Raw genomic sequence first — 144,179 nt, 5'->3', positions numbered from 1 at the left:
GCATGTAGACATGGTCAAGACAATCTCCTGCCGTTCAAACCGAGCATCAGTATGGGGAAGAAAGGTGATTTGAGTGACTTTGAACGTGGCATGATTGTTGGTGCCAGAAGGGCTGGTCTGAGTATTTCAGAAACTGCTGATCTACTGGGATTTTCACGCACAACCATCTCTAGGGTTTACAGAGAATGGTCCGAAAAAGAAAAAACATCCAGTGAGCGGCAGTTCTGTGGGCGGAAATGCCTTGTTGATACCAGAGGTCAGAGGAGAATGGCCAGACTGGTTCGAGCTGATAGAAGGGAAAAAGTGACTCAAATAACCACCCGTTACAACCAAGGTGGGCAGAAGAGCATCTCTGAACACACAGTACGTCGAAGTTTGAGGCAGATGGGCTACAGCAGCAGAAGACCACACCGGGTGCCACTCCTTTCAGCTAAGAACAGGAAACTGAGGCTACAATTTGCACAAGCTCATCGAAATTGGACAATAGAAGATTGGAAAAACGTTGCCTGGTCTGATGAGTCTCGATTTCTGCTGCGACATTCGGATGGTAGGGTCAGAATTTGGCGTCTACAACATGAAAGCATGGATCCATCCTGCCTTGTATCAACAGTTCAGGCTGGTGGTGGTGGTGTCATGGTTTGGGGAATATTTTCTTGGCACTCTTTGGGCCCCTTGGTACCAATTGAGCATCGTTGCAACGCCACAGCCTACCTGAGTATTGTTGCTGACCATGTCCATCCCTTTATGACCACAATGTACCCAACTTCTTATGGCTACTTTCAGCAGGATAGTGCGCCATGTCATAAAGCTGGAATCATCTCAGACTGGTTTCTTGAACATGACAATGAGTTCACTGTACTCAAATGGCCTCCACAGTCACCAGATCTCAATCCAATAGAGCATCTTTGGGATGTGGTGGAACGGGAGATTCGCATCATGGATGTGCTGCTGACAAATCTGCGGCTACTGTGTGATGCCATCATGTCAATATGGACCAAAATCCCTGAGGAATGCTTCCAGCACCTTGTTGAATCTATGCCACCAAGAATTGAGGCAGTTCTGAAGGCAAAAGGGGGTCCAACCCGTTACTAGCATGGGGTACCTAATAAAGTGGCCGGTGAGTGTATGTATGAGGTGCAGGATCCTTTCAAACTCTGCCACCTTTACATGGTCCACAAAAACAGATGCATTTGTACTTTCTCCAGGGGCACTAAAACTAATTTATATGATTTCCTTTTTGCAGCCCTGGTCTAAGAGTTCTTGTATGAGGTTTCTTCTTGCATGCCTAAAATGTATCACAGCCACATGGAGTGTTATTGTCGGGTTTGAAATGTCCTTGCCAGAAGAATGTTTTTCTTGTTCTTTCTAACTTTAGAAAAACAAATAACTTCCCTGTTCTTCTAGAGCTATGTGGAGGATTATCACTGTTATCTTAGGTTTTGAATCCAGGCCTTTGTTATTTGTCTGTTGTCCTGCAATACTAAAACGTGACTGTTTGGTTAGTTGGTCACTATAAATTGGCATTAGGTATAAATGTCTGCATGTTTTTTTTTTTCTCTGTGTTTCCTGCAATGCACTGCTGACCTCTACAGGTTTGCTTTCATGTCTCACACAATACCTCCTTGAGATGCGCCAGATCCTTCATGACCCAGTTACAAGCACGTGTGCATTTTCACCATTTCTGGCTATTCTTTTTGATTTTCCTCAGAACTTGTGGTTGCCTCTGACTCTTCTTAGTGGTCATAGTGGTCATTCCAGATGAAGGGACACATATTAAAAAAGAAATGTTTTATACCATTTTATTTAGCTCATAGCCAATCAGTGATCGGTCAGGGAGGGATCTTAAAAAAACAAATAAACAGAGAAGTAAAGGAGGCATCAAAGAAATGTGGTTAAATGCATTACACGTGGGTTTTTTTTAATTACTTCTCTCTGACATCACAATATTTTTATTAATTTAGCTTTAAATGATAAACCAGTTTGTCCTCCTGTTCATTTAGATATTAAAAATGAAACAATGATGCTTTAATTGCTAAATATCTGCAGATGTCCACCATCTGCTTGTTAATGCTCAGATAATTTAGATCCTCATATTTCCTCATTCTGATATGCAATCAAGCACCTATTGTCATACCCAAAGGTTTAATTAACTGAACATTAGCAAGTGGAGCAGAGAAACTAAATTATTATGCATACGTGTGTAGTTAGGCTCAGGTTGCTAAAACCTCATTGTTCAGAGTAACAAAACAAAATTTTCAAACCCTGTCTGCAACTTTGCAAAATCTTAGTTTTCAAGCATAAAAATACAAATATCTTCTTTAGGATCAGCTTTTGAAACAATTCTCACCCCTGATGAGTCAGCTCTCTTTACGAGAATTCAGTAAAGTAGGTTTAACTGCCCTATCAGGATCTCCTGTTCCACAAAGTGGTCAAACAGGATATCATCTGTTTCAGATGTTTTTTTATGAACCAAGTGGGTGGCATTTTTTACCATGTTGATCTTGGCAGATAGCAATCGTTTAAGACGTTTGAACAATCTAGGCATCCTGTAATTAGAAACATGTCATGTCTGAGCTTAGCATTGTTTGTTTTTTTTACTCTGTGCTGATAGATCACAGCTGACAGTTTCACTAAATTATGCAGGGTTACAGTAAGTGATGACAAGCTGAAGAATAAAAACACCGCAGAACAAACAGACACAGTTAAATATGAACACGGTCGTTCCATTCAGTCTGTTTGTTAAAAGTGTTTGTAAGAAAGAGAAGTGAACAGGCTATGGTAACTGCTCAGGGGTTTCCTTGTCTTTGGACAACTGTATCAGAGAGATGGTTGAGTAACATTGTTTAAGTAGAATATGCAGGTTTTATCGCCATGAGCTATGATAACCCGTCCATTCATATTGGAAACCCACTCATCCATGCAGAGTGGAGAGGGTTTGGGGCCTACCTTAAGCTGTTATATCGTGAGATCTGGGATGCGATCTAGACAGTTTATCGACACAAAGGCTCACACAAACAAAAACGTCAGGTTTTTGAACTAGAATAAAATTTAAAATCCTCCCTCTCACATGTAAAGCCTGAAATGGCCAAGCTCCATCTGATATCAGAGATCTGATTGTTCCTTATGTTCCTAACAGAGCACTTTGCTCTCAATCTGCAGGTTTACTAGTGGTTCCTAGAATTTCTAAAAGTAGAATGGAATAAAGATCTTTTAGTTATCAGGCTCCTCTCCTGTGGAACCAACTACCAGTTTTAGTCCTTGAGGCAGACACCCTGTCTACTTTTAAGGCTAGGCTTAAAACTTTCCTTTTTGATAAAGCTTATAGTTAGAGTGGCTCAGGTTATCCTGAGCTATCTCTATAGTTATGCTGCTATAGGCTTAGACTGCTGGAGGACATAGGGACCCTTTTTCATCATTCTGCTTCATTCTCTCTCTGTTCTCCTATTCTGCAGAACCTGTTAGTTCAATCTCTAACATTCTGCTCTCTCTGCTTTTTCTCATCATAGTAGCTTCATCTGGTCTGTTCGTTTTTGGCTCGACTCATCCTGAAGAGAAATATCAGCTTTACACTGTTAGCAACACCTTTGTTTATAGGTGTTAGGGTTTGGCCTGTTTTTCATTGTAGTCCTGTGAATAACTGGATGTGCTCTCTTTTATCCTCTGACATGGGAGCTGGATCAGAGCTAGTCTGCCTGGCTGTTTGTTTCCTGGACGGGGCCGCCTCTGGGCTGATGGACAGTCGCCCTTTTTATCTCTGCGTCTGTCTCCTTGAACCCCAGTCAGCCTCAGCAGGTTGCTGCTCACACTGAGCCTGGTTCTGCTGGAGGTTTCTTCCTGTTGGAAGGAAGTTTGCCTCTCCACTGTTGCTACAAGCATGCAGACCGGATGATCTGGTTGAATTGTAAAGTGCTTTAGATGACATGTTTTGTGAACTGGAGCTATATAAATAAATTAAATTGAATTTAATTGAACTTTGGAAGGAAGCTGTAGTACCTGGAGAGAACAAAATATACAAAGGAAGAACATTAAAACAGAATAGAATAGAATAGAATAGAATAGAATAGAATAGAATAGAATAGAATAGAATAGAATAGAATAGAATAGAATAGAATAGAATAGAATAGAATAGAATAGAATAGAATAGAAAATCCCTTTATTGTCCAACAACGGGGAAATTCTGATGTTTACAGCAGCGGAAAAGTTCTAGAAAAAATGGACCTTAGAAAAATGTATAAGAATATATGTAAATATATGTAAACTCAAAAAGAAAGATTTGAACCCTGGACCTTCCAACAAGTTGGCGATGTCAAAACCTACTCAACCTTGCAGCTCACTCAGGTGATCAAAAAGAATAACCGTGAAGCATCACTGTAACTTCATTGGTACCGGTACCTCTATCCTCCTAATTCTTAGTGAGGCCTTTGCAAGGTGTTCTTGAAAGCAACAGTTGTTACTTTAAAATCTCAAAGTGCCATCAAAGACATGGAAATTACCTTTCTAAGTTACAGCCAAACAAGGTAATAACTTTATAAAACTGATGTTCACAAAGCCTGGCTGCAGGGACTGAGTGCTGCCAGTTGGAGCCCATTTTTCCCATTGCTACAATTCTGCAACACTGATGTGTCTCACAACAGTCCATGTTCCCAGCATTGTTGGCCCACCCTAGATGTTCCAAGTTGAACAAGCTAACATTGGGCCTCTTGACATTGTCTTATAAAGACACCAGATTAATCTCTTGCCTAAAAGGATCTTTTAAGTATTCTCTTGCCCTTGAGGCTTTGTCACAATGTTATGACTATTTTTTTTTATAATTCAAAGTCATATGAAGGAGCACAGATCATGGCTGTTTAGCTCAGGTAACTCCATTAAATTACTTAGATTTCCTTTAAATGTTAAAGGTATTTTTGTTCTATTCTATTGGTTTTGAGGAAATGTGAGTTAACTGATAATATTTCACACTTGTTGATAAAGAGTATTTTAACTACATTTTGCATTTTGTTTAATACACATGATCTATATAAACAAAGTTGGTAAAACAAATCCACAAACAGGCTTGTTCGGGTTTATGTTTCATTTCAGGACCAAAACGAAACCAAAAAGTTCCCTGAGTTTTGATTTACTGGAGTCAGAAGAAGGGGAAAGACCTGAAAGACAAGAAGTGAGCACGTTGCTCTGCACGAGTGCGTTAGCTCATTGTCTTTCACTGAGGATCAAAGCTGGAATGGGCATGTATCACCCAGCATGCATCGTATGTCACATTATTAAATTCTTTGTTCTTAAAAGCAGTGGCCTGCATGAAAAGTTGGCTCACAAACAGGACATGAGATTAATGAGACTATATCTAATGACAGATGTTAGTCTCAATCATAAATCAACTGTCAAAAGCTAAACTCCTATTTTCAACCTGAATCGAAACCATTTGTTTTAGAACAAGAGGTCTTTGTTAGCTGAAGCAAAGATTAGGTTCATAAGAGCACTTGACTAAAGGAATACTTAAATAATCCTTCATACAAATGTCTTGATTTATGCGCCTGAAAACTCTCAGTAAAACATGATGTGTTTGTATATCTCTTGCATTATATATAGAGCACTGCTATCATGACCCCAAAGACTAAGTTTGTTTATGTTTGGTTTTTGTTGTTCTTAAATTGTTGTTTATTCTCTGAGTATTTTGATCAGTTTTTAAACAAACTTGCTTTTTATAAAATTTCTCTTAGCTGGTCTTCCTGCAGATTTTGTGCATTTAAGTAACTACTCTCCCCTGTTTGTTGCAGTGGGGCGAGTTCCTTACCCTGGTTTCCAGCTATTCCTCTCTGGTTTGTCAATGTTTTCAGGCACTCCTTTGCAACACTCCTTAACTCTAAGTTTGCTTTTTTTTTACTTTCAGTCCGTCTGAATCTAATTTTGACTTTCCTGTAAAATTGTTGGCTATTAACCTTTGGAAACCCAGGTTTAAGTCAAACTTTTCAGTAAAACACCCTTTATTTAAAAGAAAATCTGTGTTTCACCGGGCTTTAACTGAACCCTATATAGTTGGGGTTATTTTTAATGCTTTTTATGTTGTCGTCAATCTAAATATTTTCATTTACCTAAGTCAATCTCACCCAGAGCTCAATTTTCAACTAGATACAGAGGCTGTAAATTATTCACATCTGGCTGAAAGTAAAATATTTGAAGTATTTAAAAAGTATTTAAAAAGTTTTATAAAAAGTTTGAAGGAGTATTTGACTATTTGTAATTGAAGTGTAGAAAAAACTCAGATTTAGTGAAAGCTAAAAACAAAAAACATGAAATGTTAAAACAAATTGGCCTACAAAGATCATCAGATATTTTCAGATGTTAATAAAAAATCTCTTCTGATGTTTGGTTTCTCTAGTGGCATTTTCTAATATTGAATATAACTACTATATTACTACTGATTTTTAGACACATACTAGATACATCTGACTGAATAGAAGTGGTTTAATGGCAATGTCAGCTTTAATTTAACCTCCAGAGAAAAATCGATACCTTTAATCAGAATGAGATCTTTGAAAAAAGTGTAACATTATTATTCAGTTGGGAATTGAATTTTTATATTCAGCAACCTGTTGCTTCTATTCACTGTTTATCTTATCTATCCTGAAACTACTACCTTTAGTTTCTTTTTCACTGCAGATATTCAAGTGAAATGAACCATCCCCTTTGTTCAACCATCTGTAACCAGATAAGCTCAAAGGTTTCAGGTTTCTCTTTGCTCTCACACAGACCAACAACAAATCAAGGTTAATCCCTCAAATTACTGTGTGCAAGTACATAAAATTCCTTATAGATTCACAAAGATAAGCGTTACAAGAACAAATTTCTGTCATGACTCCGAAAGAAGGACCCAGTATTGAAGGCAAGACAGACAAGACACTCAAAAGCTATTATTAAAACAATAATAGTGAAGCAGCAGCTAGGGCTTATGAAGCTGGAAACTCTGCTAGAGAGAAACAGAAGTTGGCGACCACGTAAATCTAATGGTGGAAGATTATGAACGTGAGTCACTAACCTGGTTTACCAATTCAGTCCATAGCCAGAGAACGAGGTAGGATCCAGCTAGTGGGTTTCAAACAAAATGCAATGGGCGCCGCCCAGAGTGTCCAGACGCTGCAGCCCCGAGCATCTTTTAAAAACAGGCGGATCTGCATTGTTTAGGGCAGAAACCTCTTGTTTAACAGTTTAGTCCATAGCCAGAGAATGAGGTAGGATCCAACAGGTATGCTGCCAGCAAAATGCGGTGGGCCCAGTCCAGTCTGTCCCAGATGCTGCAGCCCTGGAGGACATGCAGGAGTCAAAAGCTAGGCCAGGGAAACCTATAAGAACACCAACAGGCATTCTCAGAGATTCAGGAGTCTGAAGCCAGGTCAGGCAAACAGATCAGAACAGAAACAGGCAGGCTCAAAGGTCCAGGAGTCCAAAGACAATGAGGGGCAACCTGTTCAGACAGGAACACACAGGCTCAGTGGTTGAGGAGCAGAAGGGTCAGGATCAGGAAATCAGAAACACCAAGGAACTCTATAAACACTCTCATCATTGGCTAGAGAGAACAAGATAACCCACCCCTGATTAAATTGATGGTAGCGCCTTAAATATAGGCATGAACAGGTGGATGAGATGAGAGGTAATGAGAAACTGGGCAGCATTGGACAGGTGAATGGAATGAGTTCTTAAGGCATTCATCAGTGCCAAGATCCTGACAATTTCAAACTCTTCCAGTTTAGTTTTGTCACTTTAAGCTATTCATTAATGTTTTCTAAGGCTGCTGAGTTTACACCAGATCAGAAAATAAGATTGATATAGAACTGCTAGAGACACTCTCACACACAGCTTGAAAAATCTGGCGCAGATGGCCTGCAAACAGGCAGCATAAATAGCAGAAGGAACTGTCATGGTTTTGGTTCTGTTCAAGTTTTATCTGATTCATTGGTCTTATTTCCATTTTTGTGTTCTATTTATTTTTTTATTGTACTTGAGTTGTTAGATATTTATTGTTTTCCCTCTTGTGCCAGTGTCCTTTCCCCTAGCTCCCTTCTTGCCTCTGTTCACACCTGCTCCCAATCTGCTATTGAGCCTGGTATTTGTTTCTCTCTCCTTCTGTTTAGTCACTCTTTGCTGGTTTGTCATCATTTATTTGCCCCCTGTTGTTAGTATTACTGGTTCTCTATTTCTATATATTCTGAGGATTTATGTTTTTAGATTTTTGCTTCTGTTACCCTTTTGTTATTAAACCTTCAAATAACCACCTCAAGCTTTTGTGTCTGCATTTGGGTCCTGTCAAACCTCCACAAGACAGAATGAGCAGCTTAGCAGTAAAAAGAACATAACGATTTATAAAGTGCAGCAGTGATCAAAATGTAAACAGTGGGGGAGAGACATCGTGCAAGAGGCAAATATGTGGAAAGTTCAGTGCAAACAGAGTCTCAATGTATGAATTTTCCACAGTCTTATAACAGCCTGGGAAAAGCTGTTGCAGAATCTGCTGTTCCTTCATCGAATGCTGTAAAGCCTATTCCAAGAGGAAAGCAGGGAGAACAGTCCATGGTGGGGTTTGAGGGGTCACTGATGATGTTTTGCCCCAATGATCCTCTCTGCTGTCATCACTCACATTCTAATAGTCTGAGGCGCTGCAGCCTCCACACCACACAGTAAGACAGCTGGTGAGAACGCTCTCTCTGGTGCTTCTGTAGGAGGTGGTGAGGATGGTTGGGGGCAGTTTGGCTCTCATTGTCCTCTGTAGGATGTACAAGCACAAATTAAAAACAATCCACTATATTTTTTTTAAGTTTGAAGATGTTTCTCTTCCCATCCAGGAAGCTTTTTCATTTCAAATATCAGGAATAGCATTGAGTTTGAGGTTTTATACAGTAGCCCAGTTTCAAAACCAAAACAAGGGCCTGTTGGGCTACTGTATAAAACCTCAAAATCAACGCTGCATTACGGGCTGCTGCCTGGATGCTGTCTGATGTCGAACTTGGACCAGTCTTCTGACTACAGCTTGGATTAACCCTCCTGGATCCATAGATTCCCTGCGTGCTCTGGCTGTTGCAAGACTCTGCTCCTCTTCTCTTCTGGATCTCTGGTACCGCCTCCATAACGAACTCTAGAGTTGCGCTCCTCTGGACTTCAGTCCTTCTTTTGGGCTAGGAATGAACTTTGCCTGAGAATCCAGTGAGCTGACGAGCAACGCAAAACGTTATTTTTCAATAAATGCTTTGAATCTTGCCACTGTCTGTTTCGCCTGAATTCTGTGTCCTGCATTCTGAGCTCATTACATCTTTGCTTCTATGTGCTTATAAGTTTTTTTCTGTTTAAAGGGTGTATTTTCTCTCCACCTTTGCTGCATGCTTGCTCGTTGTGAGGGATTGCTTTACACACAATATAGGTTAATATCTGCCATCGCCATATGCTCATCCAGGAAGAGCGAATCCTGCAAATGCAATGACTCAATGTAATCAGCTGATTTTCCCTAGTTAGCAAACTTTTGACCAATCTAATTGTATTATCCGATTGAATTGTCTCCTTAAAGTGCATTGGGATGATGTATTGTGAAATGGCTCTATATAAATAAACTGAAAAGAATCAAACAAAAGGTGTATAGAAGATGCAAACTGAATTTCCGCAATACTTTCCAAGGCTGGCTTGACTAAAAGGGTTAATGCAGCACAAAGCAGAACAATCCAGTTTTACTGATGCAATGAGGACTTCAACACAGGCAGCAACTGTGTATTGATTAATGTAGGCCATAGTTTATTACATAAGGATTAAATGAATGAGAGAACCCACACTACATCACCTACATGGATACAAAATGACAGGTAATGAATGAACAAAACAAAAGACATTGTATAAACAGGGTGAGGCTGAAAAGCTGAAACAAAGCAAAGGAAACTTTGCTGCACAAAAACAGCAGAAAAAAAGGAGCTCATAGAAGTGAACAGGATCAAAAGACCACAGAATAGGTTTATAATGAGAAATATCTAAAGGAAAACTGTCCAGTGCCCTTTACAAAGTCATACAGCCATGTGTGTAAGCAAAAACAACATCCAAATATGTTGGTAATTCATTCTTAATAAAACCTTATTTCACAAATTAAAGTAATTAAAGCAATACTGCAAAACTTTTGATCCGAGCATGTGATTAGCTTAAAAAAGTATTTAATCATGTTTTTTTTGCAAACTACAGCAATTAGTGTATTAATGCTGTGTGGGCTGCTCTTCTCAAAAACTAAGCTGTGTGATTTTTCAGGGTCGGATCTGCACTAAATGATTCATATGACCCACAATGCAGCTTTATGGCAGATTTAACTTTCCTTAACATCTTAAGACCTAAGGTCTATTTTTAAAAACAATTTGCTTTTAATAAATTAACAGAAACTTGCTAACGGATAATGTGGATGTGAAAATTTGAGAGTAAATATTCTTTGCCTGAATAAATGAGGTTTAAATGCCAGAGAAAGAAACAAAAATAATAAATGGCAACAACTTATTGATGTTGCCAGTCTTTCATCAGCCATGCATAATTCAGCGCCACCCAGTATACTGTGGATTCAAGGCCTACGGAAACAGACACTTTGCATGATATTTGAGTTTTAATCAGTTGATACAAACTTTTGTAGAGTATTAGTTGGAGATTTGAACATATAATTTTTTCAGTCATAGAGCTAGTCAAGCTTAACAAAACCTAACCAAGTTGTTTGGTAACAAAACATATATATAACCCTTAACTAATCAGACATATTTTTGAGTATATTTAAAAAAACATATATATTGATGATACTAAATAATAATTAAAGTGCAGCTTGTAGCCTAATTCAAATTGCCATGAATAAAAGTAAAAGAAGAAAAAAACATTTGTGTATATATGTATGTATGTTTCGTGTGTGTTTATGCTTTATTAAATCAAAGGAGAAAAAAATCCCTGTTGTAAGAGATTTACCATGGAGTTGAGAAAAGGAGGGGGTATCCCATGGATACGCAGTAAATACATGTACACAAACATCAAAAGCAAAACCTATGAAGATTACAGTGTTATTCAGAGCTATATATAGCTGAAGCTGCAGTTTATTATTAGTCATAACTATGTATCCTTGAACATCTGTAGTGTATATGCATGAGCCTCCTCATGCCCATAAGGTTTATAAGGCTTCGTGAACAGAAAGATATACACAATAGCACATTTAAGAGGACCCAGACCCAACCCAGTAGAGACCAGAGCCACAGATATCCAGAGGCATCCCAGAATAAAGGGACACAGAGAGGGCAGAAACAGAGATGGCAGCATCCTCCTGAGATGGGCAGACGGGAGCCCCGGAGCCAGTACCATTATCAGTTACATTTTGTCCTGAAAGGTAAAAAATGTCAACAAACATCCACAACAGAAACAGAACACATGGAATCACAAAGAGACAAGCAATTGTCTTTTTTCCTCTTCTGCACATCTTCATTGTTTCAGTTGAAGCAATTCTCTTGTAGGGAATCATTTCCATCTTCCAGGAATACTCCTCTTCCTCCTTTTTTTATTTTTTGGGTTTTTCAGAAGATAAGAGACAATATAATGCACAACAAAGCAATAGCGAGATTAATTCCCTTGGGAAAACAAAGCACTCCAATCAGAAAGCTCCTCTTCTACCCCTCTCAACAGCCTTTACTTGAGGGGTGTTATGAAATAAAATGTAGGCAGAGAATGACTACTTCAAGGGAAATAGAATAAACAATCTTCACCACCTCTTCGGACAGCTGGCCAGCTGACCAGCATACAGTTTGAAGCTTGTGGTGGCCTGTCTGCAGAATAGCTGGTCTTCAACATATCAGGTAGCCTGCTGATGTGTCAATTAAATCAGAGGGGATTATTATGCCCCTTTCTTTCTGTAAAAGAAACTCAGGCCTCCTGTGACCCGGATGCTTCCTTTGATCCTGGAAAATCCTGCGGTGGGACGTCTGGAGGAGGTGGGACTTTCCTGCAGTGTGATGTGTGGATCCAGAAAACGCGTTGCTTCACTTTAACTGCAGTGTGGGTGACCAGCAGCACCTGGAAAGGGCCAAGCCAACGTTTGGAATGCCAGCCCTTCCTTCGGAAATCCCTCACGACAACCCAATCCCCTGGAATGAAGGAATGGAGGAACCCTGGTGCCCCGGATGGAAAGGTCGCCTTCTCTGTCTGTGAAACTTTAGAAAGGACAGCGGAGAGATTTCGACAATAAGCTAACATGCTATCATCCCACAAGGAGGTGGAGGGTAAAGGCCTTGGCATAGATCCAAGACCCATGTTTGGAGGCCTACCAAACAACACCTCGAAGGGACTAAGGTTAACCTTTGCCCTTTGTCTCATACTCATGTAGGTGAGGACAATTTGCAGGACTTTTGTCCAAGGCAGGCCAGTCTCCTCACAGCATTTAGCCAGTTTTAGTTTCAGGGTGTCATTTTCCCGCTCCACTGCACCACCACTCTGTGGTTGATAAGCACAGTGGGTGCGTAGGTCAAACCCCAAAAACTTACTGACTTCAGCCAAGGCTTTGTTCACAAAATGTGTACCATTGTCACTGGAAATTTTCCAAGGAATTCCCCTTCGAGGAATTATTTCTGTTAAAAGAGCTTTAGTTACAGCATGGCTGTCTGCAGCTTAGAAGGAAAAGCTTCAATCAATTTACTAAACATGTCAGCCACAACTAGGAAATACTTTTTGCCCTCAGATGGAGACAGTTCAATTAAATCCATCATTAAATGACTGAAAGGTTCACTGGGAGGCAGATGACCAGCTGGAGTCAGCGGTGTTGCTCTCCCTGCATTAAGAGTAGCACAGATCATGCAGCCCTGGCAAAATCTCTTAGCATAAGAGATCAAGCCTTTAGTAAACCATTGTGAGGTTAAAGCAGCAATCATGCCCGAATGTGAACAATGATCCAAGCCAAGTGTTAATTTTGCTAAATGTGGGAAGAAATTTTTAGGAAGGCATGGTTTCTCATTTGGACCAAGCCAAATACCATCCTTATCACGTTTTGCACCTGCAGAAGTCCAAACACGCTTCTCATCAGCTATAGCAAAGCTCTGTAGAGTTACAAGGTCATGTAGAGGAGGAGGGAGAGATGTGTGTGTGTTAGTGGACTTATGCACTGTCAAGAGAGGAGACACAGAAGCTGCAAGCTTTGCGGCAGCATCTGCCATGTTATTTCCACGAGACACAATGTCTTTGGAAGAAGACTGTGCGTTACATTTACACACAGAAATAGCCTTAGGTAAAAGAAGGGCATCCAAAAGGTCAGAAACTTGTTTGGCATTCAAAATGGGTTTCCCATCTGTTTTCAAGAATGAACGATGTTTCCAAAGAGATGCAAAATCAAAAACCACGGCAAAAGCATATCTGGAGTCAGTATAAATAGTCACAGTTTTTCCCTTAGCCAGTTTTAGAGGCTTCTATCAAAGCAACAAGTTCAGCAGTTTGGGCCGCGTATGTTTTTGGCAAAGATCCAGAAACAAGAGTTTCATGAAGAGAACAGACAGCGAACCCCACCTGGTTTACATCAGTTTTAGGGTTGCGAGAAGCAGAACCATCAACAAACAGCAACAGTTCTGGATTCCAACGGCAAATCATCCAGCACAGCTACACAACTGTGAGCTTCTCCATCCTCCTCAGTAGTAACAAGGGTGGCTGGGTTTAACACAGTGCACCTTTTCACTGTGACATTCGGCATGTCAAGTAAAACAGAAGTTTATCTCAGCCAACGAGCCACAGGCAAATGACTAGATCTTTGTTCTAAAAGAATAATAGCGACAGAATGTGGCACCAGGACTGTGAGTTCAGCATAACCCACAATGTCACGTGAAGTTAAGACTGCTTTCTCTGCTGCTGCTAAGTAAGCCACAGGTCTGAGCTTCCCTCCATGATCTTGGAGAAGAACATAAGTCATGCATCCGTTCTTTTCATCAACAGCCTGAACAAAAGGCTTATTCGGGTCTGGAAGGCCTAAAGTTGGAGCCTGCTGCAAAGCTAATTTTAGCTGAGTAAAGGCTGTTTCTGCTTCAGGAGTCCACATGATTTTATCATTGGACTGAAGGCCTTTTCCATGTATAATAGCTTCTAACGGGGCTTCCATATAGGAGTCGTTTGGAATGAAATTCCTGCAATAAGAAGTCATGCCTAAAAAAGACATGAGCTGTTTTTTGGTAACAGGTTTTGGGATAGCCTAGTCAATCCGCATGCTGGTGCGGGGGTTGGAATCTCTTCGGACAATCAAACCTCCAGTGTCCCCTTTCGCCGCAGTTATAACAGAGGTCTGCATCATGCTCAGATTGGCTGTATCTGTTTGGGCCTCCTCTTCCTCTTCCACGACCTCTTCTACGTTGCAATGGCTGCTTGATGCAATTCTTTCTCAGCCTTGTTTTTTCTTTCTTTTTTTCTTCCTCTGTCATCAGCTGAGCATTTCTAGCATGCCTGCGAACAACACTGAGGCGCGCTTGCTCAGCCCATCCAACATACACAACTTTAACTTGTTGTGCAACATGTGGCAACACTCCTTTAATAATCGCATCACATACAATCATCTCCCACAGTCCAGGCTCATCACCTAGAACTTCAGGTCTAGGATTTCCACTGTATCTTGTAACATGATCTATAACCCTCTCGATGAAGTCGTCTGTAGTTTCACCAGACAGTTGCTTCACTGTTAAAAAAGTAAATGGCAATTGTTGTTCTAACACACAATTGTATTGTAATCCGACTCAGAAATATAAATTTGACATCTAACAAATAAATACACGTTTGCCCAACTCAAATTCTCAGAAGTTGGTTTAACAAGGAGTTTTAAATCGCCTATACAAGATTTTTTGAGTTCCCTCAACTGTAAACTCATGGGCATGCGCACTGCTTATGTTCATGGACACGCCCACTACGGTACGGGGTTTCCTATCCCTTTCTTCAAGGGCACAGCCTTTTTCCCTCGTGTTTGAGAAGATTGGCGGACATTGTGATTTTATGCATCTGGAGAACCACGGAGGAACGACCCTGGGACCTTACCAGTTTTCCCGGTGAGTGCTGCAAAGTACAGACAGTTAGCGGTTAGCTCCGTGAGTTAGCATTCCCTTGTGGTGTATTGCCACCGAGTTGAAGCATGAGTTCACATGTTTTTCACGTTCTGATGAAAGGAAAAGCAGCGCACGTGCACGTGTATAATGCGCGTGTGCGCGTGTGTGTTTATGCCGCGCATGTGCAGGTGAGTGTTTATGCATAGAGAAAAGAGTGTGCCTGTTATTTTCATTGTACAAATGAAAAGAGACATTAAGTTGAGTGTAATAACTTATTAAATTTCTAAATTGTTTTATGTAGTGCAGTGTTGTTGCACTCAGGCACAGAATATTACAAGACTACATTATTTTACTTTCTTAATCCGATGTGGGTATTTACTGTTATTTACATTATTTACATGTGGATTTTTTGCTTTCATGATTTTATTTGCTTTACAAGAAAAACAGTGACATAACCCTGTAATGCAGCAGTTAATTCGTAATGAGTTAGAAAAGTTACATTACACACTGAAATTTATCATACTTGGAGAGATATAAACTGTACAGTTAAGAACAAGAAGTGAATGGATTTAACTAAGCCCTGTTGTGCTATGCAGGCTGGGTTTTTTGGATACCCTGGATTCTGGATTCTCTCCTTAAATGGAGATGGCGAGCCAACCGTGTGAACATCTGGATTTGGATTGAAGAGAAGGATTTGGACTGAAGAGGACTTTCTTTTTTTGCATTCATCGTCCTGTCGGAGTGGTAGGACTAAAAAGAAAAACTCAGAGATAAAAAGGGAAAACCTTTTTCTTTTTCCGTTGGGAAACAAGACATTTTATTTCATTTTATTTTTTTTAAAAGGGTGCACCCAATTTAAAGAGACTACAATTGAAAAAAACAAACTGAAGGCCGTCCAAATTTGTAAAACTGTTATTTTTTCATATGTTAATACACTTACTTCACAAAAAATTACCTGTGTGTTTTCCTCTTACTAAAATGGTGTCTTACTGTTTTTTCCCTCATCATCACTCTTACGAATCTAGAACATTCTGGTCCAGTGTCATGTTACTTTGATCTGTGCAGTTAAGATTATGTTGTTGAACATGGTTTTATACTGTATCTATGCAATGTTTGGCTTGAAGCAATAAAAATGTTGTATTAACATAATTTTTTGTGTGTTGAATGATTGGTAGTGAAGACGATTGGTAGGACTAAAAAAACTGAGTTGATAGAACTCAACTTGCAGATAACACTACAAAATCTGAGTTTGTAGAACTCAAAATCTATATGTCAAACTCATAAAACAAAGTTGATAGAACTCAGAACTTAAAGGTGAAACTCAAAAACCTAAGTTGGTAGAACTCAAAATTTCTATGTAACACTCCAAAAACCTAAGTTGGCAGAACTCAAAAATCTTTGTAAACTCAACCACAGTGAATTTAAGTAAGGAAAACTCAAAAAACCAAATGCATCACGTTGCCTAGAAAATGTAAGTTCTGTCAACCTCTATTTTTTTTTCAGTGTTGCAGGTGTAGATATTTGTCATGTTGACCTTTGTGGGAAACGCTTTTTTAATCTCACATGTCAGTCCATTGATAGCAGTTTTGTAGGCATCATTACTGTTGTTTCCCCAGTCCACATGTTGTACATGCAGGTCGGCTGCAGGCAGTTTGCTGTGAATTTTAGCCAGGTCTGAGGCGGTTAGTTTACGTGCGAGAATCCTGCGGATTTCTGCTCCAGTGGGACAGAGTTATTCGGTGAACTCCTTAAAAGCAACGGCAAATCTTTCCCCAGACAAAGTTGGGTCTGGTAGACGTTTTGCATTTTCCTCAATGTCCTGAGCTGTCCATGGTCTGAAAACCATGTTGACTTGGTCCGACCACTTCCACCATGGGTGCCGTATAGTGGATCTTATGTTTAGCCTTTCTTGGTAAAGGGTATTTAGGCTCAGCTTCTGTGGTGCTGGGCGGTGAGGCTGGTTGCGATGCTGCAGCTTCCTGTTTGGGCCCCTGTGGCAAGACTTCAAACACCCTGGGAATTGTGGCAACTCCTGAGGCTTCTGCAGTACTGCTGTATGGTCCTGGATAAGCTTGCGGTTGGGCGAGGGGAACAAAGGGGCAGATGTCCACATCATCCACCATGGCTGCCAGGGCTTGCAAATCAGCATATAAAGGAACAGAAGAAACAGAAGGATTAGTATTTGATTTTGGGTCATATGGTGGAGGATGTTTGGGTGTATGTGTGTGTGATTCAGCATGTTTTACAGAGGTATCAGAGACAGAGCAGTTTTCACTTCTCCCACACACCTCCTTGCTCTCGGTCAGTCCCCCTCCTGCCCCCGGTAACTCCTTACTCTGCTGTTTTCACAAGCGTCTCTCTCCTTCATTCATTCTCTTGCCTCACTTTCTTTTAAGCCTCTAACTTCTCCTCATATTGGTTTATTTTATCTTCAACCTTTTTTGGTATTGCAACATTAAAAGAACCTACTTGAGGAAAATCTGTAAACGTTATCCAATCATTAATGCATACAATGCTTTCAGACCCATATTTTCTTTGCATAAAGTCAAAAATTTCTCCTTGGGCAGTTGACAATTCCCTGGAACCTTGCCTTTGTTCTACTGCTCTAGAACTGCATTTCTGTCCCATTTTCTACAGGTAATTTAACTCTGCCCGCACAACATGGGTGCTGGGAGAGGGTATCAGCATTAACATCCTTAGCTCCAACCCAATGGACAACTACTAAATTGTAGTTGGAGAGTAGAGTGGTCAGTTCTTAAAGTGAAAGGCAGGCCACACAGGTAATACTTGACTTAGAGACTTACACTTATGCAACTTGTATTGTCATTTTGTATAGAGTGTATACAAAAGGAAATTTTGTTTGGTACAGCTTTCATGACATTTCCATTTCTTAAAGTGCATCAGTAATCAATTGAACAGTGTGGGGGAAAAAACATGGTGCAAAAAAACACATTGATATGGAGGTTTAGAGAATTAAATATATAAGGTGCAATTTTGCATTGTTTTAGTTTGGTGTATCAGTGTGATGCAGAGTCTGAGACATGATTTACAGTTTTCTCAATAGTTCAGCTGTCTGATGGCGGTGGGGTAGAAGCTGTTTTAGACCTGCATGGAATACTGTGAAGCCTCTTTCCAGAGGGCAGCAGGGAGAACAGTCCATGGTGGGGATGTGAGGGGTCATTGATAATGATCTGGTGCAGGGAAAAGTATCAGCGCCAGAAACTCTCGCCTGGTCACACAGTAATGCCTTTCTGCCTTGTTAAAAGCCCTGCTGAAGTATCCCACCACTCTCTCCCCATCTGGACCCACCTGTGAAAGGAAAACCTACATCCCCACCCCACTTGCTCAAGAATGAAGGTGAGAGTGTGATCAGCCAGTTCAAGTACTGAAGCCCCATTCAAAGCCTGCCACACACAGTCAAATGTCCCCTGGTACTGCTCAGTCCACATATAGTCTAGGTTCTTCCAGAGGAGTTGATAGGGGGACTGCTATAGACGAACCCCCACATGAACCTTCGATAATAAGAGACTATCCCCAGGAAACTCTTTAGATCGCTCTGTGTAGTGGGTGTGGGCCACTCTGCCACATCTTCACTTTCTCATTCATGCTGCTGATGCCCTCCCTCTCATCCTGTTGACCCAGAAACGTCATCTATATTATTTATCTGGGTGGAGCTTCAGGCCTGTGAATCTAATTCTCTCCAGAATCCGATAAAGAGAGCCCAAGGGTGGTGCAAAAGAGGTGCAATGGACCAGCATGTAATCCAGATATACCAGACACCCTTGGTGGGGGAAGCCAGCCAACACCTGGTCCATCAGCCTGGAAAAGGTAGCTGGTGTATTGCACCGAATGAGAGGACTTTTAACTGTCAGAGTCCCTGGCACTTTTTGTTAGGGGGCCTCATAATAGTCACTGCTGAGGTCCAGGAATGAAAACCAGCTGGAACCAGGCACCAGGTCCAGCGAATCATCCGCCCAAAGCAAAGTGTTGAGATACTGAAGGACATTTATCAATATTCTTGCTAATGAAGGGGAGATTTCAGATAGGCCTGTAGTTCTGCAGTAGTTTATCCAAGTTGTTCTTTTTTCAACAACAATCTGATAACTGCTGTTTGTAGGCCTTGGGTAAAAAAAAGGGGGACCCATTTATTACTTGAGATAAATCAGACAATATGTCAGATAAAACATTAAAGAAAGTTGTGGCTAAAGCATAAAGACAGTCAGAAGAACTTGGTGGAAGATTTCTTTGTTGGTGAAATTGAGACATTTTGTCTGAATCAGTTCACAGGGGAGTTGTCTCATGCTCAAGAACAAACAAGCCAAAGTGAAACTATTTGAATGCTGCTGCTTAGCAATTGTATATCTTACCACAGAACAATAACATAATCCAGTATGGAGGAGTTTCACTTTTCATTTCTTTGTTGGGTTTTTTTAAGTTAAGATTATGTTAAAACTTTCCACCACGCAATGCTGGTGGTTTGTCCACCCTCTCTCCATATTCACATGGTGGATTGAACCGAGCTCTGGGAGATGACATGTTGTGAATTGGCACTATATAGATAATCTGAAATTAACTAAATGTCCTAGTGGGCTTTAAAGATCGGACCCACATGCAGAGAATCACTCAGAGACCAAGGGTAAAAGTTTAACAGGTTTATTGTAGGTTAGCAAACACTGATGGAGATTGAAAACTCAGTGGGGAAACAATGCTGGAACTCAGCAGACTGCTGAACCGGAACCAGAAACTTTGAAGGGGAGATCCCAGTGATCAGTTTAGGTACATTGGGAGAATAGATTGAGGCTTGAATATTGCTGGAGAGGCACTCACTTTTGGGGGGGGCTCTTGGTTTATCCTTGGATCCAGTTTGTGGGTGTCACGTTTTGGTTGTGGTTTTGAAGACCCAAATGCAGAGAGGCTGAGGTGATTTCTTGTAGTTTTAATGCAAACACAAATAATAGAGGCAAAATCCAAAAATCCAACTAAAAATGTAACACAGACCACAACCATGAAGACATCAGGGGAAAACACGCACAAGGAGCCAGGGAGAGACGAGGTGAGAAGACGACAGCGACGACAGGACGAGCAACAACAAGGAACCAACAAGGAGTGACAGCAGAGGGAGAGAATATATAGCTGACTGAGACAAAGGCACGGCTAACAAGCAGATGAGGAACAGGTGTGAGAGGAGACAACGAGGGAGCCAAGGGGAAAGGAACACACACACACAAGAGGGCAACAGAGGACAAAAGAAAAACCTGAGAACTAACATAAATCTAGAAACTACAACAAAACAGGAATTATATCAATTAAACTAGGAAACATGTAGCAAAGTAAAGCACAACACAACCAAAACCATGACAGTGAGGGTTTCACCCAGAGAAGAGGAAACCCGTTGGAGAGCGGACAGGCAGACATACTGTCAGGTTTATTAAATGATGATTATAAAATTAATGTGTGCTTATTAAACATTTGTGCAAGGGGATGCTGCACTGTGTCTTGTGATTCAGTCAGGAGACCATCCTGCCTTGTCATTCTGATGGAGCATCTTGTCTTTATGAACTGATTAATTGTTCTGTCAGAACAAATACTGTTTTGTAACCATGTGTTATGTTCTGTTAATAAAAGACGGCTGCAGGAGAGGATTGGGAGAAAGAAAGCTTGAAGTTGGGTTGGGCTTTTTCTTTCCGCTCCTGCAGAAGTTACTTGAATCTCTTTCCTGTGTAGACTCAATTTCTATTTTTTTTTACAAACCTACATTTTCTAAATCTTACATTTTTGGTGCCGAAACCCGGGAGTCAAGATCCAAATGTCCAGGACCGTGTGGGACCAAGGCCAAGAAACTGTCAACAGCCGTCCTCCCTTTGCCGGACGGGGCCAGTTTGGTCCAGGGCATCTTGGTGACGACTCCAGAGGAACTGATTATACACAGCAAAGGGTAGGCCAAAATCTTTTGATCAAAAGTTGGTCTAAGAGCATTTAAGTAACAGCTGTAATCGTAAGAATATTTGACGAGACCAAGTCTTGTTGACAGATGTGACATCTGGGTATTCTGTGCGTTAGAGTTTGGGACTCTGTGTTGTTCTCGAGATAGTAAGGTTTGCAGCTGCCGCAGCAGGGATATTTGACTAAACCAAATTTTGTTGACAGATGTGACATCTGGATATCTGGTGCGTGCGAGGGCCTGGAGTTTGAGACTCCAAAGTGTACACATTATGATAAGTGTTTTGATATGACAGAAATTTTCACAGGCTGTCACCCCAGTTTATGCAGATTAAGTACGTGTACAGTACAGAAGCTGGGGACTCAGTAGCGTTGGTCTTTCTCAGCCCCCAATTACACCCCTTACTCCAGCAAGAATGGGGAATGGCCGCACATGTTTCACTGTCCAGGAAATCAGGGAGACAGTGGCAGGAACTAGGTTATGTGGCAGAATCAGCTGGCAGAATATTGGAAGAAAACTGGGTAAATGATTGTGTTTTTTTTTTTACCAAAATGGGGCCTGGTGTGGAGAAAGAAATTAAACTGGACCACTTTGGTTCTCCCACAGAAGCATTTGACAGAATGATTAATATTAGCTGTGGACTATGAGTCTCTTTCTGTTCCAGCTAGCGTGTGGTCCACAGGAAAAACAGATGTAGGTTTACTTACAACTGCTAAACCTGTAGTAGTACAAGCAAAAACCTCCTATCGCCCCAGGGTTAAACAATATCCTTTAAAGCCTGATGCAGAGGCAGGAATTAAACCTGTAATTGATGACATGTTGAAAGTTGGAATTTTGATTGAAGATCAGACTTGTGAATGTAACACACCCATATTTCCTGTTAAGAAACCTGGTACAGACAGTTGGAGGCTGGTCCATGATTTAAGAGAAGTTAATAAAGCTGTTAAGACTAGGGCTCCCTGTGTTCCTGATCCTCACGCTCTTTTAAATTCACTGAACCCAGAAGTTATTTTTCTGTAATGGATCTTAGTAATGCCTTCTTTTCTATACCTCTCGATCCAGATTCAAGGCATTGGTTTGGTTTCACTTTTAAAAATGAAAAATATACATACAACAGATTGTCTCAAGGGTATGCAGATAGCCCCACTATTTTCTCGCAGGAGATAAGTGCACGTTTAGCAGAACATCAACACCTAGAAACCACACAGATACTGGTGTATGTGGATGACATTCTGGTTGCGAGCCCTACAGCAAAAGAGAACATAAAACAGACCCTGAGGCTGCTGACTTATCTAGCAGCAACAGGAAGTAAAGTTTCAACAAACAAGCTGCAGCTGTGCAAAAAGGAAGTTATCTTTTTGGGCCATAGCATTTCTTAGCAGGGGAAATCACAGCGGACAGGAAAAAGGGAGTGTTAGACGATCCACAGCCCAAAACTAAAAAGCAAATGATGACTTTTCTAGGCTTGTGTAATTACTGTAGAACATGGATTCCCAATTATGCTGAGGTTACTCAGCCACTGCTTGATCTCATTTACACAAATGATATGGCGATGACAGATATAATAACGTGGACTCCAACTGCAGAGTCAGCTTTTTTACAGCTAAAAGACCTGATCGCAAACTCTTCTGTAGTGGCACTACCTGACTATTCTAAACCATTTATCCAAACAGTGGATTGCAGGGGACAGTTCATGACCTCCCTGCTAATACAGAAACAAAGAGGAAAAATGAGGCCAGTGGCATTTTATTCAAAAAGATTAGATCCGGTTGCAGCTGCCCTCCCTCACCGTGTAAGATCAGTTTGTGCTGCTGCTCTAGCCATACAAAGTTCATCTGAGATTGCTTTGTATCATCCACTGACCTTGTTAATACCTCATGCAGTGGAACTGTTAGTCACAAGAGCCAAAATGACCTTTATGTCTCCAGCCAGACATCTAAACATTATAACCACTTTGCTGTCTCAGCCTCACCTCACCCTGCAGCGGTGTACTTTACTCCATCCAGACAGTGTCTTGCCCACGACCAAAATCTAATAAATTAGCAAAGATTCCCAAAGGAGTAAATCATGATAATCTAATTAAAATCAAAATAACTCAAATTGGGGAAAAAGTTAAAACAATTAAATGCGGTCTGTTTAACATAAGATCGCTTTCCTCTAAAAGTCTACTAGTTAATGACTTGATTTGTGATAATCACATTGACTTGTTTTGCCTTACAGAAACCTGGCTGCAGCAAGAGGATTATGTGAGCATAAATGAGGCAACTCCTTCAAGCTATTTAAATTTTCACATCCCCAGAAGTTCTGGGCGAGGAGGAGGAGTAGCAACAATCTTCCAGTCTGACTTACTGATTACTCCCAAAACAGTTAATACCTACAACTCTTTTGAACATTTAACCCTTAATTTCCCTGATCCAAATTTCAAGGCAAGAAAACCTCTTCTTTTTGTAACTTTGTATCGTCCACCAGGTCCTTACTCTGAATTTTTAGATGAGTTTTCAGAGTTCCTTTCTGATTTGGTATTAAATACTGACAGGGTCATCATAGTGGGAGATTTTAACATCCATGCTGACATTGAAGGCGATAGCTTAAGAGCAGCCTTTAATGCTATCTTAGACACTATTGGCTTTGTTCAAAATGTGAATAGTCCCACGCATTCTCATCTTCATACTTTGGATCTTGTGCTGACATACGGCATAGAATGTGAAGAAATAACAGTATTTCCTCACAACCCTGTCCTCTCTGACCACTTTCTAATAACCTTCAGGATTACTTTAACAGAGTTCTCCTCCCCCAAAAGAAGGTTCAATTTTAGTAGATCTTTATCAGATAGTGCAGTTATAAATTTTAAAGAATCTGCTTCACTTTCTCTCTCCTCTGTGTCACTGAGCAGTGCTGCAGAGTGCAAAAGTTTAGCTTATTCCCCTTCACAGGTTGATGATTTTGTTGATGGGGTTGCTAGTTCTCTGCGTATTGCCTTAGACAACGCAGCTCCTTTGAAAATGAAAACCGTTAAAAATAGAAAGCTTGCTCCTTGGTTTAATGCAGAGCTGCGTACTTTGAAGCAAAATGCTAGGAAACTGGAGAGAAAATATCGCTCCACAGGCCTGCGAGAGTCCTTCCTAGTCTGGAAAAATGGTTTACTGCTGTATAAGAGGACCCTTTGTAAAGCAAGAGCAGCATACTTCTCCTCATTAATAGAGGAGAATAAGAATAATCCTAGATTTCTTTTTAATACAGTTGCCAAACTCACCCAGAGCCATAGCTCTGTTGAACCGTCCATTCCACCTGCTCTTAGCAGCAATGACTTTATGGGATTCTTTATAAATAAGATTGATCTTATTAAAAATAAGATCATAAGCACTCCTCTATCCGCGATTGTACCTGAGGTAGTCATGGAATCTGAACTGGGTTTAGACTGCTTTGATCCAGTTGAACTCTCTGAATTAGCAAAATTATTGTCTTCATCTAAGCCTTCAACTTGTATGTTAGATCCAGTTCCAACCAGGTTATTTAAGGAGGTATTCCCTTTGATCTCCTCCTCCATTTTAGATGTGATTAATCTATCTCTGTTACAGGGATATGTACCTAAAGCTTTTAAGGTTGCTGTAATTAAACCTCTGCTTAAGAAACCGTCTCTTGACCCAGATGACTTGGTCAATTATAGACCTATATCCAATCTTCCTTTCTTATCCAAAATTCTTGAGAAAGTAGTTGCCAAACAAGTTTGCGATCACTTCCACCATAATGAACTTTTTGAAGAGTTTCAGTCTGGCTTTAGAGCTCATCATAGCACTGAAACAGCTCTGGTGAAAGTCACTAATGATATTCTCATGGCCTCAGATAATGGACTTGTATCTGTGCTCGTCCTGTTGGATCTTAGTGCTGCATTTGATACAGTTGACCATAATATTCTTTTAGAAAGACTTGAATATTTTGTTGGAATTAAAGGAACAGCACTAGACTGGTTTAAATCTTATCTATCTGATCGAATTCAGTTTGTTCATGTTAATGATAGATCTTCAACACGCTCAAAGGTTACCTGTGGAGTACCACAGGGATCAGTGCTAGGACCAATTCTCTTTACTTTATACATGCTCCCAATTGGTAGAATTATTAGACAGCATGGATTAATTTCCACTGTTATGCTGATGATACCCAGCTATATCTGTCTATAAATCCAGATGAAGCTAACCCATTACATAGATTACAGGCATGTCTTGAAGACATAAAAACCTGGATGACTCTTAACTTTCTGCTTCTGAATGCAGACAAAACAGAAGTTATAGTCTTTGGACCAGAGTCTCTGAAAAAGAAACTGATTAGCCAGTCACTTCATTTGGATGGGATTAAACTGATTTCAGATAATAAAGTAAAAAATCTTGGTGTTGTTTTTGATCAGGACCTGTCATTTAGGTCCCATATCAAGGAGGTTTCTAGAATTTCCTTCTTTCATCTGAGGAACATTGCAAAAATTAGAAATATCCTGTCCAGGGGTGATGCTGAGAAACTAGTCCATGCATTTGTTACTTCAAGGCTGGACTATTGTAATTCTTTACTATCAGGAAGTCCACAAACTGTAGTTAAAAGCCTTCAGCTGATCCAAAATGCTGCAGCCAGAGTTCTAATGAAAATTAAAAAGAGAGATCATATCTCGCCTATCCTGGCTTCTCTTCATTGGCTTCCTGTTAAATCAAGAATAGAATTTAAAATCCTCCTTCTCACATATAAAGCCTTAAATGGCCAAGCTCCATCTTATATCAGAGATCTGATTGTTCCTTATGTTCCTAACAGAGCACTTCGCTCTCAATCTGCAGGTTTACTAGTGGTTCCTAGAATTTCTAAAAGTAGAATGGGAGGCAGATCTTTTAGTTATCAGGCTCCTCTCCTGTGGAACCAACTACCAGTTTTAGTCCGTGAGGCAGACACCCTGTCTACTTTTAAGGCTAGGCTTAAAACTTTCCTTTTTGATAAAGCTTATAGTTAGAGTGGCTCAGGTTATCCTGAGCTATCTCTATAGTTATGCTGCTATAGGCTTAGACTTTTGGAGGACATAGGGACCCCCATTTCATCATTCTGCTTCATTCTCTCTCTGTTCTCCTATTCTGCAGAATCTGTTAGTTCAATCTCTAACCTTCTGCTCTCTCTGCTTTTCCTCAGAGTAGCTTTGCCTCGTCTGTTCCTGTTTGGCTGTGACGTCATCCTGGAAAGAAACATCAGCTGTGCTGCTTCTATCAACACCCTTGTTTATAGATGTTGGAGATCGGCCTGTTTTCCAGTGTGGTCCTGTTTCTCTGACCGTGACTGAGTGGATGTGCTTTCTTCGTCCTCTGGCATGGGAGCTGCCTTGGAGCTCGTCTGCCTGGCTGTGTGTTTCCTGGACGGGGCCGCCTTTTACAGCTGCTTTTTGTATCTCTGCTTCTGTCTCCTTGAACCCCAGTCGGCCTCGGCAGATGGCCGCTCACACTGAGCCTGGTTCTGCTGGAGGTTTCTTCCTGTTAAAAGGGAGTTTTTCCTCTCCACTGTCGCTACAAGCATGCTTAGTGTGGGGGATTGTATTTGAGTCAATGAGTCAATGCAATCAACTGGTTTTCCTTAGATAGAAAACTTTGTATCAATTTGATCTGGTTGAACTGTAAAGTGCCTTGAGATGACATGTGTTGTGAATTTGGCGCTATATAAATAAACTGAATTGAATTGAATTGAATTGTAACTCTTTGAATCCCTCAACCTTGCTGCCCACACCAGAAGATGGTGACACACCACTGTGTGGAAAGAACAACTATGTTTTGCAAACCGTGTCCAGATTTAAAAGATGAACCGCAGGAGGGTTATAAAATTTTGTATATGGATGGATCAGCTTCCAGATCAGAAGAAGGAAAGAACTTAGTTGGTTTTGCAATTGTAGATTATCAAAAAACCCTTTACAGTGCTGCCTTAAAATCATCATATTCAGCGCAAGCTGCAGAGATTGTTGCACTAACAAAAGTATGTGAAATGTCAACAGACCAAGATGTAAATATTTTCACGGACAGTCAGTATGTTTTTTCCACAGTTCATAATTTTGCTGCACAGTGGGAGCGTTGGGGCATGGTGACCAGTACAGGGAGAAAGGTTGAGCATGCAGACTTATTAACAGCCCTGTTAAAAGCTGTGTTGTTGCCACGGGCCATAGCTATATGCAAATGTACAGCACATACCAATGGTCAAGATGTAGTAAACAAAAGAAACAATAGAAGGAGGCAGCGAAGGAGGCAGCCAGAGCACAAATCTTTCTGACTAATGCAGATGTGTCAAACGACAGCACAATAATTCCTACAGAAATTCTTATAGATATGCAGAAAAACGCTCCAGCACCTGAAAAAGAAAAATGGAAAAGAGAAGGAGTGGTTACAAAGTCTGATGGCTTAATTATGATAAAGGATAAACCAGTTTTACCACAAAGCCTGTTTAGAACAGTAGGGGTGATTAGTCATGGTCAAGGCCATGTCTCAACAGGGGGGATGATAAGTATAGTACAACAAGTATTTTATCCAACTGCAGGATTAAATAACTACTAATTTTTGCAGAGCATGTCTCACATGTTGCAGAGCATGTCTCACATGTTGCGAAGAACATGTTATCTGCCCAGAGCTCCTTTTGTTTCCCTACAGGAAGGCCTGAAGCCTGGAGATCGAGTGCTGATTAAAATCATCAAAAGGAAAAATTGGGCAGCTCCTAGGTGGGAAGGACCCTACATTGTGCAATTAGCAACTCCAACTGGTGTGAAGATCCAGGAGAGAGACACTTGGATCCACCAGAGTCATTGTAAGCTGATTAAAGACTTTCCCCAACAGGAAGCCCAGTTACCTTCGCAGGGACCCCACGACTAAGGTAGGGATCTGTGGTGAAGCCCAGCTACAAAGGGGTTAAGCAATTTAGAGCTTTTCGTCTCAACGCTGGTGAAGAAACCAACCTAACCCAATCCTTTAGAGTCCTGGTTAGTGGGTGCTTGCTTGGAGGGACTGGTGAAGATGGGAAAACTAAAGTGGTGACCATTGGACTGGTGCTCTTAGGGACTCAAACTGACCGCCTGAAACAAAGGAAAACCAGAATGGTTTTTGATGGATCCACAGCAAGTCATCCCTACAGTGCCTATTTGTGGTGGCAGCATGCCAAACGTGTTGCTGAAGGTTTGAATAAAACAGACTGTTATGTTTGTACTCATACAGACCGCTCTGGATGAGTTGAAGATCTAAAGAGGTATGTTGTCCATCATAACTCCGGTGCAAGTCCAGCACCATGGACAAGTTGGTTCACCATGGGATCATGGTGGCAGGTGCTGATGAAGATAGCTTTACCATTTGTAGGATTGTTTTTCATATTTTTCCTTTTTATTTGTTGCTTACTACCATGTCTCCAGTCAATGATTCAGAGAATGATAGGATCCACTCTAATCCAGTATTCAGCTGTAACTCATGTTCCACTCTGCCAAGATGCTGATAAAGATACTGATGATTTGCAACTGTGTAATATGTTACAGGGATAATGACAGCTTCCTCGGGGAGGATCGGGGAGGAATTTTCCTCTATTGGAGATGTTTTGCCTACTCAAGGGTCAGATTTTTTAAGCTTTTTACATTCTTGATAAATCTTACATTTTTGCTTAAGTTTTACATTTTAATCCTTTTCATATTTTTGTTTTTTGCATATTGATCTGTGATTACTGAATTCCCTATCTGCCATGCATTTATGATGTGTGTAGTAACAATCTTTTTAGAAGTTCTACATGCTGATGTTAATATGCACAACAGGAGGGAAATGTCAGGTTTATTCAATGATGATTATAAAATTAATGTGTGCTTATTAAACATTTGTGCAAGGGGATGCTGCACTGTGTCTTGTGATTCAGTCAGGAGACCATCCTGCCTTGTCATTCTGATGGAGCATCTTGTCTTTATGAACTGATCAATTGTTCTGTCAGAACAAATACTGTTTTGTAACCATGTGTTATGTTCTGTTAATAAAAGACGGCTGCAGTAGAGGATTGGGAGAAAGAAAGCTTGAAGTTGGGTTGGGCTTTTTCTTTCTGCTCCTGCAGAAGTTACTTGAATCTCTTTCCTGTGTAGACTCAATTTCTATTTTTTTACAAACCTACATTTTCTGAATCTAACACATACATTGGACCCAGAGGAGTAAAGGAGCGGACTGTCACTTGGTTTTCCAGTAGTGGACTTGAACGATTCATGTGGAGGTTTTCCCCTTGCTCAGTGAGACTCAGTAAATCTTTCAAGGGGTAGAAGGTCCAGGCTTATCCAGTAACACAGGAGTTCTTCCTGCCGAAGAACAAAGACAAAAAACAAGTTCAGACTCAGAGAAACAATGCTAAAGTTAGACTCTTCTAATCTCGGTTTGGTTAGAATACCCAATACTGGCAAACACTCTGGCGTCGAGGTGGTGACAGCCCGCTGCTCAAGTACTCCTCTGCTAATGACCCAACGAGCCGCAAGATGTGCAGGGAGGGCCATCGAGGATAGGGCACAACCTGGTGGTGGAGAGATAAAACACAACAAACAACCCACACAAACTGGAATCCTCACACTAAATTGAGATGCTCAAAGATTGGAATAATGTTCTTGAAGCTAATCCCACTTTAAACCAAACCAAAACATCCTCTCTGATCTATCTGCTGTGTTCCTTGGTCTTCATGATGCTAGTTGTCTTCAGATTTTTTCCCCAGCGTTTTATTGTCATTACACTGTCGCAAGTACAAAGCAACGAAATGAACACTGCATTTAACCGATCCCCTTGGGGAGCAGAGTGTTGCCATTGTGCAGCGCCCAAGAGCAGTGTGGGGTGAAGGGTCTTGCTCAGGGACCCACACTGGCAGTCTGTGGGAGGTTGGCTTTAACACAGAACCTCCAAGCTCTGCGCCCTAACTAGGCCACCACTCCCTGATGCTTTCCGAGGCCATAAACAGAACAACTGGTTTTATTGAGATTTAAAACAAAAAAATAAAACCCAGAACATTTCAGGGCTTAGTTTTAGAGGTCATTTAACTTACCTGACTGCAGGTATTTCGGTTGTTGAAATATTTGATGCTGATGATAAAACAGAACAGAAAGCAGAATCCCACATTCATTTTAAACACTGTCATTGTTCTGGGAAAGGACGAAATATGCTTTGAAAGGAAACAGGTGCGTTGCTGTGCTAAATTCCATATCAGTGATGTGACAAGGTGAAAAGTTACTGTATCAAATCCAGTTTACTTTGCATTTTAAAAAAGAAACTTAGAAATAAATGAAAGTTAGAGCAATAGATTTTCAGCTAAACATTTTTCTTTCATAAAGTTACTTAATACAGCTTCTTATTAACTCCTTTTTTGCTCCTTATTTCTGTATTACTGATTGTTTTTTTATTTATTTATTTATTTATGCAGTCAGTCATTCAAAATGTTCCTTCTAAAAATGTTTATTAGTTGATTAATCACTTTAAAACTACTGCTTAGATGATTAAGTTGCAGCCTGATATATCAGCATCTAAAGTAAAATATGTTCAAAGTTCCGACTGTTTGTGTTTTCCAACCAGTTCTGCTGCTCCCTCATTGTTCTGTGTGCATTCCTCGATCCTGAGTGACACCCATTTCCACTGGACAGGTGTATTTAAGATGCTGCAGGGTGTGAGCATCTTTACTGGAGACTGAGTTGAGCTTTGAGCATCATGATGGCCTCCAGAATGTTGCTCTTTCTTAAGCTGCTCCTGCTGACCTCCCTGGTCTCAGCGTCTCATCACTGGGGAGGAACCATGAACTTCGCCTACAAAGGAAGGAATCCTGATGGATCATATAAGGTGAAAAATACTTTTTATTTATAAATATTTCTGGCTATTAATAATCTATGTTACTTTTTTTCTGATAACAGCAGACAGCATCGTGGAATAATATTGTTTCATTACTTTTATAAATCGTAACCAATTTTTCAGCGTTCCAGAAATACGTGTAGATTGCTGAATGACTAAAATTAGGTTTCAAACAGTTATCAAAAATCATGTCTAAAAATTTAATTTAAGGCATGATTTCAAATTGTTAAAACAAACATACATACTTAGAATGTTTATATTGAATGCTTTTGTATTCATTTTTGATTAAAAGAAAATCACTTTGACATAAATAAAACCTGAAAACTCTAACCCACATATTATTTTGGAATATTTACACCACAGATGTCCCTCCGAACCAGAGATACTTATGATTCTTGTTCTAACTTCCATTACTGGTACTGTTATGGTGGGAACTGTGGCTCAGCCATCACTCGAACCACAAATCAAATTGACACAAGCACCAACACACCATCCTATGAAAGCCGATGGTGCGAAACTGAAACTGTTGAGACATGGAGACTCCCTAATGACAAACCAGTAAACATCAGGTAAGCTTTTTTCCAGTCCAAATAACATGTTCACATTTAAATGAGTTGAATTAAGTTTGTATAGCATCCTTCAGGTAGTTGACATAAATATCTATGTTTTCTTCCTGTTCTAAAATACCAGAACAGCCAGCTGCTGTTGGATCTCAACCCGTAACTCAGTTAGTAACTGGAGGTTTGATTCTCTTGTGGATTTGGGAACAAGATCTGACACGAGAGAACCAAATAAATCACCTGATATTGCCATTGTTCCCTTCCTGAGGTAACCAATGTTTTTAGTTTTTATAATATCATAGGCATTTTCCACAATGTAATGTAAAAAGGAAACACATTTGAGGATTTTATATCATTTTGAATGTGTAATCCATCAAGTCAGCCTTAAGAAAATATAAATTATTTTTGATAGCTTGATGATTTGCCTGAAGTCTCCCTACAAAATATATTTTATTTACAACTTGTGTTTATTTGTAATCAAGAGTCCCTCAGAACTGCCCCAGAACATACAAGCTGGCAGCCTTTGACCCTGATGGTGACAGGGTCCGCTGCAGGTATGGGAATTTACACAATTACGAGTGTGACAATTGCCATCTCCCTTCAGGCTTCCAGCTCGATCAGGTCAGTTAATAAAAATGTATAATATACTAATATTAAATAGAATCCATGATAGGAGGCATTGTCTAATAAGTCAATCTTTGCTTCAAAAGGATTCTTGCACATTACGGTACCAGTACACCTCTTCAGACTCTAGAATATTCGGTATGGAGATGGTGGTGGAAGATTTCCCACGTAGGACAGTTGATTTGTCCTATTCAGATGGATCGCGTGTTCGCAAGCATCCACTGCCTTCAAGGAGAAAGAGACAAGCTACAACCACTGCTCCAATAACCACTCCATGGTGGTGGTGGACAACAACACCTGCACCCGCTACTCCAACCATCAACTCATGGTGGTCTTGGACAACACCTGCAACCCCTACTACAGTCATCAGCTCATGGTGGCCGTGGGGAACACCGGCAGCCACAACTACTACAACAGCACCTACAACTACTGCTGCTCAAACAACCACCCATCCATGGTGGTGGTGGACAACAACAACACCAACGACTACAGCTGCTCAAACAACCACCCATCCATGGTGGTGGTGGACAACAGCAACACCAACGACTACAGCTGCTCCAACAACCACCCATCCATGGTGGTGGTGGACAACAGCAACACCAACGACTACAGCTGCTCAAACAACAACCCATCCATGGTGGTGGTGGACAACAGCCTCACCCACCACTACAGCTGCTCCAACAACCACCTCGTGGTGGTGGTGGACAACAGCAACACCCACAACTACAGCTGCTCCAACAACCACTCCTTGGTGGTGGTGGTCAACAACAACTACACCCCGTGCTACAACAACCAACTGGTGGTGGACAACAACTGCACCTACCACGACACCCCGCATAACAAATGTGAGCAGTACCCCCCTTAGCAAGCTGCCTCTACAGTTCTCTTTTCTAGGTAAGAATATATTAATCGATTATAGTAAATAATTTATTAATTATTTGTGTGATATATAGTATATATTGTGGGGACCATTTCCTAAATCAAAGCACATCATGTTGACCAACTACTCCTCAAGGGTCACAGTTAGGATGTAGAAATAGGTAAAAAAAAAAAATCAATAAAAACTCCCCAGAAGGATCGCCAACCATGACGGTATGTGTGTGCGTGGCCATGTTTTTCTACCATGTGAGGAGAACATGCCAGAGATATGCAACATTTTTCTGGGGACCAGACAGGTCCATACACAGAGAAGTTCTATTCTTGGGATGGGAGTTAGGTTTAGGACCAAGGTGTGAAATGCATTGAGGTGCACAAGGGGAACTCCATTGCAGGAGGATCCCAGGTTGGGAATTGAATCCAGAATCTTCTTGCTGCAAGGCAACAGTGCTACCCACTACTCTACTGTGTAGCTAAATACTAAATACGAAATGACCAATTTCCTTTCCTTATAAACGTGTTCTTTTTTTTTTTTTTTTTTACCTTTTTAAGAGGGGTCATGAAAAATAGGCCCCATTGTGACAACATTGTTTTTTAACACTCTGAATCAATGTAGGCTATTAGTTTAGTCTTTTCAGCTAGTGACAGGAAGTGTGGATAATGACAAATGTTGCCAGATTACTTGATTGATGGAAAGAAGTATTTTTTATTCAGTAGAAAATTATATTCCACACATGCATAAATCCCAACGCAAGTTATGACAACACAGTTATATTTATGTTCTCCAGTGGACCCACCTGTTGCTACTTGTCAGGCGGGACTCTACCTGCCTCTACTTGTGGCTCCAACACCTGCAGATGGACAACGTGTCATGGCAGAGGTCAACAAAGAGATAGAGATCAGAGTCAAAGCCCAGGCTGCATATTCAGTGTAAGTTAGAAAAGCATACTAATACCTGCCAGCTCAATAAAAAACAGCATTGATCACATAATCACTTCTGCTTTGTTGTTCCTCTAGAGTCCAGAACATCATCTTCAGCGGCCCATCAAATGTTACCAAGCACAGGGTCGTTAACAATGAGTTTGTGATCAGGTGGACACCAGTGGTAGATGACCTGGGAGAACATTATCCAATCTGCTTTGCCGTAGAAGCAGCAGGCGGGTGAGACCAGGATTTATCTAAAAGAAATCAGTATGGGTATTATTAATTTATAGTTGTTTTCCAAGTGCTTTTTGTATCTCAGCTACAGCATAAAAAACTTTGCAGTTCTCTCATAAGCAGTATAAGGCTGCCAAAATTACATTTTACTGTTCAATCTCCATTTTTAGAGTATGTGGATGTGTTGGATACGTTTATCACTCTATAGTTATTACATAATCTTGATTTAGAAGAAGATGGATTGTATTTATATCAACTAACTTAAACATTTTCTTGTAATACTTTTTCAGGGGTCGATTATATCACTCTGAGATGCGGTGTGTTCTGGTGGAAATCCGCAAGCATCAAAGTAGGTCTAAGTTATGAGGCAAGGAAAGAACAACAACTGGAAATATCTATGGGGATATTTAATTACCGTATTTTCACGACCATAAGGCGCACCGGACTAAAAGGCGCACTCTCAGTTATGTGTCCCATTTCTGTATTTAACACACACATAAGGCGCACCGGACTATAGGGCGCGTTTTTTATATACAGGTACAAGTCCTCTACTACCTTTAAATACCTCTACTGCGTATTTAAAAATACAGCGGGGGCAAAACTGAGTATGACTGTGCTTTATTCATGTATTTATTACAAAGTATTAATCAAACCTGGCAGCTGGCCGTGAGACAGAGACATCGCAGATGACACAGCGCTGTGGTCACTCCTAAATTAACTTAAAATCCTGAAACCTGCTGACGGAATATGTTCGCTTTTATTGCCGGTATCCTGGTGCCTGCAGCTAAAATTATTTAGATGAAAAACACCTGCCAGCCGCCGCGGTGAACCCCAGGCTGCCCAGCCTACAGGCTGCTGATGAAGAGATTTCTGCTGTCAGCGCACCGCTGGTATGTGGGGGTCTGAGCGCCTCCGACAGAAATAGATAATCTGGATGAACTGACTGCAATTATTAAGTTTTCAGGTGGACTTTCTCACTTAAAAACATATTAAAACTACTTTATTCCCACTGATCACAGCAAATATAGCTGCAAGATTTAGATTTAGATGAAAAACACCTGCAAGCAGCCGCGGTGAACGAAAGGATTTCTCCTGTCGGCGCACCGCTGGTATGTGGGGGTCTGAGCGCCTCCGACAGAAATAGATAATCTGGATGAACTGACTGCAATTATTAAGTTTTCAGGTGGACTTTCTCACTTAAAAACATATTAAAACTACTTTATTCCCACTGATCACAGCAAATATAGCTGCAAGATTTAGATTATTTAGATGAAAAAACACCTGCCAGCCACCGCGATGAAGAGGAGGAGACGCGCCGGGGATGCTGTTGAATTAAGTTTTCAGGGAGAAAAATACAGCGGGAGCAAAACTGAGTATGATTGTGCTTTATTCATGTATTTATTACAAAGTATTAATCAAACCCATCAAAGTCATCATCCTCTGTTTCTGAATAAAACAGCTGCGCTAAATCAGACATGCCAGTTTCCCCTTCTTCGCTGTCAGTCACTTTCCGTGCAGCGCGGCTCCTCAGAAATAATGCCGGCTTTTGCGAAAGCTTGAACAACAGAGCCAGCAGACACGTTAGTCCAAGCATCTACAATCCATCCGCAAACTGTGGCGTAATCTGCCCGGCGCTGCCTTCTTATCCTGAAACTGTGGTCTCCGTCGGTCATCCATCGCTCCCACGCCGCTCGCAGCCTTACTTCGAACGGCTGCTTCACACCGATGTCGAGCGGTTGAAGCTCCTTTGTCAGACCCCCGGGATAACGGCGAGCACAGCGTTCATTTGATTCACCTTTTTTTCACATCGGCTGTGAGATGGGCACGCAGCGATGGTGATGCGTGGAAAAAACCACCTAGTCTTCTCACATACACCTGCCTCAGCCACGCATCCATCCAGCCTTTTCCATTTGCGTTAATATCATATGTCATCAGAGCGCTGTCTGTCTCGCTGGCAGCTCCCAGATCAGCTTCTCTGATTGGTTGATGCGGCTCGTCCAGCAGCAAAACTTCAATTTTTCCATCTCGAGCAGCAGAAGCGCGGCGCTTCAGATGCTTAAACGCTCCCGACGTGCTGCACCAAAATGCGCTGCGGGACCTTTTGCTGCACCTATATGCGCGTCAACCATTGACTTTGCATGTAAACTCGCTGCTTCTGCTGCACCTGCTGGGTCCGGTTCACACCGATGTCGAGCAGCGTTAATTTGTTTCCCCATGTTTTTCACATCAGCTGTGAGATGGGCACGCATGGAGTTACATATTAACAGCGATGGTGAGGGGTGGAAAAAAAACACCTGGTCTCCTTACATTCAGCCACTCTTTCATCATCTCCTCAATGAGGTGGTCTCAAAAGTCGCAGTTACAACACACATAAGGCGCACCGCACCATAGGGCGCACCGCACATTTTGAGGGGAAAAAAAAGACGTTTAAGTGCGCCTTATAGTCGTGAAAATACGGTACTACTTTTACACTGATATATTAGGGAATATTTACTTAGAAATGCATTAATACATTACCTACATTCAAACAAAGCAAACAGACATTCTTCTCATCCATAATTTTTTAGGGATCTGTCAAAGATTTTCTTTAGATACACTCAGATTTTGCACCTAACTAATAATTCTTGTTCCAGTTGAAGCCACAGTGACCTGCACTGACACCACAATGAAGGTTGAGGTTGAAAAAGCCTCTTTCTATGGATTTCAAGAGGATCATCTTCGTCTCAGTGACCCCGGACCCACCATGTGCAGTCTTAATAGGTTATCCAACAGCAGCCACATAGTCGCCATCGTTCCTCTCAATGGCTGCGGTACTCAGATCGAGGTGAGAAAAGGTTGTTTCATACATCACAAAAAGTTGATCTCCGGGATTTATTTTTTAAACAACAACTATTCACTCTGCAGGAAGATGATGATTACCTCATTTTCAAGAATGAGATCACAACGGTGGATGACGCTCCCACTGCAGTGATCACCAGGAAGCATCTGTTGGAGGCACGGTTTGAGTGTCAGTACCCCAAACGGGGCAATGTGACCCTGAGCTTCTCAGCACACAGAGACAGCATCACATTGTATGAGAAAGGTATGGGCACGTTCACCTACCAGTTTGAGTTCTACCAGAATGACCAGTTCGGAGCCATGTTCAGCCCAAATTCATACCCGCTGGAGTTTGACGTCGGAGAAAGGATCTACATGCAGCTTAATGCCAGCTCCACTGTCAACAACACTGAGATGTTTGTAGAATCCTGCAGAGCTGCACCGTATGACAACCCCAACTATCACACATCATACTCCATCATTGACAACGGGTAAGGCTTTGCTTCAAAAGGTCCTCAGATTATCACCAAGTTTAAGTCCGTAAAATACAACTAAGATGTGTATTTTCCTACTGTCGTGTGATAAATGATATTTGAATTGTATTAAATTTGATTCTGTCAGGTGCAATGTTGATCCGACTGTGCAGACATACACCGCACCCGATGACAAAGTGTTCAGGTTCAGCATGGAGGCCTTTAAGTTTATCGGATTATACGATCAGGTAAGGAACAAACTGTGCTAAGAACCATTCAAACTTTTTTCCCTAATGAAGTTTGCATTTATATTTAGGCATAGAATTTTAACTGAAGTCCTTAATATTAAATTCATTATATTAAACCAGTATAGGTTTACGGCCTTTTTATGTTAGTCAATGTTTTTTTTTTTCCAACAGCAAGAATTTTTGTTTATAATGGCTTTGTCTTCTTGAATTCAGGTGTACATCAGCTGCACAGTCATGATGTGTGAGGCAGGAAACCCCAACACCAGGTGCTCTCAGGGATGCATGAACTCCACAGGGTTCAACCATTTTGGCCGCGCTAAGAGAGAGGCTGCAGTCCAGAGCGGAAAGCACTTAGTTTCTCAGGGTCCTCTGCGTCTGAAGCGTGAAGCAGACCCCAGAGGAGGCTCAGGTAAGGAAAGCATGTAGGGAAGTTTATGAGCAGCAGGTCTAATGTGAGCAGGACTCCATCACTAACTGTTACTCTTGTCTGCAGCACTAAATCTCAACCTGAACCTGGTGTTTGTTGCTGGATGCCTTCTTGTTGCTGTCGGGATGGTCTGTGGCGTCCTCATCTACAAAACCAAAACCTCCAGGGCCAAATACCAACCTCTGCCCTCATATGAAAACTAAACTACATGCATCTGCGGGTTATTTTAAAGTGGGAAGTTTTTTAACTAATGAAGTCTTATAACATCCTTTAAAGATGCAAACAGCTGCACACATTTAACATCCAGTTGTGTTGATGCTAAAGAAGAAAAACCAGCTGAAAATACAACTAGAAGATCTTAACTTTGCACTGAAGTTGCTGAGTTTATTGTTCTGCCTTGACGATTTGTTTTCTCCTGTTTTATTTTCATTTTATCCTATAAAGATGGATGAAATGCTTGTTTCTATTGTGTTATAATCAACCACTTCTGAACTAATGTATCTTAATCTGTTATATAAATTTTTGATATAGGGGCCAATTTTTGGAAGGTTTATTTTTCCTTTTTCAATTTCTTTTTGTGTTTAAAGCTGGACTTAAATGGTTTATTAAAAATAATAAGTGAAAGCAAACAAACTGTTTTGGGTTTTTTTGTCATATCAGAATAATATCATAGCCATCCACCTTTTTCATATAAATCCTGAGTTTTCAATCCGGAGTTTGGTTTCATGAACGGAGATTAAACAAACCACAAAATAACAAAAATGTCAATGGCTTAATATGAATACCTAATATGTAAAAAAGAAATATATATTTTTAACTAGTTTTAATGTTATCCCTAAAGATATGTTTAAAAGATACAGTTGTAAGGTTAGAGAATTACCTGTAGAGCCGTAAATATTGGGTTGCTGAATGCAGAGACAATTCAACCAGATCATCCAGTGAGATCAGTTCAATGTCAATGTCAAATTTATTTATATAGCACGTTAAAAACAGGTTTAAAACTGCACCAAAGTGATTTACAGGAAAGACAACAACATCAATTAACAAAACAGAATGTGAAACACTGCTTCGATTAAAAGCCGAAGAATAAAAATAAGTTTTAAGAAGCGATTTAAAATGATTCAGGCTGTGGGCGGATTTAATTTGAAGAGGTAAATGGTTCCACAGAATTGGAGCAACAACAGAGAAGGCCTGATATACTTTCCTCTTAAGTCGAGTCCGAGGAACTTTCAGTAATAGTTGATCATTAGAGCTTAGACTTTTTGACACAGACTGGAATTTTAGAAGGTTTCTAAGATAAGGAGGAGCTAATCCATTTAAGACTTTATAAGTTAATAAGAGAATCTTAAAATCTATTTGGTAAAAGACAGGCAGCCAATGTTAAGAGGCCAGTATAGGCCTTATACGGTCACGCTTCCTGGTTCTATATAATGAATTGCAGTAATCCAAACGGGATGTATTGAAAGCATGGATAAGTCCTTCAAAGTCCTTAAAACAAAAATAGGATTTAATTTTTGCTAAAATCCGCAGGTGATAAAAACTTGATCTAACAACAGAGCTAACTTGTTTAAACAGCTGTCGAAAGTAAAACCATGATTCCTAGCAGAGGTCTGACAAAACTGAGCTAAAGAACCAAGAATCAGATCTGGATTTGTAGTATGAACATTCTGACCAAATAATATAATATAACTTGAGTTTTACTTTGATTCAGGTAGTTCAAAGTTAGCATATTGCGTCGACTCATTGACTCTAAAGCAATCCCTCACATCAAGCATGCTTGTAGCGACAGTGGAAAGGAAAACTCCCTTTGATCATGAAGAAAACTCCACCAGAACTAGAACCAGTTTCAGTGTGAACAGCCATCTGCTGAGGCCGACTGGGGTTTAAGGAGACAGAAGCTGTCAACCAGCTCCACAGGCGGCCACGCCCAGGAAGCACACAGCCAGGCAGACGAGCTCCGGGCCAGCTCCATGTCAGAGGATGAAGAGAGCACATCTGGTTAGACACACTCAGAGAAACAGAACTACACTGAAAAACAAGCCAAGCTCAACATTTATAAATAAAGGTGTTCTCTCCAGGATGGTGTCACAGCCAACTGGAACAGAACAGATGAAGCTTCTATGATAAAAAGCAGGGAGAGCATAAGTAAGAAAAGTAAGACATGTAAGACTACTACATCACTACATTAATGAGAATTGGCAGTAGTGAACATCTGTGTTGGGAGTTCAATACTTTCCACAAATTGCTGACAGTATGGATCATGTCCAAAGGGGCATTATGGAGGACTGTACCTTACAAATAAAGTCAAATGTCTTGAGACCAATGCAGCACCAAACATGATTGCATCCACTAGATGGGTCCAAATGAGGAACTCAATTTGCATTGCGCAAAGACGTAATTTATTAGTCAGAAAATTATGTGATCAGATCTCCACCCTAACATCCATCAAATACAAAGCCAAGGAGACTGTCACCTTCTTTAGATCAAGCACTACAGCCAAGACGAAGCTTGCTCAAGGGCAGCAACAGATGGGACGACCAACCCTCTAACTTATCTGTGAGTTGCCGGTTTGGGTATCTGGCCTCTCTAAAATCTGATTTGACAGCTGATGAGCATGAAATCATAGGAGAAAAAATTCTTGTGCTTGCTCCTTTCCATCAAGCTACAGTGGAGTTGTCTGAAGAGAAGCTAGTGTCAGGGTCAAAGAAATACTCTATCTTCCAGTAGAGAGTAACGCTTCAACTTTGCACACACATGCAGCCATAAACCTACATAAACATCTGAAGCATTGAGTCACAGACGCTGCTTCCAATCTGGAGTCATTAAGTGTTTTGACCCCAACAACACGTCCAATCCCCATATTTAAAAAACTTTGGTTCCGCAGTTCCTCCAAGTGCAATGAGGCCGTCAGTAGACTGATGTCAGAATGTGCGTTTTTAATCAGACGCACAAATCAGCACCAGCCAGGACCATCTTCACAACAGCTGTTTGCATCCACTTCAGACCTGCTCTTTTGCAGTTTTGGTTTGTTTTTTGGAAATCATGTTCTAAAATGCTAAATTGTTATTTTTTTAGATAACTTTGGTAACATCTGGACATCGAAGTGAACAGCACAGGTGATGCCATTCACGAGGTGCACAAATACCTTGCAGAAGCCAATATCAACAAAAACAAGAGCATGTTCCCACACCTCTTCCAACATTACTGGAACTTTCTGTGCAGTTCCAGTAGTTGCAGTTGTGCAATGCAAGCATGTGTGTTCCATAGCTGGAGAAGTTTTGTCAACAAAACGCAAAAAAACTTAATTGCAAAACATTGCAAAAAAATCTAAGTACACAAATATTCTCATTCACCTCTTAAATAAAATTTACATTATTTAATGTAAATTATTCACATTATTTATTGATTGCATTAAAAAAATTCAAAGATAATGACAAATGTTTCCAACATAAATTTAAATGAGGATATGAAATATTACAATGACATACAATGATTTTAAGTATAATATTGTGTATACACTAAGTCAGTAAATCAGTCTCAGTCAAATAGACTCTCTGTAGGGGTTTTAAATGTCCTGCAGGTGTCAGTGTTAAGTGACACGGTATCAATAAAGTTTGTTAATGTGTCAAAGGTTATGGGTGGTTGTGTGGCAAAGAGACTTTGTGAATCCTTGATGGGGACCTGGAGCTGAAGTTGGTGAAGCCTTAAGCTGACTGAGGTTCTAAAGATGTGGAGATAAATCAACAAGGAGGAACATGGAAGAGCAGTTACCAGCTACGGAAAGAGAAACCATTCAAGAGAGATGGATGGTTTGTCTATTTTCATGGAGAAATCCTTTGGTGATCATAGGCAAAAAAAGGTCAGTTAGACACAAGGAGGACAAATACTCAGGAACAAATGGCTCAGATCTGGGCTTGATGTGATCATTGTAGTTTAGCACACGGACACTGAGTGACTGGTGAACTGCCTCTCTTATATTCACTAGTGATAAGATAATCTAGTACATCTATGTGCAATCACACAGGTGTAGAGAAGCAGCCAAGACAACAGAGGTCTTAGGGCGCCCTCTAGTGAAACCTAGAAAGAGCCACACAGACAGCAGAACTAAACAATCCAAAATTCTGATAAAAATTATTTTTTCCTCTCCACTATGGCTGTGCATGCTCAGTGTGAGGGATTACTAAAGAGTTAACGGAATAAGGGAGCATGTCACTCCAAGCTAATACCAAGGGTCATGTCCTGCAAGTCAATGACTTGATGCAATCACCTGTTTTTCCTTAGATAGTTGCTTTGAACCACTCTGAATGGGTGATCTGATTTAATTGTCTATTTAAAGTGCCTTAAGATGCTGGGAAGTGGTTCTAAAATAAATATCTATAAATAAACTGAATAAAAGTCTATAAATAAACAAAATTTAAATTGAATTCAATTTTATTATAAGTAAGAAACAATTTAAAGTTCATGACTTCTCTCTTTTCTATCAAAACTTTCTTTTTTCAAATCTATTTATTGTGGTGGTTACATTATTCCTGTTCACTTTTGAACAAATTAAAGTATTATTTTAAATAATTGATTGTTTGATTGATTGATTGATTGATTGATTGATTGATTGATTGATTGATTGATTGATTGATTGATTGATTGATTGATTGATTGATTGATTGATTGATCCCACAGTGGATGAATTTACTTGTCACCTTGGCCCAATATTCCATAACAAGATGCCAAAAGGAGGAAAAGGCACATGCAGCCTCTTATTTAAAGTCGCAGGGAAGTCATATTTAAATGTCTAACCATTCTGGTTTAAACATGTATATAAATGTACTCTTTATCAAACTATATTGTCCCCAAATTTAGGGTTTTCTATTTTAAAAAAATCCTGTCTTAAAATCTAAGGGGTGGGGTGTTGTTATCTTATGCAGGCCAGTTAGTTATACGTAAGCTCGTACACCTAAATTCGGCCAATCATATATAAACGATCATCTGTCAATCAAATTTTTCTCAGTCATAGCATCTTGATTCATATGTCGCAGCTAATATACGCCGTGGTTGAAATAAGAAATAAGAATAATTTCCTTTCCCATTGAGTTCCATCCCAGTGTTCACGTGGATGGACGTCTGTGTCTTCGGCAGGCGTAGAGCTAACAGAACTCTGTTTTTTTTTTTTTTTTTGTCAAATGAACAAAGACTAAACTCATGAGAATACAGAGTGGAATAAAGGTTACAACCACTGGGCGCATGAACAAATAAAAGCAAATATAATGATATAAAAGGGGTGGAAAGATATAAGTAAATCTAAACAATGTACGTATAAAAAATATATGTAGAAAATATCTTAAATTCAGCAACAACAAAAATACTTAGTTAAGCAAATCGTGCAAAAAAAGTATGATAGAATAAAAGAAAAGCTATTCAATAGTATTTTAGATCATCAAATAAATATATAAACATTTACAAGGAACAATCACCACACTGAAAAAGATAATGAATATATTTTTTCACTGTTGACTAAACCCCCTCAAATCCAAGTAGAACCACTCAGAATTTAGCAACAACTCGAGCAGCAATCTTCTCCTTCCCGATCCTCCACTCCTTTGCAGCTGTAGTGCTGTTTCTTTGTGTTTTAAACACATTCTCCTTTTATTGTTTTATTTCTCCATTAAAACCTCTAGTTCCAGTGGGGTGAAATAGGCACTTCCTGTTGCCTGTTGTCATGGTGACTCGTCCATTATCAGCTCCACTGATAATGGATTTTCATACTTGTTATGCACGCGTTCAACTCTGTTTGGACCTTCTTAGAGTTATAATAATAATTGAATGATAATAATTGAACTTTATTGATCTCACACTGGAGAAATTCAGTGTTCTGCCACTGTGCGGTGCCCAAGGAGCAGTGTGGGGTTAAGGGTCTTCTTAGGGACCCAGAGTAGCAGTCCTTGGGAGTGGGGCTTGATCTCAGAACCTCTGGATTCCAAGTGCAATATATATAAATAAAATATTGATTTTTTATTTTTATTTTTTTTGGCTTCCCGAGCTCAGAGTGACATCAGTCCATTATTTAGATGTGTATAATTAATTAGCTCACTGTGTTAATACCACTACCTGTTCTCTATTATTAGTGAGATAAGTTGGTCAGCAGCTTTCCTTTTCATATTCACTTGGAGCCGGACAGATAAAGGAAAGCTATCTGTAATCCTTGGGCATAGAGTAAAGATGCATAAAGGTCAAGGCATGGATGGCGTGTCAGTTTCTGATACGGACAGCTAAGCATCCACCTGATGCAAAATATGGACTCATGAGGTATAAGAAGGAGGAGATGACCTTGTTCGGGGCTCAATCTTGGCTCAATCTTTGCCGGACGCTCGCTGAAGTGTTTTTGAGCCCACTGCTGTGCAAGCTCCAAGGATTTTCTCTGTCCTGTAACGACCTGATCTTGAATAAACTCTTTTTTACTCCTGTTTTTATAGTCCTTTTTTATGTGGTTTTACCCAGTTTGAGTAAAGAGTAGTAAACAACTTGCTCCCAGGAAAAGAACCCCCTTCAGGGGGACATAACTTCCATATTTAACACAGATGTTTGAGATAATTAGCTGTTTTTGGTTTTCTCTATTTACCAAAACCTTTTGATCTGCAGCTTAAATGTCAGCTTAAACAAAGATCCCAAAGGCAGCAGCAAACCTTTAAGACCTTCGTATAAATGAAATACAACAGTGGAGTGGTGAGCTACTAGGGCCTGTGTCTTGTAGCTTTTAACACACTCTAATCAAATGGTTAAATAACCAACAAAGAGCTCAGCTAATCACTGAAATATTTCATTGAAGGATCAAGCACACAGCCCTGAGGTAATGGAGGTGACCTCTCCTGCTGAGCGGTGGGACCTTAGAAAAGTGCAGAGGCTGCAGGCCTCGAAGAACTGAAGCAACACTGGAAAGAACAGAGGCTCAACGTTCCTCTAGTCACTAGAGTCTAGTGTGATGAAGAAAAGATACCATTCAGAAACTGGCTGCAGGGTGACCCTTTGATCTCCCTCAGGCCTCACCGTTGACTTTCACCTTAATTGATGCCATCAGTCATGATGTTTGCATCTGCCTTGTTGTGTTAAGGTGCAGACAGTCTAAAGCAGAACAGTTTGTTTTTCTGAATCAAAAGAACTTAGACGGAAATAAATGGGATCATTTTATGAAAGTGTTTGACAAATTTAAAGTAGATTACTTTGTTTGCACTTCCTATCTGGAATGATTTGGAGCTCTGAGCAATAAATAAACTTGCAGCTGATTGACTTCTCTGCCACAAAAAGGCCCGTTTGTGTTCAGATGGAATGTTTATAGAAGTGCTGGTGCTTAACTCAGCCTGCTGTGTTTGATGTTGGTGAAAAAGAGAGAAAAAGACCTCTGCCTTTTTTTAAATAATGCAATTTGTTACTGTTAAATAAAGGGAAGAAATCCAGGTCATGAAATGTAAAGGCTGGGTTAAAGCAAATCAAACTAGTCATAATATGTTAAATCCATTCATATCAATAATTAGGTCAATTTAAGTGGCAGAAATAATTAGTAATCTTATACTTTTTATGATAGAAAACCAAAGGAATTCTTCCAGCTTCTGGCATACTGCCAGTTTTCAGAGAAACGGCATTACAGTAGATGTCTAATAAGTTTGTGTAATGTGGGATGTGTAATATCATTTCAATACTATAGATCTATATTATTTTTACATGTTTATCAAAATGGATAAAAAGTGTATAAAATGTTTTCTTGTCATTTGACCATTATTTAGTTCAGCCTTGCTTCATCGGATTCATTGGTAAAAGTATTTTGGCATTTTAGAAAAAGCTCTGAAATGATGGCATAGTGGTACAGCAAGTATCAACAACATCCTTTCTTTGAGTCATTGCTGAGAAGCGCTTAAGACGATTATAAGTGGCTCTTTAGAAAAAATAAATATATTAGTTTAATAAAGAGGGTCAGCCATTAGCTTGCTGAACATTGATTTCTTATTCTTTATACTAGTTTAATGAAACCATCTCTATCTTTTATAACTAAGTTTCCCACGTCTCTCTGAAAGACGTTGGGAACTTGTTGATGTTCTTTGAAGTTGTTTTGTTTGACGTAAAACTAGATCAGATAATTTGTATCATATAATGTATCTTTTTTTTGTTACTCTGTTTACATATTCTTATTATTTATAACATATTAAAAAGCTGTATTTCTATTTGCAAGATTTATTCAAGTCAAGATTTTCTACCACTGCAATTCCTTCTTTATTTTAAATTTATTTTTTTTTCAACAACTTTCAAAGATACCAGGTCAGTGTTGTCTCTTAATGCACTGCTCTATCTATATTTATCTATCTATGTCTACCTCTCTATATTAGAATATATTTTAATCTGTATTTAATTGGTAAATAAACGCTGTAGGTATTCTTTGTGCCACGTAAGACAAACTGTAATTTTTAAAGACTAAATATGTATTTCTGTCTTGTGTAATCTAGTATGTTAACAGAACACTATGTTGTTGTTTTTTTTTTACCTTTACTGATACTGTTGTCTCTGCTAAAGTTTAAACACCATTAATGGAAAACTATTCTAATCTCCTTTCCTTTGTGCAGATCTCAAGCACTGCTTGTCTTGCAGTGGGTGTGCATCCCATCAATCAGAGTGACACGCGTCCCTCCTAGTTCAGACAGGTGTACATAAGATGCAGCAGGTGGAGGTGAGCAACATCACCGAAGAGCATCATGTCAGCCTCTACAGTCCTGCTTCTGCTGCAGCTGCAGCTGCTCGCCTCCCTGGTCTCAGCGTCACATCACTGGGGAGGAACCATGAACTATGCCTACAAAGGAAGGAACCCTGATGGGTCTTTCAAGGTGAAAAGAACTTTTATTTAAGTACATTTATAATGATTCACATCATATGTGTGATTTTGGTTCTTTTTATAGAAACACTGAATCCTTTTATATTATTGAACCTCGCCAAATATATCCATAGGTTTCAGAGGTGTCAAGTATCAAAGTACAAATACTTTCTTAAGTACACTTTTTAGGTATCTATACTTTGCTCCAATACTTATTTTTCTTCCTACTTCTGACTTCTACTAATTACATTTTCACACAAGAATCTGTACTTTCTATTCCATTTTTAAAACAAACGTTACTCATTACTCTTGGCTTCGGTTTAATGTTTATAAATATTTATTTCCGTCATGTGCGCCATCCAATGCAGATCATTGACACCATTTACATCTAGTGAAAACTGGTGTAAATGGATGAGTCATATAACGCAAACACTCATTGGTTAGCTAAAGGAAATCATCAGAAGCAAGCAGGTGTTATTCAAACTGCTAACGTGAATTGTCTATGCCATGCTACAATGTGGGATTCAGAAAAAGATGTTGAAATGTCTGAAAGGTCGGACACAGGCGAGAGCGTATCGGGAGACGGAGACCAACAAGACCTCCCTCATCCTTGGCCCTATCTCAAAGAATTTCTTTAAAATATTTGAAAAATTGAGTTTTCAATTCATATAGTGGCATCTGGCTGTTTTTTTAAAGGTTACTTTATACTTTTATACTTTAAGTAGTTTTTGGAGCACGTACTTTTTCACTTTTACTTGAGTAAAGAGGTCAAGTTGATACTTCAACTTTTACCAGAGTGTTTTTAAACTGCTCTAAACTGTATATATATATATATATATATATATATATATATATATATATATATATATATATATATATATATATATATATATATATATATATATATATATATATATATATATATATATATATATATATATATATGTAAAATAAAACATATAAAGCAAATTATTTCACCTTATTTGGAATCAATAAAGTATTTTGCATTAAATTGAAATAAATGTTATTTTGTTTTGTTTCTCTGCAGATGGTGCTCCGCGGTAAAGACACTTACGATAGCTGTAGTAATTACCATTCCTGGAGCTGTTATACTGGCAACTGTGGCAGTGTAACCAGCAGAAAAATTACTACAATCGACCTTAGCACCAACACGCCATCCTATGAAAGCCAGTGGTGTGAGACAGAAAATGTTGAAACGTGGAGAGTTCCCAGTGACAAACCATTTCAGCTCAGGTGAGCCGAGCTCCTTTCTCTAACGTCTATCAGTTCAGTCAGCTTCTCAGAGTTTGATGAGGGAGTCAACAGCTTGTCATTTGGGGCCTTTCGAACCGCCTGCATCAAATGCAGTCAGCCACTCCTTTAGACGATCAACATGTTTTAAACAGCAGAAATATTTAATGCTTTGATGTAGAGCAAATGGGTCACCGCCTCGGTTGGAGGAGTTTAAAGAACAGGAGGCAAACCAATAAAGAAACTCTCAGTGTTTTAGTGGCTGTGTGGAAATGAGTGTTTTCTTCCCTTCCCTGACCATCAGGGTGGCCAGCTGCTGCTGGATCACAACACGTAACTCAGTAAGCGACTGGAGGTTAGAGTCTCTGGTAGATTTGGGAACAAGATCAGACACAGGAGAACCGAACAGATCTCCTGATATTGCTGTCCTGCCCTTCATTAGGTAAACATCTTTACACTATTTCACTTTTTAGGTTTATTTATTGTTTTACTCATTCAAGACCCTATTTACCTGATTGAATGTGAAAGAGTGATTACTGACAGAACGTTTTAACAAGTTGCATCTGTTTCCAATGAAGAGTTCCACAGAACTGCCCAAGAACTTACAAGATGGCCGTCTTCGATGCAGATGGTGACGAAGTCATGTGCAGGTATGGGAATCTCCAAGGAATAGAGTGCGACGTTTGCTCCCTGCCTTCAGGATTCAGCCTAGATTCGGTTGGTTGATTGATTTATGTCAGTGCTTCATTAAAAGGCCGGTAATTACCTCGACCTAACGACTAAGATTTGTGTTTGTCAGGACTCGTGCACATTGCGCTACCAGTCCACCAGTGCAGATAGCAGCATATTTGCGTTTGAGATGGTGGTGGAAGACTTTGCACGGAACAGGATTGATCTCTCCTACTCTGATGGTTCGAAAACGTCCAAATCTGCGCTGCTGTCAAGGGGAAAGACAGAAGGCTACACAGCTGGTGTATATGCAGGGACTCTACCTGCAGCCACAGTCTCACCAACTAGCTGGGGCGGGGCAGAACCATCATATAACACCACCGCTGGAAACCCCCCCTCACCTGGGACGACTTCATTTGCACAAAACAGGAATGGCTCTCCCCTCAGCAAGTTACCGCTGCAGTTCGCTTTTCTTGGTAAGGAATGTTTCATCAGGTTTTTTCAGGTCTTTTTATTATTAAGGCAATAACTAAAACACCTGCTACTTAAAAGCAATTCAAAGCAACATTTTGTAAGTTTTGAACCCAGTATTAGCTTAATGTGAGATGTAAAAATTCAATGTTCAATATATGTGATTCTATTATTTATTCCTAATCTAATTCTCCAGTGGACCCAGTTGTTCCGTCGTGTCAGGAGGGGCAGTACCTGCCTCAACTTGTGGCTCCAACACCTGCAGAAGGAGAACGCATCCTAGCAGAGGTTAACAAAGAGGTGGAAATCAGAGTCAAAGCCCAGGCCACTCATTCTTCGTAAGTTGGGAGAGACATCTGATGGCTGCGAGGAAATGAGAAAACATCAAGTAAATGATGATAATTCCTGTTTTTTTCTATCCAGAATCCAAAGTATTGTTATCAGCGGACCCACAAACATCACCAAGCACAAGGACACTAATAACGAGTTCGTGATCAGATGGACACCAGTTCCAGATGATCTGGGAGAACATTACCCAGTCTGCTTTGCAGTGGAGTCAGTGAGCGGGTGAGACCCAGCCTTATTCATTTAATGTAAACGGTAAATAACTAGTGTTTTTTTATCAGGTGTGAGGACTCTGTGCAGACCGACAAAAGGAGGAAGGCAAAGCATGACTGAGCTTTTGCATTATTATAAAGCTTAGCTATGAATGGCAATCAAACAGCAACCTTATTGCAAAATCTAACTTTGGGAATTTTATTTTATCCCCACAAATGTTCTCATCACTTTACTGTTCCGCGTGTTTTCTGTTCCTTTGTTTTTCTTGCTGCATACGACCTTTTTGCACTAAATCAAAAAAACTGTTTCATTTAACTATTTCAGGTCTTCCGTCTATCAGTCGGAGATGAGGTGTGTTCTAGTGGAAATAAGAAAAAAACAAAGTGAGTTTGAGCTACATGCTTTATGGAAGAAACCTTCCATGTTGATATCTGAAAACATGCAAAGAAAACCTCTCTATCCTTCACCTATATTTTTATCCCCAATTAGAGCAGTCAAGCTTCATTTTAAAATTCAAATATAAGCAGGAGATAAATCTTTCTCTTCTCTCAGTTTGTCTATGATTTCTTTTCTTTCTATTAAATATGTCTGATCTTGTTCCAGTTGAAGCCACAGTGACCTGCACTGAATCCACAATGAAGGTGGAGGTTAAGAAAGCATCTTTCTTCGGACTCGAGGAGGATCATCTTCAGCTCAATGACCCCAGCAACACCATCTGCAGCCTTGACAGGCTGTCCAACAGCACCCACATAGTCGCCATCATCCCTCTCAACGAATGCGGCACTCAGATCGAGGTGAGAATGGGTCATTCAATACGTCACACATGCTCAATCTTTCTGGTGTTTAACTCTTCAGCGTTTACCCTGCAGGAAGACGACGATTACCTGATTTTCAAGAACGAGATCACAACAGTGGAAGACGACCCAAACGAGATCATCACCCGGAAGCATCTGGTGGAGGCCCGGTTCTACTGCCAGTATCCCAAGCGGGGAAATGTGACCCTGAATTTTTCAGCACACAGAAAAAACGTCACGGTTTGGGAGAAAGGTTTCGGGACGTTCACCTACCAGTTTGAGTTCTACCAGGATGACCAGTTTGAAGCCATGTTTGACCCAAACTCCTACCCGCTGGAGTTTGACATTGGAAACAGGATCTACATGCAGCTGGATGCCAGCTCCTCTGTCAACAACACTGAGATGTTTGTGGAGTCCTGCAGAGCTGCACCGTATGACAACCCCAACTACCGTCCGACCTACTCCATCATTGAGAACGGGTAAGGCGTGGCTTCAAAAGGTCCTCAGATTCTCACCTGGTTAAAGGATTCATGATGGTGTTGCTGGATTAACTTAATAACATCTGCTAGTATTGCGGCTTCCAAACAAATCCTTTTGACCGCTGAGAGTTCGGCTCGGGTCCTCCTTTCTCGCCCTATTGGTGACGGGCTTAAATGTTTATATTGTTACAGATACGCTGGAATCCAGGATGCTTTGTTTTGTTTATTAGCACCAGCATGACTTATGACAGCGCAGCAGGGATGATTATAGAAACAAAGTGAGATCCCTTAATTAAAATAGGAAACAAATAAATACTGAAACAAAATAATAAGAAACGTAGTGAAAGGAAACGGTCAAACAAAATTACAGCAGCCTCACCCTTACTCTTCTCATCAGTGAGACAGATGAGTGCGCACTTTTACACATACTTCCTTGGTGCACACCCACCTCCCTTTGAGTCTCCACCTCCGAGACACACCATACACCGCATAACCATTTATGTCTCCTACAGCTAGGAATTGCACTTTGATATTTGCCAAGATGTAACAAAAAATGTAAAGATTAATATTTTTTCTATCTTCCAATAAACTGAAGCAATTTCTTTCTAAGATAGAAGATTGTCGATGTTGACCTCTCGGAACCAGTGGCCAAAAACCTGTTTCTTACCAACACTGTTGTATTCTTGAGACTTACAATCTCCACAACTTTGAGTACTTTATATACCTTTAATTTTCTTGCATGGTTTATAAAGTACTGAATGGACTTGCTCCACCGCCATTAAGGGAATTCATAAAACTGAAATCCTCTTCTGGCAAAGCAACTCGGTCTACGGTAAGAGGAGACCGATGTGCCCTTTAGACAGACCACCTATGGCCAGATTGTTCTTTCAATCAGCGGCTGTTGCATCTGGAACAGCATCCCTCTTAATTCAATTCAATTCAGTTTATTTCTATAGCGCCAAATTCACAACACATGTCATCTCAAGGCACTTTCCAGTTCAACCAGATTATCCAGTCAAATTGATTCAAAGTTTTCTATCTAAGGAAAACCAGTTGATTGCATCGACTCATTGACTCAAATACAATCCCTCACACTAAGCATGCTTGTAGCGACAGTGGAGAGGAAAAACTCCCTTTTAACAGGAAGAAACCTCCAGCAGAACCAGGCTCAGTGTGAGCGGCCATCTGCTGAGGCCGATTGGGGTTCAAGGAGACAGAAACAGAGACACAAAAAGCAGCAGTAAAAGGCGGCCCCTTCCAGGAAACACACAGCCAGACAGACGAGCTTCGAGCCAGCTCCCATGCCAGAGGATGAAGAGAGCACATCCAGTTAGTCACAGTCAGAGAAACAGGACTACACTGGAAAACAGGCTGATCTCCAGCATCTATAAACAAGGGTGTTGATGGCAGCAGCACAGCTATCAGAGAATCCTCCATTTTTACACATTTAGGATTTGTTTTTAAAAAACTGGTAAAAATCAAATCAACAATGGGCTCATTAGATCTTACCAATCTCCTGGTGCATGACTCAGCCAAATGACATGTTATTTTTAAACATCTCTACATATGTATGATAATGTCTCTGTTTGAACTGTATGATCTGCACTTGTAGCTTCAACCTTTTACATTTTTCTGTGTTTGTTTTATTATTGTTGTTGGCATTATACAATTTAACCAGTTGAAAACTAGCTTCATAGCTAATGCCGACACATTAACCGAAATATTTATTAATGTGTACTGTTCCTGACAAATAAACAAATAAATAATAATGAGAAATATCCAACAGAGCAAGCATTTGAATGCAATTTTTCAGTCAAATAAGACTTTAATTTCCTGTTTCTCTGTGTGCAGGTGTGCCGTCGACTCGACTGTGCAGACATATCCAACTTCCAACGAAAGGCTGTTTCAGTTCAGCATGGAGGCCTTCAAATTCATTGGCCTGCATGACCAGGTGAGGAAGATTAGTTAGCATACTCTCTAACCAAATTATCCAAATTTTAAACCTGAGATAATGTATAAAAAAAAAAAGCACCTTGACTACAGTCAGAATAACATAATCTAAATGTTGCAGAATACATTTTTTTCTTCATTCATCCCCTTCTGAATGAATGGATTTCAGGACTTCATTTGTTTTCCCAGTCACACAAACAAGATCACATACATAAATGTGGTAAACATATATTTTAATGCACCAATTTTGCTTTCAAGGATTCTAAGAATGTTCATATCTTTCAAGTTTTTTTCTATAAGAGTTTTTAATTCCTGTATGTTTCATTTTGAGCATGATGTCTAAACAACAAAGTGTCTTTATTTTGTAAAGTCATCCAATTATAAGGAGCAAGAAGATATTAAATGTCATTTTGTCATGTTATTACTTAGGATGGTCCAGTTGCTTCTAACTGTAAAAAGATCACATTTGTGGTGAATGACAGCAGAGTCCGACAAAGATTAGATTTACTTACGTTGACCGTAAAATATCTGGACAGAAAAAACTTTTCTTAGTGTTTTGATAAAGTGGAGCAGAGCTCTGAAGATGTTTAAATGCAGATCTACCTTTTGTCCACCAGAGGGAGTGTTTGTTTTAATGACTGCTTCTATTTTGAAGGTGTACATCAGCTGCACAGTCATGATGTGTGAGGCAGGGAACCCCAACACCAGGTGCTCTCAGGGATGCATGAACTCCACATGGTCCCATTTCTCCAGCCGCAGAAAGAGAGAAACTGTGGTCCAGAGCGGAAAGCACTTAGTTTCCCAGGGTCCCCTGCGTCTAAGGCGTGCAGCAGACCCCAGCAGAGGCACAGGTAAGGAAATCATTTGGGGACATTAATCAGAAGGAGCAGGACTCCATCATCAATGTGCCTTTTTTTTCTGCAGAACTCAACCTGAACCCCAACCTGGTGTTTGTTGTTGGATGCCTTTTTGCTGCGGTTGGGATGGTCTGCGGAGTCCTTCTTTACAAAACGAAAACCTCCAGGGTCAAATATCAATCCCTGCCCTCATATGAAAACTAAACCTGCACCTTCTGCACCAGGCTGCTTGGATTATTGGAATGTGGGATTCTGGGTGTTTGTGAATAAATTCAGGTTTTGATAGAAATTGATTAAAATATAATCAACTCTAAAAGACAACAAAATATCTGTTTCTGCGATGTGAATCTTTCTTATCTGACACTACTATAGGAATTCAGCAGTATGGCTCTGGTAATGTCTCTGTTTATATATAATCAGTATTTTTCCAACTTTTAATCTTATATTATATTCTTCATCATATACTGAAAGACGATTCAGTTGACTAGTTTTATCTTTTCCAGGCTGTCTCAGTGGGGTTTTTTTTTTAAGGTGAACTTTTTTCTAAGAGTTCAATAAAAACACTATAAAAAATGGTCTTTTGTTTTCATTTTCCTTCTGCAAAGTCATTTACAAGCTCACATCACAGGTGCTGTGAAAAATTATGATGCAATCATATGTCAGCAGCTTAATTTTATCCAAATATCAGCCCATTTTCTGTTTCATGGTAGCCCAGAGCATCACGATGTTGGGAATTATGCTCAAACCTTTAAATCCTCCATTACCGACACAAACATTAGGAAGTTCAAGCCCTACTGACTCCAAAGGAAAAAAATAAACAAACAAGGGGTTTAGCAAACTAATACAAAACTGCACAGAATTAAGTAGAATGTGTATATATATTGTTAAAGATAAAATGTAAAGCTCTGTGTCTGCACCCTGATGCTCTAGTTCTCCGGTTCTTTTCCCTGAAAAGAGATCACTTGGGACAAACTCTTTAAATAACTTTTATGTATTAAATAACCATGAGACATGACAATAGATTCGATAGAAATTGTAATCTTACTCAGATCAGAGAAATTGCTTACGGTTACAGAAGGCAGCTGCTCACCTCTGGGCTCACCTATCAGGAAGTTGCCCCGATTAACAGTTAAAAAGGCCTTTTATATATCTTATAAAACTTTAGACATGTTTCTTACTTTAGACATCCATGGCTCCAGCCTTATCAAAATAGGACACCGCTCTCATTCCTTTCCCAAATCTTTGCCACATACAAAATTGAGATAACTGTATATCCAGACAGAGGAGCTGTCCTAATTAGCTTAAAATGTCAGTTCTGATGCGCAACAGGCAGCCCATACCAGGGTGTGATAAACTCACATATCTTCAATGATAATTATCCTAACAATATATTTTTTCTGAGCAAATCAAGCAAGGTATTTATTTAAAGGTTTGGAGTACAGACATGCATTAATAAGAAAAGATGCCAGTTTAATTTATGCATGCACAATTTTAAAATACAGCCAAACATAATTTCAGACATGAGAACTCTGATATAAATATAAAAACGATGTGGCCACAAGATGGAGTCCTATTAAGATTTTACAGCAGATCAAGTTTTCATCTTTTCAACAACAACAAAAAAATAATTCCCAGAAGATTCACCTCTCACCTGCCCTCTCTTGACCTACACTTCAATGAGCCATGTGACCGAAACCAAGGCCAATCAGAACCCCCTAATGACTATTAAAGGAATAGTACACCCAAGACATGATTAGCCTTCATTTTCTACTCAACCCCATGCTGAACAACACTCTGGAGTACTTTTTTGATATCTCAAATGCATCTGGAGATCTGGGAGGCTTCTTGCTGTCTGCTGACATTCAAATAATGGAGGTCTATGGCGCCCGAGGCAGAAAGGTCCATAAAAGTCCACAAAAAACGTGTCAATATTCCTCCATACTGCTCGTCCAATGTATTCCAAGTGTCCTGAATGGGTAGCATCCAGAATTTACTCGAAACGAAGTCATTTAGAATGTTTTTAGAGCATAAACAGTAGTGTATAAGATTTCCTGAAAGCGCGCGCCTGCGAGTTCACGACGCTACGGAAACCGTGGCAGACCAAACCAGATGAAAGTGCGCATTCAGTGGGAATTTGCTGATTTACAAATAAGAACAGGGAAGGATTCCCCCAAGCCTGCAACTGCTGGTGGAACGGGGATGGAATGAAGATGGATGCCAGCTGGAATAAGGCACGGGTTCGTAGGAACCTCTATGATGAGCAGGCATGAAGCAACAGTGAAGAGGAAAAACTCCCCAATGGGAAGAAATCTCTTGCAGAACCAGGTTCAGCATGGAGGTCAAAAAGTAAGTAACTTTAAAACTCTTTTTTTTGTTTCTGCATTTTTTATTTTATTTTATTTTTTTTTCCTACCTGCTTTGATTCTGTTTTATTTTCCTGTATTTTAATCATGTAAAGCACTTTGCATTGTCTTTTTACTGAATTGTCCTTTACAAATAAATTTGCCTTGCCTTGCCTTGCCTTGCCTTCTGCCAGACCGGCTGGGGCTGCCTTGTGAGTTTGGCAACTGTATTAAAAAGATATCAATATCTTATTCTCCTCTATCAATGAGCAGAAACATGTTGCTCTTGCTTTACGAAGGGTCATCTTATACCCCAGTAAACTATTTTTCCAGACTAGGTAGGATCGCCTTAGGCATGTAGAGCACCATTTTCTCTCCAGTTTCAAAGCATTTTGCTTCAGAGTGTGCAGCTCTGCATTAAAACAGGGAGCCAGCTTTCTATTTTTAAACTTTTTCTTTCAAAGGCGCTGCATTGTCTAAGGCAGTACGCAGAGAACTAGCAACCCCATCAACAAAATCATCAACCTGTGGAGGGGAATAAACTAAACTGTTGCCCTCTGCAGCACTGCTCAGTGACATAGAAGAGAGAGAAAGTGAAACAGATTCTTTAAAATTTATAACTGCACTATCGGTTAATGATCCGCTAAAGTGAAACCTTCGTTTGGGGGGAGGAGAACTCTGTAAAAGATTCCTGAAGGTTATTATTAAGTGGCCAGAGAGGACAGGGTTGTGAGTAAATACTGTTATTTCTTAACATTCTGTGCCCTATGTCAGGACAAGGTCCAAAGTATGAAGATGAGAATGTGTGGGACTGTTCACATTTTGAACAAAGCCAATAGTGTTAAATGCTGCTCTTAAGGTATTACCTTCAATGTCACCATGGACGTTAAAATCCCCCTCTATGATGACCCTGTAAGTATTCAATACCAAATCAGATAGGAACTCCAACAACTCATCTAAAAATTCAGATTAAGGACCTGATAGATAAGACAAAGTTATAAAAAGAAGAGGTTTTCTGGCTTTGCAATTTGGATGAGGGAAACTAAGGGGTAAATGTTCAAAAGAGTTGTAATTATCAACTGCCTTTGGGGATAATCAGTAAGTCAGATTGTAAGATTTTTGCTACTCCTCTTTCTCGCCCAGAATTTCTGGGTATGTTAAAATTTAAATGAATAGAAGGAGGTGCTTCATTTATGCTCACATAATGCTTTTGCTGCACCCAAGTTTCTGTAAGGCAACATATCGATGAACAGAAATCAAGTAATTAACTAAAAGACTTTTTCAAGAAAGATATCTTATGTTAAATAAACCACATTTACGGTAATAGTTTTAACTGTTATAATCATTTTGTTTTAACGTTATTTTCATTTTTATCATGATTTAGTCGTTTAATATTCTTTTAGAATTTTTTTTAAATATTGGTTTTGGGCAAGACACAGTCTGGATGGAGTAATGAATGGGTAACAGTTAGGTTGTAGAAATTTATGGAAGTCAATGCAAAGGCCCTGCAAAGATAGGGGGAAGAGTTTGCATGTGTGTGTGGGTGGGTGTGTTTGTGTGTGTATGCATGGTTTAGGCCCTTTAATTGGCTGGGTGAAAACTGAATTTGCGTTTATTTTAGATTTAATAAAAAACACAAGGACAGTTCTGGGTAGTGGCCATGGCCAGTCCAAGCTACCACCCCTGTGGCCAGTGATCATAACCTCTGGAACAAACAGGTACCCTCTAAACCAGAGTGTGGCAGCAGTGATAGTGTAGTGGAATGTCATAATTAATTTGCCATTTTCTCTGTTAAGTATATTAACATCAAACTGCAACCAAATACAATAATTAATGATTCACGTGAAAAATTGGTACATACTGCAATTTAAGATGACAAAAACAGAATTTCAGCTCTTTAAAAAAAAAAAAAAAAGCTTTTGTGTTTTATGGGGAGAAGGCAAAGGTATGTGCGAAATTAACATTTCCATTTCATTAAGTGCAGCACTGATCAAATGTAAATGGTTTGGGAATTGTGCAAAAAAAACGTATCGAAACGGAAGTTCACAGCATTAATATGCATGGTGCAAATATGCAGTATTTTGGTTTGTTGTTATCAGTGTGATACAGAGTCTTTGACATGATTTAGAGTTTTACAGTTCAGCAGTCTGATGGCATTGGGCAAAACGTTAGCTAGGAATGTGGTTAAAAATACAGAACAGCAACCATTCTGGGACAAGATAATTAAATTCCTAGGGACATGGATGGATATGACCCTCCCACTGTGTCCGCGTCTATGTCTTCTTGGAGACAAATCAGCAATACCACAGCTCACAAAAGAGGTACACTCAGTGTTGATGGTTGGGCTAGCCTCAGCTGCAAGAGTTATACTGAGACACTGGAAGGCATCTGAACACCCCACATTCCAGGAATGGAAAGTGTTAATGACTGAAACGGTATCATATGAGGTTATGCTAACTAGACTGAGAAGCAAAGGACAGGTGGGGTTAAATAATTGGTATTTCTTTCAAGTCTACCTGACTTCTCAGTAGTGACCCTTTTTTATTTTATCTCTTTCACCTATTTATTCTTTAATTATTATTATTTGTTTTTCTTTTTCCCTTCATCATCCAGGAACACCGTCTATTTTTGCTTTTATCTTTATAGTTATGTTAATTGTCTGACCATGTGTTGTGAGCTGTTACTTTTTGTATACTATGCCATGCAAGCTTTGTATCGTACTTGTTTGATTGTTTAAAGGAAAATAAAAAACTTGAATAACAAAAAAAAAAATACAGAACAGCTGCTTTTTTGTGAAAATCTTGTGTTTCCCATTGATTTATTTTGAAAACAAAAGTTTTCTAAATAAATTAAGTTAATTTTGTTTTTATTAATTTTCCTGTTGGCACAATGTGATTAGTGTAGGAGAGGGGTTACCAACCTTTTTGAACTTGAGAGCTGCTCCATGGTCACTGAGTCATACAAGGACAAACCGTTCTTTCTGGTTTTTAATCAGTTTCTATCTAATATTTTTTATCAATCTTTTATCTTGTTTTGATATCAATCAATCCATCCATCTATCTTTTACTTAGCTGTCATGGTCAAGCTGGGGCTACTGCTTATCTCCAGGAGTCTTTTGGTGAAAGGCAGGTTATAACCTGGACAGGTTCCTAGTGTACAACAGGTCCTTTTTTAAATATATGATCATTTTATTTAAATTACAAATTTTTCTTCTGTTTACTTTTTATATCCTTTATTCCACTAGAATTTATGGTATTTTGCTTTTTTCCTTCTCATATAAAGCACTTTGAATACCCAGCATACCCATAGTCAATACGCATGTGCAAGATGAAAGATTTGCATTTATCCTTTTAGTTTTGAATGAAAAATACTACCTCAACAGGCGTGTATCCCTATAGTCATGCACAAAAAATTTTTTATGTGAGATCGCCATACGCTTAAAAAAACACCAAGAAGTAAGTAATTCAATTGTGTTTTTTTTTGTAAACGACTCAAGAAATATACACCCATTGAGGTAGTTTAAAGGTAATTTTTTGTACAAAACTATCGAAATAAACTAAAGGGATAAACGAGGATAAACTAAAGGGTATGCTGGTCTGACTGGGTAAGCTCATCTGACAGAACATCAGCCTATTGGTTAGGGCATAGGGCTTGGAATCATGAAGTTGTGAGTCCGAATCCCAGTGCCAAACTGGCTCTCTGGGCAAGAACATTAACCCCCAGGTGCTGCATAATGGCAGCCCACATCTCCCCAAGGGGATGGGTGAGATCAATAAAGTTCTATTTATTTATTTTATATAAAAAATATATTGCCTTGCAAATTCTGACCTATAAACTGGAAGAGTCAATGATCAGCTAATCTTTATGTATAATATACATATTTTTTATGCTTCATGTTGATATTGTCATTTTCAAATCTTTATTTATAATTATAAATAGAAGTGTAGCTGAAAAAGTATGGGCAAAAAAATGAAGTTTTAACTCATTGGTTAGTTGTGCTATCTTTAGAATAGGCTGGAGGGCACCTTGGTACTCTGGTGGCCACAGATACTGAGCTGGTGACAACTAGTGTAAATTGACCCTGTGCTAGTGACCACTGGTGTAGACTGACCCTGAGCTGGTGACCTCTAGTGTAGACTTACCATGAGCTGGTGACCACTAGTGTATATTAACCCTAAGTTGGTGACCACTTGTGAAGATTGACCCTGAGCTAGTGACCACTGGTGTAGACTGACCCTGAGCTGGTGACCTCTAGTGTAGACTGACCATGAGCTGGTGACCACTAGTGTATATTAACCCTAAGTTGGTGACCACTTGTGAAGATTGACCCTGAGCTATTGACCACTGGTGTAGACTGACCCTGAGCTGGTGACCTCTAGTGTAGACTGACCGTGAGCTAGTGACCACTAGTGTATATTAACCCTAAGTTGGTGACCACTTGTGAAGATTGACCCTGAGCTGGTTCTGGGGTCTATCATTTTCTAACTAGTTACTGCCACCCATAATAAACTTTTCTGGCTCCACCTCTAAAAACAGAATAGAAAGCGCTTACTGGACCATTTGAAACCTGGATTTTCAATATTTTAAGTCTTCCTCCAAACCCTAGGACCTTGATACTCAAATAAATACTAAGTGCCTGTTGCTTCTGCAGTTTTTCCTACCATGAACCTTTCTGACAATGTCCTGATTCAGCAGGAATTTAACAGAAAGGTCAATAGCCATTATGTGCTGTTTCACCAACATCACAGTGACAACAACATATGAAAAAGGACATTTGTTTTTTCCATAAATGAACTCTGTGTCATTATAAACCAAATTCACATAACTGTTTGTAGCCATTCTTTATTCTTTGTTTCACACATTTAATCTGGATTATACTCCAGTCTATAGTAAACCTTAATAATGATCAATGTTTACAGATAAACGCGTGAATATATTGACTATATAACAAATTTCAGTTTATTTTTAATAACTTTTATGTTTTATTTCAGATGTAGCCTACCTGAATGTCAATACAGAAAATAACGCATGGGTCAATAAAAATGATCCCGGATCTCTGGTTCAGTTTGATCTGTGGTCGCTACTTGAACGGTCTGATACCCACAGGAACTGAAAGTGCTGCTCTTCCTTTTCCTCCCGTTTCCAGGCTGCCCACCGCGGGGGAAGAAGCGCTCTCCTCCCGCAGACCGTCACAGAGCCACCATTGGCTGCCCCGGACTGCCGAAGCTGCCAGGCAGTGGCGACGGCTCCAACAGCACCGGACACACGGACTCCTTTTATTTTATTTTTTTTTTTTTCGATTGGAAACCTATCACACCGAACCTTATTAAACGGAGTGGACATAAGTTCGGGTTGTGGAAAAAAACGTCGCTAACGGGCCGGTGTTGACTGGAAGTTCCGGACAGGGAGCGGAGCTGCGCCGCTCCGCCGCCGCACTGGGAAGCTAACGTTAGCCGCTCTGCTAACGCTGCTGGATACTTCCCTCATTTCGGCAGCTTTGGATACCTGTTTTTAGAATTTTACAATTTTTAAAACTTCGAGATAATTTTTATATGTGATATCATGCTGTGTATTTTTATAAAACAGATAGCTTTAGGTATTTGTTCCTAAATTAAAAGAAGTGAGCGTTAGCTACCTAGCAGGCTAGTAGCTGTCGACTTTAAATCCACTCCAAGCCAAAGATTTCTGTTTCAAATTAGCTAGCCTCTCAGCAACAGTTTCCACGTCACCTGACTGGATGACGGTGGATCTGTCAGGAACGGAATGCTACTTTTGATAAGAACAAGTTTTTATTCTATTATTTGTTTTTGTTTTTGAGATGCAAAGATCGACACTTTACTTCCAAATCCAGGAATGCAATCATCGAAACACCAGCTCCCTCAGAAAACTAGCATGCTAACACGGAGTTAGCCGGCCAAAGTTGGAATACTGCCCCCCCCTGCTTACAGTGAGAGGCCTTAAGGAAATTTTCCCCTTTTAAAGGACTCTTCTACAGCCTTAATCCCTATTTTCCGAACGGACTTCGGGTTTCCCGAATAGCTCTGGATATCTGCGAAGGCTGCTCCAACGAGTTGGATTTAGTTTTATCATTTATAAAACGTGGATTACAACGGAGTTTGGATTAACGTCATACTGCAAAGGTGAGCTATGTGTCATCGTAGTGAATGGGGCGACTTAGGATGCTCACTTCCTTCACTTTCTTTCTCACAAAAATAAATTGTAGGATTAAAAACAGGAGAACTGTGTAATCAAAGTTGATGTCAACAGCTGTCGGTTCTTCCTGTGATGCAGACTTTAGCTCTAAGCTGGAGAAATCAATGAAAATAATGAGGAAAAAAAGGAAAAATGCAGAGATATATCATTCAGTTTTTCCATTTTTCACTTTTGTTCATCTTGTCTAATATCAGATATCCTTTGGACGTAAATCTAAAAAAAGAAAATCTAAAAATGTCTTTTTTCTATTTGTTACATTGACCAATAAATAAAATTATTAATAATAACACATAACATCATTTTGATCCATATTCTGATGAACAGATTAACCTGCAGGATCTTCTTTATCAGGGTTTTAACAGTGTTATGAAAAGAGATTTGGTTTTATCTCTTTTCTGCTTTACAGGAGTAAAGGAAAAATAAAGTAAGTTTAGTTAGATTTTTTTTAGATTGATATATGTTAAACTTGACCCAAGGTTCTTCAATTAGGTTTAAAACCAAATATTAGAGTTACATTTTTGTGGAGAGGGAATTGCAAAATTATACAAAGCATGTATTTACTCTGGCATAATCTGCTCCAGATTACAGGCTGTTTTGTTCAGAAGCTAAACTCCAATAGATTTGCTCTAAAAGTAAAACTGTAAGGTAGCTCCTTACGTAAGCAAGATGGCAGCCCACTGGAGCCAGGAGCTCCTATTTCTCCTCTTTGGTGCTTTAAAGTTGTAGGGAAATCATATTTAAATGTCAAATCATTCTGGCTTAAACATGTATATAAATGTACTGTTTATCAGACCATATTGTCCCAAAAGATAGAAAATTTCTATTAAAAAAAAAAGAATCTCGTCTTAAAATCCGTGTTTTATTTTCATTATGTTATGCAGACCAGTTAGTTATACGTCAGCTTGTACACCTAAATTCGGCCAATCATATATCAAATTTTTTTGTAGCATAGCATCTTGATTCATATGTTGCAGCTAATATACTTAAGGATTGAAATAAGAATAATTTCCTTTCCCATTGAGTTGCGTCCCAGTGTTCACGGGGATGGACGTCTGTGTCTTCGGCAGGCGTAGAGCTAACAGAACTGGCAGCGTTGCGAGGCAAGGGCTCAAACATGTACGGCTGGAAGCCTTCTACACCAAACCAAGCTTCTGCCGCCCTGGCGTCCTCTTCCACAACATCTTCAGCCCGCGTTCCTCCTCTAAATAAAAAATGTATGACGGAGGAGACTCATCCACGACCTCCGACACAAAACTCTCCTCCTCTTGCATGTTTCCGCTGTCCATAGCGTTCCTTGACAGTGTCGTTTCTAAGTCGCCAACTTAGTGCTACTTGGTCCCAATGGAATTTCCCATTGGGAACCTACTAGCACTAAGTTGTTAACTGGTTAGCAAGATGCTTCCGAGACACAGGCCACAACCAAACTTGCTTGCAAACCTTCTGCCACAACAATCCTCCCCCCTTGATAATCGACCAGTCACATTCACTTTATTCACTCATGTAAAGTCGGGCATCACTCGGGAGAATTCGGAAATGCAACGGCCGGAACAGCCACTTCCCTACGACTTTAAGGGTTAGTGGGTTTATTGTTACTATATCTTTGTCATCATTGACATTTGTTTTGGTCCACGCTCCAAAGGAGCAGGGATTTTCAACCACAATGCACCCATTAAAACACTGCTAACCCAGAGGACAGCTTCCATACTGCATTGCATAAAGCTAAGAGTATGGCGAAAGCTCACCTGCCTGAAGCTGGGGAAAGTTTACTTGGATCTATGCCAAATACAGCTTTTTAAGATGGTTTGATTCATACATTAGGATCATTCTCAAATTCTACCTTTCAAGAAATACTTTGCTCCACATTTTGTCTTATTTATTGTGTGAAATATTTTGGAACAGTTCAGTGGCAGTTTGTCATCCAGGAAAAAGCTTTATCTGTTCACCTCTAACAAAAGGCAGATCATAAACACTCCCTGTCTGCTTGACTGGAAAATATGATAAAATAAAACCCTGATTAGAAGCAGGCATTGCAAAATGTTTATTCTACATTTATCCCTTTATTCTGAGAGCTGTGAACCAATGCATATATGCAGTCATTTATTGTGTATTAATTTGCCCAAATCTCAACTTATTTCCAGTTTTTGACATCCACCGTGTCTTTCCTGAGTTACTCACCATCTGTCCCTACCTCCCATTGATGCTTAGCGACCCTCCCCCTCGGTGCTGATCCTGAGTGGCTTGACCTCAATATGAAGTGTTGGTTCAGAGATTTTTGCTTCCAGTAAATTAGGTTAAGTTTGGCTCAGTCCTTCAGAAACAGCATTTATTATAAGAAACTTGCAAATTCTGTTAATTATGGGTGGCAGAGTCAGTTACAGTCTGGTTAATTAATGTGTGACAAAGGCAAACACAGTCTAAAAGAGGTAATGTTCACTGATTTTAAACCAGGTTCTCTCGGCTTGCTGCTGCAGGCTTTCTCTACTTGCTCTAGTTTGGATGTTGTTGTTCCCGTAGGTATGTTAAATCCAGCTCACATGATTTCTCGGGTTCGTGTCTAGCACTCTGTCTGCAGGAGGTAAGCCTGCTTGGTTTAGGGATTGGCTCCAAGTTCCCCCACAGCTCCTTTCCCAACTGTTGCTAAAACAGCATCTTTTAAATGAACTCCAGGCTTCTTTCATCTGTCTGTTCTTCTCTGAAACATGTTGGAGAATGTCCACATGGAAATGATGTTTTCAGGAGAGCTCTGGCACAATTTATTATTGGCTTCCTTTTTTTTTCCTGTGTGGCCCAGAAAGTCTGATTGAATCATCTCTGTGCTTTTGAACTTGGTCACTATCTTATCTCTGATCTTCAAAACAGGGCCTGAACAAGAACGTAAACAAAGCTTGGACAGTTTGAAAGCCAGGATGAGTTCATTCTTACCTCAGAATTAGATTAAAACTTTTCCATAAATGCTTTATCTTTTGCTCTGTACCATTTTATGTTTTAGATTAAATAAATCACAGGAAGTCTGGAACATCATGCAGGGTTTCCACTTAAGTACACTATATTGCCAAAAGTATTTGCTCACCTGCCTTGACTCACATATGAGCTTAAGTGACATCCCGTTCCTAATCCATAGGGTTCAATATGACGTCGGTCCACCCTTTGCAGCTAGAACAGCTTCAACTCTTCTGGGAAGGCTGTCCACAAGGTTTAGGAGTGTGTTTATGGGAATTTTTGACCATTCTTCCAGAAGCGCATTTGTGAGGTCGCACACTGATGTTGGACGAGAAGGCCTGGCTCTCAGTCTCCGCTCTAATTCATCCCAAAGGTGTTCTATCGGGTTGAGGTCAGGACTCTGTGCAGGCCAGTCAAGTTCATCCACACCAGACTCTGTCATCCATGTCTTTATGGACCTTGCTTTGTGCACTGGTGCACAGTCATGTTGGAAGAGGAAGGGGCCAGCTCCAAACTGTTCCCACAAAGTTGGGAGCATGGAATTGTCCAAAATGTCTTGGTATGCTGAAGCATTCAGAGTTCCTTTCACTGGAACTAAGGGGCCAAGCCCAGCTCCTGAAAAACAACCCCACACCATAATCCCCCCTCCACCAAACTTTACACTTGGCACAATGCAGTCAGACAAGTACCGTTCTCCTGGCAACCGCCAAACCCAGACCCGTCCATCAGATTGCCAGATGGAGAAGCGCGATTCGTCACTCCAGAGAACGCGTCTCCACTGCTCTAGAGTCCAGTGGCGGCGTGCTTTACACCACCGCATCCGACGCTTTGCATTGCACTTGGTGATGTATGGCTTGGATGCAGCTGCTCGACCATGGAAACCCATTCCATGAAGCTCTCTGCGCACTGTTCTTGAGCTAATCTGAAGGCCACATGAAGTTTGGAGGTCTGTAGTGATTGACTCTGCAGAAAGTTGGCGACCTCTTCGCACTATGCGCGTCAGCATCCGCTGACCCCGCTCCGTCAGTTTACGTGGCCTACCACTTCGTGGCTGAGTTGCTGTCGTTCCCAAACACTTCCATTTTCTTATAATACAGCTGACAGTTGACTGTGGAATATTTAGGAGCGAGGAAATTTCACGACTGGATTTGTTGCACAGGTGGCATCCTATCACAGTTCCACGCTGGAATTCACTGAGCTCCTGAGAGCGACCCATTCTTTCACAAATGTTTGTAAAAACAGTCTGCATGCCTAGGTGCTTGAATTTATACACCTGTGGCCATGGAAGTGATTGGAACACCTGATTCCAATAATTTGGATGGGTGAGCAAATACTTTTGGCAATATAGTGTATGTTAAAACAACACAAAGCGTATATTAGCATACTGTGTATTTGCACACTTATTTTAATCATAATTTTAAATGTAAATATCATGAAATGTTCAGATTTATTTTGAAAAACCAACACAGCCGGTTCCTGTCTGTCTTGCTGAGAAGATGGTTAATGAAGCTAACTGGTGGCTACAGTGAGCCGCTCTGCTCTCAGTACTGAAGGAAAACTGGAGGAGATTGTCCAGTGTTGCCAACTTAGTGACCTCAACATATCTGGGTACTTTTCGGACCCCTTCACCATTTTTTTAAAGTAACTAGTGAGAAATGTGACTTTTCTGTGTTTTTGGTGAATTAAGCAATTTCACATGAAAGCAACAATAGTTCTGCTGTTGGTAACATGACAGCAGGTAGAGCTGTCAGGAGTGTCTTCTATGGAGTCAGAAAGGGGTCAAAATATTTGTAAACTCATAAATCTCAGTTGAAACAGAAAAAATAGAAGTTGATATTTAAAGTAAAATTTCTACCTTGTGAGAAACTAAAAAAGCTAACATAAATTAATAATTTAATCTAATTTCTGTTTAGCATTTTAATTACACTTTTTTCTTTTTTATTTATTTTCTTTATTGCAGTTTTAGATTTTCAGATTCAAATCCCTTTCTTTTAGTTTCTTTTCTTTCTTTTTTCAGTTTCAGAATTTTTTTTTACACTTTCAAATCAGTTTTATTCACACTCAGATTTTGATCCCAATCTGAAGGGAGTGGGCGGTGAAATGTGATTGACAGCTTGCAGCAGAGCTGGCGAAACATAATACTAATTATGGTTTTTTTTTCACATTAAAACATGAACAAAGCTCCAGAAAATTTTGCCTTGGGTAACAAAGCAAGATGTAAATGTTACGTAAATATAGTTTTTTTTTTTTTTTTTTCCTTCTGAAACTGTTGTACAAGAATAATTACTTGATTGCCACACCTACCTTGTAATGTGTCGGCCCTGATTACTGCATTTTTGTTAAAATCAGATATATGGGATTTGGATTCAGTCTTTGCATAAAAACTCATTCATTATTTTATAAAGTAAGGTTAACATATTTTGAATTTAAAGGTATAGTGGAGTTTTTTTAGCCTAGTAAACTAGCCCCATCCGCCAGCGGCCGAAATCATTTTTGCCTGCGAGTGGTCTAGCTAGCCTCGATCAATGCCCCAGGCTCTGAACTGGCGGGCCAATCACAACGCAGAGATGTGTTTTGAATTTCTGGATGCAAAGCAGGCGGGGTTTTGAGAGCCTGACGACTAAGCTGTGCGACGCTGGAGAAAGCATTACAAGGAAGATGGCAACAACTATTGAACAGTTCTCGTTTGACTCAGCTTTGGAATCAGTTTTGGAAGGATTAGACTTGGGGTTTCTGAGTATATATCAGCCTTTTGACGTCTGCTGGAGGTTTTGGACCCACACTACGCTCTGCCCTCCAGACACTGCATTGCCAACACAGTCACCCTACACCTGAACAGGAAAGTTAGAGAAACAAAACAAGGTCACTTGAGAATCAAAATGTTGTTGTTAGTTTTACTACTCATATTTGGATCGCATACATTTGGCCGATTTCCCTACTGAACCTGAAACTTATGATTTAAAGTGTGCCGTACTGCATGGTCATCAGTTCAGCGGGGCTCATAGAGCAGTACATGTCAGACAAGCCAAACTGAACCAAGTCAGTGTTTTGCTTTTTACTTTTGTTCTAAATATTAAACTGATGCAGACCTTTAGTTTTCTGCAAGCTTCAGATTTTATGGGATTTATAATGGTAATATTAATGCTTATTAATGAAATTATTATAAGGAGTTGAGTTACTTGCCAAAATATATTTGAGTTTTATAAATGTCATTACTAAAGGCAAAGTATCGGATCGGGATTTGAAACTGAATTAGATTTGAGGTAAAAAGATTGGATTAGAGGCCTATAATGCTGATCGAGACATCCCTATCATTTTTATACATTTAACTGTTTCCCAGTTTAAATCTCTCACCCCAAGGTATTTTTCTGCAGCTCTCACTATTATTTAGATTTTTTTAAATGTATTTATTTGTTGTCTGAGCTGTACAGTTGATAACTTCTACAATGAAAAGTACAAAATCGTTCTTCTTTAACAATCAATGAGTCTTTTTGCAGTGTTGGAACTCTCCAAAGGTTTTTAACTTTCTATTTGCATCACTGTTGATGTGTGACTTTCTGACTGGGGTGGGATTCTTTTTGCAGCTCTAGCATAAGTTATTCTCAGCTCTAATTTTACTTTTCGTAGATTTTCATTGATAGCAGATTTAACAGGCTTTTGTTGAACTTCAATCATCAGAATCAGCTGTGCTAAAAGCAGAGAAAACTGTAAAACCTGCAGGACAGCGGCCCCCGAGGACCGACTTTAGACAGACTTAAACTAGAATAATGATATTTTACTTATAGCTCCTTTAATAACTAGATGTTAGTTCAAAGGATTTAATTTGAACAATAACTTTCATGTAGTCATTATTTCACAAGCTTTAACGGCAGGAACTCTTGTGAAATCTTTGTCATGGAAGATGATGCAGATAAATTCTTTGGATATCTCTGTGTGTGGTGTGATTTATGCTGCTTTTGATTTGTTATAGAAGTTAGCGCCTTGGTCGGCAGCAAAGTCACATCTTGGCTCTGCTTAAAGTTCAAAACTACCAGAAAAATAGGTAGTTGTGTTTCGAACTATCGCAAAAACAAAAGGTTTTATTCTTTTAACTGTTCTGTGAGTAACAGTAGTTTAATGAGAGAATAATGCTCATAGTTCCAGTCATTTCTATTGGGAGCTACAGCTAATATTGAACCCCGAGCTGCTCCCTGTTGAAATTCTAAACTTCAGAGAATGTTTCTGTTATGTTTGCAACTGGCAAGCTTCAACGACATTAATGGATTAGTGAGAAACATGCTTCTAGTTATTCATGTTGAGATTTTTCTCACTTTATTAGCAAATCAAGAAGTTAAAGTGAAAGTTTAGACTTTGAACTTCTCTGATGTGAAGCAGAAGATGCAGGAGAGAAGACGTTGATCAATTTAGTCTTCCAAACCCGTTGAATGGGGGGTTCTTTATGTTGGTAATGTTCACTCATGTATGTTGTCATAAACAGTAAATGGAAAACATTTAATGATATTCATCTAATTCTTTTCTTTTCTTGCATTTCTTAATACGCGCTGCTCCGCCTCACCACCACATGGCTGAAGATGATGTGTGAGGTGATGCCCACCATCAGCGAGACGGAAGGGCCCGGCGGGGGGAGCGGCAGCGGCCGCCGAGGCTCCGGCTCCCCACTGCAGTCAGAGTCCGAGGGTCACTTTGAGTCGTTGATGGTGTCAATGCTGGAGGAGAGGGATCGCCTTCTGGACACTCTGAGGGAGACTCAGGAGAACCTGGGTCTGACTCAGAGCAAACTGCATGAAGTCAGCCATGAAAGGGACTCCCTGCAGAGGCAACTCAACACTGCTCTGCCACAGGTGGGTGGAGAAATTATCCAAGTAATTAAAGCCGCTTAAGACCAGCCTTAAAATCGCTCTGGCTCCAGGCATGGTTCCTGTATGTGTTGATGCCACTTCCTGTTTGTTGGCAAAGGGACACTAATGACTTCCTGTATAATTTGGAAACTGTAAATAAATTATCTTATTAGACAGAGTTTTATACTTGGATTATAAGGAAATCGGCATTCTGCATTTATCCCAGGAAGCTAACTTTCTTGTCTAAGTAGGTGGGGCCAAGGTGATGTCATCAAACTGCCCAACCACTGAGTTGATCAGTGAAATGAAGCTTTTCTGTGGACTTGATGGATTGTGGACAAGTTTTAGATGTCTGTGTTACACTGATGTTTGGGTGCATTGAAAATTCTCTTGAAATACGCCAAAGTTCGCAACAGGATGATTTTGAGCCTATTGGTGACTTTTTGAGTGCGTAGGCCCCGAAAAAGATAATTATTTTAGGAAAGAAATGAATAAAAAGAGTAAATACAGCTACAGTAGGCCTGATCTAATTCCCAGAACGTTGGTGGTTACCTCCCATGAATGTCTGGGCTGATCAGCACCACTGGACTTTAGCTGCTATTAGAATATCAGAAAACCTTTTAGTCTATTTTAATTGTTTTCTTTAAAAATGTTCATAAAGTTTGCAGATATTAAAACAACAAATGTGTGAATATCACACAGATTACCGTGGTTATACACGTGTGACATACTATGCAGCCCTGCGATGTGGTAACACTGATCAGGGCAGCTAAACTCAAACCTCAAAAGAGATCAGCTGATTCACACAGCTTGGATTGTTTAAGCCTGGATAATATCACCCGTTTACAGATAAACCTGGTGGTTTAATGTTTAGTATTGTCATCGCTGACATGACAGCGGTTTTATTATTTAGAACAAAATAGTTTGGTTCAATAGAAATCCAGGAAAAGTGTGTAAATGTACATGTGTCAGGCTCTGTCTCTTAAAGTTCTGCTAAATGTCTTTCCTTTCCTTGAATGGATTTGATGGGAGCAGAACTAGACTGGTAATTTGTAGAACCAAACCCGAATGCTGCAAGTGATCAATCTGCTGCTCTTCAGTCTTCAATTAAATTAGATTTACCAGAATAGCCAAACTGCAGAGAACTTGATGCTTAGGGAATATCTTTATACCACATCAGCAGCAAATATTTTTAATCTGAAATTAACTTTTATTCATCAAACAAAGAAAATCAGCTACAGTAGATGGACTCTAGAGGTATTGGCTTTAATTTTATTTAGTTGGCCGTTGGAGGGTTGGCCGTTGACCACAGGCAACACTGGGTGTTTCATAGGTAATGATACAAACAATGTTGTTCTAGTTCATATTTAAAAGAACAAGGTCAAAGTTCAGTTCATTTGAAAATTAACTAGCTCACCTTCATAGTTCTTTTTTGGAAAAGTGAACTAACTTTCCAAACCTATAAATGAACTAGTTCAAGTTAATTTGGCAAATTAAGCCACAATCCTCTACAATAGAACTTCATATTCCCCCCTTTTAAATGTGTGATCATAATATATAGAAAGAAATGGGAAATAATGGATAAGTCAAGGTATAATTGATGTGCAGTGAAGCCTTTATTTAGCCAAAACACACAGAACTTCAGAAACATAAAGGAACATTCAGGTTCTGCTGACAAGATCTGGATCAAAATGATTTCTTCCATTCTCCTCATTTAGTAGCCGATATTTACCAAGATAGCTCGGATGCGTTAAAGCTGCAGTCTGTAACATTGAGAAGAGAGCAGACTTCGACTGAAAATTTGAAGAAAAACAGGTTTCACGTCACTCCCCCACCCTCTCTGCTTCACTCATGCCCCACCTCCAAGCTCCACCCCTCTCACAGCATCTGCGCGGCTACCGCATGCGACCAGAAGGGGGGGATTCAGCGTGTGTGAGCTGTGATTGACACTCCATCAGACGCTCCTCTGGCTGTGATTGGTTGTTTTGACTCGTCCCGAATTATTCTTTCCAGATTGAAATACAGGCAGTATGCGGGACCAATTGAAGCAGTTTTTTTCACAGGTTACATATCACATGTACTGCTGCTGGGCATAGGGACAGTTTTAGCCAATATGACAAAAAAGTGATTTTTAAAAACTTACAGACTTCAGCTTTAACTCAATGTGTGGCTTTAAATTTGAGGTGGATGTACAGACTTGTTTGTTAATTCTTGGTGGGACCAGTTTGCACTAAAACGTGATTTTTTTTCTGTCCCATGCTTTCTTTGTTAGTTGATCAAACTCTGCCCAGCGCTCTGCTAAACTGGCATCAGAAATACCAGCAAATGAGTCTGAATGAAGCAGACTAGTACTGGAAGTAGACATTGTGACTCTGTCAGGCTGTTTGCCTTAAAACCTGACGTTATCCAATGAAAAGTGTCGTTATCAATTGAACCCTAACGTTAGCTGTGTGTGTCGCTAATTCTTCTCAGAGTGAACGTCGCTCTGGTTCATGTTTATTACTTCAAAACTGATCCGTTCAGTAGGGCTGAACGATTTTGTCAAAAATCAAAATTCCATTTATTTTCAACCCATATTTTCATGTCTATGTTTTCTTCCATGGTTTCAGCTTTTCCATGATCTTGAAAGCCTGCCTATCCAGAATCCAGTGCTGCAGGACATTACTGTAACATTTGAATGAAAAAGTTCTTCCCTCTATTATAATGCACAGATCTAAGTAGTAGCTGCAACTCTCTGTTCCTTCTGTGCAGCAGTATACCCATTTTAATCATATTACCGGGAGAAATTTAGTTAATGTTGTTAAATGTATTGTGACTAAAATCAGTGGCTCTTTGATTTGAAATAGCATTTTTCTATGTTTGCGATTATATTGCAAATACACCTAAATACCCAGCCCTAGGTCACTAAAAATAGGAACTTATTCAATGAACGCCATTCATTAAACGGACACTGAATACAAATGGATGTATTGACATGAGTCTGACCCTGCTGGTTTACTTCACTCTTTAGTCCAACCTTGTTTTAATTATAGAAAACCGCAATGATCTGTTTCTGCTGTAAGTTGAAGAAAAGTGTCTCCAAAGCCTCAGCACCACTTTCTGGCACATCTGGATGTTGGTGAAATCCCAACACTCACCTTTCTAAAAGACAAATGACAGACCTGTTGAAACCCCTGGTCTTTTTACTTGGAGCAAAGAGTTGAAAGATTAAACTGTCTGACCAGCATCTCAACAGATGAGGCCAAAGTTTGAACTAATGAGAAGAAAAATCTCTTTATTTTATTCCCTCTCCTGGTTCCTGGGCATGTTTTAAAGTAAACACCCCCTTCCTTTGTCATACAGTGTTGTCTGTTCAAAGGATTCCCCCACAGATTTAGGACCCTGAGGGAATCAGCATAGGGTCCCTGCCTGATAGTCTTCATCTAAATAACAGAAAATATTCTCTTTGAATGTCAGAGAATCACAGGTCTGTAGCTTAAAGCTTTAATGGTTAGAAAATATGCATCCATGCATACATTTGCAGTTTCTTTAAGGAGCATCCTCCCCCAAAGAAATGACCAGCGCACTGGATGAATCGTTTTTAGTCACTTGATAAACAGATCAAAGTCCAGCTGTCCTCATGGAGTAGGAAGACTGTCTGACACGTAAAAAAAAAAAAAGCTGATCTGAACTGTTTTCTGTCTCTAAAACTCAAATCTACCCTTAAAGAGATGCAGAAATCCTGAAGAAGAAAAGTTTTAGTGCCCTTAAACATAGAATTAATGCTTTGTTTCTGTTTTCCTGCTTTGCATAATGTGCTGCAGGAGGCGTTGCCCTGGCCTTCTGCTGTGGGCTTTAAGGCCTGTGGTGGATGAATTACTCGTGTTTTCCCCATGCAGGGTTTTATATTCATAAAGAAGGGTTCAGGTTCCCACCTTTTAAATTATGCACCAACTCTGGTTCAGGGTTACTGATGCATTCCTGACTGAGTGCTCTGCCTTCACCTGGCCTTCAACTGGATCCAGTTCTTTGCTAGGTAGGGGACCATGACGGACCTGCTGCCTGGAGGGGCTCTCACTTGGTTCAGGAGGGGGTTCTGAGAAAATCACCTCAGGGCAGCTACCTCCAAAGTCGGTCCAGTCCAATATTTTCTCTGCTCGGTTATGTTTTTACATTTACGGCAGTCATGGATATAAACGGGACGGTGAAAAGAGTCGACATCAATTTGGTGGTGGGGTGCGATAATCTAACCTGACTCAGCATATCCATCTGGAAACCTTCCGTTGAAGTAATTTTGGGAAGGGGCGAAAATACTGGTTAGCTGATTGACCTATGTTGGTGATAGACGGGCCAAATGAACCAATCAGATCAACGAAGCATATGACGTACTAACAGCCAGGCTACTCTTGCCGAAACCAGTCGGGAGAAGAGCAAAAACATCTTTTCCTCTGAGAAAAGCCTCCAGAGCAGTGTTTTGCTCTTCTTTCAGTGAAGAAATACTTTGTAATTCCAATAAAACTTGATCGATAGCCACGCTAACGCTAGTTTCATCGGCTGAAGCCGCCATGTTCTTTAGACTGAACTGTCGCGCTTCTCGTTGCGTCACACCTCAACCCGCCTCAAAGCCTACGCTGATTGGACGTTCGTTTGGTGAACGGCTCCAAATTTTCTTTAACGGAGAGTCTACAGACTGATCTGCGAGTGAAACCTTGAAAGCTCGCGAGATCAGGATGGTCTCACGAGGCTAGCGATAATCTGCTAAAATAAAGCCAAGTAATGAACTTATCCATGTTCAGAACATGGAGGGAAGAATCATTTTAAAATCTGCAGAGACTCACTCAGGTTTTTCCAACCGACGACAACGAATTAGGGATTTATTCTGAGTTAAAAGATATTAAAGCTGTAATCCTGTCTTTGGAGAATGTTGCACAATCATTTAAAAGCTCGGTTTTTCTAGGCTGGTCTCTGTTGGGATGCTTTGAAAGTCTGGGTTAAGATCTTTGTTCTCTGAGAATGTTTGACCACAATATGAGAATCTCTTTACCCAGTCAGGCCAGATGCACGTTTAATGGCAGAAATGAGAATGTGAAATCTTCTTCTTTGACTTCATTTCTGCATGAGGCTGCAGTGTTTTCTGTGTTTCACACTGTAAATCTGAAGCTAAAGTGCTCGTTGTTACTGGAGGGAAACAAATAAAATCCGACTGAAAACAGCAACTCTTTATCTGCTTTATAGGCCAAGTTTACAGCTCCTTAATCCTTTCATCCTGTGTCACCCAAGCCTCATAACGTTCACGTGCTCCACATAGCAGAACAGACGAGTTCTCTGCAGTTTACCAGAGACTGAAGCTACATTAAACATGTTTGATGAATTGCTGGTTTTCACGGTCTCGTGGTTTAGCTAAATCCAGTAGCTAAATAGTTACAACAAAACAAAACCTGCAACTGTTTAAAATCCTTCTTTTAAAAGAGAAGAGCTGGCTGTAAACTCAGTCGCCCTAACTGTTAAACAACATGTTGGATGTGAAGTTCACAGGTTTTCTAATGGGTAAGGAGGGAACCTTTTGATGGATTCAGAGAAAGTTAAAAACAATGACCTGATTAAATGATGCTTGGTGTTTTTCCCTGCAACCCCTCAGAAACATGCTTAGTGCCACCCGGGATGTAGGTGAAAGGGAGGTACAGGTCTCTTTCTCTGTGTTTTCCATTTGACTGGAATGCACAAACATTCCAGAACGGCCTGCTTCCACGTCAGCAGCTCGTTACAGCAGCGGCGTCCTCAAAGACAGGCAGCTTTGGTTGTTTATTTATTATTAAGTTTAAATGCTTGTGTTCGCTGCTGGATACATCTGTCTGTCTCTGTCCCAGTCTGTCCTCAATGTTAGGAGCAGAGACATTTGACCACCAGGCTTTTAGCTCGGGATATTTCATAGGGCGTACACCTTGATGTATTACATCTTTAGGCTTTGCGCAACGTAAATGTTGAAATTTATAATCTCTGAAAAGCCGTTTCCTGCATTTTGGGGTGGAATGCAGCTAACTTTTTGCCTTTGTTCCAACGCTACTTTTGTCCGGATTATGGGAAGTAATTGTACGTTCACACCGCAAGCAGCAAGAGCAGCAAAACGGTGCGTGCTGCTTCATTTTGGATGCTTGTAAAAGTTAGTTCTGATGCGCAGCTGAAGCATCTTTGCTGTCCTGGCTGCACGGTGAAAAAGTGGGTCTGATGCGCGTTGGGCGGAGCTAACCTATCCTTTCTCTGCCTGTAACAATGGCAGCTATATATGCTGTGATCAGTGAATAAAAAGTAGTTTTAATAAGTTTTTCTGTGAGAAATCCACCTGAAAACTTAATCTGTGTAGTCACTTCATCCAGATTACCATCCTTCAAATATTATTTCTCTGTTGGAGCCGCTCAGACCCCCACATACCGTTGTTGCATGTCACCAGGATTCCCATTCAAAAGGGGCCTATGGCCCGGTCGCCTCTTCTCGGTTTGCCGTTGCGGCTGGAAGGCGGTTTTCATGTACCTAATCCAAACTGCAGGCACCAGAATAATAAAAGCGAACATGTTTTGCCGGCAGATTTCAGCATTTTAAGTTAAATTAGGTGTTAATAAACTGTTTCGGAGGAGTGATCATAACGATCTGTATCAGCAGTGCTGTGTCTATCTCCCTTGCCAGCTCTCAGATCAACTTCTCTGATTGGTTGATGTGGCGCATTGAGCAGCAAAAGTACACATTTTCCAACTCCAGCAGCAACTGCGTTTACAATGGGTTGCACTCGTCAGATGCTCAAACGCTCTGCTTCTGCTGCTCAAAACACGCTGCAGGATGTTTTGCTGTGCCTTGATGCGCGTCAACCATTGACTTTGCATGTAAATTAGCTGCTCCTGCTGCCTTTGCTGCTTGCGGTCTGAACGTAGCATCATGCTACGTTCACACCAAACACAGCAAAAACGTGTCTGCTGCTTCATTTTTGATGCTTGTACAAGTTTAATTCTGACGCGGAGCAGGAGCAGCAAAGCTGCGCGGTGAGAAAGTGGGTCTGATGTGTGTTGGGCAGAGCTACTCTATCCTTTCTTTGCCCTGCAGCTATATTTGCTGTGATCAGTGGGAATAAAGTAGTTTTGATATGTTTTTAAGTGGGAAAATCCACCTGAAAACTTCATCGGTGCAGTCAGTTCATCCAGATTACCATCCTGCCTTCAAATATTATTTCTGTCTCTAGGAATCCCATTCAACAGCAGCCTATGGCCCGGTCGCCTCTTCGCAGTTTGCGGTTTTTATGTATGTAATCCAAACTGCAGGCACCAGGATAATAAAAGTGAACATATTTTGCCAGAATTTTAAGTTAATTTAGGTGTTAATAAACTGTTTCAGAAGAGTGATCATAGCGCTCTGTATCATCAGTGATGTGTCTGTCTCGCTGTCAGCTCCCAAATAAGCTTCTCTGATTGGTTGATGTGGCTCATCGAGCAGCAGAAGTTAAATTTTTCCATCTCAAGCAGCAGCTGAGTTTGCGTCGCGTGCATCAGATGCTTAAATGCTCACGACGCGCTGCTTCGGCTGTTCAGACTTGCTGCGCCTGCTGCTCAAAACGCGCTGCGGGACATTTTGTTGCGCCTTGACGCGCGTAATGTGGAAGGAGTTAGGGGAGACTAAAGGTGGCTTTGATCCCTCCCACTGGATTGGTCTCAGTGCTTCACACAATCAGTTAGAACTGAAAAAGGCTCTTGGATGAGAGGAGAAACGTCTTCTAGAAAATGACCATGACCTGGAAGACTGAGAACCTTCACAGATGTGTAATGTCCTGGATGCTTCTGCAGCCATGCTTTTCTGTTTATACGTGCACACGCTGCGGAGGAGCTGCTGCTCAGCAAATACATTGGAATATTTCCCTGTATTCGAGTTATTCTACATTTAGTACAGGAATGTATAATAACTGGAGAAACTTGTTTCTGATACGACCGATGGAGTATTTTATTTTTGCGCGATTAAACCGTTGTTACAGATTTGCTACAGAGCTGAATTGCTACCTAAGGTTGTTCTCCGTGTGCCGGTGGGAGTAGGACTCAGTGATGAATGGATTTCATTATTCATTAAGATTTAATTTTTGGAAAATCTGGATTTGGTTTGATCCACCAACCCAGTCCTTGGGCTTCCAGAGCTCACAGTGACATCAGTTATTCACGTCACTGTGTGATCCCGCTAGCTGTAAACATTCAGTGTGTGATATTTGAAAGAATTGAAAGCCATTAGTCTTTTTTTTTAACTATAAAACCTAAAGGAGAAAATCAAGTTATAGGATTTGATAGTTAAAAATCGTAGACTATTGCCCACACGGGAGAGCATGTGACTCAGCATGAGGCTGTGAGAGTGGGACTGCAGCTACTCCAGCAGACGGTTTTCTCTCATATATGTGTAAATAATTAGGAAAACGGATTTAAACACCATTTCCACGGCTTTTACACAGATTTAAAATCAGCTTCATTTCAGGTTACAACAAGGTTTCAGGTTAATTTTCACAACCGTTAGCATTTCAGAGTTTACAGAAGGTGTAGACAAAAATTTACATTTGGATTAAGAGATTATAACATCTAATCTGGGATTTTCTGTTGACAAAGGCAGTTAACCTATGTGAAATACAGGAAGTAAAATGCTGAGCTCCTAAATGAGGCCAACAAACCGTCTCTCTCGGATTGTTCTCACATTTATTCATTAGTAGTATGTCTAATAAGGTATAATATGAATTTAATCAGACCAAAGATTCATGTCTTTTAGGATATTACTGGAAAACGAGCTATTGAAAGCATCCTGACCCTATATGAGGAAGACGACACCAACGACCCAGAATATCTGTCATTTCCATTTATCTGTTCAACCTGGATCACAAATTAGTTTGATTTTCCTGGTTTCTGGTTTCTTCTAATTTTAAACTCATTTCCCAGGATTAGAAACTTTTCCACCAAGTAACGTGAGGAAGTGAAAGTCAGGACGACATCACATCTATTTTAGCTTGTGCAGGAAAAAAAGACCTGTGTTGAATAAAGAGAGGATGTAGAAATGATGCTTGACTGTTTTCTTTTTAGTTTTTTCCTCCCATTTCTTGTATGAAACGGTTGAATTGAATTGAGTGAGCAGGTTTCTGCCCTGACACCGCAGCGTGAGCGCAGATGGACACACAAAGGCCGACTTGTTCCACGGTGACATGAAAGCTACATAGCGAGCGCGTTGTCCTTTAACCAAACCTTAGCTGACTTCAAAAGAAGCTCACAAAGGACAGCTTAGAGGAGAGCATTGATCTTCTCTGGATTATAAAAAACATTTTTTTTCCCTGAATCCTCCCAGATTTGAACCCAGATCCTTTGAACCGTTCTTCCTTTTTTTTTAATGGGATGTTTTAACGCCCATAAAGCGTTCAGTTAAAGCTTTCAGTGAGACAGATTTGCTGTTTTTTAATAAACGCACACATGGATCTCTGAAGGGTTTGTTTGGAACCCACCACAGCCTCACAATGCTCTTTTTCTCTTGTTTCTATGACTCAGCTGCTCTGTACACAAAGGCACACAGAGTGACGTCATATTCCTACTACAGAGTATATAACCTTTGTACTCCACGTCCCTCTTTTCTTCCACCACTAATCTTGGTTAAAGGCAGCCATAAAGCTTTACTGTACTCTAATCTGTAAATTTATGCCAGCTGTTAAAGTTTTTGGCGGTATTCAGATTTCTGTTTCTACTTAAAAAAAAAAAAAAACTGCTGAAGTTAACTGTAAAAGTTTGCAACTAAATAGGATGATTTATTCTAAATGAACCATATCATCTTTTAAGTTATTATTTTTATTATTTTACCACATTATTCAAAGCCGTTTTGTCTGCCAGCAGTCCTGCATGGATCTTGAACTAAGATTAATTAATAAATATGGTGAAATAGTTTACAGAGAATAATGGCAAATTAAATTTAAAATATTTGCCAGTTCTTTTTTTTTTTATTCCTTTATTTAACCAGGAAAAGTCCCATTGAGATTAACAATCCCTTTTTCAAGGGAGTCCTGGCCAAGACAGCGGCAAAAAAGATTACATTACAAATTACATTACAGTTTACAATTACATCTATCTATAATTAGAATTCATAAAACAGTTACAAATCATATACATCTTTTTTAAACCTTTGAGCAATCGTTGAAAATGTCCGATTGGAATCAAATCCTTCAACTTCCAGTCTTTCTGAAGTCTTGAAAGACTTCAGAAAGACTCCAGTCTTGAGAACATCGAGAATACAGTCCAGCCGCTCTTGGTTGAATGTACTCACAGAGGTATGAGTAGGGATGCACGATATTGGGATTTTGGCCGATATCCGATATGCTGATATTTTAAAACTCATGTAGCCGATAACCGATATCGATACTGATGTTAAAGCTGGACAAAAATAAGTAGTCATTGAAAATAGCAGTTTTGTTATCCATTTCTGACACTTTGAAAAATAATATACTCAAATATATTTTCACATGCTGATATCGAATTGATTTTTAAAAACGCGGTATCGATCTATTTTACTTTCAAAATCTGGTGAAATTTCATCGTTCTGTTACAAACTCTCGTGATATTTTGCAAATTCTTGTGAGATTTTGTTAGTAAAATAGATCGATACCGCGTCAATATATCAACACATAAAAATATGGCAAAATTTCGTGAATTTTCGGGGGATTTCGTAGCATAACGATGACATATAGCAATATTTCATTAGTAAAAGAGATTGATATGGTGTTTTTAAATGGCAATATATCAGCATATGAAGATATTGGGATATTTTAATATATCAATATTTTTTCCCTCGTCTTTAGAAGTTTTTAAGTCTGTAAAAAAGAAGTTTTTGAGGAAGAAGAAGTAGTATTTTTTTTTTTTAGACTTTAGAAACTCGGAAGATGATCAAATATCGGGTTAAATATCGGTGGGGTGGCCGATGTCCTATATTCAGTTTTAAGGCCGATACCGATAGGGGGCCGATTATATCGTGCATCCCTAGGTATGAGGGCAACAGATGCAGAATACCCTTATAAATTATCATATACCAGCGAGTGAGTCTACGAGTTCTCATTCATTTTACAACTAATTGTTTCCATTAGTCGCCATCAATAAACAACCAAGGAGAATTAAACAGATTTATGGAATAAAGTACATGGATTTAAAATGGTTTGTTTTTGGTAAGAAAATAGAAAAAAAAAAAAGAAACAATATCGACATGTGATGGGAGCAAAATGGCGATCAGGCAAACGAAGCATGGGCCAAACTTGTCTCTTCATATCACTGTTACAGCAGCGGCTGGAAGCATTCTGCTTCTCTGTTTAATAAAACAGCTTGAAACCTTTTTGAAACAAAATTAATTAATTTGTTTAGGATCTATATTAACAGTAAACACTACAGAATTTTCAAAGCTGCTGTGAGCAATAAAACTTTATTTTAACACATTTTAAAAATAACAATAGCTTCACAGTGGACTAGGACGATATCCAAACGCTGGCCAACAATTCTAAAATAGAATATTTAGAAAATACCGTTTCAATTCTCTTCTATTCTATGATGTTCATTAAATATATCTGAGAAAGGGCTGATTTAATATTTAATTTATACGTTTTTTCAGTTTATGTTGGATTATAGATGCTAAATATCCATTTAGGGAATCTAAAATGATTTGGTCGATTGACCAACAATAGATTTTCACTTTTATCAAGAATATTTTCCGTAACATGAAGGGTTATTTTTTTTATTTATACTGAATTAAAATATGAAGTATAGTTATAGTTGAGCAATTAATTGTAGGTGCTGTAATAAATACTGACTGTAAGCAAAATGTTGTTTTCTAACTTGGGCTGCAACTATCGATTATCATGCTAATCTTAATCTGTCAATTACTTGATTAATAATCAGATGGCAAAAGTTTCCTGAAGGAAGATTTTTTTTTTTTACAGAATTAAACCAGATGAGACTAAAACTTTTCCTCTTGAGGAGTTCTGAATGGAGCAAATTGATAGACAAGTTTTTTTTTAATTCAAAATGTTTATATATTTATTTTTTACCATCTTGATATAATTTCTGCTCTGTCAGCTAAAGGCCTACAGTGAGAAAAATAAGTATTTGAACAACCTGCTATTTTGCAAGTTTTCCTTCTTAGAAATCATGGAGGGGTCTGAAATTTTCATTGTAGGTGCATGTCCACTGTGAGAGACATCATCTAAAAAAATAGAATCCAGAAATCACAATATATCAATTTTTTTAACTATTTATTTGTATGATATAAATAAGTATTTGAACACCTGAGGATGTTAATATTTGTTCCAGTAGCCTTTGTTTGCAATTCCAGAGTTCAAATGTTTCCTTTAGTTTTTCCTCACTGTATTTTAAATTCTCTTTACTCCAGTTAACAATTTGATTACTAAATTATCAATAATATCTCTGAGTTTAAAAAAATGAAATGTCAACCTATCTGTATAATATAGCAAAATATGAACCAACTAAAAATGAGATGGACGAATAGAATAAAAGACAGATTAGAAAATGTCCAACAAGGTGAAAATTTCAGTCACTTAAAACCGACTTTATTAACAGACTAAACTCTTTCTTTAAACCGACTGTAAATATATGGGGGTATGTCGCTCTTACATTCATACATACATCAGACTTCACTTCAATTCTTTGAAAATGGACTTTAACTGATGCAGTTTTCTGTTTTCAGGGCATTCACACAACCGTTTATGGGGGGATGGGCGGCGGTCTGTGCTTTTTAACAGCGCTTTTAAAAGTCTGGTTGTTCTAAGGAAATTTAACACTTCAATCTCCTGCAGTTATTGATATCATGCTGTTTTCTATCATCTTCCTGTCATATCCTCATCCTTTTAGCACATCAGCTGATGTTTGTTGACAAGTTATGTTGTTAACAGAACAGCATAAAGTCCATTCTACATTAAGTCAGGGGTTTCCAACCCTGGTCCTCAGGGACTGTGCTGTAAGACACCCGATTCATGATAGCATGACCTCCTCTGGATGCCATCATATCTGAAAAAGTCTGTTAATCACCCATTCATTGAAGAGGAGAGTCTGGCAGCAAATGAGACGCCTGAAGAGTGCCGGACCGTGATCCATGAGGACTAAGGCTGAACCCTGCAGGACGAAGGCTGAACCCTGCAGGACGAAGGCTGGACCCTACAGGACTAAGGCTGAACCCTGCAGGACGAAGGCTGAACCCTAAAGGACGAAGGCTGAACCCTGCAGGACGAAGGCTGGACCCTACAGGACTAAGGCTGGACCCTACAGGACTAAGGCTGAAACCTGCAGGACTAAGGCTGGACCCTGCAGGACGAAGGCTGAACCCTGCAGGACGAAGGCTGAACCCTACAGGACGAAGGCTGGACCCTACAGGACTAAGGCCGAACCCTGCAGGACGAAGGCTGAACCCTGCAGGACGAAGGCTGAACCCTGCAGGACGAAGGCTGGACCCTACAGGACTAAGGCTGAACCCTGCAGGACTAAGGCTGAACCCTGCAGGACGAAGGCTGAACCCTGCAGGACGAAGGCTGAACCCTGCAGGACGAAGGCTGAACCCTGCAGGACGAAGGCTGAACCCTACAGGACGAAGGCTGGACCCTGCAGGACTAAGGCTGAACCCTGCAGGACGAAGGCTGAACCCTGCAGGACGAAGGCTGGACCCTACAGGACGAAGGCTGGACCCTACAGGACGAAGGCTGAACCCTGCAGGACGAAGGCTGGACCCTACAGGACGAAGGCTGAACCCTGCAGGACTAAGGCTGGACCCTGCAGGACGAAGGCTGAACCCTGCAGGACGAAGGCTGAACCCTGCAGGACGAAGGCTGGACCCTACAGGACGAAGGCTGGACCCTGCAGGACGAAGGCTGAACCCTACAGGACGAAGGCTGAACCCTACAGGACGAAGGCTGAACCCTGCAGGACTAAGGCTGGACCCTGCAGGACGAAGGCTGGACCCTGCAGGACGAAGGCTGAACCCTGCAGGACGAAGGCTGGACCCTACAGGACGAAGGCTGGACCCTGCAGGACGAAGGCTGGACCCTGCAGGACGAAGGCTGAACCCTGCAGGACGAAGGCTGGACCCTACAGGACGAAGGCTGGACCCTGCAGGACGAAGGCTGGACCCTACAGGACGAAGGCTGGACCCTGCAGGACGAAGGCTGGACCCTACAGGACGAAGGCTGAACCCTGCAGGACGAAGGCTGGACCCTGCAGGACGAAGGCTGAACCCTGCAGGACGAAGGCTGAACCCTGCAGGACGAAGGCTGGACCCTGCAGGACGAAGGCTGGACCCTGCAGGACGAAGGCTGGACCCTGCAGGACGAAGGCTGGACCCTGCAGGACGAAGGCTGAACCCTGCAGGACGAAGGCTGGACCCTACAGGACGAAGGCTGAACCCTGCAGGACGAAGGCTGGACCCTGCAGGACGAAGGCTGAACCCTGCAGGACGAAGGCTGGACCCTACAGGACGAAGGCTGGACCCTGCAGGACGAAGGCTGGACCCTGCAGGACTAAGGCTGAACCCTGCAGGACTAAGGCTGAACCCTGCAGGACGAAGGCTGAACCCTGCAGGACTTTTGGATTTATGCCAAATTTTGAAGTGTGGTCTGTGCTATGTTATTCCACGCCACAATGCAAGAGGGACAATCAGGAACTAGTTGTGGGTCTAGATACGGCCGAGGTGGTGATGAAGTGGGGGCAAGTTTGTGTGACAACGGAGGGAGATGAGGGCGAAAAAGAGCGGGGATCCAGGTGGAAAAAAGGGTCCCAGTGTTCTCGCGCACCTCGCTCTTCTAGCTGGTCGCTCTTCACGAGTTGTTTTCCACAATGGCGATCATACATGTGTTAACGTGTTCAGATGTTTCGTTACAAAAGCACAGGCCAGAACCAAATAAGGGAACATCCCCAAGTTTACGTCAACTCTGGGATTCATTTGGATTCGCCCGTTTTATGGTGGAAGTTTAGAATTGTGAGATTTGCAGAGAAAGCAGGTATCGATGGGGTTTGAACTTCTCTGTACATCCATTTCATTCAGATGGAAACTTGTCCCTGAGTTGGAGTTGCTGCGGAGCCTCATTAGTTTTTGGTGGTGGGTCTTCCTGAAAGGGGAACAGATGCGTTCTGCTCAGTGTCACATTTCAGTTTAGCTTAAGAACAGCTAAAGTCTGCGTGCAGCAGGTAAGAAGCCTGTTGCTTCTGATCTTCTCTCCAAACAAATTTTGTCGATTGGAATATTCACACAGATAGACTAGATCCACTGGTTTGTGCATTTGGAGGTAAAAGGATGGCAGATATCAGTCCTCATTAAAGATTGATGCCAAAAGGCCTCTGTTTCACTATGCATGCAGCCATCTGCATTATGCATTCTGCTCGCTTTGTTCACATGAAGATGGGATCCTAACATTTTATTAATGTTCTAAGTCTGTTTCGATTTTTACAGTTCTCAACATATTCTCTATTTTGCACAAGATTCCTAATTGTAGGAAAGACTTCCTTGTTTCCAATGTGCTGCAGTTTGCATGGCGGTTTTCCCTGGAAAGGATCATTCCTCTCTGTTGCTCTGTTCCTTTAACAGGTTGGCACTCATATAGATCTAGCTCCCCTCCCTCTAATCTCCGCCTCCCTTCCAAATCTTATGGAGCGGCTCACTCCTCCTAACCAGCATGTTTCTCCTCTACATCCATCAGGCAGTGTGGGAAAATGTTCTGTTTCTAAGCTGAGACAAATTTCTTTGGGTCGTTGCTGTTCAGCTCCTTGAAACTTTCCCAGAACTAAAGTAAAGAGTATATTTGGCGTCAGCCTCCTGTCTGGTGATCGTTCGGTTTATAACCTTGTTGTGAACTTAGGGAGGACGTTTTGTCCTGCCTTCCTGTTGTCGCTGCCATCAGGTCCGCCCAGCCAAGGCTCGGATCTCCCTCCCACAGAGAGCTGCAGTGCTGAGTGCGGATCTCTCTCAATCCATTTCCCTACCTTTGAAAGTGAAACGGGGCAGATTGCTTAAGCCTGCCCTGCAGTAAACTATTAGATTCAGTGAAATATACAGGTTTATGTCTGGGCTGTAAAGCATAACATTTGCAGTTCTGTTAATCCAGGACTGCATGTAAAGATGACGGGGACCTTTTCAATTCTCTGAATCAGGATTTCTCATGCAGCTGAAGGTTTTTTAAAAGCAAAATCTACAGCTGAAGTTCACTTCTCCTCTGCAGGAATGTAGGAAGTGAGCAGCTCTGTAATTAGCCACGGGCCTCCGTATCGAAAGCCTCTCATTGGCCAGCAGTGGGTGGATATCGGTCGCTCTGACCAATAGCAGCACTTTCCCTCCTCCTTGAGTGATCCAGCCTCTGTGCCAATAGCTGGAAGAGCTGGACGGGAGAAAAGGGAGAATGGAAGAAAATGATCACCCCCACCCCCTGCTACTGTCAGGAACGCTGTCTGCACCACAGGGCAAAGAAAATCAGCAGTCTTCAGCAGCCCATCCATGCATAGAATCTCTAAAAGCGTGTGTACGCGTCCTTTATGAGGGGAATCATGTGAGCTTGAATTAGATGTATTCCTTCCACTGTTCTCTATGATAGCAGGTGTGAAGATGGTCTGGAAGGCCATATGACAGGGTTCCCGCGGGTCCTTAAAAAGATATTCCGTTAGGTTATATCCAAGTAACGTCTTCTTATGGGCAACGACTTAAAGGCACAAACTAAACTGTTCATAATTTATTCTTTATGGTACGCCAGCATTCATAACATGTAGGCGAATCACTGTTCCCCAGACATCCGAGGTTATATGTTTTATATTTATGTATTTTAAAAACAAAGCAGCGCGTGTATGACGTCATCCGCGCATGCGCACTGGAATCGTAACAGGAAGCCTGGGCCACATTCTACTAATTCGGCTAGCTAATCTGAATCGTTCAATTCCATTTTGAGAGCGAGATCATCTGTGGTAGTACAGGGTTCCCGCGGGTCCTTAAAAAGTCTTAAAAGGCATTGAATTCTTCAAAATAAAATTAAGGCCTTAATTGGTATTAAAATGTCTTAAATCAGTCTTTTGTAGGTCTTAATTTTAAAAACATCATACATAGGATTATTTTTATTACGATTTATTTTTGTAATCCAAATAAAACATTAAAAACTTACCTTTTTTTTTTTTATAAAAAAAAAAAAAACGGCTCGCCATTATTGGTTCCGTCCCGATAGCGGAACCAATAAAAGCGTTGTTGCGGCCGGGACATTTGGGAGATGCGCCATTAACTTTTTGTCTGGAAAATACGAGCAAGTGTAAATGTAACCAAAACTGTCTCCAGCCAAGAGTTTTCTCCATGGCTAAAACCAGGGAACATATTTGAGGCTCAGAGGATTTTGTGCAAGAAGTCATTCAAGCTCAGAACGATGGGAATTAAGGCAGTGGAGTCGCACATGCGAAGCACAAAGCGTCAAAATCGAGTTACTGAGAAACAGCCGGTATTTCTCAGTTTAGTTCCACCCTTGTCTCTGCAACGCCTCCACTTATCACCAAATCAAACATACTAAGAAAACCATACAAAGAAAAATAGCTGCAAAAAAGACTTAGCACTGGTTATGTTGTGGCTTTAAAACTGATTTGTTTTGTTCCCTGCTAAAACAAAGTTTGTGAATTCAGTTAAATAATTGTTAAAATATATCTGTCATTTGTGTGTTTTTAGCTTTCTTCCTGTATGGGAAGCTTTTCAACATTTGAAACATTAGTGCAGTGGTTTATGTTATAATAAACCTTTGGGTTAAGTTGTCGCAAGCAGGTTTTTCTTGTGTTTCTTGTGAATTTGGTCTTAAATTTTTTTTTGAATTGGCATTAAAAAGTCTTGACTTTAACTTGCCTTATGCTGTAGGAACCCTGTATGAGATAACTTATCTTTTGGAGTGCTTGTTGTCTGACGCTCCAGAGCTCATCATGTAAGCATGACTGTCAGCCCCCTCATGAAGATGCAGGAATGTCCAATAATGCACGGCGGTTTACTGTGGGAGCAATCACTGAAACCACACGGGGGGGGGAGCTAATCATTCATAACTTTATACCAGAGACGCTGTGGGTTGGACAGGTTTTATTGTAATAAAATAACTGCAAATCCAGTTATTAAACATAAAACCCCACCTGTCTGCACTGTGCTTCAGTTAAAGGTTCTGCTTTGTGGAAGTTTTAGGTTTTTTTAAAGCTAATAATGATGCTTTCTTCAGACCTTCACTCAGCGCTTTGCTCCGTTTTCTAGGAGTTTGCTGCTCTGACGAAGGAAGTGAACATCTACCGAGAGCAGCTTCTGGAAAAGGAGGAGGAGATCGCAGAGCTGAAGGCAGAGAGGAACAACACCCGGGTGAGCGGCGTGTAGACATACCTGGCTAATTCCTGCCTCTTTCTGTTTTGACTGGAGCTGGTTGTCATAACAGCGGTTCACCGTCAGCCTCTGTCTTCTAATCCAAAGCATTGTCCAAAGCCCTCCATGTGGAAAGCTGCTTAGTCATCAGAAATTTTCCACTACACACAACACATCTGACAGCATCTAACTGCTCTGTTGATGCACATGTGGTTCCCAGTAGAAGATGCAAACGCTGACTTGTTAATGCTCTGATGTGTGTGCAGCTGCTGTTGGAGCACTTGGAGTGCCTGGTGTCTCGTCACGAGCGCAGTCTGAGGATGACTGTGGTGAAGAGGCAGGCTCAGTCTCCTGCAGGCGTCTCCAGTGAGGTGGAGGTCCTGAAAGCGCTTAAGTCACTTTTTGAACACCACAAAGCCCTCGATGAGAAGGTAAAAAATAATGTTTGGAGTGTTGGAAATAAAAGAATTATGAGAAATCCAAAGATAAATGCTGATGAAATGGAGTCACACAGGGTTCATTTGTTTTTTTAAACAGGTGAGAGAAAGACTCCGCGTTGCTTTAGAGCGATGCAGTGCATTGGAGGAGCAGCTCGCCATCTCTCACAAAGAAGTAAGAAACACATCCTGAAGAACTTCCATAGGAAGAAGGTTAAAGTTTTAAGATGTTTGATGCATTTCTGGGGGTTAAACTTGGTCCAAATATTCAGGTTTTAGTCCTGAATGGAACGGTTTAGGTAAAATAAGAAGTTGAGTGTTTCTGCAGGTTAGCAGTAAAACACAGGAAGGTCCAGATGTTGATTGAAAAGCCCAGAGGACCTCAGATATTGACACACTCACACAGACCCAGTCCAGCTCGGATTGTTCTGTTAAAACCAAAGTCTCAATTTGGTTTGGAAAGGGAAGAACGGTGGAGACTCTATCATGGTTTGGGATCCATTTTTTATTCATTAGTAGGGAGATATAAAAAAAAAAAAAACTCAGATAAACCAAACGGCAACAAAACTGTTGAGATTAAAATTCTCCAGCGAATGATCCGCCTGATGGTGACACCAAGCCAAACGCTTCGTTTTTGACCCAGAACTTTTCTCCCTGAGCTTTAGAACATCTCCAGGCTGGAAGTCAAGTAGCAGAACAACAAAGGATCAGTTGATGTGAAAACCAATGATAGAAGCAGAGTTTTTTCATTAACATTAAGCTAGATTCCTACTCTACGTAGAACAAAGATGGCCGCTCGTGTTCCCGAATAGGGAGGGGCTGCAGCTCAGAGAGCAGAATTCATGAGGATTACTCTGACAGACATGATTCAAAATGCAAGATTGGGCCTGATTTAGATGAAAGAACCTCTTTAGTAGCCTCTTCCCAGCTGCAGCAGATGAAGCTTTTGTCAGGAGTGAACTGGGTCATCAACTGGTTTCCTCTGGATCCCTGAACTGAACAGAATCCAGTAAGAGCAGCAGGAATCCTCAAAGCGTTTTAAACCTGGAAAACCAGCAGCATCAGCATTTCATGAAGAGTTCAGGTGAAGCATGAAGGTCCGTTACTAATAGAAATCTGCACCCAGTGTTTCCGCCCAATATGCGCCATAAGGAGATGTCTGACTGTGGTTCCTGAAAGCTTTTAGCAGAATCAGACCCTTTGAACCCAAACGGGCCGGTACTGCCCAACGAGCCGTCGGCACTCAGCTGCTCTTGGTGTTTCCCACAGCTGTCTTACCTCAGGGAGCAGAGCAGCCAGAAGAGAGGCCTGGCAGATGGAACCAGCGAGGTCAACCACACGTCTGAAAACCCCCCCAGCACCAACGGCAAGGTGAGGAGGCCTGCTGGTCAAAGGATTTGATTGGTTTTTCAGATGATCCATGGATGGAGAAGATAGATGATTGGTTGACTTGTTGCTGATACCACAGCGCTCCTCGGATGGCTCACTGAGTCAGGAAGATGAGTCCGGAACCGGGTTTGGAAAGGTGGGGGAGCTCCAGGAGGTAGTGGACCGTCAGACGGCTGATCTGGGCCAAATGAAGGAACGCATGGCTGCCATGGTATCACGCATCAGTGAGCTGGAGGAGGACCTGGACACGGCCAGAAAGGACCTGATCAAGTCCGAGGAGATGAACACCAGGCTGCAGCGGGACCTCAGAGAGGTGAGAGCGACGGATCAGAACAGAACCTTGCCTGCTGCATGTGTGCGGGTCCCTGACGCTGCCGTTTGTCCCCATAGTCGATGGCTCAGAAGGACGACATGGAGGAGAGGATCACCACTCTGGAGAAACGCTACCTGGCCGCTCAGCGGGAGGCCACGTCCGTCCATGACCTGAACGACAAACTGGAGAACGAGGTGGCCAACAAGGAGTCCCTCTACAGACAGGTAGGTCTGGCTTTGGATAAAATCCGTTGGGTTTGTTGGATGGAAGCTTCCTTCAGATGTCTGCACCCTTTGACTTCCCACCGCTTCAGGACTGAATGAAAACAGTGGTTGGTTTGTGTTCACGCAGTCACTGTGAGAGGAGACGTCTTTCTCCTCTTTTCTTCTGCTTTTTGTCTGTTTTTGTGTCGCTGTGAATGCTCTGTTCTTCCCTTCCTGCCCACCCATCTCTGCATCCCGTCTCCCTTTGTCTCCGTCTGCCTGTCAGCCCTTTTCTTTTCATTCCTTTCACTCCGTGGAGTCGACTGCTGAGCCTGTAGCATCACACAGACAGACCAGTGGCCATTATGTTTGCTAATGACTTCATTCCTCTCTCAGTCCGAGGAGAGAAACCGGCAGCTGCAGGAGAAGCTGGAGCTGGCCGAGCAGAAGCTGCAGCAGACCATCCGCAAAGCAGAGACTCTGCCTGAGGTGGAAGCTGAGTTGGCCCAGAGGGTCGCCGCCCTCACAAAGGTACACAAAAACAAGAGAAGCCTTAAAAATAACGAGAATTCAACTTGTTAATGTTTAGTTTAAAATGAAGACCAGAACCTTTCTTTAAATCTCCAACAGAAGAAGGAGCTCCTCCTGATCAGTCATTGAATTCAGAGCCACACATTCAAAAATATGAGCATCTCTGAGTTCCCTTTACTGCTCAGCTGCCCTCTGCTAATAGATGTGGATATTTTCCCATTGATCCCATTCAGAGCAAACTTCTGCAGCTTCATCTAGTTGATCCTTTTGGTTTCTTATCATGCTGGGAGTTCCAGCAGCCAATAGAGTCTCTTCTTGATCAGGATTGATGAAAAAAGATGTTGAATCTGACTACATCTCAGATTTTAAACTTAAAACATGAATCAGATGTTGAATCCTCATCCAAATAATAAAAAAAACTCTCAGTAAAGCTCAGAACTTCCTGGATAGTCAAACTTCAGACAAATCCATTTAAAATAATGATTAAATCTGTAATCTTTAAGCAGAATGTTTGCTTAATGAATTAAGACATTAGGCATGAAGCAGAGAAGGAAGAGGGACTCATGTTTAAACATGACCCAGAACCATGATTGGTGCCTGTCCAGGATTTAGCTGTAAGATAAAAGAGATGTTTGGTCTATTAGTTTAGTAGAATAATAAAAAAGCTCAGCTTTAGCCTGGATGGAGGGAGTTTCCATAAACATGTGCATCATATAACCATCAATATTGTCACAGAGTACGAAGCCGTTGTCAGCGGAAATCTATTTATAGAAGCTGCTCCTGTTTTCATCCATTTATAGTCGAACCTCTGCTGAAAAACTCGGCACCTTATTGGTGTGGGATCAGGCACAGAGTCAGCATTTCAGCTTAGGATTCCAATCTAAAACAGTTTGTGTGGGATTTATTAGAGCAGATAAAGCATTAGACGACAGTCTGTCAGCACGACTTGCAGGCAGAAGAAATGGACAATTCTGGTGTCAATCTGTCCACAATTGTGATGAAGCTAAGTTTAGGCTCTGATGGAGTTAAAATACCAGTTGATGAAATGATGCATTATAACCTCTTACATTTCTTTTCAATTATAAATCTATGTTTAGTTAAAGGGGAATATATATATATATTTTTTTTTACATTGGGCCCTTGATTTTACGTTATTACATCTTGTTCTACTCACCCATATAAGTTTTGTGTCATTTGGAGCCGTTCTGAAGATATTCCGTTAGGTTATATTCAAGTAACGTCTTCTTATGGGCAAAATACTTGAAGGCACAAACTAAACTGTTCATAATTTATTCTTTATGGTACGCCAGCATTCATAACATGTAGGCGAATCACTGTCTGCCAGACATCCGAGGTTATATGTTTTATATTTATGTATTTTAAAAACAAAGCGGCGCGTGTATAACGTCATCCGCGCATGCGCACGGGAATCGTAACAGGAAGCCTGGGCCACATTCTACTAATTCGGCTAGCTAATCTGAATTGTTCAATTCCATTTTGAGAACAAGATCATCTGTGGTAGTACAGGGTTCCCGCGGGTCCTTAAAAAGTCTTAAAAGGCATTGAATTCTTCAAAATAAAACTAAGGCCTTAATTGGTATAAAAATGTCTTAAATCAGTCTTTCGTACGTCTTAATTTTTAAAACCTCATAAAAAGGATTATTTTTATTATGATTTATTTTTGTAATCTAAATAAAATGTTAAAATGTACCTTTTTTTTTTGTTATTTAAACAAAATAACGGCTCGCCATTATTGGTTCTGTCCGGATAGTGGAACCATTAAAAGCGTTGTTATGGCCGGGACATTTGGGAGATGTGCCATTAACTTTTTGTCTGGAAAATATGAGCAAGTGTAAATGTAACCAAAATTGTCTCCAGCCAAGAGTTTTCTCCATGGCTAAAACCAGGGAACATACATGAGGCTCAGTGGATTTTGTGCAAGAAGCGATTCAAGCTCGGAACGATGGGAATTAAGGCAGTGGAGTCGCACATGCGAAACACAAAAGCGTCAAAATGGAGTTACAGAGAAACAGCCGATATTTCTCAGTTTAGTTCCACCCTTGTCTCTGCAACGCCTCCACTTATCACCAAATCAAACATACTAAGAAAACCATACAAAGAAAAATAGCTGCAAAAAAGACTTAGCACTGGTTATGTTGGGGCTTTAAAACTGATTTGTTTTGTTCCCTGCTAAAACAAAGTTTTTGGATTCAGTTAAATAATTGTTAAAATATATCTGTCATTTGTGTGTTTCTAGCTTTCTTCCTGTATGGGAAGATTTTCAAAATGTGAAACATTAGTGCAGTGGTTTATGTTATAATAAACTTTTGGGTTAAGTTGTCACAAGCAGGTTTTTCTTGTGTTTCTCGTAAATTTGGTCTTAAATTTGTATTTCAAGTGGCATTAAAAAGTCTTAAAAAGTCTTGACTTTAACTTGCCTTATGCTGTAGGAACCCTGTAGTAGCACTAGACATCTTCCAGGCATGTCGGTAAAACTAGCAGGAGTTCAGAGGACCGGATGAATAAATGGTAGACGGTAGACGCTTTGTTTTTAAAACATATAGATTTAAAAAATATAACCCGGATGTCTGTGGGACAGTGATTCGCCTACATGTTATGAATGCTGGCGTACCATAAAGAATAAATTATGAACAGTTTAGTTTGTGCTTCAAGTATTTTGCCCATAGGAAGACGTTACTTGATATAACCTAACGGAATATCTTCAGAACGGCTCCAAATGACACTAAACTCATATGGGTGAGTAGAACAGGATGTAATATCGTAAAATCAAGGGGCCAATGTGAAAAAACAAAATTCCCCTTTAATAACGGCTCTGCATCTGAAAAGCAAAAGAAAAACTAAAGCGTTTGTTGGCAGTTAGCGGAGGTTCAAGTCAGATCTGCATGTGGTTTTAAACTGAAGTGGATCTGATGTGAGTTATGGGTCCATCAAATAAAGTCACTGTAGGATAATTAATTCAAACAGCTGTGCGTTAAAAACCAGCCATGGAAGTTTACAGATCGAGAAACAGATTAATTGATCAGTTTATTATTATGGATCAGTTCCCATTTATTTCTAGAACTTCTAACCACTTTTAGTTCTGATTATTTGATGTTTCCTCCATGCATATTAAACGGGTTGGGAGTTATTTCCCCATGTATAAAATCCTTTCACTCCAGCCTTAGCATTTCTCTTCCTCTCATCCGTCTCTGGTTTTTAGAAACCAAATGCCCCCCCGCCTGGTTTATTGCTCGATGTTTTTCTGTTTTCTCTTCAGCAGCCTTGATTATCAGTCCTGATGTTACATGTTTTCTCCTCTGTCTGTCCTGCTGTTGTTTGATGGACACGCTGCTGCCGCCTTCATGTTGAATCCTCAGAGTGCTCTGTGCAGCTCTGAGGCTCAGACCAAGGTAGACCAGTTCAACGGGCCGGTTCGAACATGGAGGGGGGGTTCTGTTTAACTGAACTTAACCAGGTTAGACTGGAGATACGTTAAGATCCCGATACCTCAATGATCACGTGACCCAAAGTTAGTCAAATGTCGAAAACAAGCCGATTCTCTCCCGGTTAAGTTCAGTCTTTAAATGAATATCTGGTGATTGGTTAATTCAAACAGAATTGGTTGTTCTGGTGCTTTCTGGGCTTCATTTGCTTTTATGTTCTCAGTTTGTGGGTTTAAAACACAGCAGGTTCGGATAGGATCCATCTTTAAATCACACTTTTAGTCTCGCTTTTAGTCCTGACTCGATAATACCGGGTCGATACTGGAAGCCCTGGCTGCTTTTTGAGTTCATAGGTTCAGCTGCTGTTTTATACGAAGGTTAAAGCTGGAATTCTGTTAGTTTTCTTTCTACGCTGACACGTCCATCCTTCAGAGGGACTTTAGCTTCCTGCCCACAAACATGAATCCTTCTGTAGGATCGATGCTGAATCATTGGGAGATAAGGCTCTGCTCTCTGCTCACTGTCAGATTAAACTGAAAACGTACTTTATGAATGGAAGGCATTTGGATTTTCTCCTTTGTTTCCAGGCGGAGGAACGCCACGGCAACGTGGAGGAGCGGCTGAGGCAGATGGAGGCTCAGCTGGAGGAGAAGAACCAGGAACTGCTCAGGGTAAGAAAAACCCCCAGACTCTTTCTTTAGTGTTGTTTGCGTTCAGGGCAGCTGTTGACACTCCAGCAGCAGACTGAGGAAACGTCGTGTAGCTCCAGTCTGCAAGCTGTGGTTAAAACTGGCCCTGCTTGTCAGTACCTGATCCCTTTCTGAAGCACGGTCCGTACCATCAGCTTATTTGTGCATCCAGATATACATCCGGGTCGCCTTTGATTATTTTGTAAATAAAAAAAACTAAATTACGTTTTTCGCTCCCCTAAACTATAATATGTTAAAGGTGTATAATGTTTTTCCTGAGAAAATAAATACATTCAAATCCTTTCTGTTTTATCACTCATCACGCTGTGTTCCTTTGCTGCGTTAACCACCATTGTTTTAAATTGGCAGTCATAACTCCGCCTCTAATGTCTGGAAACATCTGACTTTAGATCCACTCTGCTCTACGCAGTGACTCTCCATTTGAAGTAGGGCTGGGCGATATGACGATTTAAGACCGTGTTACGATCTACACCTCTGACGATCTGTCATTATTAAGAGACCGATTTATCAGGATCCACAGAACTGCAGTGCTGTTATATTTCTACCAAAAAAAAACTTTACAGCTAGAATATAATCCGAGGGTTTGACGTTCGTCCATTAGTTTAAAAATCAGTTAAAGTCAGTTTATGTCCTCTACGAACCGTAGAAGGAGTGGGATTTAATAAAATGTTAAACGTTTTGGATCCAAGCTACGAGTTGCCCAGCCGCACGTATTTTTCAAACACCGCTATTCCACGTATGTACGCCGAATGCAGAGAAAAAATTTCACGCACATCAGAGCCGTATTTGAGCTTAACCATACATTTCATCTGCAACTGGGAGCTATGTAATGCACCACTGCAGACGGCCTATTTTCCTGATCATATCAGCATAGATTGCACAGATTACATCTTGACTTGCACTATATTTGCAGTTCCATAATAGTTTTTGTTTCTAAAGACTTTAGAAATTATACAAATCTATTGTTTAATGTCATATTTTTTTTAAAACTCAAGTTAGTTTCTGTGTGCATTCTTTTTTCTTTTACTTTATTAGACCAGTCAAGATTTTAAAGTAATAAAACTGCACTAAGATACAGTTAGAATTTTTATTTATTTTGACTGTAGTTACTTGAAAAATGTAACTAATTTGTAATTGTTTTACTCAGGAGTTATTGCATTTTTATACTCTTTGGTTTGTTTACAATATAGAAATTAAAAAAATAAGTTTGTTAATAAACTTGTTCATTTATTTAATTTTTCTTTTCTTTGCATGTAATTAAAGTTATGTTGGTCGTATCTAAAAAAATCGTGATAAAACCGAGATCACAATAATATAATCAAAAAATCGTGATATTTTATTTTTGCCATAACGCCTAGCCCTAATTTGAAGCATCCTTGTCACTTCTTTTTTTGCTGTGATAGAAAGATAAACCCCGGCCACTTTTGTAAAGCCACTGGCTTTACAAAAAACTAGCGCCCTCTGCTGTTTGTTCATGTAGCGACCCCAGACAACTGTAGCCTCTATAATTGGTTAGAGCCTGATTATTAGAGGACCCCACATTTGTATATACTTTTAATGAAAAAAACCTAGTCTTATATTCCGGATAATACGGTATATCAACAAGACCCTCAGTGGTGTCTGTTTACCTTTAACACGCTGAGGGCGGAGCCAAACAGGACAGGATGCGACGCAGCATTATTCAAAAGATTCGATGCACGATAAGAAGAAATGTCGTTGATCAGTCCTTAGTCCTCTAAGAGGCACATTTATTTCATTATGAATATTACTTTCTTTATGGTGGTTGAAATGAACTCTGCATAGATGTTGATATTTCTATCCTGTGTGTGTTTTCTATGTCTGTATTTGCAGGCGAGGCAGCGAGAGAAGATGAACGAGGAGCACAACAGACGGCTCTCTGAGACGGTGGATAAGCTCCTGTCAGAGTCCAACGAGAGGCTGCAGCTTCACCTCAAGGAGAGGATGTCTGCTCTGGAGGACAAGGTGACCGTCTCTCTCTATCTGCTGGCAGCGAGGGATGCAGACCAGCTGCTAAGTATTGAAATCCTAACATATTTGTGCTTGATCGTCCCCATTTCTTAATCATCACCTGCTAAAAAACTGGAAAAGGTCTCATGAAATCCTGGAGGGCAAAATTGGAAAACATTGGAGAATTTATCTGGAAGAGAAATATAAATTATTTTATTTCTCCAGCACAAAAGAAATACCAAGACAAAATCCTGAAAGTGAAACTTTCTCTAACATTTAACACTTTATGAAGGGAAGAGGGATTGAAATGTTGACCTCAGAGGAGGAATATATTTTTAGGAGGATTGTGGTGGTAAGGAAGTTCTACCTAGCCGCGTGAGACTTTCAAGGTTTCACTCACAGATCAGTCTGGAGACTCTCTGTTAAAGGGATAGTTCGGGATTTTTGACATGAATCTGTATGGCATCCCCATCACCAGTGTCATGCAATCACACTGACTTACCCCTGGCAGCATCCTGTGAGCAGAGTTCTCGTCCAGCTTTGGTCAAGCCGAAAGTAGTCCGGCAGATTTGCTAGACCCAGCGAAATAAAATGTTTCTCTTCCCAAAAAATTATATGTTCAAAAGAGTGATATTTTTGCATCCCAAAAACATTGTAGTGGAAAAAGTCACACGTCGTTATCACTTGGTCCTATTTTCTCTCTGTTCGTATCAGTGCGCGCCGTCATTCTGACAGCGAGCTCAACTTTTCCAGCTCATTTCAGTGATGCAGACAGCAGCTGCTGCAACTCCGACATCCTCATCAATGGAAAGGTTCTGTATCTCGGGCATTACTAAATCCCACTCGTGGCAACAGTAGCATTCTACCTCTGTCTGCATTAATTCGCACTTGAAACAAGTGCACCATGATTTGTCGGCCACCCTGGATATCGCAGCTCCAGCTGTGGCTCCTGCGGCTTCAGCTTCCATCACTTCTCTGTCCACCCTCTCTCTTTCTGCCCGATCTAACTCCATTTGTCGAAGTTCACCGTCAGTGTACTCGGGTTCATAAAGATATCCCTTTGGCTCTAAGCGGAAGTCGATGTTTTCCTCGTCGCTCTCGTAGTCAGACATCCTCCCCAGTAGTAAACAATCGCGAATCAAACAGGTAGGCCCTAGCTGTCAGGTCATGGTGTCGCGCGCACTGATACGAACAGAGAGAAAATAGGACCAAGTGATAACGACGTGTGACTTTTTCCACTACAATGTTTTTGGGATGCAAAAATATCACTCTTTTGAACACATAATGTTTTGGGAAGAGAAACGTTTTATTTCCCTGGGTCTAGCAAACCTGCCGGACTACTTTCGGCTTGACCAAAGCTGGACGAGAACTCTGCTCACAGGATGCTGCCAGGGGTAAGTCAGTGTGATTGCATGACACTGGTGATGGGGATGCCATACAGATTCATGTCAAAAATCCCGAACTATCCCTTTAAAGAAAATTTGGAGCCGTTCACCAAACGAACGTCCAATCAGCGTTGGCTTTGAGGCGGGTTGAGGTGTGACGCAACGAGAAGTGCGACAGTTCAGTCTAAAGGACATGGTGGCTTCAGCCGATGAAGCTAGCGTTAGCGTGGCTATCGAGCAAGTTTTATCGGAATTACAGAGTATTTCTTCACTGAAAGAAGAGCAAAACACTGCTCTGGAGGCTTTTCTCAGAGGAAAAAATATTTGCACTTCTCCCGACTGGTTTCGGCAAGAGTTTGATCTATCAATTGGCTCCTCTTCGTCTTCGCTCTGTTAGTACGTCATATGCTTCGTTGATCTGATTGGTTTATTTGGCCCGTCTATCACCAACATAGGCCAATCAGCTAACCAGTATTTTCGCCCCTTCCCAAAATTACTTCTACAGAAGGTTTCCAGATGGATATGCGGAGCAAATCCATCTGGCGGAGTCAGGTTAGTTCTAACCAGGAATGGGCTGAAAACAGGAAGATTGGGTTAAAGCAATTCATAATATTTATAAGATGTAAAGCAAACTTTTTCCTTTAGATTAGAATCAAGCAAGTTTAGTTTAAAACTGTGTGCAATTTATATCGCCAGTGAGATCAGATTTTTGTCAGGTGCAGGGCTGAAAAAATTAATGGAATTAATCGATTATTGAAATAATCCTCAACTAATTTAGTAATTGATTAATTGTTAATTGGAGTATAGAGACTGTAAAACATGCCTTTAGCTGACAGAGCGACTCATTTAGAGCAGGAATCATACCCAGATTGTAAAAAAATATATAAACATTTTGCATATAATATAAAAAAAACAAAAAACTATTTTCTCCTGTCCATCTGCTCTATTTAAAACTCCTCAGGCAGAAACGTTTTAGTATAACGTGGTTTGATTTCGTGAAAAGTCTTCTTTAAGGAACTTTTCGCTATCTGATTATTAATCAATCAGAAAAAGTAATTGACAGATTAATCGATTCGCTAAATAATAAAGAACCTCATGTTTAAAGCGTTCTTTTTATCATTATTGAGTTTTTTTTTTCCTTTGGGTGTTTTTTTATCCTTTTAAAAGAAAAACTGCATGTTTATGGGAATGGACACTAATATATATGAATAAGGAAGAAGTGATGAAAGGAGTTGATTGGGATTTTTTATTGTCTCTTGAGGCTATGTTACTTAGAAAAAAATGTTACCAAAATGATTGTTGTCATCTAGTTGATGTATTGAGCTGTAGTGAACTTAGATTGGCTGACTGTGATTAGACTATTTGAGAAATGGTTTTCACAGATGGATAAAAAATGTCGAAATGCACTCAAAAAAAGGTGAGCTGGGGGAAAAAAAAAGAAGGAATTCTGGAGAGCTTGTTGATCAGGACCACCATGAAACGCTGCAGCACAGTCTGGCTCCCTAGAACAAGCTTCCTGCCTGAAAGACTCATTTAAATCTGCAAAACATAAAGTGATGCATTGCTGTGTTTGTGTAGAACGCCCTGATTAGAGAACTGGAGCACACCAAGAAGCTGATCGAGGAATCGCACCATGAGAAGGTGAGGAAATGCTTGGTTTACATTTAACATCTGTTAGCGTCTAGGCTGCTAATCCCTGCGAGTGTTTCCTTCTACAGGAGCAGCTCCTGATCCAAATTGAGACAATGAGGGCGGAGAATGAGCAGGGCAGGAGCAGGAGTAACTCCTCACTGCACGGGTAAACGCCTCCGCCACCAGCTGCTTCCATCACTCCCTCCTTCTGTTTACTTCAGCATTGGATTGTTTGTGTTTTCTCCAGGCGTTCCCAGCTGGGCAGCACCCCTGACTTCAGGTACCCCGTCTCGGCGTCCTCCATGATGGACAGCAACTCGGAGCATTATGGTGGCGCTCTGGTTCTGAGACGACCTCAGAAAGGACGTGTAGCGGCGTTGCGGGACGAGCCGTCCAAGGTGAGAGCTGGGAGTCTGTTCTCTGCTAGTGACTCCCTGCAGCATTTCTGACTCCTCATCTTCCCACTTTCCCTGTGACGCCGATGCTGGAACTCTTTCTGATGGTTTTCCTCTGTTCTGCTTCTTTTTGTGTGCTTCCTCTGTGGACTTCAGCGACATGTAAGTCAGTCTGCTTAGCAACACCGTCAGCGTTTGTGTTCTGGCTTCACTTTCTTTGACTTCTCATCCCCTTCCTGCTCCTCTGAACCGCTCTGCCATCTCAAACATACTGACCTCCTGTTGTATTTTTCCTGAACGGGAATTCAGGTGCAGACTCTGAATGAGCAGGAGTGGGAGCGCATGCAGCAGGCCAACGTCTTGGCTAATGTGGCCCAGGCCTTTGAGAGTGACATGGACGTCTCGGATCTGGAGGAGGACCGGGAGACCATTTTCAGCTCGGTGGACCTGCTGTCCCCCGCTGGTCAGGCCGACGCTCAGACGCTGGCCTTGATGCTGCAGGAGCAGCTGGACGCCATTAACAACGAGATCAGGTTATTATTCTGGCTGATGATAATAACACCTGTGGATCACTGAGGCCATTTTCCATTATGATTTGTTTTCTATCTGGGTTGTTCTGCTGCTTTCTGCCTCTTAATCAGAGGTTCTGCAGGTTTTGCAGAACATTTCCTTTTATCATTGATTCGGTCCAGTTGCACCAAACCACATTTTTCCACTTCTGATTTGATGCTTTTCTGATACCACAGATGTTTGCTTTAATGTTATCAATATTACTGTTGCTTTTTTACTGCTCTGAGATGAGTCTGTGGTCAGAAAAGGAAGCCGTTAAAACAGAAAATTCATCCTGAAAACAAACATCTGTCTGGATTCATTAAAGACAGAATGCTGAAAGATGTTAGTGGAATGCTAACGTTTCTGTCATTCCTTCAACCTTCAGGATGATCCAAGAGGAGAAGGAGAGCACGGCCATCCGAGCGGAGGAGATCGAGTGCAGAGTCGGCAGCGGCGACGGCCTGGGTGGCCGCTTCCGCTCGCTGAGCTCCATCCCACCGTCCCTGTGCGCCGGCTCATCGCTGGGCGGATCGCCGCCCAATTCGGGCCAGTCCACCCCCAGACGCATCCCCCGCAGCCCCAACAGGGAGCTGGACCGGATGGGGGTCATGACCTTGGTAATGTTGCCAACTATCAGCTGTAATTGCATTACATTTTACTTTGTTTCTGTGAAGAATGATTCAGTTTTTATTTTCCATGGTTTATTGACTTGTTTCATCAGTGAGCTGATAATCAAACGTATGTCTGTTAATGACCTCTATGTGACCCTGCCCCCTGCCTGTCGTAGTATTGCTATGACCCTTACATCATCCAGAGCTCCCTGTCCCAGCAGACAGTAACTTACTTGCCTTATGGTGCTGCGGGCTTCAGCGCCCCCCCACAGGCCTGTAGCTATGCGCCATATTTCCAGGTACCTGCAGACCATCTGCCTTCAGGCCTTACTGGGTGGGTGCAGCCTGTCACCTCTTCCAGAGGAGGAGTTTATAGCTTGCTGTTTCCGTTAATATATTACAGCCTCGCTCTGAAAAAGATTCCCATTAAACCTGAACTACCTGAAACTGTTGGCAGTTCTCCGGTTCGCCTCACTTTCCAGCCCTGCAGGCAGACTCAGTGTTTAACATCAACATGCCACGCTTCAGGGTGGCTCTTCTGCAGAACTACGCAAATAGAAGTCCTCACAGCTTTTTCACGTCATTCAGGAATCTCGGATCTGGAGATGATCTTTATCGACTCTGTTGGACGTGTTGTAGGAGAGAGAAACTGCTCTAAGTTCATCCACTCTGAGGAATGAAGTCGGTTTCATTAAGTTGTCCTTGTTGTGTCTGTTGAATTGCTTCTCTTCTGTTAGCAGTTTGTTTGCCAGATAATTAACAGAACATGGAAAAAGTGAACTAGTGTATGTGTGTGTGTGTGTATATATATATATATACTAGGGGTGTAAATCACATCCATCATGGCGATTCGATTCAGTATCGATTTCCTGACCCAACGATTCGATTATTTTCGATACTCAAGAATACACCACGATACGATTCGATTCGATTAATCGGTAAATTTCTTTTTTTTTTTTTTTTTACACCTTACAGGCTAAACAAAGTTTCAAGTTTTAAATAAATCAATGAAAACTGTAATATCGCTGTGCATATATTTTTTTTAAAACAACAGCAAATAACAGAAGTAGAAAAGTTGCATCAAAAAATACTCCAAAAGTACTGCACATAATCAGTGAAATGAAATACCTCGGCTCCAGACGTCCCGCCCCCTCCACACACACTCCGCTGCTCCTTTCCCAAATTGTAGCTGACCGCAGACAGTGCTACAGACAGGAGGCCGGCGAGAACGCTGGGTCCCTTTTTCCACCTGGATCTCTGCTCTTTTTGGCCCTCATGTCCCTCCGTCGTCGGACTAAACTCGCCCCCACTTCCTCGCCGTCTCGGCCGTATCTAGACCCACAGTGTGTAGCGCAGACCACGCTTCAATATTGAACATAAATCAAAAATGTCTGTGTCAAGCCTACTGCAACACACTGCTGCAGGAGTATAACCAGGAAGCGAGGTAGGAGGGCAAAATAGGTTTAGCGCCACCGCAGCACGGGAGGCAGAATTACGCCCAGGAGCAAATGGATAAAAATAAACCGGAGGAAAAAAAAAACATGACGCGTTGATGCATCGGATCGTCGGCTGTTGGATCGATGCATCGATACAAAACAATTATTATTTACACCCCTAATATATATTCTGCTAAAAAACAATTTAGGAACACTTTGAAAACACATCAGATATTGACTGGGTGATGTGTTAGGAACAAAAGGATGTCACATCATTTGATGTAAATGAAAATTATCAACCAACAAAATTACAGTGAAAAAAATTATGTGGCAGGCTAGTCCATTTTGCTGAAATTTCATTGCAGCAACTCAAAATGGTATTCAATCATTTGTATGGCCCCCACGTGCGTGTATGCATGCCTGACAATATCAGGGCATTCTCCTAATAAGACAACAGATGGCGTCCTGGGGTATCTCCTCCCAGATCTGGACCAGGGCATCATTGAGCTCCTGGACAGTCTGAGGTGCAACCTGGTGGCGTCGGATGGATTGAAACATAATGTCCCAGAGGTGTTCTATTGGATTTAGCTCAGGCGAGCGTGGGGCCAATCAATGGTATCAATTCCTTCATCCTCCAGGAACTGCCTGCATACTCTCGCCACATGAGGCCGGGCATTGTCTTGCACCAGGAAGAACCCAGGACCGACTGCACCAGCATAGGGTCTGACAATGGGTTCAAGGATTTCATTCTGATGCCCAATGGCAGTCAGGGTGCAGTTGTCTAGCCTGTATAGGTCTGAGTGCCCCTCCATGGATAAGCCTCCCCAGACCATCGCTGATAACATTCTTGACGGCTTCTCCAGACCCTTTCACGTCTGTCACATGTGCTCAGGGTGAACCTGCTCTCATATGTGAAAAGCACAGGGCGCCAGTGGCAGACTTGCCAATTCCGGTGTTCTGGTGCACAGGGCCTCCTAGAGGACGTCGGGCCCTCAGGTCACCCTCATGAAGTCTGTTTCTGATTGTTCGGTCAGAGACACTCACACCAGTGGCGTGCTGGAGGTCATTTTGTAGGGCTCTGGCAGTGCTCCTCCTGCTCCTCCTTGCACAAAGGAGCAGATACCGGTTCTGCTGATGGGTTGTAGACCTTCTACGGCCCTGTCCAGCACTCCTGGAGTAACTGCCTGTCTCCTGGAATCTCCTCCATGCTCTTGAGATTGTGCTGGGAGACACAGCAAACCTTCTGGCAATGTTACGTATTGATGTGCCATCCTGGAGGAGTTGGACTGCCTGTGCAACCTCTGTAGGGTCCAGGTAGCGCCTCATGCTAACAGAAGTGACAGGGACCCTAGCCAAATGCAAAACTGGTGGAAAAGATGAGGAGGGGAAAAAATGTCAGTGGCCTCCACCTGTAAATCATTCCTGTTTTCATGGTCATCTCGTTGTTGCCCCTCTGGTTCACCTGTTCTTACTTTCATTAACACCAAAGCAGCTGAAACTGATTAACAACCCCCTCTGCTACTTAACTGACCAAATCAATATCCCAGAAGTTATATATATATATATATATATATATATATATATATATATATATATATATATATATATATATATATATATATATATATATATATATATATATATATATGTAAATCCCTTTATTTTCCCACATTAGGCAAATTCCCTCTCTGCATTTAACCCATCCCCATGGGGAGCAGTGTGGGGTTAAGAGTTTTGCTCAAAGACCCAGAGTGCTGGCTGTGGGGATCGAAGCGACTTGCAACCCTCTTAGAACATAAGCGCACTGATCTAACCACTAGGTCAAGACTCCTTGTATGTATATAGATGCATATATAGATATGAATATGTATATACATCTATATACATACATAGAGATGTGTGTGTGTATATATATATATATATATATATATATATATATATATATATATATATATATATATCTTATTTAAGGAGCCAAGATACTAATGCCATTGGCAGATCATTTTATTTATCTGATCAATTGGTGGTCAAATATTTAGAATAGTTATTTAGAATACTTTCTTTAGATCCATTTTTTTTTATCCAAGTTGCAGTAAAGTTAAAGGTTGGCAGCTTTAGGAAGTTGGGTTCTCGTTCCTGCCTGTCAGAAAGCTGGAAGTCGGGAACCATTATTGCTCATTAAGTGAATTTTTCCTCTTCCTGTTCCCCTTTTATAGCTCAGTAATGTGTCGCTCAGCCGGCCTCTCTGTGAGCTGAGCAAAGGAAATGAGTGATTAGGTATTTTTTCTCCGGGGGGCATAGAAATGTGGCACGCTGGTGGTTTATTTGCTCTTCTAATGCCGGGTTTGTGAGGAATGTAGGAGGGAAGAAATCCTCCTTGTTTTTTGTTTTTTTTCTTCTTTGTGAGTGGAAATTATTACTGCAGCCGTGACGGCTCGTAAATTCAGCTGCTATTCTTTGCTCACCAAATAACTCGTCGTGCTTTCTGACTAACTTGTGTTCCATTGTCGTCGCCCGAGTCTTTAGACTGAATAACAACTAAAGGAGGTAGGCTGCACCCATCCAGCCCATCGGCCTCCTCCTTCAGCGTGGTTTCATACAGTCCTTTCTGTGTGCAGTGCTGCTTCTGGCTTCTGTGTTACACAGAAACAGATTCAGATGCGATTTGGTTGCGTGTTTAACTCTGATCAGAGGTAAAAATAAGGTTTCTTCTTCTGATTTCCTGCCTGTGTGTTTTTATGCATGGCTTGGATCCAGCTCTGATCTGCTGCTCACTAACTGCTCTTCTTCTCTCTCTTTTTTTGCCACGCTTCAGCCTAGTGACCTGCGCAAGCATCGCAGGAAGGTAAAATAGCAGCTGCTTTACAGGGCTCATTCCCCCCCACCCCAAACTCCTGATGTCTCCACTTCCTGTTCTCTCTCTCATCTCTTTTAAAACAATCACAGTTGGGTTTTAATTCTCCTCCACTCACATCATTTCAGTTCCTATTTTAACTGGTTTACATTTTAAAAATTTCAATTTGAAATATTCATTCAAGAATTGTACACAAATATGATAATAAGTATAAAAAGAAAATATGAGATTCAACAGCAAGAGTTAAAATTAGACAATTTTTATTGTCATTTTGTATACACAGTGTATACATAACGAAATTTAATAAATTAGTTTTATGCTTAAAAACACCAGCAGGCCATTTAGAAGAATAAAAAATTTTGAAAAAACAGCAACTATATGATTATCTAGTGATGATTCTAACAGCAGCTGGGAGGAAGGATCTGCAGTAAGGCTCCTTTGTGCACCTAAGGAGCAGCGGACTCACAGGAGCAGCTCTGCTAAAGGTTCCTGCCGTGATGTTTTCCTAGCATCCTTCTGGAAACCTGCTTCCTGCCTCCTCCTCTCAGACATCCTGAAACTGGTTTAGTCCCAGATCCTTTCGCCTTTTATCTCGATGATGGTTCTGAGCTTTCATTCCAGGCCCTTCTTCTCAGCAACATGACATAAACTATCTTTGTAATTCCCTCTGAATGGGACCAGCACCCTCTACAGAGTAATCAGTAGATGGAACATTTAAGCCTTAATTTTAAAAAAGTTTAATTATATTTTAACTCCTGTCTGCCCTAAATTCCTTTCCCTTCAACATTTTAAAAAATTGTTGGGCAAAATATCAAAGGATTAATATGAACAGATTGGATGAAGTGAAGAAGACCAGTGAAGTACTCTGGTTTCTGCTGTAAAACTGATCAATAAGAGAGAAGAACCAGGCATTGTTCCTCGTTTATAAATTCCATCCTGTTTCCATTGAAGGACCTGTTATGTGCAGGATGCTGTCCTGATCTTTACGGAGCGGTTTCTCTTCACAGTAGTTCACCGCCGCCTGTTCTGGCATCCCTGCAGAATAAAACAGAACCTTCTGATCTTTGTTTAACCTCCAACTGCTGCAGCTTCATTCGTCTCTCTGTGCTCTCATCCTCCAGTCTGCACAGGATGACAAGGCCACCATCAGGTGCGAGACGTCCCCCCCCACCACTCCGCGCTCCATGCGGCTGAACAGGGAAGTAGGACACGCCTCCAGCCATGAAGACATCCGGGACATTCGAGGGTAAGGATAGTTGTCTGATGGACCTCTGGGGTTCGTCCGGTGCTCTCCGTAGATCACCTGATCGCTGTCGTTTGTATAGTTTGGGAAGCTTGCAGGACGGCCAGGGAAGCAACCCCAGCAGCAGCAACAGCAGCCAGGACTCCCTCAACAAAGCGGCCAAGAAGAAGAGCATCAAGTCTTCTATTGGGCGTCTGTTTGGGAAGAAGGAGAAGGGCCGACCCAGCATTCCCGGGAAAGACTCCCCCAGCCAGGGTCAGACCCACAGCGTCACCCAGACCCTCTGATCCTACCTTAAAGTGGAGGCTCTTTTGTTAACGGCATGTTTTTCCTTTAGCGGGGACGCCTGATGCAGAGAGCTCTCCAAAGGACGGTCTGGGAATGGCCACATTAGGAGGTCCTTCCGAGAAGAACCGGAAGCTGCAAAAGAAGTGAGTTTGATCTCGGTCTCTGCTACACCAGTAAAGCAGATTGTTGTCGATTCCATCACAGTTTGTAATCTGAAGCTGATTGTGTTCAGTTAAAGCTGCTTCACTCTCAGTGTCCCACCACCTCACCCCCCCCTCACTCCACACCCACTGTCTGCCTTTGTTGAGTTTGGAGCAGGCACATTGTAGGCACCATAAATGTTGTGGATCAGCATCAGTTCATTCTTTTTTTTTTTTTTTGTTTGCCCACCCTTGTTTTTCCACCATCCTCCTCTCATTCCATCTGTAGTCCAAAGACAGGGTAAGTCGGTTCACGTTGCTTTCTCTCACCTTTTCTTCCTCCCATTCTCGGCTGCACATTTACCCCACCAGTAACTCTGCAGGACCCCACACTGCTCCCCCTCTGACTGCCTGATGGTTTTCCTTGCTGCTCTTTTTCCCTACCTTTCACAGAGAAGCTTAACTAACAGGATTGCGTGATTGTGTTGTTCTTAATTTTCCTCTCAGAGCCGAAAATATTGGAAAATTTGAACATTTCTGTGTGAACTTGTTTTAATGTTAACTTCCTGTTGTTGGTGTGATGATGCAGCCCCATCTAGTGGTTGAATATGTTGCTACCGTGTTTGAATTGTGCAGCGGTAGTTCAGACCCCTCTGGGAATAGGTAGAGATGATGCATGCAGATGTAGATAGCTGCATTTATTCTCTAACTGTTTCTGAAAAGGGCTTCTCAGAAGGGCCGAGGTTCTGATTCCCAGTCAGATTCCACAGCTACCAGTAAAAGGCTGCAGAGGGGGTTTGAGTTAAAGCTGTTCAGTCAAAGCTTCCAGAATGTTCTCCTGGCCTTGGTTCTGAGTCTGCATGTCTTTTCAGGTTCTGGGGGTTTGTGCGTTTGAGCGGTGAAGATGACTGAGTGCATGCTGGGAATTTCAGAGGCTCCTTGTTTCGCTTGAGGATTTAAAATGTGGTGTTAATGCTTTTGTTTTTTTGTGCAACAGGCATGAGCTGCTGGAAGAGGCCCGCAGGCAGGGCCTGCCCTTCGCCCAGTGGGACGGACCCACTGTGGTGGCTTGGTTAGAGGTAGGACAGTTCTGACATTCTTCAAGCCTTTGGTTCCAGTTTGGATTAAAGTTACCTGAAAGTGTATCAACCTTCTGTACAGTAGTAGCCATTCAAAATGTCCCCACTTTTCTTGATGGGTCCTTGGCTGGTCCTCTACAATTCCTTTTTTAAACATCAATATTTGTATTAAAATATTCTTTCTCTCATGATTTGTGGACATTAAGATCTAAAAGGAAGCGCCTTTTCCTGGTCAGACCCTGTAATTCAGTGACAGAGTGGAGTCCGGGTAAAAAAAATGCACGAACAGAAGAAGAAGACGGTCACTCCAGTGGCTGGAAGTTGTCTGGCGTTTGACTGGGAAGGGCCATTTTGAATGGCTGCTACTGTAGCTGGAACCAGGAGCCGACATGTTCAGCGACTTTAATCTCTGCAGCTTTTTTTTTTCCATCAGTCTGACTGACCCTACCGCCCTGTCTCTCTTCCGCCCTCTTGTGGCCAGCTGTGGGTGGGCATGCCTGCCTGGTACGTGGCTGCGTGCAGAGCCAACGTGAAGAGCGGGGCCATCATGTCGGCGCTGTCCGACACGGAGATCCAAAGAGAGATCGGAATCAGCAACCCCCTGCATCGCCTCAAGCTCAGATTGGCCATCCAGGAAATCATGTCCCTCACCAGCCCCTCAGCCCCGCCCACCTCCAGAACGGTACCGCGCTCTCGCCCCCTTCACACATAGAACTGTTGGACATTTTAGGACATTTATCCTCTGGGTGCTCCTCCACACACATCATCACTCACAGCATGTTTTTAATGCAGAAGCACTTTTTAACACGTACTAATGAGCCACGTTTGTATTTTTTTTTCTAACAATTAACAAGCAATTCTTCCTGGTGTTTTTTTTTTTTGTCCTTCCTGTCTCGGTTCTGTCCTTCCCCCCCTGTTTCCATTCTGCACGCTTCTGGTTGGGGGGTGTCAAACGATCAGTCTACAGGAAACGTTTGGGTCACACACGAAGAGATGGAAAGTTTGGCAGCCACACCTCCTACGGTCAGTCCGCCCGGTTAGCGGGGCGCTGCTGCTTCACACATTGCTGCTGACGCCTCGTTTCCAGCAGCCAATCAGAGTCTGAGGAGGCAGCTGGAGGCGGGGCCTCACTCCTTCCTCTCTGTCCTCCACTTGCTTTGGTTCTTTGCTTTTTCTGGTTAGTTTGTTGTGTTTGTGCTTCATAGTTGCCCAGTTGCTGTATTTTTATTTAATTTTCTTAGTCATCAGATGTTTTCTCTTATATCCCTCATTAACAGATCTGTTAACAGATTTCAGTGCAACCAGAAGGTTTGATGTTTTCCACCTGTAACTTCTGGCTGTGGGTGTTAAGCAGATAAAGCCTCTTTCAGACATTCATAGGAGCTTCACAAACCGAATGCTGTGAAAGAAAGACGACTTTCCTCAATGACAGACCTGCTTTTTAAACAGCAGCCAGTTTCTTTTCTATAACCTGACTGTGGAATTATAGACGGTGTCTGTAGACTATTCCTCCTCTAAAACAGAAACCATGTTTGGGTCAGAGACGGAGCCTGAAGCATCATATGACCAGCTAAACTGGTTTACACAATCATTCAGGCTAAATATGTCAAACTCCCGCCGTGTCTGAAAGGGCTTTACTGCTGAGATCTGAGATCATTTAAAAGCTGCCTGTCTATTTCCAGTCAAACTAGAGTAAATTCAGGTTTGTTTGAACCACCTGACCAAACCGATAGGGGTGTAAATCACATTCATCATGGCGATTCGATTCAGTATCGATTTCAATACTCAAGAATACACCACGATTCGATTCCATTTGATTAATTGGTTCATTTGTTGTTTTTTTGGGTGTTTTTACACCTTACAGGTTAGACAATGTTTCAAATTTGAAATAAATCAATAAAAGCTGTAATATTGCTATGGATTTTTTTGAGAGACAACAGCAAATAACAGAAGTAGAAAAGTTGCACTCCACCTATTCCTATGATTCCTTTTTTGCATAAAAAAATCCCCGCCCCCTCCACAGACGCTCCGCTGCTCCTCTCCCAAATTGTAGCTGACCACAGACAGTGCCGCAGACAGGAGGCCGGCTTGTTTTGTTTTTATGACTGAAATTGAGGAAAACAACTCGTGAAGTTTGACCAGCTAGAAGAGTGAGGTGCGCGAGAACGCTTGGACCCTTTTTCCACCTGGATATCTGCTCTTTTTGGCCCTCATGTCCCTCCGTCATCGGACTAAACTCGCCCCCACTTCCTCGCCGCCTCGGTCGTGTCTAGACCCACAGCGTGTAGCACAGACCACGCTTCAATATTGAGCATAAAAATGTCTGTGTCAAGCTCACTGCAACACACTGCTGTAAGAGTATAACCAGGAAGCGAAGTAGGAGGGCAAAATACATTTAGCGCCACCACAGCACGGGAGGGAGAATTACGTCCAGAAGCAAATGGATAAAAATAGACCAGAGGAAAAAAAAATATGAATCGATTCTCTTGCGGACGTTTCGATGCATCAGATCGTCGCCTTTTGGATCGATGCATCGATACAAAACGATTATTATTTACACCCCTACAATTCCAGCTCTTAGATGTGTCTCATGTTCTCTGTTTGCTGCTTTAGAACTAACCTTTTCATTTCTTTTTTGTTTGCATTGAACGTTTTTTTCACGTGAAGCTGCTCCAACCCCGTCTGACGCCTCACTAACCCCACGCCTTTCTGTTCTTCTCACCATGCTCACTCTAACCACACTAACACCAGGAGGATGACGAGGGCAGCTGGGCCCAGGTTTGCACAAAGATCCCGTTTCTGCTTTAGTACCATTTTAGATAGAGCCTGATCAGAGTGGCTGCATCAAATCTGCAGTTTCAGCCACATATCAGCAGTTTTCACGGTTCTGTTCCTCAGTTACATTGACCTAAAGAAAACATGAAATGATAAACAGCAGAACAAAAACAGAAAAGCTTAAAAATCTTTACATTAAATGAAACGAAGTAGAAAGTCGATTATATATTGTGCAGGACTTTTATACATGTAACTCAGTTAAATCTAAATAGTCTGCTGCACCGATTTTTCCGGCCCCTGATATCTTTAGCAGTTTTTTTATTTTCTATATAACTGCAGGTTAAAAAATGCATTATTCAAATGAAAGAGACTCTTTACTCTGGTAACATTTCATTCGCAGGAGATTTCATTCACAGATTCATGCATGCTAGTAGAAGGATGACAAACACGCACTTATCGACCGTTACAAGAAAAAAAATTATCAGCCCAAAATGTCTGCTAGCTCCGACGGACTATTAGGGCTAGGCTAGATAATCTTTTTTTTTTAAACAGGAGAATAAAATCCTAATATGAGAATAAAGTCGTATTTTATAACAACATTTACCGGAAGCTCTATCTTCCCTAAAATAAGAAATGTCGAGCATCTTGTAAAGTTATACTTTGGCATCGTTTTAACAAATAAGGAAATATTAAGTCTTTTAGCATTAAATTATTAATATCAGTATCAGAACTTTAAAACTGGAAGCTGTCTTTCTGAAATGGGTTGTGGTATGATGACTTTATTCTCTTCAGTTTTCAATTTTATTCTTGTATTTAAAATAAATGAATCTGTAGCCTGGCCCTAATACTCTGTGGTACCTGGCCAGTGTGTCGGTTCAGCTCTGATAGCCATCGCTATATTTAATGTTTTTCTAGCAGATCAAACAGGCAGAGATCACCAACCAAAGTATGATGTCAGTATAAATATACAGCAAAATATTTGCTTTTTTTTCCCTGTTTCAGACTTTAGTTTTTAAGAACAAGTTAAATCTTAGTCTAAGATGACACAGTTAAACAATGCTTTTTTTTAAGTGGAGATTTTTCTTCTATTAAAGGAGAATAAACTCCATTCCTGTATGACCCCTCATAGGAAGGGACTGGCTCCTATAGCTAAGAGGCCAGGGGCCAGACTCAGCAGCATCAAAGGGGTCAAAGTTCACGAGAAACTTGCTCTCATCTTTGCAGAATTGTTGTAATTCAGCCTAAAATGAAGGATTTCCAGGAAAAACGTCCCTTTTAGGGTCATGGCAAAGTATCTTATTAAGATTCTGGTCAGCGTTGACTAGGCCATGGCAAAGTCTTTATTTTGGTTTTTCTTCAGCCATTTAGAGACGAACTATTGGTCACCAACAGATGAGCAGGATGCTATTATCCAGAAACTTTTGGTAGGTAGCAAAATTCATCCCAGCAGGTTTTCATGCTGCATTTTCTGTTTACTTCTGTTGTCTTTGACTAATATTATAATTTACTTGATGTTCTGAAACTCTTTGTGTGGCAAACATGGAAATAGAAAATGAAGAGGATGATCGATACCCCATTTACACTACCCTTTAAAAACCGTGCCGAACCGGTCCGAGCTCAGTAACTGAGATAACTTATCGTGTGTAAATGGAAAGCAAACTGAACTGAACCGAGCTAGACGCAACCGAACCGAGTTAACTGCAGACCAGTTCCAGAGGTGGGCTCGGCTCGGTTTTTCCCTGGCTCGGTTCTCTGATAACAAGAGCGCATGAACAGAGCGCATGGCTGCACATCCCGATTCACACTCCATTCCAGTAGTTGGCGCTAATGCCCCTCCGGAAACAGAAGAAGAAGAACAACTTCTTCAACTATAAACAACAATCGAAATATTCTCCACGCAACATTTTAAATAATGGCATTTTAAACAATAACACCGAAATACAGCAATAATAATCAAGCATAACTTTCTGAATGTGACCGGCGCCGCCATTTTGATTTGCTTGATTCCCTTCTTTGTCTTCTTCTTCTTGTGTTTAATGGCGGTTGGCAAACAACTTTTGGTGCATTACCGACACCAACTGATTGATTTCCTCCTTCAATACTGGCAGTAATACCGCAGATCGTCACTAGGAGGCGAAGAGTCGAGGAACCGAGATAGCGTGATGTGTAAACGGTCGTCAGATCCGAGCTCGGACCGTTGTCTCTGCATGGATCGGTTTTTCAAGGGTAGTGGAAATGGGGCTATAGAGTGCAGAACATTATAGATCAGGCGAGAGAAGGCAGTAAAGCCAATAGATCCAGTTTTAAGACTTACAGGTGATTTTTTTGAGGGTGAAATTGTTGTGTAAAAGCAATAAGCACAATTTTGTATATTTTGCAAGGTTTCGAGATGCTGGTGACTCCAAAAGTTAAAGGTTTCTTATTTCTGGAACTGTTATACCTAGAGGTCTGAAATATTCTGCAGTTGTGGCTGACATAATGCAGAATAAATGTTTAACAAGAACACATGCCTATTTTCAAGGATATCTTTGTTACTGATATAAAAAAAAAAACTTTATTATTTTTGAGAAGAAAAAACAATCTGTGTTTTAATTGCTGCAGTTTCAGCTGTGTTTTAGTCACATCTTTCCATTTATTTTCAGAAAATAATAAAATTTGAAAGCTAACTTCAAAGGCGAGGGGAACAGAACACCTTACCTGTTCAGCCAGGCCAACAATGCTCCTAACAACCCCCCTTTCAGAGACGTAGACGGGTATAAGGTATTGCAAGCTAACAAAGAACCCAAAGATCCCCATTCAGGACTCCATCTCTTCTAGGATGGGTTAGGAGGCTCTACAGTCATGCAGTGGCTGATGCCTCGCTCTAAAGCCTGACCTTTGTTTACATATCACAGTTCAGCCACACAAAGGTGACATTTACCCTGCAAGAATTATTATTATAATTGAGTCACTTTAACATGAATCCGAGTCTGATCGATAAAGCAGACAGATAGGAAGGAAAGCCAAACAAATATGTAACTTTCTGATGTTAGATTAAAATGATCTCACGGTCTAAACCTTTAGTTTTTCAGGCTCGAATGAAAATATAAGGATGAATAAAAACCATTTCTTTGGTTCTTTGAATGCATCCTTATGATCCAGATGTGCTGCAGTTTGGCGCTTCTGGAACAGGCAAGCAGCTGCTTGATTGACCCCTTTACTGTCTTTGAAAGGAAAATGCGCATATCTGATATCAGGGTTTCTGTCTGTGGGCGGACACCTGCTCCAACACATCAGTGTTGCCTGAACCATCGCTGTTTACTATATTTTTTAACCTTTTATTGTTTCACAGTGTAGGATAAATAAAAAAACAACTCGACAGCTTCGGAAAGATTTAAATTCCACCTTAAAGGTTACCTTCTGTCATTTTGTCATTATGTGGCGTTTGTGATCCTCCTTAAAAGCTTTAATCCTGAAGGGAAGCATTTCTCTCTGCTTTGGTGCATCTCAGAGCTTTTATGTTATAAAAGGAACCAGAACCTTTGTAGAAATTTTAGAATTCTAGGAAACGTCCTGAGGAACGACTAATCCCTGATTGTTGTGGACATGCAGACGTTAGCGTATGGAGACATGAACCACGAGTGGATCGGTAACGAGTGGCTGCCCAGCCTGGGTCTTCCTCAGTACCGCTCCTACTTCATGGAGTCCCTGGTGGATGCCCGGATGCTGGACCACCTGACCAAGAAGGACCTGAGAGGACAGCTGAAGATGGTGGACAGCTTTCACAGGTACACCTGGAAACAAGTCCCAGCTTAGCCGGCGGATTGCCCCTTCAGCAGGGTCCTGGTTATAACCAGAAGATTTATTAAGGCTGCAAATAATCGAACTTTAGATATTTCTAGGATTAGTGGATGGAAAAAAACATTCACTACTTGGGGGTTTCTTTTTATATTAATATTAAATGACTTTACTTTAAATCAGATATTTAATCATTTATTCCTCAATGTTTCTTTTTTATTTTTTATTTTCTTAATTTATATTAACAAAAAAAGCCGACATTGAAGATGAAGAGAAGAATTATTCTTATTTTTTTCTTCCCCTTTTTACAAAAATGCATAAAATGCATTAACTTCATGTGACTTTGTCATTATGACAAATAAGTAATTTATTCTATAGTTTCAGACTTACTTTAAACACATAATGTTATACATTTTTTAAATACTTTAAGTTCTCTCTTGAGGTTTTTCCATAATTAAGTATTTACAGAGATACTCTGTTCGTTTACTTTGATTTTTTATTCCTACTTACTCATAAAAAATTTTATATCGCCAATCTTAAAGTCCTTTTTCTTAGATGCGCTTCAGTTGAACCCAGGTAGAAAAAATAGACACAATAAAGACTGACCTGCTGACCATCAAATAGACCAGTAGCTCATTTCACACTGGTTCAGCATAAAAGCTGCATAACGTTTCTAAAAATGTTTAATAGTTTTTTTATCCCTGAGCTGTGTATCATATGGACAGTCTGAGACAGTGTTTATACATTTAATCACGATTACATTATGACATTAAAGACTCTTGAAAGGTTAGTTTAAATGCCTGCTCCTGGTTCAGCGTCTTCTTTAGGAATTTGTCTGGACAATTAAAGTTAATCATTAAATAATGATCCTCAATAGATCAGAATAAAATTGCATGATGAGAGGATGGTCTATAGACTGATCAGCTTCAGCCAAACGCTTGTTATAAACATTTTATTTAAATTTACAGAGTGAACGTTCATCATTCCTCCCGAGTTAAACAAGGACTGGGTAAACAGGAAGAATCTTAAACCCTCAAACTACAGCCTAGCTTGTGTTTGTGCAACAGGAACAGTTTCCAGTGTGGTGTGATGTGTCTGAGGAGGCTGAACTACGACAGGAAGGAGCTGGAGAGGAGGAGAGAGGAGACCCAGCTGGAGCTCAGAGGTAAGCAGCACCCCCTGCTGACGGCCCACTGATGCTGCAGTCTCTGCATTTTAGCACACCTCAGAGTTAGCTTCCCTACTGCTGTTTATTTTAAGTTTAAAACTTTTAAAAACAATTGAAACATCTGATGCGTCTTTTGGGTGGTGGATATAAACACAATATAAAAAAGGACGACTCTGTTCCTGAATCCTTGTTCTAAAAATAACCTGCTTCCTGTGCGGCTTATTGTCAGTGTTTAGGAACACACGGCAAAGGTAACGGTCCATGATGTAAGCGATCAACTGTTTCTACAGTGAGCATTTAAAAAAAAAAGTATAAAACACATTCAAAATCTTCCTACAAAACAGGGTTCGTACGGGTGCTGGAAATCCTTGAAAATGCTTGAATTTTAATGTTGTGTTTTCAAGGTTTGAAAAGTGCTTATATTTTGGATGAAATGCTTGAAAATGCTTGAAATTGTAACTATTTCTTTCGCGAAAAATACCTATCTAACTGAATCGTGTGTTTATTAAATGGAGAAATAAAATGTTGGAGAGCCCGAAAATGAAACCTGCTCGCTTATGCGTGACTGCGATCTGCCAGTCTATTTCCATGTGTGACTCCGCCCCCATGAAACCACTACTGCACCATGCCGGGACGTTGTTGTTTCAATGAACGTTAGCTGGAAGATGAAAAATACAAATTATGGATTAAACGGGGACAAACCCCACGAGTTGCCTCTTGTAAAGTCTGCAAAAAAGATGTGCAGCTTTGCAAAAAAGATGTGCAGCTTTTCACAATGGGTGAGTCTGCGCTGTCGAGTCACATGAAGAGTAAGTCATAGACTTTTTAAGTAAGCCAACTGAAGTAGCCTAGTACACCTTAACGTTAGCACCTATTTGTTTACGCTAGTAGCTGCTAGCTAGGAATTCACAGGCTAAGTTACTGAGTGACAGAGAGTACAGTGTTTCCCGCAGCACTATCTCGCCAAACTCACGCTACTGCCTTGCCAACGTTCCAAAAAAAAAAAAAAAACCCAAAGTTTTAATTCATTGCCAGGCCTAGACCTTAAAACAGCATTGATAACTCTACGGCTGATAATACTGAATTGCGACACCCTCTGGTTGGTTATATTTAGGGATGCACGATATAATCGGTGCCCTATCGGTATCAGCCTGTATCGGCCTTAAAACTGAATATCGGACATCGGCCACCCCACCGATATTTAACCCGATATTTGATCAGCTTCTGAGTTTCTAAAGTCTAAAAAAAAAAAAAAATACTACTTCTTCTTCCTCAAAAACTTCTTTTTTACAGACTTAAAAACTTCTAAAGACGAGGGAAAAAATATTGATACATTAAAATATCACAATATCTTCATATGCTGATATATTGCCATTTAAAAACACCATATCAATCTCTTTTACTACTGAAATATTGCTATATGTCATCGTTATGCTACGAAATCCCCCGAAAATTCACAAAATGTTGCCATATTTTTATATGTTGATATATTGACGCGGTATCGATCTATTTTACTAACAAAATCTCACAAGAATTTGCAAAATATCACGAGAGTTTGTAACAGAACGATGAAATTTCACCAGATTTTTAAAGTAAAATAGATCGATACCGCGTTTTTAAAAATCAATTTGATATCAGCATATGAAAATATATTTGAGTATATTATTTTTCAAAGTGTCAGAAATGGATAACAAAACTGCTATTTTCAATGACTACTTATTTTTGTCCAGCTTTAACATCAGTATCGATATCGGTTATCGGCTACATGAGTTTTAAAATATCGGCATATCGGATATCGGCCAAAATCCCAATATCGTGCATCCCTAGTTATATTACTACGCCATGGCAGAGTAGTAATCCCCCCCGTCCCCCCCCAACCCCCCCAGCAGCAGTCATCCGCACAAAACTGGTTTCGGCCAACAACTGGTGGTGGTGTAAGGTGCTGGAAAAAGTTTTGAAATGGATCTTGAAAGTGCTTGAAAAGTGCTTCATTTTGACTTTGGAAAAGGTGTACGAACCCTGTACAAAACCAGGAAACAGGAGAAGTGGGAGAAAATGTCAGCTCCTCTGTTCAGATAAGAAGAGGGAAACCCAAAACATCAGTTAGACCAGAAAAAAAGGATTAAAAATTGAATTAAATATGAGCCAGAGCAACTGAAAAGACTTCCAACATTCAGCCTTCCTGTTAACTGTCTAAGGTTTCACTCTCTCTCACAGTCCAACAGACATACTTTGACACTTCAGAAAAATACACCTCCCACATTTAAGTCTTCATCACTCAATAACAACCTTAGTTGCAAGTTTCCTAAGCAATTTCTCATACTCACGCGTTATTCCGAGGGTGTCTTTCCCAAAATGGAGTGCAATATGCTGATGAAGGTTCTCAGTCATCCAGGTCATAGTCATTCCGTAAAAATTCAAAAAAATATCCACTGGACTTGGTTTTTAAAACCAAGTCCAGTGGATATTTTTTTGAATTTTTATGGAACAACTTTAGTTCAAATTAGAGCTTTGATTTCTGAGTTATCTGACCAGATGTTCACTAATCTGAGCAGATTAACCTGAGAATAAGCTCTGTTTGGTCCAAAGCTGTGTTCTGCATCTCTGCAAAGATCTATAAATGTCACAGTTTTAGGGAAATCAGAGGATCATAGGAACATAGCAGGAAACTTTAAAGAAAGCTGGGCCTCATGTGGAGCTAAAAACCCCACTAGCAGTCCATCTACCACTGTTCAGAACACCAGCACTTCCCCCAGGTTTTGATCATAACCTTCCTGTTTTCAGACTTGCTGGTTTGGACGAACGAGCGCGTGATCGGCTGGGTTCAGGCCATCGGCCTCAAAGAGTACAGCAGCAACCTTTATGAGAGCGGCGTCCACGGGGCGCTGCTCGCCCTAGACGAAAGCTTCGACCACAACTCGCTGGCTCTGCTGCTGCAGATCCCCACCCAGAACACTCAGGTACGCAAACCAGAATCATACAAACTACAGAGTCGTAGTTTAACGCACCTCTCTGCAGCTTCTCTACTGTTACCCACTCATTACTTCATCCAGACAGTGGTTTGCTTACGACCAAAATCAAATGAAAAGATTCCCAAAGGAGTAAATCATGATAATCTAATTGAAATGAAAACTAGAGAAAAATAATTAGAGAAAAAGTTGAACCTATTAAATGTGGTTTATTTAACATAATGTGCTTATGTTATCTACTTCTGTCTTGGTCAATCAAGTCGTTGACCAGCAGATAAATTCTGCTCTTGATCCCAGAGTTGAGTTGTTCTGGAATCAAGAGTTCCTTAAGGTTTTATGTGCTGAAGAGAGCAGTCGATCCTGGAAACTTAAAGCTTGCTGAGCATAAAGCCTGTTTCCTTTACCTGCAGGCCAGAGCAGCTCTAGAGCGGGAATACACCAGCCTGATGGCGATCGGTGCTGACAGGAAAGTAGAGGAGGTGAGAAACTCACACAAGTTTGTAGGATCTGCTTCCCCTCTCTGGCTGAAATCTTCCACCATCTTTCCTCCAGGATGACGATAAGAACTTCCGCCGCGCCCCGTCATGGAGGAAGAAGTTCAGGCCCAAAGACATGAGGGGAATGCCGCTGGGCGCATCAGATACCCTGCCTGCAAACTTCAGAGTGACTAGCAGCGCGGCGTCGCCCTCCATGCAGCCAAAGAGAAGCCCGATGGACGGTAAGCAGCAGGAGCCAAACTGTCTTCCTGCATGTTGATAAAACTTCCTGCAGCTCTTACTGATTGAGGAGCCTTTTTAAAACTCTTAATGCGTCTTGAATGGCTTTGCTGATCTGCTCACTCTGACTAACGGCATGTCTCTGCATGTGGTTTGACCGCCATGGAAACACAGGAGGTCAGTCTATACAGAGGCTGGACACTGCCACAGTCAGGACCTACTCTTGTTAACAAACAACGGTAAGGCCACACCCACCGGCTTGGTTTAATGATTCAGATAAAGCGTTGTATAGAGCTCCATTAGTGCCATCTAAGAAAATGAAAACAATTTTCAGATTTATAAACAGACTTGAATCTGTTTAATGGACATGCAGACAATCAAACCCTGAGGCAAAGAAAGATGTTTTAGGAACTAGCAATGCACCAAGCGATCAGCCGGCCGATTGATCAGCAAATCAATGCTTTGTTTTATTTGAGAGAAGTCATTTTATTTTTAGGGCCTTCTGACCCTTTTTATTGTTTCACTGGTTCTGATTAATGCCTTTCAGTAAGATCAGATTGAAATATTTGAATAATCAAGAATGCTCAAATTGAAAAAATCCTCATAGTAGAATGTCTCTTAGAGATAAGTAAATTATCCCCAGGTTTAAGACCAATTAAAACAAATTTCTCCTTTATCATTCTATCTTGTTGACACTTCTGGAGCTCCGTACTATTTCACCCTGCAATCTCAGCAGAAAGCAGCTTTTTATGTTGGAGGTTTCGGCTTTAATAACACATTTTACGCCTCTTTTCTCTTCCTCCTGTCTCCATCCATTAATCCATCATCCATCTACCCACTCATCCATCCACTTACCACCCGTCATCTATCCATCCATTCATCCGTCCATCCATCCAACCAACCATTCATTCATCCTCCCAACCATTATCCATCATCATCCATTCATCCATCGATCCAACCATCATCCATTCATCCATCCAACCATCATCCATCCATCCAACCATCATCCATCCAACCATCATCCATCCAACCAACCACCATCCATCCATCCATCCATCATCCATCCATTCATCCATCCAACCATCATCCATCCATTCATCCATCATCCATCCAACCATCATCCATCATCCATCCACCCATCCATCATCCATCCATCATCCATTCATCCATCCAACCATCCAACCATCATCCATCCATTCATCCATCCAACCATCATCCATCCATTCATCCATCATCCATCCATCCAACCATCATCCATCCATCCACCCATCCATCATCCATCCACCCATCCATCATCCATCCATCATCCATTCATCCATCCATCCACCCATCCATCATCCATCCATCATCCATTCATCCATCCAACCATCCAACCATCATCCATTCATCCATCCATCCAACCATCATCCATTCATCCATCCATCCAACCATCATCCATTCATCCATCCATCCAACCATCATCCATTCATCCATCCATCATCCATCCATCATCCATTCATCCATCCAACCATCCAACCATCATCCATTCATCCATCCATCCAACCATCATCCATTCATCCAACCATCCAACCATCATCCATTCATCCATCCATCCAACCATCATCCATTCATCCATCCATCCAACCATCATCCATTCACCCATCCATCATCCAACCATCATCCATTCATCCATCCATCCAACCATCATCCATCCACCCATCCATCATCCAACCATCATCCATTCATCCATCCATCCAACCATCATCCGTCCATCCATCCATCCAACCATCATCCGTCCATCCATCCATCCAACCATCATCCGTCCATCCATCCATCCAACCATCATCCGTCCATCCATCCATCCATGGCTTCTGTCCTGCTGTCTGTTTACTTCTCCTCCCTGTTCAGTTTATCCTCATTATTTCTATAGGTAACCGTTGGTCCGAGGATGAAGGTGAATTTCCTGCATTCAGGACCAGGATGATGACCTGAAACGATTCTAAAAAGGATGATTTACCGACTGAAGAGAGACTTTACTGAGCGGAACTTTCTAGATGAATCTAAGTGTTTATGATATTTATATCCGGGGGGGGGGGGGGGGGGGGGGGGGGGGGGGGTTGTAATTCTGAGTTAACCGCTGTTTGTTTCTCTCCTCTTAATAAGCCCTGCTTTCTAAAAACGTTTCAGATTTCTGTAACTGAATGTTTCTATCATCTGGAGTTTGTATATTTCTACCAGCAGACGTTTTATCTAATCTTTTTTTATAATCCTGGTTTTTTGAACAGATGTATGTTTTCCTTTGCTAATCATTGAATTTATTCTTAAGTGACTTTAATATGACACTATAACTTAATTCATATCCGTGACTCTTTTTTTTTAGCGTATGACCTGTGGGTTTGTGTAAATGGAGCTCTTAGATTAACAGATGTGTGAAGATCAGATTAATTGCTGGAGTTTCGTAAATTCAGTTGTCCGTCGCCTCGAAGCAAACTGCCGGTCATCCAGGTGATGAGGACGACGGAAATCATGTGAAACAGAGATTTTCTGCTTTCCTTCTTTATTTTCATATCTAATACCAAAACATGTTAATCCTCCAGAGTTAAGCCATAAAACGGTAGCAGGAAAACGTTCCTGAAGGCTGCTTTCAGTGAAATCAGACCTCCAGGTTTTCTTCTGGCCGCATGAGGAGGCTCCCTCACTGCCTACCCCTTTAAGAGAAACCCCGCCACCACCACCACCACCTCTGGAGACGCCCACGGACGGCCCGGCACCTTCAGGGGGGAGTCTGAAGTGCTGCGTCTCCTTCTATGGACCAAGTTCACCGAGGCCTCAGCTGATCCCCGCTGCCATCACCACACATCCTCCCAGGCGGTGCGATCCTCCCATGAACCTTTTTTTTTTTTTTTTTCAATCACTTTGTAGATTTTATACCAAGCCTTATTGTTTACCCCTTTCCTGTCTTTTATTTATTATCATTGATTTATGTTGTCTCGTCAGTTTGACCCTCGGAGCTAAAGCTCCTCTTCCTTCCTCACAAACTCGGGTTCCAAAGTTCGTATTTATTGCGAACAGGAAGGAACCGACGTGTCCTTTTTTTCCGTGTCTCACACAGAAACTGTTTTTTGTTTTTTTTATTTAGTCATTTATGCACAAAGCGAATCATGTTGCTGTTTTTATTCCTGCTTCTGTTGAATCTTCTGATCTTGTAACAATGATGTACAGTCTGAGTACTTATAAACTATTTTTATCACAGTATTATTTATTGCTTACTTTCAATAAAATACTGAAACTTATTTTCCACTGCAGATCAGTTGACTAGAGTTTTTTTTTTTTTAAGTTTTATGTTTGTTTTTGTCCTTTTAGAATGAAGCTGCTCCTTCAGCTTCCGAATCTCTATGAGGCTTTATTGTTGGAAGCCTTTTTTTCCTCGTTCTCATAATTTACATATTCAGGCTTTCTTCCTAAATTTGAGCCAATGGAAAGCATTCGTTTTTAAGATATGCTTATATAAATGTAGGATCAATTTGGAAAGTTTAGTAAACCTAAAAGGAGTTCAGAAGTTGGTGTCTACCTCACTGATAAAAACCTGGGAGCTGTTCGCAGAGGAGGAGGGACTGCACTGGAAAAACGATCTATAAATAAGTACAATTTTCTTAAATTAAGTGTATTTTACCCTTAATTTGAGTAGGTAAATGAGATAGTTTGCCAATGGAATGAGTATTTTTACTCTTAAAATAAGATAATTAGATAAAATACACTTGAAATAAGACAATGCAATTGTGTTTTCTCATTTTAAATGTAAATTGTCTTGTTCCTTTGGCAAAATGTGTCTTTTACCTCCTCAATCCAAGATCAAATACACTTATTTTAAGAAAAGATGACTAATTTAGATTTCGAGTTTTTTCCAGTGTGGTAACTGGGAGGGATGTTGGCGTCCAGTCTGGAGCTGCTTTAGTGGATGGATGTTTTCTAAAGGTCTATCGTGTTCATGAAAAGAATCACTTGAGTTCTTCATAAATGTGTATTTTTAAATCCTACCTGATATGAAGAGCTAATGAGGTTTATATGAAATACAGTGTTTGCAAAAAAGTGTTGAAATACTAAGATGATTAAATCATTGGGGTCCCTACATCGCAGGGGTTCATTTAGCAGAGATGTCAAAGCATTAATGTTTATTACTCCAGTAAAAGGATAAATCCTACTGTTTAAAAACCCTTGAATCAACTTAAGCTTTTTACTCCAGTAAAAGTACCGTTTTTAAAACTACTTAAAGTATAAAATTAAAAGTAATGCAGGAAAAAATGTTAAGGACAAAAGCTTTACTGCACTAACCAATAAAATGAAAATTTTTCTGCAATTCTGGATGATATTTTCCTTAAACTTCATACTTTTATAACTAATGGTAACAGTGTCCAAATTAACTTTGCATCATCTTGAAAAACTTTATTTTGGTATGTGTTGAACAACAAGTTGGGGCAGCACCGAGTCCAACCACAAAAAGTTGGGAATAGTTGAGAGAAAAAGGATCCCTCAGGGGCGGATCCAGGGTTTTCAAAATGGGGGTGGGCACCTAAGCCCTTAATAAGGGGAATGTTAAGACAAAGGGAAGCGAAATCCGTGTTTCCCAACTGTGGGTATGCGTACCCCTAGTGGTCCATGAGGGTATTGCAAGGGGTACTTGAAAATATTTTCTTAGGTACTAAAATAAAATAGGCTGGTATCTGTTCTGTACGGAAGAGGATTAGGGCCACTGAAAAAAAAAAAAGTTTACTGATTTTAAAATTTTATTTCAATTTAGTATTGGAAAAAAGTCAGAATTCTGAAAATCAGAAAAAAGTCAGAATTCTGACTTTTTTCCTCAGAATTCTGACTTTTTTCTAAGAATTCTGACTTTAATCTCAGAATTCTGACTTTAATCTCAGAATTCTGACTTTAATCTCAGAATTCTGACTTTAATCTCAGAATTCTGACTTTTTTCTCAGAATTCTGACTTCAATCTCAGAATTCTGACTTTTTTTCTCAGAATTCAGACTTTTTTTCTTGTCAGAATTCGGAGAAAAAATTAAAAAATGAAACATGCTTTTTTTTGTGCCAAAAAGTATGTTTTTCAATTCAGTCTGACTAATTTTTGTTCCCAATTCATCAAGTTTAAATGTGTTTTATAAGGCAGTTACTCAGAGTAGCTCCAGTTTTATAAACACAGGTTTATAATATGATTTTAATATATATGATGAGAAGTGTTTGCCTAGTGGTTAGAGCAGTGCGCTTGTGCTCTGAGAAGGTTGCAAGTACCCGGCTGATCCCCACAGCCTCCACTCTGGGTCCCTGAGTAAGACCCTTAACCCCACACTGCTCCCTGTGCGCCGCACAGTGGCAGCCCACTGCTCCCCAAGGAGATGGGTTAAATGCAGAGAATGAATTTCTCCAATGTGAGATCAAAAAAGTTCAGTTATTTTATTAAATGCTCGAAATAAATGGTTAAGTAAAATAGTTTTTTATTTTATAATCACTTATTGTACGTTCCACTTTGGTAAATCAGCAATACTTTAGACTGAACTCATGGTAAGACAAAATGCCCAAAGGGGGAAACAAGTCAAAAAAGGTTGGAGCTAAATGACAAAAAAAAATGCCTTCTTTACTCTTTCACAGAACCCCAACTATTCATCTTAAGGTTTGTTTGTTTTTTAAATGTTCATTTTTTTTGGATGAATATGAACGCAATTAGCTGAAAAAGCATTTTTGAACCAAAATGTCACAGTTTTAAAAGCCTGCAGAGGGTTAAAAGGTAGTTTGAAGACAAAATGATCCTTAACGATCAAAGCTTTTCTTCATTTCAGGAAATATTTATTTATAAAAGACTCAAGGATTGAGAAAAGTTTGCTATGGTTCCAGTGATAAAGGGTTTTTGAATATATTTTAACCAGAAAAACTTAATCCTAAGAAGAAAAACATTAAATTAAACCAATGAACATGGTGTGAAGTTAAAGGATAAGCCTATAACAGAACAGTAAGGCTTGATAACGAGATGATGATGATGATAATGGCTTCACAAAAATCAACCTTCTGGGATGCTTCTGAGCAAATATGTCAATGATTCTGTTGATGTAAAAATGTATGTCTTTGTGGACATAAGTAGCAAAGCCACAAACCTTTCTTGACCCATATTTGACCTCAGCAAAGGTGTGACTGCATTAACCCCCAAGTTGGCACCTTCCGCACAAGCACTCGTAAGCACTGACAGAACATGAAGAATCATTTGTTAAATTAAAATATGGTAACGGCAGATCAATAGCTACAAATCAGAGCATATTTTTTATATGTTCACAAAAACTAAGACTGTTTGTTTAAATTATTGGATGCAAACTATTAGAACTTCAACATACCAGGTGCTGCAGCACCCCTTAGTGGCAATAGATTTTTTTTTTTAAAGTATTAACAATTCACAATTTGTAAATTTCTCCAGAATATTTTGGGTAAGGCTTTTGACTTTTTTTTTTTTTTTTTACTGTTGTGTGTTTTAATTTAATTATTCTGAGGCCTAATTAACAAGTTCATGGAAGTTACGTTGTCATGGTAACATCAAGCAAGCTAGTGGTCAAAGAGTGAAGAGGTGTCCCACTTGCAGCAAAAGACTACTGCTATTTAAATAGTTTAATGACAGAAAGGAGGAGGAAATATGGCACAGTACGGAGCCCCTTAGGGGACATGGGGAATTTTTTTTCCTTTTGCGTTCCCTCGCAAAAGTATTGCGTTACCTTGCAAAATTTGGTGTTACCTCTCAAAACCTTTTGCAAAAGTTTTGCGTTCCCATACAAAACCTTTTGTGTGGGAAACCTTTACTTATTTTTTTAGAATTTTTTTTGTTATTAAGCATTAATATCATCCTATTTTACTTCATAAAGAACTCCCATCTACCTAGCATCTCTGTGTACTTCATTCACAAAAAGTTATAAAAAGGTGTATTTTTTCCAAAACAGCTGTTGTAGTATGATCACCAGAAGTTCCTTGGTTTGTGTGGCGATTTTGGAGTGTCTGCACCGTATAAACACAGAGCTATTGATCAAAATAGGATGATATTAATGCTTAATAATAACAAAAAAACAAGTTAAGGTGTCTTTCAAAAACAGCTGTTGTAGTATGATCATCAGGAGTCTCTCAGTCTGTTTGATGATTTTTGAGTGTCTGCACTGTATAATCACAGAGCTATTGATTAAAATAGGATGATATTAACGGTTAATAATAACAAAAAAATCTAAAAAAAAAAAAAAAAAAAGTAAAGGTGTATTTTTCCAAACCAGCTGTTGTAGTGTGATCACCAAGAGCCCCTTGGTGTGTGTGGTGATTTTGGAGTCTCTGCATTTTATGGCAGTGGCGTTATTGATTTTTATTTGCAACGTTTTGCTGTTTTACCATTTGCAGACGGTCCCTAACCACTCACCTGGCCGCTGCCTGTGCATAGAGATCAATGTAATATATCCAGCTCGGAGAACGGCTCATTTTTCTCGAAAATAACGCTTTTTGATTCTTGTAATACGTAGTCTGTGCTATCAGGACATGAAAGAGGCGCCATTTGTGTTTCAACAATGAGAGTTATTGATCCCGGAAGTCCGAATCTGTGAATGTCTTTCTAACTTGACCGAAGTAAGGTTTTGCGTTCTCACGCAAAAGGGTTTGCGTGGGAAGGCAAAACTTCCCAAAAGGTTTTGCGAGGTAACGCAATACTTTTGCGAGGGAACACAATCGTCTTTACTGAGATCAGACACTTCCTTCAAATATTTAGTCCTAAATTTGTCATAGTTGTATTTTAAACACTGCAAAATTCTATTTCAGTCAGCCTTTTATTCTGTCTGTGTTTTTATGTACAGTATATCCTAACAGGACTCTCTTTTAAAGGAGATCTTGCCTCAAAAAATCAATATCTGTAAAGGTTTAATAATAATAACACAATTTCATTTTATTTGCTGTAAGTCAAAACAAAGAAAATAACTTACTGTGTGTTTAATTAATCTATATCGTACAATGGAGTATTAGGGCCAGGCTAGGGATTATTTTTTTTTTGTTTTATTACAAGAATAAAGGTGTATTTTATTAAAAGTCTTACCAGAAGCTCTGTATTCCATAAAATGAGGAATTGAAGTTTTATACTTTGGCATCGGTTTCACAAATACGGAAATATTTAGTCTTTAAGCATTAAATTATCAGTATCAGAACTTTGAAACGATTGTGAAAATGACTTTTAGCAGGAAGCTTTCTCTCTGAAACCGGTTGTTCTATGGTGACTTTTATTTTTCAACTTTATTCTCATAATGTCATAACTTAATTCTTGTATTTAAAAAAGACGAAAATCTCTACCCTGGTCCTAATACTCTGTAATAATATCTATACTTGAACTTTTGAACGTAAAATAAATTTACTTGTCATCCATATAGATATCTGTGTATAAATAAATGTTTTGTATTAGTAGTGTTATTAAGCTTCCTGTTGGTTGTTTGTTTATCGCCTTTTTGTTTTGAGGAGTAGTTTATTAAATAACTGAAAACAGACTCTGGGAATGTCAAACCGGAATATACAGATCACGGTATACTAAAAAACTAAAGTATAAAAGTATACTAAAAACTTTAATTATTGTAAAAAAAACTGTAAATAAAAACAGATTATTAAATAACTGAAAACCGACTCCGGGAATGTCAAACCGGAATATACAGATCCCGCCATACTAAAAAAACTAAACTATAAAAATATACAAAAGATTTTAATTATTGTAAAAAAAAAACTGTAACTAAAAACAGATTATTAAATAGCTAAAAACAGACTGCGGTTTGACATTCCCGGAGCCCCATAATTCATGCAAATACCGTGCAGCTCCTCAACGCCCCGCCCACAGATGACGTCTTAGCTGGATCGGGATATCGGGAGAGCCGGAAGAGCAGCAGACAGAGCGGAGGACCTCCGCAGTTTCTACCAACGGCCAAAGCGGAGCTCATCTACCGGGACGGACGGTCCACCTCAGCCGGCTGGAGTTAACTATTCCTGGGAGAAGGTGAGTGTCCTGACCGGTAGAACCAGGCTGTGGAGCCGGGCGGGGATCCAGGTGAATCTTCCAGAAGGAAGGCTAACGTTAGCCTGCTGCTAGCTGGCTGGAAAACTGGAACAGGAAATTCCAGAACCGAACTGACCACCAAGCACAGCTGGTTCCGCCTAGATCCGTGTTTTCTGTTCGGTTTGACTCTTTAAGGATGTCTGACATTAATCCTGGAGACTCGAAGGTGAAAAAATGGAGCTGACGTAGACATGCCTGTTGTGATTTAACCGTTAATTGGCTTCTAGATGGCGCTGGAAGCTGATTGGACGCTGCGGGAGGTCGAGTCACATATTTATGACCTGATGAAACTTATCAGAAGGAAACGATTTGGGTTCAAAGGTAAAAAAACCGGAGCAATTTAAGAGAAATGAGTCTGGCGTCACTCCTGGGTGCTGGTAACCCACCTGCTGAAGGTGAGCTGCTGCTGCTGGGCGTGGCTTCCTGTCATGGACCAGCAGCCATGCTGCTTCCTGCTTCCTGGTCCAGCTTCAGCGGATGGGGCTCTGATTAAGGACAGATGCTGACTGTCCTCCAGCTGCTGAGTCAGGAGAAGCTTGGAGGAATGTGGCTGATGGTCCAGAGGGAGGATCAGACATCTCTGGAGGGAAGGATCCATCCATCCATGTGCTTCCAATGGTTCTCCAGGCTCTCTGAAGCAAAGCCTGGAGTGATGTCAAGATTTAACAAAAGTTCAGAGTATTTCCCCAATAATTAAAAACAAGAATATGCTTTTTATTCAGTGTAGAGAATCAATAATTCTGCATAGCATTTTCTGTTTGCAGCATATAACACATGGTGCACTATAATGAAGTCCCCTGTAGCTCAGATTAGGAGTACTGTGGGTCTGGACTGTTTCAGGACATGATTTGTTCTACTAAATAAATATTCATTCTGTTTCTTAATTTATTTGCATTAAAATCTGTCTGTTTTCATGTAAATTAGAATTATGGCAGCTTGATTTAAAACAGCTGGTTAGTATTTTTGTAGTACGGTGCATTTATGATTTTGTTTCCCGTCATCGAAGCAACTCTCTGGCTCTGAAGTGTCCTTGAGGATGCAGGTGGCCACGCCTCCCTCGTTTGTGATAAAGGAAAGAACTCTTAAGAAATTCAACCCTGACTCGGCAGGATTTAACCCTCAGAATAAATCCAACCACTCTAATTTTAAGAGTTTGTTTGGTTGTAGTTGCTTCACTTTGGGTCCTTCTGTGTTTAGGTCTCTTTATTTACAAACACAAACGTCTCGGGATCAACATGAAGGCAGAGGGAATTTTACAGCCAAGACAGAAAGATTCGGATCAACTTGAAGTTTTTATTGTGGTTTTCAGACAAAAGTTCTGACTGACGCTACCGTCTGTTTTTCAGCGAGCGACTTTGGCTGATAGAAGATGTGGAAAGCTGCTGCAGGTCAGAATATCAAGGTGGCCGTGGATGACGGAGGAGAGGACTGGGAGACCGACCCCGACTTTGAGGTTCCTGGTTCTTTTTCGTCTCCTTCTACTCTTCGTTCTCTCTCCTCTACAGTTTTGTTTATTTTTTTTCCCCTGTATGTTTATGGTTTTATTTTTGGAATTTCTTCAGAATGACGTGTCGGAGAAGGAGCAGCGCTGGGGTGCGAAGACGGTGGCCGGATCAGGACATCAGGAGCACATTGAGTGAGGAAGCAGCTCTTTTTTTTTTCTTTTTCTTCCCCATGCATCATGTCCTAACCGCGTCCCTCCCTGCACCGCAGCATCCACCGGCTGCGTGAGACCGTGTCCACAGAGCACACCAGCCTGAAGCAGAAGGAGCTGGAGAACATGCCCAAGGCCTCGCACGGATACGGAGGGAAGTTTGGCGTGCAGCAGGACCGTATGGACAAGGTAGGAGACGGACGAGGCGCTCTTTTATTCCCTGCTGCTTAATATTTCCTGTTTGTTAAAAATTTCGAAGTGTTTTGATAAAACCAGATTAACTGGTAGAAAACTGGCAGCCGACCAAACGTCACAGATCCGAACCCGCTGCCTGATTCTGAGTCAAAACAATCATCCAGCAGCATCATTTGTGACTCTGAGCTGCTGGTCGGTTCTGGTACCATTTCCTGGACCTCCACAGCTTTCTGTCTGTGTTCACCGCAGCATGAATGTGATGAGCGAGCTTTGTTTACATCACAGGGGGGGTTGCTTGATCTCTCTCTGCAGTTCACTTCTCTTTATCCACTTCAGCTACGTGCAGCTAAAGGTTTCAGTCTCCACTCGACCCTTCCTCATTAACTCCTACTGTCCACACCTATTGATCTATTACTGCTACGTACCAAAGAGGGAAACGGGAAATTTTATGGTTCTGATATTAATTTTATGTCTTTTATGTTTTTTTATTTACGTCTTTTTAATGTTTTTATGTAGTTTCATTGTACAGAGCTTTGGTCCTTTTAAATTTCTTTATAAATAGCGTTGGATTGGATCCTCATGGGTGAAAGACGCTCTGAAAACATTTTTTCTCACAGAACCGGTCCATGAATCCGCCCAGAACCGTCAGGTTCGGACCTCTGACCCACTGCTGGATAAACTCGGCTGCTTCTGGTCTGATTTGACTTTTTAAAATGGACTGATGGATCTTCTCTGCTTTTCTCTTCAGTCTGCTGTGGGTCACGACTACCAGAGCAAGCTGTCCAAGCACTGCTCCCAGACGGACACCGCCAAGGGGTTCGGAGGGAAGTTTGGAGTTCAGGCCGACCGGGTGGACAAGGTGCTTCTTCCTGCTGCTCCTTGGTTACATCTGTGATCTAAATTTGCAGTAGAGCTTCTAAACCTTAGAGTCATCAGAGAGGGAGCAGGTCAAAGTTCACATTAGGGCTGAAACAATCAATTATTGAAATAATCAACTAATTTAGTCATTTATTAATCGTTAACTGGAGTGTAGAGATTGTAAAAAATGCCTTTAGCTGACAGAGTGACTCACTTAGAGCAGGAATTACACCAAGTTTGCAAAAATATATAAACATTTTGCAGTGTTTATGTGTATATATTTTTTTTTATATAAACAATGCAAATGATCAGACATCTTTATAAATCTGCTGGAAAATGGGTTTTAAATCCTTTAGTCTTCGATTGGATCGTCTCCATGGAGACTAAACTCTGCTACAATCACGGTTCTCTCTTTCCTTTCCAGTCGGCTGTCGGCTTCGAGTACGCTGGGAAGACGGAGAAACACGCCTCGCAGAAAGGTTTGTTCAAACAAGTCGTCTGATTTCCTCACAGAAATTCCAGGAATGGAGATCAGCTCAGCTGAAGGAGAAACGCTCTGTGAAGGACAGAATGTTTTACATCCCGGAGTTAAAATGAACTGTGATGATGTAGCTTCACCTTGACCTCTGACCCTCTCTGCTCTGCAGACTACACCACCGGGTTCGGGGGCCGGTACGGCGTGCAGGCGGACCGCGTGGACCAGAGCGCCGTGGGGTTCGACTACCAGGGCAAAACGGAGAAACACGAGTCGCAGAAAGGTTTGTGCTCCGCCACAGGGACAACCAGCAGACGTACGGGGAAATGTAGCGGCATCCCTCTGGTTAGGAGCCTTATAGTGATGAGCTGGGCAGAGAAATTATGCCATGATCCTCAGTTGATCCCAGTCCCACAGCATGATGCTGCCACCATGTTCTGCTGCTACGATATTGATTTCATTTGTCACAAACCAGGAAGTGAAATAAGAATCTCTGAGCAAAGCAGCATCCTCAGTTTGCTACACAGCAAACGGCTTGCAGCAAACAGTTCCATCATTAGTCACTTCTACAACAATCCTGAACCAAAGGTGCTGAATCTCTCCTCAGCAGCTGTTGTTCACATCTTGTTCTGAGCTGTCACTGATTCACAAGCATCTGGAAGTTTCAGGAAGTTCTAGGAACCTTCAAAATCAGAGCAGATGTTCATGGTCTAACAGTTTGGATGTCAGCTTGTATTTCTGTATGTTTGTCTGCAGATTACGCAAAAGGCTTTGGAGGAAAGTTTGGTGTGGAGACGGACAAGGTGGACAAGAGCGCTGTGGGCTTCGAGTACCAGGGCAAAACGGAGCGGCACGAGTCGCAGAAAGGTCTGTAGAGTTTAAACCGGAAGCGGCTCGTTCCAATGGGTAGCGTTGGATTGAAGAGGTTTTTATCCATCAGAAGGTTTTTGAACTTTTCTGGGTTTTTCCTGGCTTGGTGGAATCTGCTCCTTCAGGCTGAGTTGGATAAAATGTTGACTTTGGTACCGAACAGAAACTGACACGTTTAAAGATTCCAGGCTGTGGATTTGTCTGCAGGGCCTGACGGAGCCACACCCTCATTTCTGCCCAGACTCGTCTGCACTGCGTGTTTTTCAACCTGCAGCTTCTTGCACAACATGCCTTTCTGAGCGGCTGCAGAACCGCCAACAGCTGGAGATAAGAGACGGTTTGCATGAGCGATAACTGGGTCACGGGATCTGATAACAGGACCGGTTTTGTGAGCCATGCTGCAGACAGCAGAACTGCTCATGATGTTTAATTTGGGTCACTGTTACAGGTTCTGATGGGCAGAACCCTGGCTGACCCACTTGCATTCGCAACAGGTTGACTGTTGGTCATATTCATTTAGCTTTAGTTATCGTCCATTTCTCTACGCCTGCTGGTTATGTGGTCAAATGTCTCTGAGATCCTAAACGAGCTTCTTCTGACGGATCTTTGGTTTTAGATTTCCAGGGACATACCTTTGGTCCAAACCAGCATCCCAGGAGCTCTGGTCCCTAAACAATCCTAACTGGTTTTAGTGTCAACCATTGATGCTTTTCTCTTCTGATCATTGAACGTAGAACTGGTTCTGATCGGATCCAGACTGAATTCTGGCTTCACTCTCCTAAAGAAGGAGAGCTGATAAAATCAGCTAGGAACCAGGAACTGCAGCTGTTGGCAGCTCGCTGTAAAACATGGAATATATATAAATATTCCTGCTTTTTTTAATAAATTTTTTATTTTAAGGCATTTTAGCCTTTAGGTATAATTTTGACCCTTTTTAGGTGGAAGAAAATCACTGGTTGTAAAATTATTAGACCCTGTAAAAGAGTTTGGGTCTAAATAAAGAAATTTTTTTTTTTATTATTTTTTGGGTTCGGGTTGCTGTCCTGCAGGTTTTAGAGGTTTCGCTGCTTTAGCTCAGCTCATTCTGATGATTGAAGTTCAGCAAAAGCCCCTCAAAAAAAAAGTTTTGAACTGTAGATTTACAGTCATTTTTAAAAAAAGATTAAATTGTCCAGTGAGCTGTTTCCAGGCAAAATTTCTTTTTTTTACACGTGTAAACAAAATGACAAATGAAATCGGTCCAAATTCGAAGTCTAAAGTTAATCAACTATCGATGTGAATCAGCTGTGATGGAGGAGGGAAACCTCTAAAACCTCCAGGACCGACTTTGGGGATGACAGATGTAACCTTCTCAGTAAAACAGTTAAACTAAATCAGCTGTAGGGCTGCTCATCAGCTCCACTAAGAAGAGCTCTGATTATTGTGGAGATCTAGTAGCGGTGGAACGGTTCACAAAATCCACGGTTCGGTTCGGTTCACGGTTTCGTGGTCACGGTGTTCAGTTCAGTATATGTTGATTGATACACTGAAATCCCATAGAAATTAATGAAAAAATCCAAAAAAATTAATGGATTGTAATTATTTTTAATGATCCGCAGAAACCCTGGATCATTTCCGCATGTTTTGCTGCTTTGAATTTAATCATCTGGCGCATGCCCTCTACGATCTCCAAGGAACTCAGAGCGGAGTGGACGGGAGCCACAGTGGAGGCTGTAGGCTTTGCTTTGAGCAGGCGGTCTGGAGCGCAGCGGAGCGGAGCGCTGACGGAGTATGAGGGATTTCGGGGTTAGCATGACATGTTGGTCGTGTTGCTGTTAGCATAAACAAACGTGTTGCACAATGCTTGCACACTGTTGCACTTTTATCCACAGCTTTCTTTCCGCCGTCATCGTAGCTCACTCTAAATGCAAAGTGGTCCCATACAGCAGACCTATAAAGTGCTGCTGGCGCGTCTTCCAACTCCTGTTCTTTCCAACTCGCCATACCCACACAATTCTCCACAACAACTGATTTTTTTCTGCTACACCCGGCTACGCTGCTTCGTTTCTTCTTCTTGTTTACTACTGGTGGTTGGCTTTGGTCGCAGTACCGCCACCTTCTGCTCTGGAGTGTAAACGCTTCACCTATGAGAAAAAGGGGCAGCGCTTGAACTGAACGAAACACACGCAAACTGAACCGAGACAGTCGAACCGAACGGTTCGCATGGTTTTCATAAACCGTTCCATTCCTAAGATCTAGATTCTTTGATCTATGGTTTAATAATAAATCCAAGTATATTCATGTCAGATCAGCCTGAGTCGGAGCGACTGAACACTTTTCTCTTCTGCAGACTACGTGAAAGGCTTTGGCGGGAAGTTTGGAGTTCAGACGGATCGGCAGGATAAGTCTGCGCTAGGATGGGACCACCAGGAGAAGCTGCAGCTCCATGAGTCCCAAAAAGGTACAGACTGATCGGGGGGGGGGGTCTAAGCTTCTAGGATCAGTTTCGGAGATGTTAATGGTTTCAGGTTCCCCAGGATAAGGCCAGTTCCTTTCACGTCTTTGTTCCCTTCCATCTCTGATGTGGTTTTTACAATCCTTTTTTTAAGCAGGTCAACAACTTCCTCATGCAAAAAGGGGAAGAGAAACCGCAGCTGTGATTTAGATTTGCATGTCGGTGCTGCGGATAGCTCTGTGGCAGCTTACAGGGAGAAAAACAGAACATCTCACTTTGTAGCCAAATCTGTCGGCTCTTTGTTCACCCCTCGGTTTCTCTGAGCAGCTGTTCTTATAAATGTGATAAACTCAGGAGAACACAGAAGCTGCTGTTTGTGGGACGTTGATGTCGGGGAGCAGACCTGTGGTTTGGTTTATTCCCTGCTGAAGGCCTCAGCTTGCTCCGATGGAAGAACCAGCATGCACCTGGGCCTGAGTTTAGAGAAGTAAAACTTATTGTGAACATGTTTAAAGGCCTAAAGAAGACTAAGATGGACCTGTAAACCAGCTGGTTCTCTCTCCAGGGCAACGTTTCCTGATCGGGTTTGCAAAATAGTTTTGATCCCAAGTTAGAATCCAGCGGCTGCGTCCTCTGAAGGCCGATAACGTCATAGCGCGGCGCTGAGTCCTGTTCGGATGACAAGACTCCTCGTTATGCGGCCGACAGATGCATCCTTCTTTTTGCCCGTTTTGAAGGGCAGGTCAGCTGTATCCTCCGTAGCCTTGGGTATCCCAGAATTCATTGAGAGTCCAAGCAAGCTGGTTGCTCCATGCTTAGAGGAAAAAAGAAAATGGTGCCAAACAGTGGTGAATATTGAATTGCAGTTTAATATAATGCCAGTACAGTAAACCCTCGTTTATCGCGGGGGTTACGTTTCAAAAAGAACCGGCGATAGTTGAAATCCGTGAAGTAGAAACCTTTTTTTTTTTTACAGTTATTATACAATGAAATACTCCATACAACATTGAAATCAAGGAACAACAACTTTTTACAGGCCCAATCATTTGTTTAACAAATAAAAGTACGGTATAAACATTGTTAACTACTATACTGTACTGTAAAATAATATAGTTATCAATAAATAAGTAATAATTTTAATCATCAATACGAAATGAAGGGTTAATTTTGCAGGGATCAGCACCGCCCCGCCGTGACGGATTGGAGCAGGAGAAAATGAAAAATGATTATGAAAAAAAAATACAAAGTACAGTAGGACAAATAGTGACTGACGTGTTCAGTACAGTATTTCACTGATGTTTGACGGAGCTGCTGCATCCTGATTGCTCTGTGGCGTTTTTTTCTTCTAAAGCCTGCGGTGCAGGTATGTTTTTTGGAGAGAAGAACATAGTTATTGGTAGTTGTTGTCGCTCTTTTTTTCTTCTGGGCCAAAAGATCCTTATAAACCGACATGCCACCATTGATTATGTTCGACAATAAAGTTTAACAATGCATGATGCAAATCAGTGAAGCAGCGAGACCGTGAAAAGTGAACCGCGTTATGGTCAGATATGTGGCGGGTAATGTTTGGTTCATTGAAAGGTTTTATCTGTCCCTGTGTAAATGGGTAACAGTCTGCTGCACAGGGAGGCTGACATCAAGGCTCAGATTCTAATATCTCTGCAGTGTGGGGACTATAAATCTGATATCTGAGACGACAGTACTGCTGCTGAAGCTCCGCAGAAATGTTAACACCCAGAACAGTAGTGAGGCCTTCTGCATCCATTCTTTGCCTGCTTTGTGTTTCAACTATCACGGTTGCTAGGCAACATGGCGTATGGGCAGTGAAAGCCGGAGAAGTCTGGACCTGTTTGAATCCACAGCCAAACTCTTCCGGACTCCCGTCCAGGTTGACGGGGTCCTTGGAGGACGCAGCCTCTGATCTGAACGAGTCGGTTTGCCGTTTGGTTCTGGTCTTCATCCTGGGTGGGTTTTCAGGAGAACCGGTTCTGCTCAGAGTTCTGTCCCGTTTGTTCTTTTTCTATAGCGATAAATGGATCCAGAAACGGGGATAAACTTTGACCCGTCTGTTAAACCTGGAGGTTCTGCTTCCTGTCTGACGGTCCTGATGTCCTTGTCTCTGTGGGAGCGTCTGTCTGAGTTGTCTGTCTGTCTGTCTGTCTGTCCATGTGTGTTTCAGACTATAAGCGTGGGTTTGGCGGGCGGTATGGGGTAGAGGTGGAGAGGCAGGACCAGAGTGCTCTGGGCTATGAGCACAAGGAGAACCTGGCCAAGCACGAGTCCCAGAAAGGCACAGAGATATTCCTGATCCACAACTTCCTGTTTCCCTTCACCTGACTGGCTCCTCACTCTCAGACCCACCTGCTCTCCTTCAGCCGCAACACGCCCCCCACCTCTGCAGCACTGATGGACCAATGAGAAGCGTTGAACAATTCACTTCCTGTTTTCATTCCTGAAAGCAGGAATTCAGACGTGTTCAGCTGTTTCTCCTCATTTTCTGTTCAACTTCCTGGTTAGTTTTACTTCTGAGGAAAAAGTTTTCTTTCTGCTCCGTTTCTGATGATCCGGACTCCAGGATTAGCTAGTCTGGAAATGTCTGCTTTATTCCAGCAGTTTTTCCAGGTTTGGTGATTAGAAAAAAAAACAAAAAAAAAACACCTTTATTTCCAGGCTAAATTTTAATTTTAACAGATTAAATCAATGTATCCAGATCTCTATCTTTTTTTCGATGGTGAAACGTAGCAGTTTTACAAGCGGCACTGGATGCTTTTGTTGTGTTCCTGGTAGCTTTCACTAAGTAGACAAAGTTTTTTTTTTTTTCTCCAAAGTCTGGATAAATCTGGCTAACATCATCAGATTAGCTGCCTGATTGGAGCCAGAATTTAATTATCGGATAGAAAGAATCTAAAAAACCTTCAGAAGCTGATGGATCAGTGCTGTTCTGGTGTGAATGGATGGACCTGCTCTCCCCCTCCTCCCTCCCATAGATCCTCCCTCTCTAGATATAAACCTCACTCTCTACCGGATCATAAAGTTCTCAAAACGTCTTGCTGCATTGATTTATTTTTTCCGTCTGTCTGTCGATTTGGTGCATGTTGTTTGGTCACCGTGCACGCCCGCTTCCCGCTGCAGCCGTGCACGTAAAGGCTGCTTCCTCCTCAGCTCTGCATGAGCTACTCATTCAGAGCCAGGACGACTGGTTCTGATCGTCCTTGTTCTGATCGCCCCGGTTCTGATCGGACTGTTTCTTTTTTTCTCCAGATTATTCCAAAGGGTTCGGAGGGAAGTTTGGTGTCCAGAACGACCGCATGGACAAGGTAAGGCTCCAGCTTCTGTTAGTTTGTGGCGTCGTTCCAGAACACTTTCCTGACCCGTTTGTGTCGGACAGAGCGCTGGAACCTTTGAGGACGTGGAGAAGCCGAAGCCGTCCTACCAGAAAACCAAACCTGTAGAAGCTGGTGAGGCTTTATCTTCATTGTGGTCTTTATTTTTACTGGGATCTTTGAACTCACCGTGTCCCCCTGGTGTTCTGGAGCAGCGAGCAGCAGCACCGGCAGCATCAAAGCACGCTTCGAGAACATCGCCAAGCAGAAGGAGGAGGAGGACCGGCGGCGGGCCGAGGAGGAGCGGGCGCGCCGACAGGCCAAGGAGCAGCAGGAGCAGGAGGAGGCGCGGCGGAAGGCGGAGCGGCCTGCCTCTCCTGTCCACGCTCCGAGTCCGACTCCCCCAACTCAGCCTGAAGAGGAGTACCAGGTGGGTTCCGGTTCCACTGGGACTGGATGTGGACCAGCTTCTCCCACCATGAGCCACAGTTTAAGCTCCTTCTTCCTGGTTTCTCTTCTAGAACAATCAGGAAGTTCTAAGCGAAGCTGCTAGAGACTCAGAACCGGTCTACGAGAACACGGAGGACACCCAGGATGACTATGAACAACCAGATCTCTACCAGAACCCGGAGGAGCCCGCTGCAGCAGGTGGAGAATCTAAAACATGGCGATGTTCAGTCGGGCCGATCCGTTCGGTTCTTCTGGTCCTGATGAGTTTTGTTTTCTTACAGACGAGTACGGAGAGGACCTCGGGGTGACGGCTGTGGCTCTATACGACTACCAAGCAGGTGAGGCTGGAACAGAAACCCGATGCAGTCAGAACCAGCGGTTCCTGGCGCTCTGGGTCAGGGCGGGTTTTTGGTCATTTTCAGACCTGGTGATGTTTTTACGATCGAGAGGTTCCTGCTGGCCCGTTAGCAGTTCTTTAGAACTTTTTCATCTCTTCCAGTTCACTGGTTCTGGCCGGGCCCTCAGAAACGGGGGCTGTGAAGACGGTCCATCCACGGTTCCCAAACCTTCTTCCTTGTTTTTTTTTCTTTCCCTTCACCTTGATTTGAAGCGTCTGGTTCCGATAGAAAACCAGATGTTTAGGCTGGTTCTCCCTCCAGCTGGTCGGCTCTGGCAGAACCAAACTCTTGTTTCCAGAACTTTTATGGGTTCTACTGGCTCCGGTTTGACTCTGTTAAAGCTGCTTCTTTCAGTATTTCTGATGTTCACGTGTCGTTCCTCTTCCAGCCGGCGATGACGAGATCTCCTTTGACCCCGATGACATCATCACCAACATCGAGATGATCGATGAGGGCTGGTGGCGCGGCGTTTGCAGAGGCGCCTACGGCCTCTTCCCTGCCAACTACGTGGAGGTGCGGCAGTAACGGCGCTCCTCCTCACCTCATGTTAGAGCTTCGACGCTGCGCCGGCCCCTTGGTCTCCTCGCTTTCTTTCCCTCCCTCCATCGTCCCGTCAGATCCTACTTCCTGTGCAGCAGCAGACAGGAGGAGCAGCTTCCTCCGCCTTAGAAGCAGATAGATGCAGCAGGTCGCTTAACTTTTACTCCCTGAAGATGCAGATTAATCAGGATGAGTTTGGAAATGAATTTAGTCTGAGTAGAAACTGGCTGAACAACAGGAGGGGCCGGAGGCAGCTGTCTGTAGCTCCACCCTTAACTTCTGATCATGGACCAAAATCTGTTTCTCCATGTTGGACCAGAGGTCCGACTCCCTCCTGACTGAAGCTGCACCTGATGATTCATTTTAAGCTTTGTCAGATGGTATTATTGCCTCTAAACGATCGTGGGAGGGGGAGCTAACCCTTCCCTCCTTCCTTCAGAGTATTATGGATGCCCCGTTTGGAATCATGTCCCGGTAAATCTGTTCCTGTCGCCGTTCTTCTCTTAAACGTTGAAACATTTTGATTGAGCTGCTCTGAATGTTGTTTTTCTGTCTTAATGTTTCTTCACCACCAGGGGGCGTCTGTTGACCTCAGAGGTGATTGACCTTTAAAAACAGCGATGGCGGCTAAACAGGCTCATTTTTAATAATTCATCTCTGGGTTTTATAATAAGTGACCTTTTCAAATGGATTATTTTTGTGTTTGTTTCAGTTACATCATAACCTGCTCGTTTATTTGTTGTTTTTTTTTCTTAAGTTTCAATAAATAAAGTATGAACATTTAACCCTGTTTGGCACCTTTTCTTATTCGTTAAGAGTCGGTTTCAGATGTTAAATCAAGGCAATATCTCAGGAGTTTCCTGCTGAGATTAGAGAAGTTCTTATTTAATTCACTTTAGCTTCCTTTTAAGCAGCTAGATTAAAAGCCTAAAACTAGTCGTCTTATAAAGCATGCCAGGATCCTCCTCTTTAAAATCACCGTCTCCTATTAATTCCCATGTATTTATTTATATATGAGAGAGAGAGATTTGAGTGCTCCGTTTTATTCATTCAGCCTTGGAGCTCTGAGGCCAGGACAACATGTCTGAGAGCGAGAGAGGGGACTGTTATTAGGGAGTGCTCCAGATTCTCGTAATATTTAGACTATCTCCAAACACTTTCTTTGTTTTGACTCTAAAAAAGCCCTCAGCATCTCCACCTTTGGTTTTATCAAACCATTGTTGAAAAAGAGAAGTTTGGATAAATTGGTCCTTCAGAACTACAGACCCATATTAAACCTTCATCCAGGGGCGTCTCTAGGTTTAAGGGACAAGGGTGGCTCAGCCCCTAGAAGATATTGCGCACGCATAGCGCGCGCCGAAATTTTTTCAGTGCACCTGCTAAGGCGTTGTCTAAGACAAGGGTGTAACTTTGTGTTGAAAGTTGTTGGGGACGGCTCATAAGGAAAGGGAGCTACCTGCGCGACGCCTTTTTTTTTTTGTTGGAAAGGATAAAGCCAAAAAAATGCGAATAACATTTATCAATTTAATGCTTACAGTTGAAAACATAACTGTTACAATATTCACTTATATATTTTGTGCAAAAAATATCACATAAATCTAAACGGACTGTACAAATCAAAGAAATCAAATAAATATATCAATTTTGTAGAACATTTATTAACGGTCAATTTTGGGTCACTTTTTTAAATTAATTTACTTTTAAACCAGGACTCGGACAAGATCTTATGGGGCCTTAAGCAGAATATGATTAAGCAACTTCGTCTTTCTGTCAAGAACATCCACCAGCAGGGTATCCAGGGGGGGATTTACCATTAGGCAATACTAGGCAGTTGCCTAGGGCCCCAAGTTCCTGGGGGCCCCATAAAACGCTGTTTCCATGTATGGTTAATACAACTAATCCTTATTTGTGCACATTAATTATGTTTTTGATAAAAATCCTTTGGCTAAAATGCCATCAGAACGCTGATAAATAGAGAGGAAAAAGGGACAAGAAGAGAGGGACAAAACCTAGAACAAATAATGGATGTCTATTCTATTAACATTTCTCTATCTGTAGAATGGGTCTGTTTTATGGGTTTACTTCTCAGGGGGCCCCCTGCCTGTCTTTGCCTAGGGCCCCAAATTTCCTAAATCCGCCCCTGAGGGTATCAATACTGATTTGATAGAATCTGGGAGAGCGGACTATGTTCAACCATCCATTTTCTTTAACCTTATCCCTCAGTGGGATCAGGAGGTGCTGGTGCATATCTCTAGCCACGTTCTGGGTGAGAGGTGGGATCACCCTGGACAGGTCACCAGTCTGTCGCAGTATGTTCAACCAGCTTAAAAGTAATCGGTAATCAGATTTATTATTTGCACTTTTACTAAGTGAACTTTCTAACTCCCTTAAATCTGAAATTCCAATGCCAAAATTGTTTAAATCTTTTATCTTTGGACCCCCTGCAGAGTGACGTCACACCTGCAAGATCCTATCCTTACCTTCCTGCTAGATTGCAAAAAGCAGCTTGCTCATGAGTTGTCAACTTAACACGCTAAATCTTAAATGTACATATAAAAGAAAAAGGGGCGCAGTGCTTGCTACTGAATGGCAACACTATCAAAGTCAGGAAAAAGTTTTAAGTAAAGCCGGGATTAAAACAGTAGCTACAAGAAGCTTCAAATAAAAGGTGTTCTTTATGTTCAACCTAAACACCAACTCCGATAGACCATCAGTAGAGCAGGTGTTTAAATTAATCAATCACTGCTGCGAAAGCTTATAGCAGTGAAAGCTAATATACCACAGCCATCACTTAATAAACGCAAAATAAACAACCCTCTAAAAACGGAAAACTGTAATGGACTGAAAGTCCTGTTTTTTATGTGGGAAATTATTTGCGTGTGTTTTAGTATAATTCTGATATATTGGCGCTGTTGTCTGTTTCTATGGCAACGATACTGAATGTAGTGTAGCTTAGAGACCTGCATGGGTCGAGTTTTACCAACCCGCACCCGCCCGAACCCGTTAGGATGACTACCGAACCCGACCCGTCACCCGCGGATATCTTCAATTCAAATCCGAACCCGACCCGTTGATATTTAACCCGCAACCCGACCCGTTAACACATCATAGGCTATTGTACGCTGCGCTGCACCCAGTGCACCCAAGCCTCTCCTGGCTAAAATTAGGTCTTAATATTTCCACAAGTCCCTCTCACCTGCAAGTCTGAGTCCACTGCTGTCCCTGAATGGGTTAGCATTTTTGGAGGGAAGCGACAGGTGTTATGGGGAGAGGGCGGAGGGGGGTGATGGGGAGAAAGCGAGAGGCAACAGATTCTTT

The 144,179-nt window shown here is 41.1% G+C and overlaps 4 protein-coding genes across 24 annotated transcripts; all 4 read left to right on the top strand.

Moving 5' to 3' along the window:
* The first annotated feature begins 30,637 nt into the window (after positions 1–30,637).
* LOC119788863 lies at positions 30,638–38,625 on the top strand. The gene is made up of 13 exons (XM_038293554.1): positions 30,638–30,809; positions 31,182–31,387; positions 31,509–31,646; positions 31,861–31,999; positions 32,089–32,896; positions 33,667–33,808; positions 33,896–34,039; positions 34,327–34,385; positions 36,670–36,860; positions 36,941–37,344; positions 37,475–37,574; positions 37,788–37,983; positions 38,068–38,625. Exons 1-13 carry the CDS (start codon positions 30,681–30,683, stop codon positions 38,202–38,204), a joined length of 2,793 nt encoding a protein of 930 aa, XP_038149482.1. The 5' UTR covers positions 30,638–30,680; the 3' UTR covers positions 38,205–38,625.
* An 8,102-nt stretch (positions 38,626–46,727) lies between these two features.
* Positions 46,728–54,204, top strand: LOC119788849. The gene is made up of 13 exons (XM_038293508.1): positions 46,728–46,862; positions 47,898–48,103; positions 48,405–48,542; positions 48,679–48,817; positions 48,900–49,245; positions 49,437–49,578; positions 49,664–49,807; positions 50,123–50,181; positions 50,402–50,592; positions 50,668–51,071; positions 52,923–53,022; positions 53,677–53,872; positions 53,946–54,204. The coding sequence occupies exons 1-13, from the start codon at positions 46,734–46,736 to the stop codon at positions 54,080–54,082; spliced, it is 2,331 nt and encodes a 776-aa protein (XP_038149436.1). The 5' UTR covers positions 46,728–46,733; the 3' UTR covers positions 54,083–54,204.
* A 7,148-nt stretch (positions 54,205–61,352) lies between these two features.
* Positions 61,353–122,661, top strand: ppfia1 (PTPRF interacting protein alpha 1). Of its 19 annotated transcripts, none has more exons than XM_038293530.1 (34): positions 61,354–62,360; positions 69,945–70,214; positions 88,470–88,571; positions 88,838–89,002; positions 89,109–89,183; positions 90,278–90,379; positions 90,477–90,710; positions 90,788–90,934; positions 91,310–91,444; positions 94,822–94,854; positions 95,475–95,558; positions 97,449–97,580; positions 100,529–100,591; positions 100,669–100,748; positions 100,830–100,980; positions 101,134–101,139; positions 101,287–101,510; positions 101,915–102,146; positions 106,392–106,421; positions 107,552–107,676; positions 107,756–107,928; positions 108,011–108,104; positions 108,391–108,402; positions 109,099–109,180; positions 109,662–109,862; positions 110,141–110,203; positions 111,932–111,958; positions 115,547–115,722; positions 116,800–116,897; positions 119,685–119,860; positions 120,280–120,348; positions 120,422–120,587; positions 120,760–120,824; positions 122,495–122,630. In XM_038293530.1, the coding sequence occupies exons 2-33, from the start codon at positions 69,945–69,947 to the stop codon at positions 120,813–120,815; spliced, it is 3,783 nt and encodes a 1,260-aa protein (XP_038149458.1). In that variant the 5' UTR covers positions 61,354–62,360; the 3' UTR covers positions 120,816–120,824; positions 122,495–122,630. The 19 variants fall into 19 exon arrangements, with proteins under 19 accessions (XP_038149456.1, XP_038149461.1, XP_038149468.1 ...); XM_038293529.1 differs by having other exon boundaries at positions 122,473–122,564; XM_038293528.1 differs by lacking the exon at positions 120,760–120,824 and having other exon boundaries at positions 61,353–62,360; positions 122,495–122,661.
* A 6,785-nt stretch (positions 122,662–129,446) lies between these two features.
* Positions 129,447–141,651, top strand: LOC119788862 (src substrate cortactin-like). 3 transcript variants are annotated; one of them, XM_038293551.1, is made up of 15 exons: positions 129,447–129,604; positions 131,011–131,117; positions 131,227–131,300; positions 131,378–131,507; positions 132,262–132,372; positions 132,796–132,850; positions 133,019–133,129; positions 133,603–133,713; positions 136,046–136,156; positions 139,412–139,467; positions 139,539–139,608; positions 139,689–139,903; positions 139,995–140,121; positions 140,205–140,261; positions 140,710–141,651. In XM_038293551.1, exons 2-15 carry the CDS (start codon positions 131,034–131,036, stop codon positions 140,844–140,846), a joined length of 1,449 nt encoding a protein of 482 aa, XP_038149479.1. In that variant the 5' UTR covers positions 129,447–129,604; positions 131,011–131,033; the 3' UTR covers positions 140,847–141,651. The 3 variants fall into 3 exon arrangements, with proteins under 3 accessions (XP_038149479.1, XP_038149481.1, XP_038149480.1); XM_038293553.1 differs by lacking the exon at positions 133,603–133,713; XM_038293552.1 differs by lacking the exon at positions 136,046–136,156.
* The last annotated feature ends 2,528 nt before the right edge of the window (positions 141,652–144,179 follow it).

This window comes from Cyprinodon tularosa, unplaced genomic scaffold (assembly GCF_016077235.1).
Source record: "Cyprinodon tularosa strain WSP-4 unplaced genomic scaffold, ASM1607723v1 ctg328, whole genome shotgun sequence".
NCBI lineage: Eukaryota > Metazoa > Chordata > Actinopteri > Cyprinodontiformes > Cyprinodontidae > Cyprinodon > Cyprinodon tularosa.
This window is presented reverse-complemented; position numbering and strand designations above follow the sequence as displayed.

Excerpts from the sequence above, each read along its gene's own strand:
- LOC119788863 (XM_038293554.1), top strand. The coding sequence starts at position 30,681 with ATGATGGCCTCCAGAATGTTGCTCTTTCTTAAGCTGCTCCTGCTGACC. Across the intron at positions 31,647-31,860 it reads GCCATTGTTCCCTTCCTGAG|AGTCCCTCAGAACTGCCCCA; the intron begins GTAACCAATGTT and ends TTTGTAATCAAG. Across the intron at positions 32,897-33,666 it reads TCTACAGTTCTCTTTTCTAG|TGGACCCACCTGTTGCTACT; the intron begins GTAAGAATATAT and ends TATGTTCTCCAG.
- LOC119788849 (XM_038293508.1), top strand. The coding sequence starts at position 46,734 with ATGTCAGCCTCTACAGTCCTGCTTCTGCTGCAGCTGCAGCTGCTCGCC. Across the intron at positions 49,579-49,663 it reads GCCCAGGCCACTCATTCTTC|AATCCAAAGTATTGTTATCA; the intron begins GTAAGTTGGGAG and ends TTTTCTATCCAG. Across the intron at positions 50,593-50,667 it reads AATGCGGCACTCAGATCGAG|GAAGACGACGATTACCTGAT; the intron begins GTGAGAATGGGT and ends TTTACCCTGCAG.
- ppfia1 (XM_038293528.1), top strand. The coding sequence starts at position 69,945 with ATGATGTGTGAGGTGATGCCCACCATCAGCGAGACGGAAGGGCCCGGC. Across the intron at positions 95,559-97,448 it reads AGAACCAGGAACTGCTCAGG|GCGAGGCAGCGAGAGAAGAT; the intron begins GTAAGAAAAACC and ends CTGTATTTGCAG. Across the intron at positions 119,861-120,279 it reads TCCCCACCCAGAACACTCAG|GCCAGAGCAGCTCTAGAGCG; the intron begins GTACGCAAACCA and ends CTTTACCTGCAG.
- LOC119788862 (XM_038293551.1), top strand. The coding sequence starts at position 131,034 with ATGTGGAAAGCTGCTGCAGGTCAGAATATCAAGGTGGCCGTGGATGAC. Across the intron at positions 139,904-139,994 it reads AGCCTGAAGAGGAGTACCAG|AACAATCAGGAAGTTCTAAG; the intron begins GTGGGTTCCGGT and ends TTTCTCTTCTAG. Across the intron at positions 140,122-140,204 it reads GGAGGAGCCCGCTGCAGCAG|ACGAGTACGGAGAGGACCTC; the intron begins GTGGAGAATCTA and ends GTTTTCTTACAG.